The 144179-nt window shown below is 36.6% G+C and overlaps 1 protein-coding gene across 1 annotated transcript; it reads left to right on the top strand.

Annotated features, from left to right (window-relative positions):
* Positions 1–85483: 85483 nt before the first annotated feature.
* On the top strand, positions 85484–132871 carry TMEM26 (transmembrane protein 26). Its single transcript, XM_003258147.3, has 6 exons — positions 85484–86043; positions 102514–102592; positions 107427–107540; positions 109709–109929; positions 125965–126041; positions 128774–132871. Exons 1-6 carry the CDS (start codon positions 85853–85855, stop codon positions 129196–129198), a joined length of 1107 nt encoding a protein of 368 aa, XP_003258195.2. The 5' UTR covers positions 85484–85852; the 3' UTR covers positions 129199–132871.
* Positions 132872–144179: the final 11308 nt, after the last annotated feature.

The following is a 144179-nucleotide window of genomic DNA, read 5'->3' as shown; positions in this document are numbered from 1 at the left end:
ATCATTTTTGTTTTACTCACAATACAACATTAAATATATATTTATTCAGTGTCTACTATGCATTGCCTCCATTCTAGGTGGTGGATATACACCGCATACCTGAACAAGTAGAATTCCTGCCCTTGAGTAGCTGACAGCTTTGTTGGGGAGGCATAAAATACAGAAACAGATCAATACTTAAGTACAAATTAAAAATGGAAATGATGCTAAAATAAAGATGTGTTTGGGGTTTGGAAGACCTATTTAGATAGAGTTGTCAGGAGAAGAACTCACACAAGAAGTGAACTTTAAGTAAAATTTGAAGTATTAGAAAGATACACCCGTATACAGACAGGGAAAGAATATTCAAGGAACAAGTACTATCTAACTCAAAGGCCTTATAACATGTTTCTAGTAGGTTTTTAAAAGATCATCTGCTGTTAAGAAAATGCATCAAGGAGACTAAAAGTAAAGAAGGTGAAGTCACTTAGGAAGTCATTCAGTCAAGGCAAGAGGTCATTAGTGTCTTGGACTAGGGGATGTCATAGTGGTAATGAAAAGAAGTGTATGAAATACAGAAATTTACTAGATAAATAATATGTCAATTCTGACAACTGACATACTAGGTACTTACTAAATATTTACTAATTTAATATCAATGTGAATAATAAAATAATTAAAAAATGTGAATTCATTCAACATTTGCTAACACAATGAGATCAAAGCTTTAAGAAATTAAGACAAATTTGGAGTAAGTTTGAGTATTTGCTTTTTATTTTTGTCATGATATCTGCCTCTTAAAGCTTAGTTTAAATTCTATATTGTCTAAGGAAAAATCTGTCTCCATAGCTATATTCTCACGGCAAGTTTGCTCTAGCTCCATTGTAGCATTTATCATCGTCTACCTTAGACATTTACGTGTTCATCTGCCCAACTATGTTATGGTTGGTAGTGAAAGCTAATTATAAAAAAAAATCATTTGATTTCTGATACAATAAACTGTATATTGAAGACATTAAATAATGTTAAACAAAATGTTATATATTTCTCACAGAATATTACTTGGGAAAATTCAATCTCTTAAGACTTTGCTTTGATGACTCAGTCAGAAATAATCTTCCAATGGACAGGAAATTAATTGTTTACAGGTTTTATTCCAAATTAAAGTTTATTTTAAAAAGTAGCGTTTTAAAACATGTTTCAATGCCAGACATAGCGAAGGCTATTTCACTAATACAAACAGTTTTTGATGATGCATTTCATTATGGAAGCTAAGGGTATATATATTTCATTTCTGTGTGATGAATCCTGAGGAGTAGAATTGCTGCGTCATAGGGTTAGTGTGTATTTAACTCTATAAGAAACTACCTAATCTTTTCCCAAAGAGATTAACCATTTTATACTCAGCCACATATGAAAGTTCTTATTTTGCTACATCTTTATCAACTTTTGCTATGCCAGTCATTTTCATTTCAGCCATTTTAGTTGGCATGAAATGATATGTCATGGAAGTTTTAATTTGAAGTTTCCTGATGACTAATGATGTTGAGCACTTCATCATATCTCTATTAGCCATTCATTTGTCTTTCTTTTTGAAGTGTCTCTTTTAGTCCTTTGCCCAATATTTAAAATTTGATGCATTTTTGTTATTGAATTGTAGGTGTTCTTTACATATGGTGGATATATGTATTTTTCAGATGTATCTATTATGACTACTTTCTCCAATGTGTGATTTGCCTGTTCGTTTTCCTAATAGTGATATTTAAGGAACAGAAGTTTTTAATTTCAATGAAGTAGTTTCTCATTTTTTTAAATGTTTTATGGTTAATGTTTTCTATGGCCTAAGAAATCTTTGTTGGCTACAAATCATGGAGATATTATTCTATGTTTTCTTTTAAAAGCATTATAATTCTAGCTTTTGAGTTTAAGTTTATGATCTTTTATTTTCTGTGTGTGATGTGTTGTAGGGATGGTAGTTTATTATTTTCCTTATGGATATCTAGGTTTCTTGGAACCATTTGCTGAGAAGACTTTTCTTTCCCTACTAAATTGCTGCTGTATTTTTGTAAAACTTTAATTGGCTGTATATATAAGTGAGTCAACTTCTGGATTCCAGATTGTTGTTGTTGTTTTGATCTATTTTTTCCTATCCTTAAGTCAATATCACATTGACTTGATTACTGTAACATAAGTGTTACAATCAAGTATATGTAATTCCTTCAACTTGGATGTTCTTTTTCAGAATTGTTTTTGGCTATCCTAGGTTTTTATAAATTTCATATATATTTTAGCACTTCCTTGACAATATCTAAAAAAAATTGCTAGGATTTTGTATGGGATTATGTCGAAACTCTATATCAACTTCAGGAGAATTAACATCTTAATGGTAAATATGTCTTCTGATCCATGAACATGGAATATATTACCATTTATTTAAGTCTTCTTTAATTTTTATTAACAATGTTATATAGTTTTTACTGTGGAAATCTTGCTCAGCCATTGATATATTGTTAAATTTATGATTAAGCATTTTAATGCTATTGTTCAGAACATTTTCTATGATCTTATTTTTATCTCTGGGATATGTAGTGATGTCCCTTTTTCATTTCTGATACTGCTAATTTTTGTTCTCATTTTCTGTTTCTCTCCCCTGAGCATTTTAAAAACCAATCAATTCTATTAATCTTTTTGCAGAATCAACTTTTGTGCAGAATCAGCTTTCGATTATTGTTTGTTATTTTAAATTTCATGTATCTGCTATTATCTTACTTATTTCCACTCTTTGGCTTACTTTGGGTTTAATTTTGAAAAAGTCCAATTAAAAAATTTTTTACCACCCCTCTTCCATTAGATAAGAAGCCGTTTGATAGCAAAGACAATATCTAATGCCGTGTATATAAAGCTTCAAAAATATTGGTTAAATCAATTGCCAGAGACAGAAATGGGAAAGTTCCAGTTGTCCAGCATGTAATTTGGTAAGCATTTGCATTAATTATCTATTGATGAATAATATATTAACCCAAAGGTTCTTGCCTAATGGGGAAGCGGAAGAAATATAAAAAAATGACTAAATATAAAAATCACTTTAAAATGCAGAGGAGTGTAATAATGTAGAAACAGCAGAGATATGGAACAGAATGGGTCAAATTCCAGTCTCTAGATGTGGAATTTGGGGTAAATACATCTCTGAACTTTAATTTTCTCATGAAAATTTGGTTATCACTACTTCTAATAGGTTTATAGAATTAAATGAAATAACATGTAAAACGCCTGGAAGAATGCGTAGCATATATTAGAAGTTCAATGGATGTCATTTTTATCAGTCTCAGTGTCGTTTTGTAAATATGCTCTGAGATTAAAATTACTGCTGAGTATATGGAAGGAGATACATAAATAACGTGTTTAGCACCAGGCACAGTCCATTTTAGGTGCACCTAGAACACACACCCTATAAATGTCTGTAGAACTTACAAACTTTTACAAATCATGTTATGGCTATTGGAGACAGAAAAAAGTCTATAGATGACTTTTTGGGCTTATAATTTTTGCTTAAAATCTATACCTTGTTTCTTCAACCGAAGATTTAGTTGTTATTATTATTATTTTTTCGAAAAACCTAGCTGTGAGCTAGTGCATATTAAAAGAGAACAAAAATAAAGACAAGATGGGACATATGAAACAACCTTTGGACCACCATATTCAATAAAGTAGAGTAAAAACTGGTAATTCGAGATCAGGAATTCTGAATTTTCTCCTTGTATCTGAGTGACCACCCAAGGGGAATCACGTAATTTCAATCTCTTAGGAATATTGTATCTTAGATAAATAAATCATCTCTGAAGACTATTAATGGGTGTAAAACACATTTCCATTATAACCTCAAAGGTTAGTGATCATCAGGATTTTCCTATAATTTGGTGAATACCTATCATTGCCCTAAATGTTACTAAAGAAATATCTGAGATTGGAAAGACACACCCTCACACTTTTCACTTCTTTTCATATATTATTGGCTAAAAAAATCATGTCTATGGTTAACTTTAAGGGAGTAGATGTGATGGTTAATATTGAGTATCAACTTGATTGGATTGAAGGATGTAAAGTATCATTCCTAGGTGTGTCTGTGAGGGTGTTGCCAAAGGAGATTAACATTTGAGTCAGTGGACTGGGAGAGGCAGACCCAACCTCAATCTGAGTGGGCACCATCTAATCAGCTGCCAGCGTGGCTAGGATAAAAGCCAGAAGAGGAATGTGGCATGACTAGGCTCACTGAGTCTTCTGGCCTCCATCTTTCTCCCATGCTGGATGCTTTCTGCCCTTGAACATAGGACTCCAAGTTCTTCAGCTTTGGGTCTCTTGGACCTTCAACCACACACTAAAGGCTGCACTGTTGGCTTCCCTACTTTTGAGGTTTTGGGACTCAGACTGGCTTCCTTGCTCCTCAGCTTGTAGACGGCCTATTGTGGGACCTCTTTGTGATCGTGTGAATCAATACTCCTTAATAAAGTTCTCTTTATATATACATCTATCCTATTTGTTCTGTCCCTCTAGAGAAGACTGACTAATACAGTAAAGAAGTACAAGCCTTCTGTGAGCAGCAGTAATATCTACCACAGACACTTAAAATAGCGACTAAGCACATGGTTCTCTCATTTTCTTTACTCATAGACCCTAAAACAACTTAGAGCTCCAGATTATAGGCTGAAAAATAGTTGACATAAACTGATTCAACACTTACATTTTCCCAATCATGAACTAGGGCTTCTAAGTGCTTTATACATACTTGTTCATTTATTCCACAAGACAATCTTAAGGGGTCAATATTATTATCCCTATTTTATAGATAGGGAAGTTAAGGTACAGAGAAGATAAGTGATTTGCCCAGTCACACAACTGGAATTCATAGCCAGACAGACAGTCTGACCCCAGAATTCACACTCTTAACCATTAGGACACACTGTTCTACAGTGAGGGGAACAGCAAACACCAGGGTGTGCTGGGGGGTGGGGGGTGAGGGGTGAGGGGAGGGAACTTAGAAGATGGGTCAATAGGTGCAGCAAACCACCACGGCACACGCATACCTATGCAACAAACCTGCACGTTCTGCACATGTATTTCTTTTTTTTTTTAGGAGAAAAAAAAAAAAAAAGAACACACTGTCCTCAGAATATTTTTTGAAGGGCTATGGGCCAGGATCTGAGCTGGGATTTTTCATCTGTATTCTCAATATACATGGAATGTATGTGTCAGAATCTAGCCATTATGCAGGAAGACCACCACTGGACTTGAGAAAAAGTTCCACAATGCACTATTTTCAATTATGGACATATTAGAAAAGAGTATTCTACATTTTGTGCCACATTTTCTTAATCCAGTCTATCATTGTTGGACATTTGGGTTGGTTTCAAGTCTTTGCTATTGTGAATAGTGCCACAATAAACATACGTGTGCATGTGAAAATGTGGCACATATACACCATGGAATACTATGCAGCCATAAAAAATGATGAGTTCGTGTTCTTTGTAGGGACATGAATGAAGCTGGAAACCATCATTCTCAGCAAACTATCGCAGGGACAAAAAGCCAAACACCACATGTTCTCACTCATAGGTGAGAATTAAACAATGAGAACACTTGGACACAGGAAGGAGAACATCACACACCAGGGCTTGTTGTGGGGTGGGGAGAGGGGAGAGGGATAGCATTAGGAGATATACCTAATGTAAATGACGAGTTAATGGGTGCAGCACACCTACATGGCTCATGTATACATATGTAACAAACCTGCACGTTGTGCACATGTACCCTAGAACTTAAAGTATAATAAATATATATATATATTTAAAAAAAGAAAAGAGTGTTCTATTCATTTTGTATATTTTTCCATATTTCTACAAAGGGTCCTAACATATAAGTAACTTCTGTTGCTCAGTGTGTGACCTTAGTTAAACAGTGCTTGTGCCAAAACCTCAAGAATGCATTACTTTCCTCTTTTGAGAGGAGAAAAATATAATTTTGCAGGGTTGCATGGGATGAAAATAATGAAAATATACAAATCTGTTATTTATATTTAGTTGACTTATTTGTCCCACACAGCCTTGCAATTTTTAATCTTTTGTACCGTCGTACTAATGGCAAATAAGAATTAATGGATAAAGAAGACAAAATGGAAAATCACAAAGTAAGTTCATATTCTCTAAAAATAATTTGTTTTAACATCCTCAATTTTGCATTTTCAGAAATCAAATTCTACATCAAGTGCCATTTGCTAATTGAATAATTTGATCATCTATAAAAGGGATTAGCAAACTACAACCTGCAAGCCAAGTCTGGCCTGCTGCTTATTTTTATAAATAAAGTATTATTGGAGCATGGCTATACCCATTCATTTAGTATCATCTATGGCTGCTTTTGCACTTAAAATGGCAGAGTTGAGTAGTTGTGACAGAGACAGTCTGGCCCACATAGCCTAAATGATTTAGTATCCGGTCCTTTTCAGGAAGAATAAAATTGCCAGCCTCAGGTTTATGAAGATATCAGTTGCTGAACTATTGATAATAAGTCAGATATTTTGGGTATCCTTTTTTCTGTAGTCAGTGTTTTGCTTCACCTTGCAAATCACATGCTCAAAGAAGGGCCCACTAAAAATATAGTGAACAGATGTCCTAGTCCCTTTAGATCATCAAGGCTTACATTCATGATATAATTGACCCCTTTATCAAATGATTACCATAGTATTAAACTTACTACTAAGCATCTCTGTTTTATGGTGCTTTGCCAAACACCAGTCCTATTTCTATTTATCCCTGCTTTATGGTAGCTCACATAATACCGAGATAGAGTTTCGTGTTATAGTCTAAATGAAATAAATGTTTAAATCACTGGTAATGAAAGGAAATATCAGAAATCTTTTCTAAAATTTTTAATTTTTATGAGTACATAGTAGGTGTATGTATTTATGGGGTATGTTGTATATTTTCATAGACTATTATCACATCAGGGTAAATGGAGTATCCATCACCTTAAGCATTTATCCTTTGTGTTACAATCCAATTATACACTTTTATTTTAAAATGTACAATTAAATTATTATTGACTATAGTCATCCCATTTGCTACCAACTACTAGATATTATTTATTCTTTCTAACTATTCTTTGTACCCTTTAACCATCCCCACTCCCCTACTCCCCACACTTCTCAGCTTCTGGTAACTATCCTTCTACTCTCTATCTCCATGAGTTTAATTGTTTTGGTTTTTAGATCCCACAAATAAGTGAGAACATGCAATGTTTGTCTTTCTGTGCCTGGCTTATTTTACTTAACATAATGATTTCCAGTTACATCTATGTTATTGCAAATGACAGGATCTCATTCTTTTTTATGGCTGAATGGTACTCCATTGTGTATATGTACCATATTCTCTTTATCCATTCATCTATTGATGGACACTTAGGTTGCTTCCAAATCTTGGCTATTGTGAATAGTGCTGCAATAAACATGGAAGTGGAGATATCTCTTTGATATAATAATTTCCTTTGGGTATACGCCTAGCAATGGGATTGCCAGATCATATGGCAGTTCTATTTTTAGTTTTTTGATGAACCTCCTAACTGTACTCCATAGTGGTTGTACTGATTTACACTCCCACCAACAGTGTATGAGGGTTCCCTTTTCTCAACATCCTTGCCAGTGTTTGTTATTGCCTGTCTTTGGATAAAAGCCATTTTAGCTGGGGTGAGATGATATCTCATTATAGTTTTCCTTTGCATTTCTCTGATGATCAATGATGTTGGACGTATTTTCATATACTTGTTTACCATTTGTGTGTCTTCTTTTGAGAAGTGTCTATCTAGATATTTCACTCATTTTTAAGTCAAATTATTAGATTTTTACCTATAGAGTAGTTTGAGCTCCTTGTGTATTCTGGTTACTAATCTCTTGTTAAATGGATAGCTTACAAATATTTTCTCCCATTCTGTGAGTTGTCTCTTCACTTTATTGATTGTATCCTTTGCTGTGCAGAAGCTTTTTAACTTGATGTGATCCCATTTGTCCATTTTTGCCTGGGCTTGGGGGGTTATTACTCAAAAAATTTTTGCCCAATCCAATGTCCTGGAGAGTTTCCACAGTGTTTTCTTGTAGTAGTTTCATAGTTTGAGATCTTAGATTTAAATCTTTAATCCATTATTGTTTGATTTTTGTATATGGCGAGACATAGGGTCTAGTTTGCTTCTGCATATGGATGTCCAGTTTTCCCAGCACCATTTATTGAAGAGACTGTGCTTTCCCTATTGTATGTTCTTGGCATCTTTGTCAAAAATGAGTTTATTGTAGATGTATGGATTTGCTTCTGGGTTCTCTATTTTGTTCCATTGGCTTATGTATCTGTTTTTATGACAGTAGCTTGCTGTTTTGGTTACTATAGCTCTGTAGTATATTTTGAAGTCAGGTAATGTGATTCCTCCAGTTTTGTTCCCTTTGCTAAGGATATCTTTGGCTATTTTGGGTCTTCTGTGGTTCCATGTAAATTTTAGAATTGTTTTTCTATTTCTGCAAAGAATGTCATTGGTATTTTGATAGGCATTGCATTGAATCTGTAGATTGCTTTGGGTGGTATGGACATTTTAACAATATTCATTCTTCAAATCCATAAACATGGAATAAATTTCCATTTGTTTGTGTCTTCTCCAATTTCTCTCATCAATGTTTTATAGTTTTCATTGTAGAAATCTTCCACTTCTTTGGTTAATTCACGGGGATTCAATTTTATTTGTAGCTATTGTAAATGAAATTACTTTCCTCATTTCTTTTTCAGATTTACTGTTGGCATATAGAAATGCTACTGACTTTTGTATGTTGATTTCTTATCCTGCAACTTTAGTGAATTTGTTTATCAGTTCTAAGAATTTCTGTTAATTTAGATATTTTGAAATATATTTACCCTGAAAATTTTAGTGAGAAGTGCATAAGAAAGAACCGTAATGAAATTTTTACACAAATGAAAGTTGTGTCAAAAAAATTTGCATTAAAAGACGTCCTGCTTAATTCGCAGGGAGTAAAAGGAATGAATAATTTTAGGCATTCTTTTCTTAATAGTCATAAGCCAAGATTAAATAAAGAGATGAAATATGAGTTTGCAAAGGCAAACAGACTTGATGCCTAATGTGATCTTTCTTTTTTTTTTTTTTTTGGCTCTGAGTTCAACATTGTAGCTGACTTGCACTGTGGGTGATAAAGTTAAAACTGAATAAAAAACTTGAGAATCTTACTTATCTGGCTTTCACTTTCCTCTAATGTTGCACCAAATCAAAACTCTGCCATAATCTCTGCATAATAAATCAAGCAGAAATTTCTGTTTATTTAATGAATATTATTTTTATCCGCGTAATGACTATTGCTGTATCTTCAGCAAGTATAAGGGTAAATTAATGAAGCAAGTCACTAAAAGTTGCATGCTCTATTAACTAATTAGATGACCACAAAGAAAATTCAATAGCTAAAGTTGATATGATATTATTTTAACCATTTGCCTGAAATGATCAATTTCTAATCAAGGTGATCCCATTGTCTAACAATGGGATTGAATTTTTTTTCTGATTTTGTTATGAAAAATTTCAAACATGCAGAATACTTGAACAAAATACATATCTACCATCAATATTCAGCAATAGGTAATGATCATATTTGCATTTGCTCATTTTATCTCTGGCATTTTTAAATCTAGAGTAGTCTTCCCAGCTTTTGGTGTATTTAACGTATTTTTAAAATTATTTTAAAATTAAACTTATTTTGAGATAATTATAGATTTACATGCAGTTGTAAAAAATAATGCAGATAGAGCTTATGTATCTTTTACCCATTTCCCCCAATTATAGCATTTTGCAAAATGATGGCATTAAAATATCACAATTAGTATATTGACATCGATACAGTCAAAATACAGAAGAGTTCCATCACCACAAGGATCCCTTGTATTCCCCTTTTATAGCCACAACTGCTTCCTCCTGTTTCCACTCTCTCCAGTGCCCCGGCAACCACTAATCTGTTCTCCATTATTATAATTTTTTATACTGACTTTTTCAAAAGACCAAATCCATTTTCTCACTGTCCCACATCCTGAATGTATCTGATAGTTTCCTCTTGATGTTTATCTTTTTTCTTTATCCCCTATTTCTGGAAAACTGAAAGGTTGATCTAAAGATTTGACTAGATATACAGTAAACATTTTAGACAATATTTAGTAAGTAATGCTTTGTATTTCATTTTACATCATATCAAGAGGTACACATGTTGGTTTACCCCAGTGTTAATGAGGCTAAGTTTGATCACTCTGTTATGTAATGATCAGCAAACCTCTCCACTTAAAGATATGTTTTCCTTTCGCAACTGTGTATATCTTATACTCCAGCAACATTTTACCTAATTGTTTTAATCTTTACAAATGATTTTTGCCTGAATTACTTATTTCAATTTGGGGGGTCAGAAAAAATATGATTTTAAAATATTATTACGCTTTCTATGTTTATTAACTATCATTCTTTTGTAGAAAAAGTGTTTCTTCTCCAAAAATTTGCTCGGCTCCTTTCTTTTAATTACCAGCTGTCAGAGTAAGAAACTGGTATAATAATAAGATGACTAGCTATTCCAGTTTATCCATGACAGTCCTGGCCTCTTTCCACAGAAAGTTATTGTGTTTCCATTCACAATAAAAATTTAACAAATTGACAATAAGTTATAACATTATCCCGTGTATCAGTCACCTCCAATTTCTCTCTCCCCCTGGCTTTCACTTGCAGAATCACTACAGACTACTAAGTGTTTATTTATTCAATGTTTCATAATTAATTTTGCCTTTTGATAGGCAAATCTTTTATACTTGAACAATTAAAATAATTATCCCTATTGGTGCTCAAATTTCAATACTCAAATACTCAGAGCTCAAAATTGGCTAATGTAAATACCTTAAAAATGCTTTTGTGGGAATGAGATCATGTCCTTTGCAGAGACATGGATGGAGCTGGAAGCCATTATCCTCAGCAAATTAATGCAGGAACAGAAAACCAAACACCGCATGTTCTCTCTCATAAGTGGGAGCTGAACAATGAGAACGCATGGACACAGGGAGGGGAACAACACCCACTGTGGCCTGTCACGGGGCGGGATATGTGAAAAGAGCATCAGAAAAAATAGCTAATGCATGCTGGGCTTAATACTTAAGTGATGGGTTGATAGGTGCAGCAAACCATCATGGCACACGTTTACCTATGTAACAAACCTACACATCCTGCAAGTGTACTGTGAAATTACAAAATAAAGTAAAAAATGCCTTTGTGTATTTTTGACAAAAATTTTTGCTTCAGTGGTCTTTGACTAAATTTTTGCTTTATGAACTATTAAGATATTACAGTCTTACCCTGTGTTTTCTTTTTCTTTTCTTTTTTTTTTTTTTGAGACGGAGTCTCGCTCTCTCACTCAGGCTGGAGTGCAGTGGCACAATCTCGGCTCACTGCAAGCTCTGCCTCCCGGGTTCACGCCATTCTCCTGCCTCAGCCTCTCCGAGTAGCTGGGACTACAGGCGCCCGCCACCACGCCCGGCTAATTTTTTGTATTTTTAGTAGAGGCGGGGTTTCACCATGGTCTTGATCTCCTGACCTCGTGATCCGCCTGCCTCGGCCTCCCAAAGTGCTGGGATTACAAGCATGAGCCACTGCGCCCGGCCCCCTGTGTTTTCTTTTTTTTTTTTCTTTTCTTTTTTTTTTTTTTCTTTGAGACAGGGTCTCACTCTGTCATCCAGGCTGCAATGCAGTGGTGCAATCATTGGTCACTGTAATCTTGAACACCTGGACTCAAGTGATCCTCTGACCTCAGCCACCAGAGTAGCGAAGACTATAGGTATGTGCCACAATATCTGGCTAATGTTTTACTTTTTGTAGAGACAGGGTCTCACTATGTTGCCCAGGTTGGTCTTACCTTGTATTTCCTATGTTCCAGATCAGAATTCAAACATTTCTTCAAAGATCTCTGAATTCATTTTTTAAACATTTATTTGTATAAATTTAAGGTGTACAGTGCAATTTTGTTACATGGATATACTACTTAGTGGTGAAGTCTGGGATTTTAGTGTATCCACCACCTGAATAATGTTACATTGCACCCATTGAGTAATTTCTTATCATCCAACTCCCAACCGGCACCCTCCTGAGTCTCCAGTGTCTCTAATTCCACACTCTATGTCCATGTGTACACATTATTTAGCTCCATGTGTACACATTATTTTATAAGTGAGAAGATGTGGTATTTGTCTTTCTGCATCTCACTTCTATCCGTGTTGCTGCAAAAGACATGATTTCATTCTGTTTTATGGCTGGATACTATTCTATTGTGTATTTATATCATATTTTCTTTATCCAGTCATCTGATGATAGACACTTACATTGCTTCCATATCCTTGCTAGTATGAGTAGTGTTAGGATAAACATGAGAGTGAAGGTATCTTTTTGATATAATATCTTCTTTTCCTTTGGGTAGATACCCGAACAAGGATGCTTACTTTCACCACTCTTATTCAGCACAGCACTGGAAGTCTTAGCCAGAGCAATCAGGCAAGACAAAGAAATAAAAGACCTCCAAATTGGAAAATATAAAGTTAAATTATCCCTGTTCATTAGTGATATGATCTTACATGTACAAAACCCTAAAGACTCCACAAAAAATCTTTGAGTGATAAATGAATTCAATAAAGTTTCAAGATCCAAAATTAATGTAAAAAATAGTACCATGTGTATACATTAGCGATCTAGCAGAGAACCAAGTCAAGAAGGTAGTTCCATTTACAACAGCCACAAAAAAACAAAAACAAAAACAACAACAAAAAAAACCTGGGAAAACTTTTAACCGAGGAGGTGAAAGGTGTCTACAAGGAGAACTACAAAACACTGATGAAATAAACTGTGGATGACACAAACAAGTGGGAAAATCATCCTACACTAATTGACTGGAAGAACTAATGCCATTAAAATGACCATACTGTCCAAAGTAAATTACAGATTTAATACAATCTTTATTGAAATACCAATGTCATTTGTTTTACAGAATTTGAAAAACAATCCTAAAATTCGTAGGAAATAAAAATAAGCGTGAATCGCCAAAGCAATTCTAAGCAAAAAGGAACAAAGCTGGAGGCATCAGATTACCTAACTTTATTTATTATTATTATTATTAGTAGTAGTAGTTGTTGTTGTTGTTGTATTTGAGACAGAGTCTTGCTCTGTAGCCAGGCTGGAGTGCACTGGCATGATCTTGGCTCACTGCAACCTCTGCCTCCCAGGTTCAAGCGATTCGCATGCCTCAGCCTCCCAAGTAGCTAGGATTGCAGACATGTGCCACCACGCCCAGCTAATTTTTGTATTTTTGTAGAATTGGGTTTCTTCATGTTGGCCAGGCTGGTCTCAAACTCCTGGCCTCAAGTGATCTGCCACTTTGGCTTGCCAAAGTGCTGGGATTACAAGTGTAAGCCACTGTACCCAGCCCACATTATCTAACTGTAATCATAGTACAAAGGTATAGTAACCATAACAGTATGATTCTGGTATAATAGACATATAGATCAATGGGAACAGAATAGACAACTCAGGAATAAAGCCATACACTGACAGCCAACTAATTATTGACAGTTGACAAAAACACACTGGGGCAAGGCCACCCCTGTAATAAATGGTGCTGGGAAAATAGGGTTCTCATAATGCCAAATAATGAAATTAGACCCCTATCTCTCACTATATTAAAAAATCAATTCAAGATGGATTAACAACTTAAAAATAAACCTGAAACTATAAAAATACTAGAAGAAAACATAGGGAAAACTCTTCTGGACATTGTCTAGGCAAATAATTCATGACCTCAAAAGCAAAAATAACAAAAACAAAATGGGACTTAATTAAACTAAGAAACATATCTGATTTTTTTTTGGGGGGAACTGATAGTTAGAAACTAAAATGTGAGTATCTGGAGTATTCATTTTCATTGGGGTGGTGTGGTTCCCAGACGTTTCAATGGATAAAGCTAGGATATATGTAAATATAAGTATACTTAAATATTGAGTATATGTTGTTTATTTCCAATTCAAATTTAACATTGCAGTGCTTTTCTGATTTTCTTTCTGATTTTGTATTGATAACCTATGTTTTATATTGAAAACCCTGGTTACTAATTAGCACAATTTACTTTATTCTTTATTCTAGGACATGTATAGAATGACTACAATGTAAAAACTTCCAATATGCTTACCAACTCTCAGTAAGGTTTAAAATTTTGTTTCAGATTTTTTTCCCTTTAGAATATGTTCTATTAAGGATGTGCAGTCAGAATACTAGAATACTAGGCTAAAAGTCATTTAAACATTTGCCTGCAAAAATACCAAAATAAAGCAAAATAAAGATACACAATAAACTAAAAAAAATAGCTTCCAATTTTTTATCACAGGCAAAAGATTAATATTCCAAATATAAAAGAGCTAAAAGAAACAGAATATAGAAAATAGAACAAAAATGTAGTAGAGACACAAATAGTTCATTGAAAAAAGAAATACAAATGACTTTTAACATATGCAAAAAGGCTTAACTTGATCACAGTAAGTTACAAGTAAAACTCTATTAATGTACAAATTTTGACCTATGACACTGACAAAAATCCAGAAGTCTTACAACATATTCTCTTGGCAGTGCTTCAGGGGTACAGACAATGACATATTGCTGGTGACAATGCAAAATGTTATAATTCTTTATGGAAAGGAATAGACAATATCTAGCAAAATTTGTACATTGTTTTAGTCTTTGACACAGATAATACAAAATCTTTCCATCCCCAAATCATTAATTTAATAACATCCGAAAAATCCCTTTTGCCACGTAAGGTAATATATTTTTAGGTTCTGTGGATTAGGACATGGATATCTTGGGGGGCTTTTTTTTTTCTACAACAGAGAATCACAGAAGACATAGATGAATTTACTAGTAAATTTAAGAGGAGTGTAGTTGTGTAGAGTATTTTCCCTTATAAGATAATTAAGTAAAAACGTCATTGAGAGATAACAGCAATTTAGAAAGCAATCAACACACTTCCAAATTACCCTCAGATCAAAAAAGAAACCAGAAGGGAAATTAGAAAATATTTGAAATTAAATGTAAAGAAACCACCTATATTTCAAAATTTGTGGGATACAATTAAAGCAATGTAGACAGAGACATTTATTTATTTACTTATTTTTGAGACAGAGTCTCGCCCTGCTGCCTAGGCTAAAGTGTGATGGCGATCTTGGCTCACTGCAACCTCCGCCTCCTGGGTTCAAGCGATTCTCCTGCCTCAGCCTCCTGAGTAGCTGGGATTACAGGAGCCCACCACCAAGCTTAGCTAATTTTTATATTTTTAATAGAGATGGGTTTCACCATTTTGGCCAGGCTGGTCTTGAACTCCTGACCTTAGGTGATCTGTCTGCCTTGACCTCCTAGACTGCTGGGATTACAGGCGTGGGCCACCACAGCCAATACAGACATTTATATCTTTTAATGCTTATATTAGTAAAGTGAAAGGGCATACAATCAATGAACTAAGCTTCAGTATAGGAAGCTAAAAAAGGAGAGTTAATAAAACCCAAGTAAGTGAAAGCAAGTAAATAAAGATGAGAGCCAACACAGTAAAAGAGGAAACAGACCCCCAAAATAGAGATGAATAAAATTCAAAGTTTGTTCTTTGGAAAGATAAAAAAATGATTGAATGTCTAGTAGATGAATTAAGAAAAAGAGAGAAGGCACAAACTGTCATTATCAGAAGTGAAATAAGTCATGTCTCTACTGATCGAACAGTCATTGAAAAGATTATAAAAGAATATTATGAACAACTTTATTCCAATAAAATTGAGAACTAAAATGAATTGGGCAAATTGTTTGAAAGGTCTTAATTACAAAACTGACTTATTGAGAAATAGACACCTGAATAGTTCTGTATCTATCAAATAAATTAATTACTTAAAGCCTTTCCCAAAAGAAGCTGCAGGCACAGAAAACTTCATAAAACAATTGTATTGCATATGTAGGAAAATACAATACCAATCCTAACAAACTCTGTAAGAAAGTAAATGGAGACAACATTTTTCAGACCGTGTTATGAGTCTAGCATTAGCTGAACACCATATCCAAATAAAGACTTCAAAAGAAAACAAAGCTAAAGAGCAATATCCCTTATAAAACAAGATGCAAGAATCCTGAACCAAATATTTAAAGATTAAATCAAGCAATATAAAAAACAGATAGCCTGTAATCCCAGCTACTTGGGAGGCTGAGGCAGGTGAATTATTTGAACCAGGAGGCAGAGGTTGCAGTGAGCCAAGATCGCACCACTGCACTACAACCTGAGTGACAGAGTGAGAGTCCATCTCTAAAAACAAAACAGCAAAAAAACAGATAATACATGATGACCAAGTGGTATTATCCCAGGATTGTAAGGCTGGTTTATTATTATTATTATTTTAAGATGGAGTCTTGCTCTGTCTCTAGGCTGGAGTGCAGTGGCATGATCTTGGCTCACTGCAACCTCCGCCTCCCGGGTTCAAGCAATTCTCCTGCATCACTCTCCCGAGTAGCTAGGACTGCAGGCACGTGCCAGCACACCCGGCTAATTTTTGTATTTTTAGTAGAGACGGGGTTTCACCATTTTAGCCACTATTGTCTGGATCTCCTGACCTCGTGATCTGCCTGCCTTGGCCTCCCAAAGTGTGAGGATTACAGGCATGAGCCACCACACTCAGCTGGTTTATCATTTTTAACTCAATTAATGTAATTCCCCATGTAGAAAATAATGAAGACAGCTATGCCACTGCTGCTGTCCTGAGTGCATTCTGCCCCTGAATGCCCTGTCATGCTAGCATTGCCAGCACAAGCACATGCACGGAGGCTAAAAGTCCCACCTCCTGCCTTGCACCGCTATTGCTGCTCTGGCATGAACACATACACAGAAATTGCCAGCCCCACATCTACTAGCACCCTGCCCCTGTACAGACACCACTATATCCACAGACGCCAGTAGCCCCAACACCTGCCCCCTGTATGCTGCCACTGCAAACACCTGCATGGAGAAAGTCAGTCCTGCACCGGCCAGCATCCCTCACTAGCCAATGAGTGGACACCCTGCTCCTATGCTGCTGTTGCTGCTACTAACAGGTATGAAAAAGCACAGATCCACAGATTCTGCTGTCACCTCCCAATGAAGTGCTTTGGCTGGCAGAACCCATCATAGTGTTGTGGCCAGCAGTCCAGGAATACCTCAACTCCTTCAGTGCAGCAGGTTCCTAACCTGAAGGGGCTGGGGCCTGCTATCAGCCCCCATGATTTAGAGCATACAGCCCAGGAGTGCTGAGTTGAGGCTTGGCCTCCTAAAATCTTCCCAAAATGAAGCCAGTCGACTGAACCTACCTTATACCATAAGTAAACCCCCAAGGACATCAAATAGGACAAAAGCCAAAACAACAACAACAATGAAATGATCCAAAGGACAGCATCTTCAAAGACTGAAGGAACATCAGCCCACAAAGATGAGAAATAACCAGCCCTGGAACTCTGCCAACTCAAAAAGCCAGAGTGTCTTACCTCCAAATGACCACAGTAGTTCCCCAGCAGTGGTTCATGACCAGGCTGAAGTGGCTAAAAAAACATAAATAGAATTCTGAATATGAATATGAATGAAGATCATTGAGATTCAGAAGGTCAAAAACCAATCCAAGAATTCTAAGGAATATGATACAACAATGGAGGAGATGAAAGAGAAAATGGCTATTTTAAGAAAGAATCAAACTATTCTGACAGAGCTGAATGACCCACTTCAAGAATTTCAGAATACAGTCGCAAGTATTAACAGCAGAATTAACCAAGCTGAGGAAAGAATTTCAGAGCTCAAAGACTGGTTCTCCAAAATAACTCAGTCAGACAAAAATAAAGAAAAAAAAACAGTGTAGAAGAATGAACAAATCTGCTGAGAAATATGAGATTATGTAAAGAGACCAAATCTACAATTCATTGGCATCACTGAAAGAGAGGGAGAAAACACTAACAACTTCAAAGTATACTTCAGGCCCCTGCTCATGAAAATTTCCCCAACATTATTAGAGATGCCAACATTCAAATTCAAAAAATACAGAGAACTCCTGCATGATAATACAAAAAAAGACCATTCCCAAGACACACGGTCATCGGATTCTCCAAGAATGACATAAAAGAAAAAATGTTAAAGGAAGCTAGAGAGAAATGGCAGTTTACCTACAAAGGGAACCCGATCAGGCTAACAGCAGACCTTTCAGAAGAAACCCTGCAAGCCATAAGAGGTTAGGAGCCTATATTCAGCATTCTTAAAGAAAAGAATTTCCAACCAAAAATTTCATATCCATCCAAACTAAGCTTTATAAGCAAAGTTGAAACAAGATGCTTTTCAGACAAGCAAATGCTAAGGGAATCTGTTACCATTAGACTATCTTACAAGGGGTCCTAAAGGGAGTGCTAAATATGGAAAGAAAGACCATTACCAGCCACTACAAAAACACACTTAAGTACATAGACCAGTGACATTACAAAGCAACCACAAAAATAGTCTGCATAATAACCAGCTGACAACACAATGACAGGATCAAATCTGCACATTTCACTATTAACCTTAAATGTAAATAGGCTGAATGCTCCAACTGAAAGGCACAGAGTGGCAAGTTGAATAAAAAAGCAAGACCCAACAATATGCAGTCTCTAGGAGACCCATCTCACATGCATTGACACCTACAGGCTCAAAATAAAGGGATTGAGAAAAATCTACCAAGCAAACAGAAAACAGCAAGGCAAGGGTTGTTATTCTTTTTTTTTTTTTGAGATGGAGTTGCTCTGTCATCCAGGCTGGAGTGCAATGGTGTGATCTTGGCTCACTGCAACCTCTGACTCCTGAGTTCAAGTGATTCTCCTGCCTCAGCCTCCTGAGTAGCTGGGATTACAGGCGCCTGCCACCATGCCTGGTAAATTTTTTTGTATTTTTTAGTAGATACAGGGTTTCGCCATGTTGGTCAGGCTGGTCTTGATCTCCTGACCTCAGGTGATCCACCTGCCTCAGCCTCCTAAAGTGCTGGGATTACAAGTGTGAGCAACTGTTCCCAGCCCAGGTTGTTATTTTAATTTCAGACAAAACAGACGTTAAACCAAGAAAGATACAAAAGACAAAGAAGAGCATTACATAATGGTAAGGGTAAAGGATTCAGTTCAATTAAAAGATCTAACTATCCTAAATATATACACACCCAATACAAGAGCACCCAGATTTGTAAAACAAGTACCTAGTGACCTACAAAGAGACTTAGATAGCCACACAAAAATATTGAGAGGCTTCATGACACCACTGAAAGTATTAGACACATTATCAAGGCAGAAGACTAACAAAGGTATTCAGGACCTGAACTCGACACTTGACCAAATGAACCTAATAGACATCTACGTAACTCTCCACCCGAAAACAAGAGAATATACATTCTTCTCATCTGCACATGGTACATACTCTAAAATCAAGCACACAATCGGAGATAAAACAATCCTTAACAAATAGACAAAAACTGAAATCATACCAACCACCTTTTCAGACCACAGCACAACAAAAATAGAAGTTAATACTAATAAAATTGTTCAGAATCATACAATTATATAGAAATTAAATGACCTTCCCCTGAATGACTTTTGTGTAAACAATGAAATTAAGGCAGACATCAAGAAATTCTTTGAAACTAATGAAAACATAGAGACAACATACAAGAATCTTTGGGGCATGCTAAAGCCATGCTAAGAGGGAAATGCATAGCACTAAACACCCACACCAGAAATTTAGAAAGATTTCAAATTAACCTAGCATCACAACTAGAGGAACCAGAGAAGCAGGAGCAAACAAACCTAAAAGCCAGCAGAGGACAAGGAAGAACCAAAATCAGAGCTGAACTAAAGGAAATTGAGATGTGAAAAATCATAGAAAAGATCAACAAATCCAGAAGTAAATTTTTGGAAGAATTAATAAGATAGACTGCTCGCTAGACTAATAAAGAAAAAAAAGAGAAGATCCAAATAAACACAATTAGAAAGGACAAAGATGTTAACATTGACCACACAGAAATAATAATTAAAAAAAACTGTCAGAGACTACCACAAACACTTCTATGAATGCAAACTAGAAAACTTAGAAGGAATGAATAAATTCCTAAAAACATGCAGTCTCCTAAGATTGAACCAGGAAGAAATTGAATCCCTGAACAGACCAATAACGAGTTCTGAAATTGAATTAGTAATAAAAAGTCTACCAACCAGAAAAAGCTCAGGGTCAGATGGACTCACAGCCAAATTCTATCAGAAGTATAAAGAAGTGCTTGTATGATTCCTACTGAAAGTATTCCAAAATATCTAGGAGAAGGGACCCCTCCCTAACTCATTCTATGAGAACAACATCATGCTGACACCAAAACCTAGAAGAGACATAACATAAAAAGAAAATGTCAGGCCAATATCCTTGATGAGCATATGCAAAAATTCTTAACAAAATACTAACAATCTAAATCCAGCAACACATCAAAAAGCTAATCCACCACAATCGAGTAGGTTTTATACCTGGGATTCAAGGCTCATTCAACATAGGCCAATCAATAAATGTGATTTATCACATAAACAGAACTAAAAACGGAAACCACATGACCATCTCAATAGATGCAGAAAGGGCTTTTGATAAAATTCAACATCACTTCATGTTAAAAACCCTCAACAAACTGGGCATTGAAGGAACATACTTCAAAATAGTAAGAGCCAGCTATGAAAAATCTACAACCAATATCATACTGAACAGGCACTAGCTGGAAGGATTCCCCTTGAAAATCAATACAAGGCAAGGATGCCCATTGTCACCCCTGCTATTCAATATAGTACTGGAAATGATGGCCAGAACAATTAAGCAAGAGAAAGAAATAAAAGGCATTCAAATAGGAAGAGAGGAAGTCAAGTTATCCCTGCTTGCAGATGGTATGATTCTATACATAGAAAACCCCATAAAAGCTCCTTGATCTAATAAACAACTTCAGCAAAGTTTCAGGATACAAAATCAATGTACAAAAATTAGTAGCATTCCTATACACCAACAACATCCAAGCGGAGAGTCAAATAAAGAACAAAATATTGGTTGGGTGCAGTGGCTAACGCCTGTAATCCCAGCACTTTGGGAGGCTGAGGTGGGTGGATCACGAGGTCAGGAGTTAGAGACCAGCCTGACCAACATGGTGAAACCTCATCTGTACTAAAAATAGAAAACAATGAGCTGGGCGTGGTGGAGCACCTGTAATCCCAGCTACTCAAGAGGCTGAGGCAGGAGAATGTGTTGAACACAGCCTGGGTGACAGAGCGAGACTCTGACTGAAAGAAAGAAAGAAAGAAAGAAAGAGAAAGAAAGAAAGAAGAGAGAGAGAAAGAAAGACAGAAAAGAAAGAAAGAAAGAATCTCATTCACAATAGCCACAAAAAGAATAAAACACCTAGGAATACAGCTACTTAGGAAGGTGAAATAGATCTACAATGAGAAATATAAAACACTGCTCAAAGAAATCCAAGGTGACACAAATGGAAAAACGTCCCATGCTCATGGATAGGAAGAATGAATATTGTTAAAATGGCTGTACTGACTAAAGAAATTTACAGATTTAATGCTATTCCTATCAAACTACAAATTACATTCTTCACAAAACTAGATAAAACTATTTTAAAATGTACATGGAATCAAAACAGAGGCCAAATAGCTAAGGCAATCCTAAAGAAAAAGAACAAGCCTGGAGGCACCACAATACCAGACTTCAAATTATTCTACAAGGCTACAGTAACCAAAACAGCATGGTACTGGTACAAAAGTAGACCCACAGACCAATGAAACAGAATAGAGAACCCGGAAATAAGGCTGCACACCTGCAACTATCTGATTTTCAACAAAACTGACAAAAACAAGCAATGAGGAAAGGACTTCCTATTCAATAAATGGTGCCAGGATGACTGGCTAGCCATGTGCAGAAGATTGAAACTGGATCCTTTCCTTACAGCATTTACAAAAATCAATTCAAGATAGATTAAAGACTTAAATGTAAAACATGAAATTATAAACCGTGGAAGATAACCTAGGAATGCTATTCTGGACATAGACCTGGCAAAGATTTCATGACTAAGACACCAAAAGCAATCGCAACAAAAACAAAAATTGACAAATGGGATCTAATTAAACTAAAGAGCTTCTGCACAGCAAAAGAAACAACAGTAAACAGACAACCTACAGAATGGTAGAAAATATTTGCAAACTACACATCTAACAAAGGTCTAATATCCAGAATCTATAATGAACTCCAACAAATTAACAAGTGAAAAATAAACAACCTTAGAATAAGTGGGTAAAGGACATGAACAGACATTTTTGAAAAGCAGACATACATGTGGCAAACAAGCATAGAAAAACTGTTCAACATCGCTAATCATTAGAGAAATGCAAATCAAAACCACAATGAAATATCATCTCATTCCAGTCGGAATGGCCATTATTAAAAAGTCAAAAAAAATAACAGATGCTGGCAAGGTTGTGGAGAAAAGGCAATGCTTATATACTTTTGGTGGAAATGTAAATTAGCTTAGCCATTGCGGAAAGCAGTTTGGTGATTTTTCAAAGAACTCAAAGCAGAATTACCATTTGACCAAGCAATCCCATTATTGGGCATATAGCCAAAGTCGTAGAACTTATTCTACCATAAAGACACATTAACATGTAGGTTCACTGCAGCACTCTTCACAATAGCAAAGATGTGGTATCAACCTAAATGCCTATCAATGTTATACTGTGTTAAAAAAATGTGGTACATATACACCATAGAATACTATGCAGTTATAAAAAAGAATGAGATCATGTCCTTTGCAGCAACATGGATGGAGCTGGAGGCATTATCATAAGTAAACTGCCACAGGAACAGAAAATGAAATGCCAGATGTTCTCACATAGAAGTGGAAGCTAATCATTTAGTACATATGGACACAAAGAAGAGAACAAGAGACACTGGGGCCTACTTGAGGGTGGAGAGTGGGAGGAGGGTGAGGATCAAAAAAATGACTTATCAGGTACTATCCTTGTTACCTGGGTGACAAAATAATATGTATATCAAAGCCCTGTGACATGCAATTTACCTATATAACAAATCTGCACATATACCATGAACCAAAAATAAAAGTTTTTAAAAATTCAAAAAAAAGATGAAGAAAAACATATCATCTCAATAGATGTAATTAAAAACATTTTGCAAAATGCATCATCCACACATTGTAAAAGTTCTGAGCAACATGTAAATATTAGAGTAAGAGTAGAAAAACTTACTTAAGGTAGCATCATACTTATAGTGAAGGATCAAATAATTGTCCCCTAAGATTGGGAAAATGGAAAGAATATCTACTCCCACTTATATTCTACATTGTCTTTGAAGTCCTAGCCTGTGAAATAGAGCAAGAAAAAAGAAATAAAAGAAAGGTTTGGATTCAATTGTATCTTTTCTAAATAGTTATCCATACATATGTGTATGGATATGTGTGTATTACTACACTGTTGAGATGATAGGTCTTTCTTCATTTTTTTTGAATTTTTGTAAACTTTTATTTTAGGATCAGGTGTACATGTGCAGGTTTGTTATATAGGTAAACTGCATGTTACAGGACTTTGGTGTACATATTATTTTGTCATCCAGGTAATAATATATACACACACCTTCCATACACACACACACACACACACACACACATTCATATAGATAGATTATATAGATACAGAGATAGATAGATGTCTTCTTTGTTTTTAATCTGTGTGTGTCTATATATGTATATATATGAAAGGAAGCTATAAAACTTAAAATTTTTTTGGGTATTGCCATCCTGTACATAGAAATTCCTAAGATCTCTACAACTGAAGCTACTCTAACCAGTATGTAAATATAACATCAAATGAGACAAAACCAGTAGACTAAAGTCAATGATTTTCTCAATTCTAACAATGAACAAATATAATGGCATTAAAAACCATAAAGTGCATAGAGATAATTTTAACAATACATTGAAAAATATAAAAAATTGTTGAATGCAATTAAAGAAAACAAATAATTTGGGAGACACAATGTTCATGAATTGGAAAATTGAATATGGTTATGATATTGATTATTTCCAAATGTATTCATTTAACATAACACAATTTCAATTAAAATCCAGGCAGAAGTTTTTATAGAAATTGTCAAACTGATCCTAAAGTTTATATAAGTACACAAAGAATACAGAATTTTGAAAAAGAATGTATTCAGAAAACTTACATTCCCTGAGTCGAAGACACTATCAATGTGTAATGCTTGTATTGGCATAAATATAGACATCTAGATCCAAGAAACAGAATTGAGAGTTCAGAAATAGATGTATGATTATATGGTCAATTTTAAAAAATTGTCAAGATAATTCAGTGAGGAAAGAATTTGTCTTTTAAATAAATGGTCCTGAAAGATATGATCTGGCTGGATATCTGTATGGAAAACAGGATCTTAGGCACTTTTCTCACAACATACACAAAATTTGATTCAAAATGGATCATAGACCCCAATAAGCATTAAAACCCCACAACCTCTAGAAGAAAACATATACGAAAAATCTTTGTGGTCTTGGGTAAGGCAAAGTTTGCAAAGACAGGATGCAAAATATATGACTCACCAAAGAAAAATATTTTATAGTTAAAATACACCAAAATAAAAAGCTTTGGCTTGTCAGAAAACACCATTAATTAAGAAAACTAAAAGATAAGCCACAGATGGGGAAAAATACTTGCAAAACATACATGTAACAAAAGACTTGGATTCAGAACATATAATGAAATCTTACAACTCAATAACAAGACAATCCAGTATGAAATGGGCAAGTTATCTATAAATGACCAGCAAGCCCAGGAAAAGTTGTTGAACATCATTTGTCACTATGTAAATGCAAATTAAAACCACAGTGATGTACTATTACACACCTGTCAGAATAACTACAGTTAAAAACAAGGCTTGGCAAAGATGTGGAGCAACGGGAATCCTCATGAACCACCTGTAGAGGTGCTAAATGACAGGAGAATAGCAGTGTTACAGAAATGGACTATTCTATCAGCCTAGATTCTGGAGTAATGAGGATGCTGGAGTAATGAGACAAAGCAGTAGCCAACACAAAATTTCAATAAGCCAGGAGAGAAATCAACATTTGCTGTTGCTGTTCATGGAGATGTGGGGATTATTACACAGCATACCTTATAAAAGCTGATGAATAGAGTTGTATTTTTACTGGTATATGGTGTTATGTTTTCTTTCTTCCTTTTTGTCTTGCCACACAAAAGATTTTTTGTATTCAGGTTTATTGATTTTTTTATTGCTTCAGAATTTGAATCATAATGGGAAAGGCTTTCCAACTTTCATGTATTAAAATAATTTACTTATTTTTCTTCAGTATAGGTAATATTCTCTTTTTTATATTTATATCCCTGATCCATATGGATTTTTTATTGGTGTATAATAAGTGAGAGGTCTGGATTCAATTGTGTCTTTTTCTAGTTATCCAATTGTTCTATGATCATTTACTTATAAGTGCATCTTTTTCCCAGTAGTTTGAGATGCCACCTTTACCATATATCAAATATCCATATATACTTGCCCTAATTTTGTACTTTCTATTCACTTTCACTGTTTGTCTATTTTTTCTTGCACTAACACAACAATGTTTAATTATAGTGGCCTTATTATACAATTTAAGGTAGTTTTTATTGATTTTTTCCTGCATTTTCTTGACTATTTGCATTTTGAGAATCAAGTCTGTAGCTTAGCAAATAACTTCACATTTTTATTGGAATTACATATTGTAATTTTTATATTAACTTGAATAATATTAACCCTTTATGAGTCAAATCACCAAATTCAAGAATATAGGGTGACTTTCTGTCCAAGTTTATTTTGCTTGTATCTTCTAATGGTGTTTATTATCTTCCATATATAGATTTTGCACCACATTTATTATTCATTGTATTTCTTGTTTTGCTCACTTTTTTGTTTTTGTTGGGGTATCTTTCCTTCTATTATATTTTCTAATTATTTTTGCATATGTGAAATAATTTTTGCATGCTAATTTTAGATCTTGATTCCTCATGGAACTATATTTTTGTTTGTGATTATATTTTCATTGATTCTTTTCAAGTACACTACCATAATTCATACATATTTTATCTTTTCCTTTATAATCATTATACTCCTAATTATTGTGCTTATTATAACATTGGGTAATTGTATTAGTCCGTTCTCACATTGCTATAAAGAAATACCTGAGACCAGGTAATTTATGAAGAAAAGAGGTTTAATTGGCTCACAGTTCTGCAGGCCGTATAGGAAACATGATGCTGGCATCTATTCAGCTTCTTGGGATGCCTCAGGAAACTTACAATCATGGCAGTAGATAAGGGGGCAGCACAAACATCATGTGGCTGGAGTGGGAGCAAGAGAGAGAGAAGGGGAGGTGTCACACACTTTTAAACAACCAGATCTTGTGAGAACTCGCTCACTATCATGAGGACAACACCACGGGGGATGGTGCTGAACCATTCATGAGAAACCACTGTCATGATCTGGTCACCTCCCACCAGGTCCCATCTCCAACACTGGGGATTACAATTCACCATGAGATTTAGGTGGGGACAAGGATCCAAACCATATCAGTAATGTTTCCAAAACAAGACGATATATTAGTGGAAATGATAGGCATCCTTGCCTTATCCCTGCCTTAGGGAAAATTTATGTTGTCTTTACTACATAATGTTACCATTTGTGTTGAGGACTGGATATACATACATACACAGACACACAGACACATATGTAATAATTTCAAGATGAATGCATTGAATCCTATTTCACAGAGTCTTTTTTTTTAAGTTAGAAAGTGATGTTGAATTTTCAAATGCCTCTTAAGCATCTAGGAAGATGTATGATTTTGTTTCCTTAAATTTATTCATGTGTTGAATTACATTAAAGGCTTTTTAAAAATTGTTGAACCATTCTTGCATTATTGTAATGAATTCCACTTAGTCAGGATATATTATTTTTAATGTGCTGTTTGATTTTGCTTGATCATATTTTATTTGAGATTTTTGCATTGATATTCACAAATGAAATTATCTGTAGTTTTAATTACTTAGGTTTCCAGCTTTCTAGTTTCAATATTATGCTCTAACCATAAAAATAATTTGAGTATTTTTCTTCTCTTAGTATTCTCTTTGATGGTGATGTTATTTGTTATTTGCTCACATCCTTGATTTGTATAGTTTTTGGGAGATATATACAGAAATTAGAATTTGCTGATGGCCATTATATAATATGAACCTGGAATTTTTATCTTATGTTACCAAGGCACACTTCTTGAAAAAACTTTACTAATTACAAATGAGCAAAAAGAAAAATACAATAAAGTAATAATGTTCATAAAAGCAACAATCCTTTATTGTTTTGAATAACTTTTTACAAGATGATTTAAAAACATAGTAAGTGTCAGCAGCAGAAAAATAAATGTACCTTAAATACTTCTGTCAGTAGAAGGTTAGTCTGAAAAGCCTTGCTTTTGGTTTACTAATATATTTTTATTTCCTTTATAATAAAAACATTTAAAAATATTTTGATATACATAGCTCTTCCATAAACTAATGATTCTATACTGTTGGAAGAGTAAAAGATAGTCTTTTAGAAAATAAGAAATAGCTCATTTTAGTTATACCAGATGGAACGACAATATATTAGTTATATGAACAACTAAAAATTGACTAAAATGAAGGCTATCATTCTTCACGCATAAAACAAATTTCTGAGAGCTTACTTTAACCTTCCTCTCTAAAAATGTCATTTGTATACTTTCTGAACTCATACCTTAGGTAACAATGTTTTAGATTCTTCTTTATGATTGGATCTTAGTGTCGAATTCAGATACTCTTACATGGATACCTGATATATATATATATATTTAAGACAGCAAAAAGTATAAAATAAAATATTCATTTTCTGTTTTATGTTCCTCTGTTTCCCCTTTCTTACATTCCTGTGGGTTATTTCAATATTTTTTACAATTTCATCTTGTTTTTTATAGTATTTTTAGTTTCAGTAAGGGTGGTCCAGGTTATAACAATATGCATATTAGTCTGACGTTATTAACATTTTGCCACTTTGAGTGAAATTTAGAAAGCTTACTCCCATTGGGGTCCCTTTACCCTACTCAATTACTCAATTTAAAAATATAATTGTTTTATGTATTTCTTCTGCATACATCAAGTACCACGTTAGAGGGTGTTAGAAATTTTATTTTAATCACCAAACATGATATAAGAACTTTACAAGAAGATTGTCTACTATACTTATTCCTATTTTTACCCATTCCAATGTTATTTCCTTCCAAAGTTTCAAGCCTTCTATTAATATTTTCTTCCCATTTATAGAACTTCCTTTAGTAATTCTTTTACAGTGGATTTGCTAACAATAAATTTTCTTAGTTTTACTTCTCCTGAGAATGTCTTTATTTTCCCATCATTTTTAAAGGCTATTTTCATCAGACATAAAATTTATATTGAGTTCTTTTCTTCCAATACTTAAAAAATGTCGCTTTTTTCTGTCCTCCCTGGTTTTAGGTATGAAATTGGTATGTTCTTATAAGCAATGCATTATTTCTTTGTGGCCATTTTAAAGATTTTTTCTTTGTCTTTGATTTTCAGAAGTTTATTTATGATGTTTGTACCTTGGCATGGATTTCTTTGGGTATTCTATTTGCAGTTTGCTCAGCTTCTTGAGTTTGTAGGTTTATGTCTTTTTCCAAATGTGGAAAGTTTTTAGTCATTATTTCTTTTCTTTTCTGAGAAGGAGTCTTGCTCTGTCATCCAGGCTGGAGTGCAATGGTGTGATCTCGGCTCACTGCAACCTCCGCCTCCTGGGTTCAAGTGATTCTCTTGCCTCAGCCTCCTGAGTAGCTGGGATTACAGATGTGTGCCACCACGCCCAGCTAATTTTTTTTTTATTTTTAGTAGAGACAGAGTTTCATCATGTTGGCCGGGCTGGTCTTGAACTCCTGACCTCATGATCCGCCCGCCTCAGCCTCCCAAAGTGTTGGGATTACAGGCGTGAGCCACCATGCCCGGCCTGCCATTATTTCTTTGAATACTTTTTCAATTCTACTCTTTTTCCTCTCCTTCTAAGTCTCCAATGATACTAATGTTTGTTCTTTTGTTTTTGTCCCAAAGGTCCTTGAGACTTTATTTTCAATGTATTTTCTTGCAGCTGTTTAGACTGAGAAAATTTTATTGATCATCTTCAAGTTCACTGATTCTATCCTCTGCCAATCCCATTCTACTGTTGAGCACATTCAGTGAGTTTTAAAAAGAAATTGGCCATTGTGTTTTTTAGTTCTATAATTTCCATTTGATTCTTTTTGAATGACTTCTATTTCTTTGCTGAGATTTTCCTATTTGTTCACTCCTTTCAAGAGAATTTGTGATTGTGCATTGAGGCATTTTTATGATGGTTGCCTTAAAATCCTTGTCAAATTGCTGTAACATCTGATTTGTCTTGGTGCTGGCTTCTGTTGGTTGCTTTTCTAATTCTTGTTGTGATTTTCCTGGTTTTTGATATGAAAAATAATTTTTTATTGTGTCCTAGACATTTTGGATATTATATTATGAGACTCTGTTTCCTATTTAATAATCTTTTCTGTGCAGGCCATGCCTCTTTTAAGGGGCACCTCAAGGTCTGGGTGGTTGTATGTGTTCAGCTTCTTGCAGGGTCTCGTCTACCACACCCTGGCAAAAGTGGGCACTGACTCACACTGAGTGGTTGCTGCAGGGTGTCGATTAGGCTTGGTTCCATACTGAGCCTGACACCAGAAGAAGAACTGGAGTTTCAATTATTCCTGCCTCCCACTACCTCTTCTGCCTGTTCAGTGCCAGACAGGGTGGAGTTTTAGCATCTCACTGGTCCTGCTGATACCAAGGTAGACGAACAATGGGACAACTATCCCATTGTCAACTACCCTGCCTTCTACTACTTCATTCCGTCTCCTTGATGTTAGGTGGGTGTGGAGGTTCAGTTCCCCACTGAGTCTTGCTGACACCTGGCGTAGAGGTCAACTGGAGCACAGATTAGCCACAACTGGCACCTCTTTATTTTAATCTTGTTGATTGTGGGTGGGAGTGGAGGTTCAGCGCCGCCCCCCAGGCTCCACTGCCATAACTCTCCTGGGGAAACTGGAGCACTGCCCATCTTCACTGGGCAGGGGATGGAATACCATCTCCCTGCTTAGCCCCATGGACATCAATCACATGTGGGGAATCAGAATGCTGCCTATTTTCACCCAGGCAGGGGATTGGTTTGGAAGATCAACTTCCCACTGCATGGCTGAAACCAGAGGAATACAAGATATAATTTTTTCCCCTTCATGTCTGGCTAGAGTTTGGCGGTGTTGCCAAGAAAGTTTTCTAATGTTGGGCCATGTTTCCTGGTCTCTTGGCTTGGGCTGAGCAGGTTTTTCTTGGAGCATTTTGGTTTGTGGCTGTTGACACTTCTGGGTTGGAAGCTTCTGCCTGGCACTGTCTGGGATATGTGGGAGGCAATAAGGAGACGCAGTAAACTCATCACCATGTAGTTCCTCAAGTCTCAAGGTCCCTTTGCAGCCAGCTTTCATCTTTCCTCCATTTCTGAGAATTCCTATGCTTGTTGTGTTATATCCAGGGCTTTTCTTTCTTTTTAATTTTTAAGTGGGGCATTGGAGAGAAATGAAACTACTCTATCTTGGCAGAACCAGAACTCCCTATCATATATTAAGATTTAAAATTTGTAAAAAACACATTAGCCTTTATTTTTTACTTGCACACTGACCTGATCAAAGATTCATTCAGCTGTCTGATCCTCCTTGTCGAATCAGACCCTAGCAGATCAAGAGCAGATCAGGTTTAAGTCATCATCAATCTGTTAAAAGATGGTGAAGGCAGAAACATTTTCCCTAAGTAACTAAGGCAGAATTTTTTAATATGTCTTTTGATGATAAATGATAAGTGAGAATATTTGATCCAGTGACATGTGCAATATTTCCTCTGGATTTATATCTACCATTTAGCACCACCATGTTTAGTTCATGAACACATTTAATGATAAATATCCCTTTTAGGTTAATTTTTCTATATCTAAAATAGTGGCCCAGTGGGAAGAGGTGGCCGATCTATTCCCCAGTGGCTTCAGGTGGAGAAATACTGAGTTCATCATCAATCTTACCCTTCAGTCCTCCAGGGAAGATTATCTTTGCAGAACATTGTAAAGCTAAATAAATTTAAAAGATTATCAGAGAGAGAGATAATAAATCTAAGCATAAGTTCATGATTCTGGGCACTTATTAGAATCACCTGGGGAGTTAGAAAAAAATAACACTAATAATGGGTTTTCATTGCCCCAGATCAATTACATAAGAATTTTTTGGGTAGGGCCTGGGCATTGGTACTTTTTAAAGCTCTCAAGGTGAATCTAATGTGCAGCCAAGATTGAAAATAACTCTTATAGGTGGATGTCATTTTCCATGACAAGGAAATTCATTGCATCTACCATATCAGATAAAAACTCGGACTGAATAGAAGGTGTTCTGGTTTTATGAGAGAGGCAGCTCAAAGATGGACCCTTTAAGATTGCTTCTCTCATCCGGGAGTGGTGGCTCACGCCTGTAATCCCAGGACTTTGGGAGGCCAAGGTGGGCAGATCATGAGGTCAAGAGATCGAGACCATCCTGGACAACATGGTGAAACCCCGTCTCTACTAAAAATCCAAAAATTAGCTGGGCGTGGTGGTGCATGCCTGTAGTCCCAGCTACTCGGGAGGCTGAGGCAGGAGAATTGCTTGAACCCGGGAGGCAGAGGTTGCAGTGAGCCGAGATTGTGCCACTGCATTCCAGCCTGGTGACAGAGCAAAACTCCATCTTAAAAGAAAAAAAAAAAAAAGAGATTCCTCCTCTCAATTTCACTAGTTACTTGTTTGGCTGCCAGAATGTCCTCTAAAACCAGGAAAAAGAGTAGACAATACTCCAAAAATATTTACCCTGACGGATAAAGAAATGCCATGAATCCAGAGAGACCGATGGTCTAAAATGTAAGTCTCTTGCACAGAAATTATGTTACTAACCATCAAGTTCCTTAACTGTGGGATTTACAACTTCCTGACATAACAGAAACTGTACCTTTCAAGCAACACCTGCCAATGAGTCTGTCAGGAGCAAAGCACTGAAACTGCTGTATTCCTATGTAAAGAGCACTGAACCCTGCTCCTGGTGGAGGGCTCATCTTGAACCTGGCAAACCTATCTTATTTTGTCTATGAAGAACATTTCTAAGTAGGAATTTTCATTTTTGAAACTTCAGGGCTTCTGGTTTGGTTACTTACATTGGTGAGTTAGCCATACCTGGAAAATGATGAAGGACTTTTTCCCAGGGGAGTGGTGTTGAGCTGAGACAACACTGTTGAGATGGCAAGAATATTGAGTGTCTCCAACTGGAGGGCTGGCAGAGGGTGCCAGTCCTGAAGCAGGGTACGGGCTCACAGGTTACATAATAATATATCAGGGCTTTTGTAGGAAAAGCAAGCCTCTTTGTCAGTGGAAACTTGCAAGGAGACATGATAGAAGTTTCTAGATATGATGAGTATTGTTATTAGGGCAAAGGCATCAAAAGTTGTTTAAATCACCTTTCAGGGAATGCAACATCTATTTATTGGTCATGAACTTAATCAGCCTTGGGATATGGAAAAAGGATTGAAAAACACCAGTCACAGCCATGTTCTTTTTCTATGAAAGGTAAGCCTGTTGACTGGAATAAAATAGATCTGTCCTCCTTAAGTTTTCTTAGCCCATGTTTTCCTGGCCATCATGGACTCTGACAAATTAAAAGAGCCTCCACAACTGATCTCATTTACAAAATTCTATGAAGATTTCACTCTGTCCAGGTTTTCATGAATTCTTTTTTTTATTTATTTTTAATTATTATTATACTTTAAGTTTTAGGGTACATGTGCACAATGTGCAGGTTTGTTACATATGTATCCATGTGCCATGTTGGTGTGCTTATTGATGCTGCAGAGGCATTCACAGCAATGGGCCCTAGTGTCCGTGTATTTTTAAGAATGTTTCTCTTGATTTAGGGTTTAAGATTTGGAGTTAGCATAAGTTTAAGATTTGGAAATTTGTATTTAAATAGGAGATTTTTCTTGGCTTAACACAAACAGGAGGCAGAAGGGTTGCACAAGAATTAGCCAAACTGGCTTCTAGAAATCTTACAGGCAAGTTTAGCAACCAGTTAGCATCCACATAAGTAACTGAAGTGGTCAAACTGAGGTGTGTACGCAGGGCAAACAGAAGATTCCTTGGAAGCCATGCCATCCCTAAAATTCAGGAATGGACTAGTAGGTGATTTAACATTCTAGAGACAATGTTGGGCCAGTTTAACAAAAAATTGTTGAATACTATTACATGCCAATATGTACAGAAATGGATAAAATATGGTCTCTGTCCTTTAGAACTTTACAGATGACCACAGTCTTTCTATTTTCATCCATATTTGGCCTTGAGACACGCCCCTAGTTTCAGACAGTGTTCAAAGAGAGTTTAATTTCTGCTTTATAGTTCGCCAGTGATTACATAACTAAGGCCCTTAATTCTAGCCTTGAATATAATTACTGCTGGTTGACTTACTCATCTCTCATTTTACATATTTATTATTAAAGCTTTTCTATATAAAGAACTCTACAAGCATTCAAATTGTATGAAGATGGCTCACCAGACCAAGTACATAAATTATAGTTGGTGGCTCTTTAAAATCTTAGCAGGCAGCCACCAACATTCGCAGTATTTGTCAGCCATCTCTTACATGTCTGTGTCCAAAAGGAGTTCGAGCCTCATTGTCTACATCTATGAAGAGTTACAGCCCACATGTAGTATATAGAGCTTGTTGCATGATGAATTAGGTCTCCAAATAAATTGAGAGTAAAATGAAAATAAAAGTCCATGATGGGTACATTTAATGCTTGAAAATGTTTAATTCATTTGCACTTAATGATAGTTGCAAGATTTCTCTAAAATTAAGACAATTACCTCAGTGTATATTAGATGTTAAAGCTGAAATTGAAGAGAAAAAAATTCCATTTGGACCTTCCTAAGCAAATGGCCGGTGAAAAGACATCAGCTGCATTTCATTACTTCTTTCCATATTGGCTAAATAACTTATGTGCTCATTAGTTTATTGGGTTAATAAATGGGAGGCTAAAAAATGTACATGCTCTTACAAGCGAAATATTTTACAGAGCCAAAGGAAGCCTGACTAATTTGAGTTAAATTTAAATCCTCTGTCTCTTGTAATGATTCATACCATGAGACAACAAAAGAGTCATCAGCTTCTAATTCTGATGTGGTCAGTGACCCACCAAGAGAAAACTTGGGAAATCTCTCCACCAAAGGACCACATCTCCATATCTGTAAAAGGATAAGACTAAACTGATGCTTAGGGCTCTACCCAATCAGATAAAGATCCTAAGGGGTTTTATATTTATGTTTATAACTTCATCTTGCATATAATAAAATCGATCTGTTGTTACTAAAGCATATTCTCACAGAGTCAAGTTCATTTAAGATCTGAGGTACATCCTAGGCTGAGAAACACTCCAGGGCCAAGACCCATGATGTAGCTGCAGCAGTGAAATTGCTGAGCTCTCAAAGCAGAATGGGCTGATGATATATTATCATGAGATATGATAATGTAAGTGAAAATGCTTTACAAACTATTTGGGGCAATATAAGCATCAGGTGTTAGGCATCGTTATTACCTTCTCCATTTACTGAGAGAGATCAACTTACAGATGTGACTTCAGCAAGGCCACACAATAAGTCAGGAACAACCTGGAAGAAAAGCCAGTTTTTTATTCTGACATTCCTTCCAATATTTATGGATTGCCTTCTACTTGCAAAGTAGCAGTGGGGGAATTAAAATTATGTCTAAGACACTATCACAATTCACAATGAGTTTGCAATCTGATAAATATGTATAGAACAGAATTGTCTACTTTTGTTTAATGGCTTTACGAGTAAAGAATCATTTTCTCTGACTAGGTTTTAAGTTCTTTGAAGGCCCAAAGTAGACTTTTATTTCTTTTGAATTTCTTGACAATGTTCAATAGACTATTGGACATATTGTCCTAAAAAACGTTGATAGGAAAATTAAAAAGAAGCTCTGGAATAGTGTTTAGATTCTCTTAAGTGTTATACAAATGTAAGTTATCATCATTATCTATGTTTGAAACTTTCTCTAGTACAACTTGAGAAGACATCTAGACACAGATTTCATTGCTATAAAATGATACTGGACCAGTAACAACCAAAAATAATAATACAAAAATATCAACTTTTTTTGAAGATTAATAATATTCTAGGCATTATGTTATATGTTTATATGCAGTATCTTATGTATTACCCACAACAGTCCTATTAACTGGAAACTTATTATCTCCATTTTATAAATGAACAGACTAAAGTTTAGTGATGAAAACCAAAATCACAGGGTGAGTAGAGGAATGGGAAACTGAAATAAGCATTATAGTTGCCAACACTTGAAAGGTGGTATTACTGGGATCTGAATCTACCTGATTTACCACATAAATAATATCTAGAATTTTAGATCAATTGAGATTAGTGGTTCTCAGTGGAGGATGACTTTGCCACCCAGGGGATTTTTGACAATGTCTGGAGACATTTGAGGAAATCACAACTGCAGGAGTCGTGGGGAGCTCAGGGCATAGAAGCTAGGGATGCTGCCCATCATCCTCCCCTACAAAGAGCTGCCTCCCTCCACAAAGAATGATCTGGCCCTGAATGTCCATGGAGAATCCCTGATCTAGACCTCTTTTTCCATTCCTGGATAGTTCTGTTGTAAATTAGTGACTTCCTTCTTATGGCATAGGCAGTCAAGAAAACGCATGACCTAAAGCCAGCATAAGAGAGTCAAGTGTGAGGGTACATTTGTGATCTCAAAGCTTCTGTGGAAGGCAATGCTATGTAGGGTATTTTTTTTTCCAGAAGGTAAGAAGAACATTCTCCTTTGATATTTATTACTTTTTGATTGAATTTGGAATTTGTAAAGGTTTGGTTTATAGGTCATCTTCCCCCAACAACCACCCCTACTCTTCTTCCTAATTTAGACTTATGTCCTATAATTTTCTAAAATATAAAATATAGCTGAAGTCTTTCCTATACTTGAGACTCTTTCTATTTAATGGTTATACAACTTTATCTATGAGTGGCTAAGATAAATAGCTATAGCAATTTCATGGTACTTAAAGTCACATTTCTTGATAATCTCTGGATTTTCAGGGACCATTAGCGATCCCTGTGTGAATCTTAGGATAATGAAAAGTACATTCTAGCAAAGACTTTAGGTACCCTGCTATTACTGCATTGATTTAGAAACACATTTTTAAATCAGTTTTTTTTTGCAATTTTAACTTGTAATAAAATGAGTCTTAACCAAAGTGCCCTTTGCAATCTAAATGCTTAGGTTTGAGAACAGCAGGCCAAATTGAGAATTAATTAACATTTTGAAGTCAGAGTGCTATGTTGTTTAATCCTAAATTATACTTCAAATAGGGATTGATTTCTACACTGCAGAAAAACAAGTGTTGCCTCTTCCTGTGCCCCTTTTAATAAAAAATATGGATAGAGTGTATTTAGAGAATAAGATTAAGTAATTTAATCATTAAATGTTTTTGATGAAGCCATAATAATATTCCATTACAGAATCCATGTTCTCCAAGTCATCTTTATAACTTTGAGAAAACAATTATTACAGAATAAGACAGAAAACCAACCAATATTGAACACATTAGTATAATTTATGTATTCATAAAACTGATAATAGACATTTATTTCTAAAAATTCTTAAAGCACAGGTAATAATGGAACCAGTCAGCAATTTACCACTTGCAATTAATCACTCTCTTCATATTCACAACATTCAATTTTTCTTGCTATTTGAGAGAGTAATGATTAATTGATAAAAGTTTAACAAGTGCACTAATAGCAGGTGCTTCTAATTGCAAAGTCTTCAGAATGATTCTCCCCAAACCTACGTTATGCTAATTTGTACAGCATTAGTCATAACACTTTATGATTTTACTTTTAAAACGACTTTTCTTTTAGTCACCCTAATTTAATTAAGAATTCTAACTAGTTACATGTATCAAGAACACCAATGAATTTTAAATTTGTGAGTTTGATTACCATAAGAGATTAACAGGAAGACTCATAAAAATGCACGGCTGCCAATTAGAAGCATCAACACTGTGTAAATTAGAATTTGTTAATTGGTTTAGCAAATGTAAATTCAATTTTTTGAAATTTTATGAACTGAAAAATTGATTATATTTTTTGTGAGCCTCCAGAAATACATTATTAGTGATATTTGTTTCCATAGCTGCTGAGATTATACTTGTATTTTAGCTACAAATGTTTCTACTTCATTTATTTCACAAATACCTGACTTTAGCATTCATTTTTCATCCACTCGTTTGCCCCTCACTATCCACACTATTAAATTCATACTTAAGTACACATTTTTCTTTCATTTGTCCTTCCTCTCACCAAGACAGATAAAATATGCATTCTAGGTAAGGTTTGTTATTTTGTACTTTCAGTATTAAAGTGCATGTAATTAATTTAGCTTCCTTAACACTATGTGTTTATGACAAAACCTACAGATGCTTTTACAAAAAATACATAGTGAGAAAGCATTTCAGGTATGCAGATTAATACTGTTTGCCTCTAGGAAATAGACACCGCCATCTTGCATTTTATAATTATAAGAAGAACAGAGCTATAGGTTAGTATACCTTGTGGAATGGGGAGGTCTCTTAGCAATGGAAGATCAAAATCTATTCTCAAGAAATATGGACCCAGTCTGAGTGTTAACCTTCAGTCAGTTAACTCCCATGCTGAGTTGAAGTCAAGAAACTAAGGGTAGAAATTAGGACAGGCCTTAAATATACTTATGGCTGAGTCTATATACTGTAAGTGAGAAAGTGGAAAAGAATAGAGCATTGGGTAATTCTGTAAACTTAGCACTCTGAATTTTCCAGATAATTTGACTGATTTGACTTGTGAACACCCTCACTTTGCCTCCTAACTTCTCCAGCCCCTCCCAGAGGTGTATTTGAAATCACAGTTCTAGATAATCTTTCCTAAAGGTTCCAAACTCAGCAGATAATTATTTGGACACTCAAAACCTCTTGCATCAATACACTACCCTAGGCCGGGCACGAGGTCTCACACCTGTCATCCCAGCACTTTGGGAGGCCGAGGCGGGCGGATCACCTAAGGTCAGGAGTTCCAGACCAGCCTGGCCCACGTAGCAAAACCCCATCTCTACTGAAAATACAAAAATTAGCTGGGCATGGTGGTGCACGCCTGTAATCCAGCTACTTGGGAGGCTGAGGCAGGAGAATCACTTGAACCCGGGAGGCGGAGATTGCAGTGAGCCATGATCAAGCCACTGCCCTCCAGCCTGGGTGACAAAGTGAGACTCATTCTCAAAAACAAAACAAAACAAAAACCCGCTATCCTAAATTATAGTATGTAATACTCTACCCCAACTATCTCCAAAGGACTAAGACACAGAATGAAACCGAAGGGTACAGGAAGAACAAATTTAACACCTTCCTCTTTGAACAATAGGAGTAGGAAGGGACTTAACATTAATAGAGGATATGCTTCATGCACTTAGTTCTGTACCTCATCGTCTTTAAGCAGGAACTGGAGCCTAGACAGCTAGACATGCCAACGAAGTAAACACAAGAAGGCATCTGACAGGGGCCAACTGCTGCAGGAACCCAGGTTTAAGAGATCTAGTCACTAGAAATCAGTTGGGTTGTAGGAAGCAGAGTAGCCCCTGATTACCAAGAAAGAGGGTGGGTTTGTTTTTCTAACCCTGATCCCTTCCTCCTTTCTACTCTCCCCTCTCTGTCATCGTTCTCATGTTATGCTATTTTAAAGGAAAAAAGTGGAAACAACCTCAATTTCAAAAAGCAGTATGTTTAAATAAATGTGGATATTAGTGAAATATTATGCAGCTATTAAGATAATAATGAAGACATATGTATGTATTGACATGGAAATCTGTGCATGATTAATTCATTGATTCACTAATATTGCCTCATGCCTCTTCCGAGGCAAGCGCTGAACTAGGCAATTCAGTGGAAAAGAAAACAGGCCTGCACTCCAGAAATTTATGTCCTAGTGGTAGATTCAGATGATGAAAAACTAAACAAACAAACATATAATGCAATTTCAGGAGTGATAATTACTATGAAAAAACATAAAGCAGGCTAAGGGGTCACAGGAGGTGGGAACAGCATTTGATTAGATACATATTTGAGAGATTTGGGGCCTACACAATTCTCTAGGTCAAAAGGGTATGAGATATAGGGATAAGAACTTTCCCAGCAGACAGAGATGTCAGGATGAAAGCTCTGACCTGGGAGTAAAAAGACCAGATACAAGGTGGAAAGACTTGGGCTGGAAAGGAAGCAAAATAGGAGGTAGGCAAAGAACGGAGAGAAAAACCACAACAATGGCAGTAGGCTGGGGATACTCTAGTACTCTCACTCAACTTTCTGTTTTGAGAATGGTAGAAAGAAAGAAAGCATTATATGCTCTGAGCTGGTGGTGATTCTGGGTGTACAAGGCATCTCTCAGTAGTATAGTCTATACATATTAACAACCACCAGTGTCAAATGCATTGTCTCATATGCAGTGGTGCACGGACAAGTGTGGCTGCACCCTATTTATGTTCATTAAAAATAAAAACACTATGTGGGTCAGTCAGATATATCTGTGAGTTCCTATGTGGGCCTTTTGGCTGGATTTTTTTTACCCCCATCTTAAACCTGTTTAGTGACCATTCCAGAACTGAATGTTCTGGAGGAATCAGAAAAACATGTGCTGCAGTCAAAGGAAACTCTTTGAGTAGGAGATTTTCTCTGGAGTGCAGTAACTTTCCTTTCCAATTTGTCAACCTTTTTTTCTCTTTCTTGGATGTACCCGAGGACTTTTTCCGTAGTAATCAAAGCAGTCTGTCAATTTCACTGTTTTAAGACTTCTCTCATAATGTGGTATTGAACATTTATGGTATGTATATACAGGGATTCTAATTCTCTAATCTCCACTTGGGGTTTTATGGGGGAATCCTGGGCAAAACTGTTCCACTTGAAGCCACAATTTTATAGGTTATAAATGAGAAGAATAATATTTATCTTTCCCTTGGGATGGTGCAATGGTTGATTAATAAATGCTTAAAGGGTGTTCTGAAGATTACAAGTGTCAGCTACTATTGTGATTATTATTAGCTGATCCTACAATCCAGAATTACAATGAGCACCAGGTTATGGCTGACTCTTTCATCTTCTGTACATACGTTCTATCCACTGGAAGAATTAAATGTAAGCCCAGAGTAATTAATTAATGTTTATGAAGCATGTTGTGAGTCTCAATTTCTCTAAGTGCCAAGTGCAGTTATGAGAAATACCATAGCTTTTATTTCAACCTTGTAGTAATATTAGATTCTGATTGGCTTCGTTTTCATTACAGATCATGTACTCAGGGTCTCATTTCTATATTCTGTGCAGTGTCTGCTAGCCTGCTGGTATAAGTGTCCAATAAGGGCAGTAATAAAGTTGTAATCTGTTTTCTTTTTCTTTTGATTCACCTTCATATATATATATATATATATATATATATATATATATATATTTAAATGGACTACACGGGAAGAAAGAGCTCTTTCATTTTTGGCAAAAGATAATTCTAAATCTCTGCTGATAGGAATATGGAATCTTCTTTCTCCTGATTACCAATCAGGAAAATGAAAACTATTTACTCTGAAAAGTCTAGTTGTATCACTTGTAAATCATTTATAGCCCACTAAGTGCTTTGAATAATGGAGGAGCTAGGAGAGCCCCTGATTTAATTTTGTCTCTGTGTTTCTTCAGTATCTTTGTGCTTTCTTGCATTTAGAGGAATAGCACAGAACAGAGAGTTTAGATGATTTTTTTAAAGAAAGCTATTAAAGCTTTTACAAGGGACTTCAGCTTTAATAAAACCTCTCTGTATGCCGAAAGGCCAAATCTCCAGGGATCTGGAAAAAAGCAACCTCAAAGTTAAACATTTGCAAAGCAAACTAAATTCATGAGTTTAACATCATTTTCTTCCATCTCCTACCCGTATCTTTCTTATAATAAATACAGCATAGGTTCAGTATATTCTTTAACCCAATGTCTCTAACAGATAGCAATATCAAATTATAAGAGCACATATTTGCCTGACATTTTAGTTTATAAAATGCTATATTACATATGTATTAGTTTTCTATTGCTGCCCTAACAAAACTACCATAGATTTAGTGGCTTAAAACAATCACTATTCCATGCCACTGCACTCCAGCCTGGGCGACAGAGTGAGACTCTGTCTCAAAACAAACAAACAAACAAACAAACAACAACAACAATCACTATTCATTATTTCACAGTTTTGTAAGTTAAAAGCCCAGGTTCAGGTTGACACAGCTGGCTGTCCGCTCCAAGTTTCAGAAGGCTGAAATCAAGGTGTCTGCAGGGCTCTCTTCCTTTCTGGAGGCTCTGGGAGGGTCTTCACTTCCCATCTCATTCACATTGTTGGCAGAATTCAGTTCCATACAGTTAGAGGACTGTGGTCTCCATTTCCTTGCTGGGTGTTGGCTGGGGTGATTTTCAACTGTTACAGACAGCCTGCATTCCTTCATTAATGGCCTCATAGTGGATCAAGTCCTTTTCAAGCTTTGAATCTTTCTAATATTCCCTTTTGCCTCATCTCTCCTCTGCTCTCTGCCTGGAAAAAAACAAACAAACAAAACTATTTTAAGAGCTCATGTGCTTAGCCTGAACCCTGCCTGATAATACAGAATAATCTCACCATATCTAGATCTATAAATTTCATTATGTCTGCAAGCCCCTTCTGCCATGTAACACAACATATTAGCAGGTTCCAGAGATTAAGGCATAGACATCTTTGAGGGGAGACTGTTTTTCTGCCTGTAATTCCATAGAATTATCATACCAGGCAAGGTGGACAATATTATTATCCCAATTTTATAGATGAAGAAATACAGTATTTCAGTAGCATAAATTATTTGACCCAGGTCACAGAGTAAATAAATGGCAGAGCCCAAGAGTAATGACTAAAATCCTTTTGTCATTTTTAGTTATTTTTGCTTTTAATAAACATTTAAAGGGCTCATGGTAAGTGTCAGGTTTCTATATCAAATATGAGAATACAGGGATGAAAGATGTCTCTGAATTTAACAGATTCATAATCTTACAGGCAACACTGAGAAATGTCCAAGAAATTTAATATAGTTTGTAAAGGCTTGATAAAGAACACAGGAGTATAATCTCAGGGAGTAAAATAATTGGGCATTAAGAAAACCTTTACAAAGAAAGTGATCTTTGAAAAGGCTCCTTAAAACCACATAGGAGTTCATCAGTTAGATAGCCAAGGTATAGTGGGAACAGCATATGTAAATGCTTGGTGTCAAGAAATGCTAGGGCTCCTTTGAGACCCAGCAAATGAGGTGAATGGCACCAGCAGAGAGGAATTAACAGATAAGCCTGTGAAGGTGGGTATAGCTATACTGTGAAGAACGTTTTAAACCGCACCGTACACCTCCATGGTGAGGAAGAGTTGAAGCATTTAAGCCAGGGTTGACATATTCCAATATGCATATCAGAAAGGTATAAAATAGGGGGCTCAATAAGATGAGCTGAGATGGTGAACAACGGTGATCATTAAATTTAAGGCACTTGCTAGGTATTTTGAAGATTACAAAAAATATAAATGATACATATGTCCCCACAGAGTTTTTCTTCTTATGTCAAAACCCTTGGTTGCAAGGAACAGAAAGCTGATTCAAGCTAACATTAGCTAGAAAAGCAGAATATGTTGATTCACATTACTGAAAATCATGGGGCAGGTGACTTCAGGTGGAGCTGGATCCAGGGGCTCATTTGATGTCATCAAGGGTCTATCTCTCTCCATCTCTGACTTCTGTCCTCCTCTTTTCTGGAATCACTTCAGAGAACTTTCCTTTATGTTGCAGCAAAGATGGCCAGCAGCAATTTTTGGATTTGCATTATCCATACAGCTAATAATCCCAGAGAAAGGAGCATTTCCTTTCTCCCACCACCCATATTATTCTGAAAAAATGGACTCTGATTGGTCTTGCTTACACATGCCCAACAATGGACAAATTACTCTGTTTACAGGGATAGCATACTCTAAATAGCTTAACTTAGTTATACATCCACTTCTGTATCAGTGAAAATGCAGCCAACCTCATGTGTTGGAGTCAGAGCATTTCCTGAAACAGACAAATGACGGATTTCCTGAAGCAGGGAACGACAGTTAGGCAAATACAACAGGTCTCCAACACGCAAGCGTACAAATCACCAGAGGGTGTTATTAAAATGCAGCTTGTGGGCCGGGCGCGGTGGCTCACGCTGGTAATCCCAGCACTTTGGGAGGCCGAGGCGGGCGGATCACGAGGTCGGGAGATCGAGACCTGGCTAACACGGTGAAACCTCGTCTCTACTAAAAATATAAAAAATTAGCCGGGCATGGTGGCGGGCCCCTGTAGTCCCAGCTACTGGAGAGGCTGAGGCAGGAGAATGGCGTGAACTCGGGAGGGGGAGCTTGTGGTGAGCCGAGATCGCACCACCATGCTCCGGCCTGGGCGACACAGCGAGACTCCGTCTCAACAACAACAACAACAACAACAACGCAGTTTGTGATTCAGTAGTACTGGGAGAAGGCCTGAATTTCTGCATTTTTTTAAAAGCTCCTAGGTGATGCTGATGCTATTGGTCCACGGACCATATTTTGGGTAACAAGGCACTATACTATCTATTGGGGTAGCCAAGCCGAGCATGTAAAAAGATAACCATAATAATAAAAAATGCAAGTTATGATTCAAGATGATGACAGAAGAGAGGTAAAAAGGGGGATTATCAAACAAATTTCAACGACAGTGGGTACCCCACAGTAATACAAAGAAGGATATCCTCTAGGATACATTAAAAGCATCAAACTGTGGTCTGCAGTTAACCTGATAGGTTTTCAAGGGGTCCATGAGGCCAAAACTGTTTTCATAATATTAAGATGTTATTTTATTCTTTTTCCCACACTGACATGTAGTGATTGTACAAAAGCGACGGTAAGTCAAACTGCTGGCACCTTGAACAGTAGTGATAGTTTCATCACTAACATGCCCTCACCTTATTAAAAAAAGGAAGAAAACAAGAAATGTCACTTTTGTTAAAAAATGTACCCAATGAAGCAGAAAACATTGTTAATTCATTAAATCCCAATCCTGAATTTTATTAGATATTTTTAACATTCTATGTATTGAAATGGGAATTATGTATAAAACATTCTGCTGTATGATGGTCTTCAAGAGGAAAACACTTGTGAGACTGAGTTACAAACTCAAGTAGCCACTTTTTCATTGAACACATGTATTACTTGAGAGAATGACTGACAGATTATGGCTATTTTGACTTTGGTATTTGGATGTTTTCTTAAAAATGAATGAATGAGTCTCCTACTTCAAAAAATGATAGCTTTCATTCTTAATAATAAATGAGAGCTTTCCAGCAAACATTACAACTTTGAAAAATATGGGCCGGGCACGGTGGTTCACGCCTGTAATCCCAGCACTTTGGGAGGCCGAGGCAGGCGGATCACGAGGTCTGGAGATAAAGACCATCCTGGCTAACACAGTGAAACCCCGTCTCTACTAAAAATACAAAAAATTAGCGGGGCGTAGTGGCGGGCGCCTGTAGTCCCAGCTACTCGGGAGGCTGAGGCAGGAGAATGGCGTGAACGCGGGAGGCGGAGCTTGCAGTGAGCCGAGATCGTGCCACTGCACTCCAGCCTGGGTGACAGAGCGAGACTCTGTCTCAAAAAAAAAGAAAAGAAAAGAAAAGAAAAATATGTCCCCATGATCTTGATGGCATCTCAGTTCTGAAAAGCTTAGGTGTTAAGACTGATGGTATATTAATAAACACAATTCTAAAATTGCTGTGTAATCATTTGGGTAATTTACATCATTCAGTGAGTCAAATTTTCCAAATGGACAATGCACCATGTTGCAAAGTTATTTGTACGTGAAAAATCCATTGGAAGTGCAAGACAGACACATAGACATCGCTACAATATGTACCAAAAATTCATTGATGTGGTTCCAGATTCCATATTGCAACTAAACTTTAAGAAACTGTCTCTTTCCAAGTTTAGTTCCAAAGAAGGGTATCCACAATTATCTTACAAAATGAGTAAAGTACTCTTCTCATTCCAAAATACATATCTGTGAGGGCCAGATTGTCTTCACATACTTCAACCTAAACATATATTGCAACAGATTGAATGCAGTAGCTGATATGAGAATTCAACTTCTCTGAAATCAGGCATTAGGGAATTAGCAGAAATGTGAAACAATGCCATTCTTGTCAAAAATGATTTCTTTTTGGGTCTTGGAAAACCTAGTCATTTTGTCATAAAACTATTTCATTTATTTTAGCATGCATTTGGTTTAATGTTATTTTTAATAGCATTAAAGTAGAAATATTTAAAATTTTTCCTCAGTTAAAAATTTTCTAATTAGGTAAATGTTTATTGGTATAATCTACATAAATAAAAGCTCTTTGGGATTCTTAATAGCTTTTAAGACTGTAAAGTGATCCTGAGACCAAAATGTTGTGAACTACTGGGCAAGGCTAATCAGAAAAACCTGAGATTGCCAGGTTTTTACTACCTTTTAATTATGGAGTATATTATAATAGCACAAAACCATAGGTCCTTATTCCTTGAATAAGCTTCCATCATCTAGTTGGGTGTTGTTAATCTTTTGGATAAGTTATTTGGAATAGACCCTGTGCTTTAAAAATATTTCAGACAAAAAAAAAAACCAAAGAAGTAAAAAACGATACCCATAAATAAATATAATTAGTCTCATTTAAATGCCACAGAGTATAATACAGCATTAAATGTTTGTACTTTTACTTAAAATGTGATTCTTCAAAATAAAATTTAGAGATCAAGTCTCTCACATTTCTGAAATAAATACTCTTTGGCAGGGCTTCTGTTTGTCCCAGTTTTCTTTCTCTTTCTAGCTCCTTCCTTCCTTCCTTCCTTCCTTCCTTCCTTCCTTCCTTCCTTCCTCCCTCCCTTCCTCCCTTCCTTTCTTCCTTTCTTTCCCTCTCTTCCTTCTTTCCTCCCTCCCTCCTCCCTCTCTCCCCCTCCCTCCCTTCCCCTTCCTCCCTCCCCCTTCCTCCCTCCCCTCCCTCCCTCCCTCCCTGCCTCTCTCCCTTTCTTCCTTCCTTCCTTTCTTCCTTTCCTTTCTCTTTCTTTCTTTCTTTCTTTCTTTCCTCTTTCTCTTTCTTTCTTTCTTTCTCTCCCTTCCCTCTTTTCCTTCCTTCCTTCCTTCCTTCCTTCTTATCTCTTTCTTTCTTCCTTCCTCTTCTTTCTTTCTTCCTTCCTTCCTCCCTCCCTGCCTCCCTCCCCTCCCTGCCCTCTTTCTTTCTTTCTTCTTTTCCTTCCTCCCTTCCCTTCTCCTTCCTTCCTCCCTTCCCTTCTCCTTCCTTCCTCCTTCTTCTCCTTCCTTCCTCCCTTCCCTTCTCCTTCCTTCCTCCCTTCCTTCTCCTTCCTTCCTCCCTTCCCTTCTCCTTCCTTCCTCCCTTCCCTTCTCCTTCCTTCCTCTCTTCCCTTCTCCTTCCTTCCTTACTTCCTTCCTTCCCTCCCTCCCTTCCTCCCCCCTCTCTTTTCTTTGCTTCTTTCTTTCTTTCTTTCTTTCTTTCTTTCTTTCTTTCTTTCTTTCTTCCTTCCTTCCTTCCTTCCTTCCTTCCTTCCTAACTTCCTTCCTTCCTTCTTTCTTTTCTTTCTTTCTTTCTTTCTTTCTTTCTTTCTTTCTTTCTTTCTTTCTTTCCTTCCTTTGTTTTGCTACTGCTTTTTGAGATGTCAAAACACACTTAAATAGTTGTTGAGAGTTGGCCCTCATTTCTCAGTACTTTCTTTTCCCTTTAATGCTAAACTAAAGGTTGGGTCACTAGAGGGTTGGTTGATAGATATATTCTACCCAAGATTACCACCTCAGGATGAGGTCATAAAGCTTACTATGTGAATAGTCATATTTCTTCCACCTGAAAACAAACTTTAGAAAAAAAATTTTAGCATTCCCCACAGGAAGATTTGTACCACTTGCTATTTATCACTTATTATTCTAGATGCCTTACAAATGTTGACACATTTAAACCTCTTAACAATATTATGAAGAACCTATGAAGACATTGGAGCCCATGGAGGTTAAGTTACTCACTCAAGATCATACAGCTATTGAGTGATAGAGAGCCCAGGCAATCTGACTCCAGACATGTGTCCATAACTGAAGACATTATGCTGAATTAATGTGTTGGAGATCATTTAAAAAATAATATTTCAAATGAAGAGTTGCTTAATTTTGGTGGGAATAATCTCAATTAGGATTTACTTGTTCATTGGACACATACCCTTGTGCTTGTAAGGCTTCCAAGAAGAGATTCAGGAGAGGTTTAGGTCACAGGAGATACAACTTACAATAATTTAGGGTTGGTGGAAATCTAGTAATGCTCCTCAAACGTTGCCAGCAAAATACCCACCAAAAGTATGCAAAAGTATGCAAACCTTGGTTCTCTGTTACAAATGACAAAATGTCTTTGAAAGTTCATACTTTATCTTGTTTTTGAATTTTGCATATGATAATACTTTAATATGAAAATCATGTTTTAAGTTACTCCTCACTGAATAAAAATAATCATCCAAGAGATCAGCTGCCACAATCTTTTGTAGCTTGAAGTGGCTCCTGGCACATTGTACCAATCTTACCTGGAGAAACCTAGCTCCACAGAATACTTTTGGAAGACCATAGAGTATTTGTTTTTCTGTGTCTCCTCTTTGTGCACTACTGCTCAGGCACTCCATACCAGCCAGAATTTGGTTGCCCAGTTCTAAATAAAATGTTAAGAAGAGGGCTCCATGTGAGAAACTGTGTACACTAAATAGGTTTAGTGAAGTCACCCAATGGTCCTTCTTTAACTCATGCCAGTAGTTGCAGTATCAAACGTCTAAAGAGATTAACCAGGTAACTTGAATAAATGAAATAGGTCAGGTATGCAAATTATAGGAAATGTTGGAGACTCAGATAAATGGAGGGCATATGTACTATTTAATGTGAGATAAAGTACACACCTCCAGCCCACTAAGAATGGGGATCAGGTCGCCACATGATTTGATCTTTAAAAAATTAGAGAAACAATTTAAATTATTATCTGAAATATTTTTTTTGATTTTGGTAAAAAATACAGTTTTATAAAATATGTGGACAACAAACGAGTTTCAGACCTATATGTTTCATCAACTTTCAGTAAAGGTAACACCATTTATGTTGCACAATTACGTATGTCGTTGATTGTTAAGTAGGCACTCTCTGGCTGCATGTGTGTCAGAGAAAGGGTGAGAAGAGAAACTTTTGCCCTCTGATCATCTTAAAGTTTTTGTTTCTGTCTACTTACAAGTCCCAAGAGGAGAATTAGGATGTCTCGTTCTGAACAGGATAAAGAATAACCTCTTTAACACGTTGATGGTATCATCCTCTGAGGAACATACATTTCTTTTATTCTCTCTCTAATGGAAAAGTGGAACGATTTTTTCCCATCCTCTGAGAAGTTCTCTGTGTGTTGAAATAGTTGTTAAGGCTCTCCTTGTTCACGTTTTTGCTTTTGTCAGACAAAATAACCACAAATCCTAAAGTATTTCTTTAAAGATTTCTTTTCTTCTTTCTTTTTAATTATTTTCACTTTAGAACTATGGTCCCTCTTCAAGTTTCCCATAGCTTTCTTACAACATGGTTGGTCTGGAATAACTTGTCCTCATCACAGTTTAGCCAAAGCTAAATATGAAGAGAACATTATTTGCAGTTACATTTTATGTCTTTGTGTTATTTTCAAACAGCATTGCATTTCTGACTGATATGTAACTTATAATCTGCTGCAATCCCTACATCATTTCCACTATATTTATGCATAGCCAGTTCTTTCTTTTTTTGTCCCATAATTTGTAAGTTTAACTGCCTTATAATTCATCTTACATACTTTCCTTTTTGTTTATTTTTTTTCTCCATTCTATGTCCAGAATGTTGGAGCTTTAATGGCTATACCTACATGGTGCCCAATACATAACAGGTGCTTAAGACAGGTTTAATGAATGAAATAACTAAACCAAGATTAGGCAATATATCCCACAACAATTTTTATTGGCTCTAAAACAATATAGATTTATTGAATCTAGTAAAATCTAGTAGAACCTTTTTCCATACTTGACCAAATGTTTGGACTTTATCTAGAGAAAGATCTTTGTTTAAGCCTTGGCTCTTGCTTCTTATTAGCTATTTAGTTTGGAAAAATCATTCAAATTCTCTAAGCCTTTGTTTTCTCCTACAGAAAATATGTATAATAATAGCTACCTTTAAAGTTATTGTGACGTTTATATGAGATATTTCATGTAAAACGCTTTAAAGTGTTCTTGGTACATAGTGAATTCCCCCAAAAATGCTAACTCATAAGAAAATGTAACACCCAAGCCACTATATATGGATAAGCTAAAGAAGGGATGTTTTTCTCACCTCATGTTTTCCCTTCTGAAAGGATTTATGCTGGAAATTATTTCTGGACTCTTAAGAATTGTAGGGACATGGATGAAACTGGAAAACATCATTCTCAGTAAACTATCGCAAGGACAAAAAACCAAACACCGCATGTTCTCACTCATAGCTGGGAATTGAACAATGAGAACTCATAGACACAGGAAGGGGAACATCACACTCCAGGGACTGTTGTGGGGTGGGGGGAGGGGGGAGGGACAGCATTAGGAGATGTACCTAATGCTAAATGACGAGTTAATGGGTGCAGCAAACCAACATGGCACATGGATACATATGTAACAAACCTGCACATTGTGCACATGTACCCTAAAACCTAAAGTATAATAATAAAATTTAAAAAAAAAAGAATTATTCTTCAAGGTATTCTCTCTTGATACTTAACTTTCTCATCTTTCTTCTCAAATTCAATGCATGGCACACATGTTTAGTCCCAGAAAATACTCACTACAAAATGTTAAGACTTCAAAATCAGCAGTAGCATCAGTTTCATCTTTTCCTATTATCTTGAGATAAGATAATAGAAAAAGAGATAAGAATCTAAATGGAAAGAATAGCCCACTGATGCAACAAAATAAATGTATAACTGCCATTGAAATACTTCAGAGAAGAATAAAATGTTTGAGAATTCAGTGAAGAGGGATGGTACCTTTGGAAAAAGGAATCAGGTCCTATACAGAGTGTGTGCCCAAGGAGATATAGGGTAAATGTCTCTTGGGTGATGACGGCAGAGATGGGGGTGATGATGGCAGAGCTGGTAGTGATGGTGATATGGGGGAGTTACCATAACATGGAAAAGAGGGCTTGACCACTACAGGAACAACAGAGTATTAGATATTCCAGTGAGTATCTGAGTACAGCAAAGCTTTAGGAATGTAAAAGTAAGAGGAAATGACAGTTCAGAAGGGACTCACAGAAACATGAAAATAACAAACCGACAGACTTCATGGATGCTAAAATTCACAATTTAAAAATGGCCACCTGACACTCATGCCTTAGCAGATGTTGTAGTTTAAAGTGAAGATTTACAGTTTCTTTGGCAGGAAGTGAGTTGCTCAGGACAAGAATTTGTATAAGGCTTCTTAATTGTCATCAGATGATAGGATTTAGGGATGGCATTTGTTAGCACAAGTTACTATAAGGTGGTAACTCACACAAAGTTTACATTAAGGTTAGGATTCATAATGATGATTTTCAAAATCCAGATAACCTTGCAAGGCGATTTTCATTTTCAGCCACTGTAGAACATTATTTCCTACTCAGAACAACTTCAAAATTATATGTCCCATGGACACACTGAATTTCATTTTTACGCCTTTCTAGTTTTACCTACACTGGGAAAATGGTCATTGACCTAAGACAAATAAAAATCAGAAGATCCTAGAGTTATTACTCTTATTGTTAGGCTTATTCTTGGATTACATTTTTTTTCATATTGAGAAGTACAACATCCTTAAAATTATAATGTAACAGTGGCCCCAATATTTGGAGAGTCAAATCGTATATGGATCCGCTTGGGATAATTGCATATGCAAGTGTCTGGAAAAATAGTGAAACTGAAACTAGTTTAAGAATCAAATTGCAAAATTTTGTTTTGGTTCTACCATTCATTATCTGTGTGTCATTTGTTAGGCAAATACTTCGAGCCTTACTTCTCCCTTTAGTTAAATGGAAATGATTTCACAATGGCTTCACAGTGCTGTTTGATAGGACAAAGGAAATAATGTAAGGTCATTGAAAAACCACAAGGGTTGAGCAAACATACATAAGGCACTACTATTACTAGCTACTAATACTACTTCTGCTACTATTATTACTGCTATTATAACTACTGCCACCATCACTAACAGCATTACTTGCATCTTGGGTTTGATTTGAGTAGCTATTTCTTATCCTGGGTTCGAAGGTGAGTAACATATAGATATATGACATGTATACTATATTCCTCTGATACTTGTATAATTAAAACAGTGGAAGATTAGGTAAACATAGTAGTATGCTTTTACATATTTACTTTTAATAAAATACATATCAATTGTAAAAAAGGGTAAAAAATAATACAAAATTATGATGTAAAAGGTGAAGTACTTGAATCAATAAACAGAGGGCTCTCTGTTTATGCTTTTTCAGTGTACTTCTCTCAAGGCTGATTGTTTCAGGAATGAAATAAGTACATCTTGGGTGTAAACACTGTTCCAGCTAGGCAAGTGTCTACACAAGTAAGTAAGTCAGCAAGTTAGTCTTCAAATACTTTGTCTTCTACTGGGAAGACAAACTATCTTAAAACATCATCATTAACAAATAGATTTTGAGTGCCTGTTACCTACAGGGCAGAGTACTGGTTACACTGAGAAGTACAGATTCTCAGCTTTCCTTTTTGTTAACCTTCATACAGACTGTTGTTCTCTTGTATCTATATTCAGCACATAGCGTCACTCTTTTTATTTTAAATAGATTTTCAGCTTATCTCACAGCTCTAAGTTTATAATTTATTTGTTCTGGAATGTGTTCCTTATGACATATAGAGAGTCACTGATTTCAGTGATCCCATATACCTGAGTTCTTTTGCAGGTTGCCTAAAGAGAGTGAATAGCATCTGTTTTAATTGGAGTGGCTGGAGATCTGTGTGAAAGACAGGATCTGGTAAGCAGGTATGTAAATGGGCCTGCCACAGATTGCCTAAGTTTGGCTAGATTGGGATAAAATCTAGTTTCTGATATTGGTATGACTAAGGTTATGTATGGCTGGCATAGGTGAGGGCATAGAGGGATGCTGGGCCAAGAAGACATAAAAACATGCTTTAACTTAAAATTAGAGCTTAAGCATGTCTCCATGTACATTTAAATGACTTTACAAGGTCAAGAATATGCTATAATTGCCCTAACAACTTACCATTCTGCATTATATTATTTCCAGCATTCTGTTATGAATAATGGCTGTAAGGAATGCCTTTGGGCATACACATCTCTTTACATTTATACTAATTTCTTTAGAATAGAGTCCCTAAGGTAGAAGTTCAAGTCAAAGGTTATAAAAATGGTAATGACATAGTTACAATTTTTATATCACCTAACTACCAGACCACAACAATTTAACTCACAATCATTAATGCTTGAGATGGCCTGTCTCACTGGTTCCTCCTCCTCACCCTACCCCCTGCAGATTCTTCTTTAGTTAATCTCTGCTAATTTGATAGGACAAAAAAGGGATTGTGCTCCCATTTTCTTGATTGCCATGTCTATTAAATATTACTATTTCTTCCTTTGTGAATTGCTGATTGGTATGGAAATCCTCATACAAACCTTAATAATTTGTATGAGCTTTTTATATAGAAGTGATCTCAATCCATTGTGCTACTTATTATAATATTTTTTCCAGTTTATTTTTGCCTTTTAATTTGAATTATATTTCATTTATAGAATAACAATTATTTTATGAGAATATAAACAAAAAATAAATTTCTAAGCCCTGCCGACCCCTCTTTTTTGCAAAGGGCATTCCAAAGTTAACCTGAAAAACTAGTTCAGGCCATGATGGAAAGTGGAGGTCAGACATGCCTCATTATACTCTCCTCCCATTGGAATTCAGGCACCATGACCTACCAGCATTGACATTAAAAAAGAAATCTTAAGACTGATGAAACAGACTCTTTGTAGCAATGATACCAAATTCCAACCTGACTAGCATAGCATCACATGACAGATAACAGGCCCTGAAAAGAATCAAAGTATTTTACCCCAAAATATATTTCTTTGACATATTTTCAAATGGCCCTTCAAAGCTGTCAGAATCAGGAGAGTGGAGCACCTTTTAAGGTTTAATAAGAAGAAATTTACCATCTATGTCTCTGAAGCCGAATAATTGGAGGTTTCATCTACATAATAAGAACCTTGGTTTCCACAAACCCCCTTATCTCAACTCCAAGAATTTCTGTCTGCTGATTTCAACTCTGCAGGCAAAACAACTCTTTCAAAGATTTGCCAGTCAGGAAATCTTTGAATCCATCTATGACCTGGAACACCCTCCTCCCTCCCACCCCTGCTTTGAGATGTCCTGCCCCTCTAGGCCGAACCAATGTACACCAACATGTATTGATTGATACTTGTCTGTAACTTCTGCCCACCTAAAATGTATAAAATCAAGCTGTGACCCAACCTTCTCAGGACCTTCTGAGGCTGTTCATGGGCCCGTCCTTAAACTTGGCAAAACAAACTTCTAAACTGATTGAGAGGGGTCTCAGATACTTTTTGCTTTATAAAATCAAATAAATGATCTTTTAAATTATGTCATTTCTATTAAACAATGTAATAAATTAAAGATGATAATGCAAGATCACTTAATAACTCTAAACTACTACTACTAGTATTATTATTAGTACCCCTACTAGTACTAATACTACTAATGCCACCACCACCACTATCATCACCATTTTCATTTGGACTATATAGAATAAAATGTGAAAGTCTGCCTTCATCTTCCCCCCTCACCCAAACCCAAATCAGAGATAACTACTAGCAGTTTGATGCATATCCTTTAGAACTTTTCTTTTATGTGAATTTGCAATCTTCTTTACACTTACCCTCCTCATCCCATCAGTCACTGAATCCAGAGGATGCAACTTTCAAACTGCGTCTTTAATTTCCCATGTATTTTTGTTTCAAAGCTGCTTTTATGGTCCAAGTCATCATCATCTCTTACAATAGCCTAAAAGTGGTTCCCAACTTCAATTCTGTCTTCTCAACAATGCATTATCTTCACAGTGGTCCACAATGATCATTTAAAAATGCACTTTCCTTTCAAGCCATGGAGTAGTTTTCCATTACAATTAGATTAAAACACACATCCTTAACCAGTTTATAAGGCCCTGCAGGGACTGGCTCCTGCCTGTTCCTCCAGTTTCCCGCATTACCTCTTTTCTGCTTACCAACACTATTTTTATTTTTTATTTCCTTGAAGCTCTTTTCCTGCTCAGGCCACATACTGTTTCCTCTCCTCGGGATGCTCCTTGCCTAACTAACTCCTACTCATTCTTCACATTAAAGATTACTTCTTCAGATTTGTCTTTTCTCAGTTTCACCAATCTAAATTACATTTCTCTTTTCATACTTTGAGTTTTCCATTGTAATAGTAATATCAATTATTAATAAACGATCATTTGTGTAATTGTTTGCTTAAGTAAAAAATTTGCATTCCTCAGTAGATCATAAGTTCCATGAAAGTTAGGGCATGGTCTCTGTCTTATTCACTTATTTGTAGCGGGTAGGGAAGGTTACTATCCAGGATAGGGCACCAGGAAAACTTCTGAAGTGCTGAAAATGTTTTAGATCTTCATTTGAGTTGTAGGGACAGAAAGGGTGTGATACCTTTCCTCACCCATCTTAGGGGTCACAGCTGATACTCCTATAACAAAAGACAAGTTTACAAGAGAAAAACATCAATTTATTTAATCAAAGTTTTTTTGTGACATAGAAGCCTTCAAAAATGAAGACTCAAAGACTCAAGGGGAAACTGTTTTTGTCCTTAGATTGGGGACGGCCATGTAGAAATGTGATTGGACAAAGAGGTATCATCTAATTAATGGTGATAGACTCAGGTGAGGAACCTAGTAAGGCCTATCCATGCAGATTCTTCTTGGCTTCTCTGTGTAGCATCCTTTCCTCATGGGTATGGGGCTGGTCCCCTCTGGAATGAGGGTCTTCAAAAGAGAAGGGAGAGAGTAACTTTTGTAGGTTTTAGGACTTGCTGTGGAGGAGAGGGCTTCCAGTTTCTATGACTTACCTTGGGAAGGGAAATTCTGATTGCTTTGACCCACTTCTGTGGAGAAAGGAGTGGGAGACAGGAGAGCAAGAGAAGGTCAGAGAGAACTTGCTTTTGAGGCCCTTCCAGTGTTCTTCAGTTGGAAGTACTCAGCATGTCAAAGTGCCATACTTATAGGGTATCAGTTTCTGAGCCCCACAGAGTGATGGGTACAGAAATGATGACATTTATTTTTACATGTACATGAGTATATAAATTTGTAAAAACTCAAGGTTTGTGAAATTTATTATATACACATATATTATTAATATTATGTATATTCATCAAGTAATCAAAGACATACACATTTCACATTTTCATAGTGAGTGGCAGATTGTGCTTCAGAAGCTGTAACAATTTATATTCCACCAACAGATATGAAGATACTCTTTTCCAAGGATATGACAAGCAAAAGGTAGTATCTCATTGATGCCCAAATTTTCTTCTTTGATTATTAGTAAAATTGAACTATGATAATAGTTTCAATCCATTTGGGACTTATTTCAGTATACAATATAAGGATTAAATTTATTTTTTTCATCCTGTTGTCCCAGAATCATTTATTGAATAATCTTTCCCTTCCTCTTTGATTTGTTATGCCATTAATCTTTATCATATTTTATGATGTGAATGGCCTTGATAATATAATACATTCTTGTATATTGTAGAATCTGTTTCTAAGATATCTATTCTCATCTATTCATTTGTCTCTTCATTATCGTACTAGTGCCATGCTGATTAAATTAATAGAATGTTAAAAAGTCATCCTCATTAATCTTCTTTTTCAAATGTAAAAAGAATCCTGATGCTTTAAATGATTTCTAAAATGGTTTTGTTAAGTTAAAAAGTACCCACTGAGATCTTAATTTGCAACTCATCTTAGGTTGGTTCCTCCTCAGGGAAACAGATGCTGAGATGGAGATTTGCATGTAGGAAGTTTATTTGGGAATCTCATGGGAATAACACCTGTAAGAGAAGAAAGAATGCAAAGGGAGAAGTTAAACTGTGATGGAGTTGCAACAGAGGCTTCAGCTGATTCCACAGGGAGCTTTGAGGCTAGGATTGTTCTTCTGAATTGACTAGAATTAAACAAAAGAGTTACAGCAACCAGTTAATGGATATAAGCTACCGCCAAGAAAAAGGTGTAGCGGGCAAGGCCAAGGGCAGTTTCTGGAGAAAGACTCAGCTACGAGCTGTCAGTAGCCAATGCTCTCAGTCTCTGGAAATGAATGCCTTGATCTTGAATAGGAATATGAGCAGTGCACCACAATTTTACAATCTTGCTTGCTTTTCCAGGAAAACGATTAGCTTTCCCTTTTATTCAGTATTTTATATTTTAAATAACTTCCTTAGGCTAAAAATACAAAAAAAAATCAGAAAAATTTAGTAACTTCTCTGTGCAATGAGTAATAGATAAGCAGAAGCTCAGTAGATGGAAATCATGCATTCAAATCAACAAGACACCATGGCAGAAACAAGTAACAATCTTTTACTCAATATTAGTGGAAAGTATAATGTGGTTCTTAGAAAGACACATAATCTATTCCTTTGTTTCCCTTTGGTTTTCCCAATCCCTTTTATCCTCCTTGAGCTATGAGTAAACTTTAAGAGCTTCCTCTCATTCTTCTTCCTCCTTAAACTCTGCATCTTTTGACAAAGCTGACCATCAAACCCAACATTTGTATGTCCAGATGTCTCCTGAGCATCTCTTTCATCTCGATAAACTCATTATTTCCTCCCCTCAAATCTGTTTCTCCCATATGTTCTCTTCAGGGCCATCTCCAGCTCTTTCTCATAGCCTAATTTTAGTCTGTGGTCAGGACCTGCCACACCTACTTATGAGATGGGTTTGAAACTCCTTCTCATTTTTATTCTTGATGCTATAAGCAAAATTAACATCAATATTATTTCTCATATAGGGTAATGCTGTAAACTCCTAACTGATTTCCATGTCTCTAATTGTTTCCGTCTGTAACCAATTACGTCACTGACAATACCATCATCAACACCAAAGTTCAAATATTTTGATGACTACTGCTCACAGAAAAAAAAAATCTAAGTGTGCTCACATGGAATTCAAAGCTCTGCATATTCTGGACCTCACCTAGAGTCTTGGTCTGTAGCCCAGATTTACCATACTGCTTGCCCTCTCATGCCTCTTGTTTATATTGCTTCCATGTGTCTCTTTTCTTTGTTATAAATGTAATTTTCCCTTTGTCCCTCCCCAAAGACATTCTATTCATTTTCAAGATGAAGCTCAAATGCTACCTCAGTGAAGAATTCTTGGATTCCCATAGTAGAAATCAATTGTGCATCCTCTTATTTCCAAATGTGCTTTGTTTATGCCACTCTTGCAACATGTATCCTGTGTATGAACATACTTCCATGTATGCCTCCTTGAATACACTTGAGTTTTGGAAGGCAGGAACTGTTTATTTTATTCATTTTTGTATTCTTCACAGAGTCTGGCCTAGCCTAATTCTTTGTTGTGCAGACTACATGGTTGTGGAATATAATTCTGATGTCTAAGGCAAGGGTGTAATTGTTTCATTCATTCTATACTCACTGAAATGCATCTAGAGCCGTGCTGTCCAATATGGTAGCCACTAGCCACATGTGGCCATTTAAATTTAAATTAATTAAAATGAAAGGAAAGATTCAGTTCCTCAGTCATACTGGCCACATTTCATGTGTTCTAGCAGCCACAAGGGGCTCATGGCTACCTCCCACGATGACCACTGCAGATATGGAACATTTCCATTGTCACAGAAAGTTCTACTGAATAGTGCTGCTCTATCGGATTTGCATTAGAATGCTTTCAGCTGCAAGTAATAGAATTCCCAACTCATATTGAGTTGGGCTCCTCAAAAGGAGACCCTGAGACAAGGTTTTGGGCTTATGTAATTTATTTAGGAGGTGACCCCAAGGTCAAGTAGAGCAATTTTTAGGAAAAATAAAAGTAAGAAAAGGAAGCTAAAAGAGCCAGTAAATGGCATATTAATACAAAGTTTCTGCTGTAGGCAACTGGGACTCCTTTGGAATCCTCTGAGAAAACTCACTTCAGAAATGTCCCACCAGTTGTGAGAAGGCTGAACCCTCCAACTCCACCAAATCTCCTTCTTTATTGATTGGGGTTAAGGGGGAAGGGGCTTAAACTCCTCCTCCACTTCAGCATTGCAACTTCAGAAAGAGAAGAAGAGGTTCAGGTGCTTGAGGTGGAAAACTGTCAGAGTGCTAGAAACTATTGCAGCAGCAGATCATCTCAGGATGACAAAGAGGATGTGTTGGTGCATCAGCAGACTCTTCTACACATCTAAATGGGGATAAAACAATAACTAAAATCTATTGTCTCACATAAAAATGTCTGGAAAAAGGAAAAGTTAATATTTTGTTAATTCAGTGGCTTAATGATGAAGGGGCTCTGGATTGGTAGTTCTGCAATAATCTTGAGTTTCCTCCTAACATCATTTCAAGTTGTCTGCAGCCCTTCCAAACATTACAAGTAAGTATTCCAGTGGCAGGAATGAGTGAATCCAGGTTTGGGGTCTTATAAAGAGTAAGAACATTTCTATAAACCCTGCCAGAAGGCTTCCTTTTGTATCTCAGAGGTCAAGACTGCATCTTGTGGCCATGACAGTGGCAGAGTAATAGACTTGTTGTGATTGCTTTAAACTAATCAACATTCACCTCTTGGGTCCAGGGACAGGGCTGCCTTTCTTAAACATAATACTCCCCAATATCTGAAAACAATAGGCTTCTGTTGGCAAAGAGAAGAGATAAATAGGGTGGTGATGCATATGTCCTGGGTAAGCAAGAGGCAGCAGCTTTTAAGAAAAATATTAACAAACTCAAGAGAATCTAGAGAAAAAATGATGAGGATTTCCAAGGCCTAGCAACTGCATTGTATTTTGAGTAAATAAAGGAACTAGGCACAATCAGAGCTCTGATGTCATTACACCAGTAAATTAATCGACCTTTGAACTTCTCTAGTATACAGAGGTAAAAAGGATATTATGGTGGCTATCATTAAATATTTTAAAAATAGCATTGTTTGGCAGATAAACTTAATTCTATGATGTACCAGAGGCTATAGCTGGGACCAGTGTGAGAGTTAGATTTTTTTTCATATATTGAACAGTGATTTATCCTTAACAATTAGAGGTGTTCATAAATAATATGATCAAATAGTAACATCTTCACCAATGGAAAAATTAAGAAGAGCTGAATTCCATTAATGGTTTACATTCCAGTAGTGCTTCATGTTTCAAAGTATCATTTAACTGAACTATTGTTAAACCCTTATAAGGTATACTATGTAAATACTATTGTCTCTATTTTCCTTATGGAAAGAATGAGTTCAGCAAGTTTAATGATTTCTGAAGATCACGGAGCTAGTAAATGGCAAAGATGTGACACACACTCAAATTTTCTGACCCTCAAATACTGGTATTCCTAAGTCATTATAACTATCTGGGTATTTAAAGTGTTTTAGGTAATTGAAAATAGCTTGTAATAGACCTGAATTTGGCTATGCTTCTATTGCTTTATATCTTATTACGAGCAATCTTGTTCCCAGGAATGCCCATCATTAGCCACTTCAGCCTGCCTCCCTCCCTCCCTCCCTCCTTCCCTCCCTCCCTCCCTTCTTTCCTCCCTTCCTTCCTTCCTTCCTTCCTTCCTTCCTTCCTTCCTTCCTTCTTCCTTCCTTCCTTGTTTCTTGAGACAGGATCTCACATTGTCACCCAGACTGGAGTGCAACAGTGTCATCATACCTCACTGCAGCCTCAAACTCTATGCTCAAGTGATCCTCCCACCTTAGCCTCCTGAGTGGCTGGGACTACAGGTATGTGCCACCACGCCCAGCTAATTTTAAAATTTTGTAGAGATGGGGTCTTGCTATGCTGCTTCGGCTGGTCTCAAACTCCTGGGCTCAACTGACCCTCCCCTCTTGGCCTCCCAAAGTGCTAGGATTGTAGGTATGAGCCACTGTGCCTGGCATAAATCCACATTTCTTATTGTCCCTGCTGCTGTATGTCTATATCCTGCAGATTCTCCTTGTATTTCCTTTAGTGGAAGATGTTTTATTTGGTATTAGTCATTATGTACATTTTTACCCCTTTCCAGTAAAGGGGTAAAAATGTACCAGTATATATTGCATGGTATCTGGTTTGTGAATAAATGAAAACATAGTACAGGAAATAGATCTTGTTTCTCTTCTTGGACATTTTGAATTTTTTTTCTCTTTCTTGGTGTGTTCTGGTTTATTTTATAATTCATTGAAACAGTAAATTCTCTCCTTCGTTTCATTTGTATTCAATATTAAGGATTATCATTGCTTCTGTTACATGGTCTTCTGTTTTTAACTTCCTCACAAGGTGGACGTCGGTGTCTTCTATACAGCCTGCACTCAGTGAAATTCTCTTCAAATAAATTAGGAGATTCTATTTTTAGACATGAAATATCTTTATCCAGTTCTGGATAAGTATCTTTATCCAGTTCTGGATAAGTATCTTTATCCAGTTCTGGATAAGTATCTTTATCCAGTTCTGGATAAGTATCTTTATCCAGTTCTGGATAAGTATCTTTATCCAGTTCTGGATAAGTATCTTTATCCAGTTCTGCTGCTTTATGGCTCGAGTTTTTTTTAGATTAGTGCAACCATACTGTTTCTCTAGTTTTTGAGATGGAATTTTTAATATACACCAGAGCTTCAGGCTTTACATGATTCGAAGCAGCTCATTATATACAGATAACAAAAGGACTTTGCTTCTCAAACATGTTTGATGTAGACTTTTCTTTCAACTACTCACATGGGTAACTTTTGAACTAGTGATTGTTGATACGGTACTGGTCACTTCAATATGTGTTGTGGCTACTCCAAAGAATACCAAGGAATTTTTACCTCCAAAATTATGCAACATACATGCCAAAAAATACAGATTTTGTAAATACTTTCCAGTTACTGCCATGGTGGTTGTTTGCTTCTTAGTGTTTACATTGGTCTGCTATTTCCTTCTAATTGGTCTTTATTTCATAGTAAGAAAAATAATAATATAGATAATAACAATATTGAACAGTTATTGAAACTTTACTGTGTATGAGGCATCATTCTAAGCATTTTACATAAATTAACATAAGAACTTTGTCAACAGAGTACTATTGTTATCCCCATTTTACAGATTTGAAAACCGAGGCACAGAGAGGTTAAATTATTCAGTCACGCAGATATAAAATAGTGAAGCCAAGATTGCCACCTAGGCACATCAATATTCTTTTAAAAACATAATATTAGTAATAACATTTTGTTATTAACATTTAACATTTTATTAACATTTATTATTGTTATTATTACAAAATGTTCTCCAAGTTGGAAAGTGGGTAGTAAAGCACAAAGGAAACTTGTTTCTTAGAATGTATTAATGAATTTCTTCATTCTCTTCAAACAATCTTCGAGTATTCAACTTGCATATTTAAGTACTGGTCAATGTTTAATATTTGACATCTATATCCATATCTATCTAAGTATAAAAAATAAATTTTAAAAATGGATATTCTCACATAAACCCTCTGTATAGACTCTAAAATCTTTAGGATTTGGAATTGTAGCTTATGAACTCGCCATTTTTTTGTTCTTAAATTTTCTGTTTTTTTTTTTAATTGATATGTAAGGGCTGACTTGACCTGTCTTTGAAGGAAGCCTAAACTAGGAAGTAACGGCAAGCGAGAGGAACAAAACTAGAGACAATAGCGGTGATGGAAGGATTCCTAGTAGCTGTAAAAGCAATAAGACATGTGAATAAAGGAGATAAAAAGTTTAAGTCAGAAACACTAAAAGATAAAAGGAGTTTAAATAGTTTAAACATTCTTATATGAGGAGAAAAAATAGGACTGTTTGGCAACAAATGTCAATTGATGGAATCAGAAATTAGGATTAATTTTTATAAATCAGAGAAAAAGAAAACTTAAAATGTCTACATACATATATATATATATATTTAGGAAAGAAAAATTGCAGTCATTACTCTTTTATCATTTTTTCCTCAGAAAAATGATGGGAAGAAAGAAATAAAAAGTCAAAGAGATGAATAGGGAAAAAAGAAGCAACACAACAAAAGGAAAACAAGAAAAAAATATTGATGGGGCAATATTTACGGAGAAATTCCTATGATTTTTATAACTGAAGGCCACAGATACATAAAATGTGAGAGGAAGGCAGAGCTGAGTCATTCCCACAGCTGGCTGTTGAAGAAAAGGCTGTAATGTTTCTTTATTATGACAATTGACTGGCCAGATAATTTATGATTCAGTAAGTTACGGGTGTGGGAAATGGAGTGGAAACATACAAGAGACTCAGCAAACTGTAAAACTGCATTGGCTTTATCAGTGGACTCATGTTGAGTCCATCTAGTTGATGAACATCCTTATCAGCCAGCAAATATAAATGACTTATGGGAATAATATTTCAAGGCATAATGACACAGCTATATCTAGTATTCTTCTAAGATCTGGGTTATTAAATATTAAATATCAAAGCTGTAAATTATAGTAGCAGTTTTATATAACTAAATTAAATTCAAACAAAACCTAATTTCCTTAATCATTGGCTGTAATCCTCCAGGAACATATGCTATTAACTCAACTACAAATGGCACAGAAATTGTATGACTTCAGTTAAGTTATTTGATATGAAATTCTAATCCAGGGCAGACTTCTCTGTAAATCTCCTACAGGGATTTTAATACCTCGACAATCATATTGGCTTTTTACAGAGTAACTAATCTTTTCATACTCTGATTTCTTGCTCCTTTATTCAATTTCTTTTTTTCTCTGTCTTTTTTCTCTCAAAGCATGTTCCAGGTCAATTTTTAAAACAAACTTCCTATGGAATTTTAAAATTTATTTCCAGAGTTATCACCACAGTTATTATAACCTAGGATTTTGTATGGAGAAGTAATTAAACTTAGCTGGAAGTATTTATAGCTCCAATTAACTGTTTATGGCCATGTATGTTAGTGCAAACCCAAAATGGTAAAAAATTGATCAGTCTAATCTGGCTGCTTGTCCCTGTGGCCAAATGTCTATCATGGAGTTTGTTCAGTGATGAAGTGCACTGTGGCTATTGTAATTGTGAATAAACGGATGAAGTGAATTAATTTTGTTCTCTTCTTGGCTAACTGTTAACCATTTTTTGAGAAGTTCATTATGGTCATAGAGTAAGTAGTTTATCATTTAGAATCTAAAATTGCTTGAAAGTAAAAGTTTGAAAGGGAGGGAATTATCAAGTCATATGATAGGGATATACACAACAGTAAGAAAATGAGAGTCCCAAAGAAAATCGATGCCTGGGAGGTTTGGGCCTCTGTTATTAACCAAGGTAAACAGTGGTGTGAGGCATGGGAGAATTAGTCTTGCTAGACTCTTAAAGGAAGTAGGGTAACTATTTCAGGTTTTAGTACTGAATGTCAGGCTTCCTGAATGTGAGGATGAAGTCGTCCAGGTCTTCCTTGAATCTAGTAAGATTCTCATCTTACCATTCAACAAGGTAGCCTGGTCAGCAGAGGAGACAGATGCTTTCCTGGAGAGCAAAAGGTCATAAGTATTTCCTTTTGCACCTATACGGTAAAAAGTCTTTTTTTTTTTTTTTTTTTTTTTTTTTTTTTTTTTTTTTTTTTTGGGACAGGGTCTTGGTCTGTCACCCAGGCTGAAGTGCAGTGGCATGATCACAGCTCACTGCAGCTGCTAACTCCCGGGCTCAGGCGATCTTCCCACCTCAGCTTCCCTTGTAGCTGGGACTGCAGGTGCACACCTCCACTCCCGGTTAATTTGCTGAAGACTCTTACATTTTCTGTATCTCAGACTTTCCCAGCCTTACAGTCTCTCCCAATTCATTTCTGCTTGCCTATGTATATCTTTACTTGGATGTCTAATAGGCAGATCAACATGAACTTGGCTCTTGTCACAATCAGGGTCTCAGCATGGGACAGCTGGCATACTCAAAAGGTTTAATAGAAAGTTTAATGACAGCCAGGAGTGGTTGCTTATGCCTGTAATCCCAGCACTTTGAGAGGCTGAGGCAAGCAGATCACTTGAAGTCAGGAGTTTGAGACCAGCCTGGCCAACATGGCAAAAACCTGTCTCTACTAAAAATACAAAAATTAGCCAGGCATGGTGTTGCGTGCCTGTAATCTCAGGTACTGGGGAGGCTGCAGCAAGAAAATTGCTTGAACCTGGAAGATGGAGATTGCAGTGAGCCGAGATCATGCCACTGCACTCCAGCCTGGGCAATGAAAAAAAAAAGGAAAGTTTAATGAGGTACAGTTTGCCACGGTGTGGGCAGAACTATAGAAGCCAATACAAGGTGTTAAGGCATCCAGGGATTAGCAACATTGGAAAGCTGTTATCTTCTTTAATTCTGTAGGGACAAGCAAAAGGAACCCAGAGAAAGCCTGGAGCCATAGAACAAGGTCCATCCAATTGAAGTAGTAATCCCAGAATGCAGTGACTGGCAGAACTGGAGTGAGACAGGGAGGGATCTAAAGGAATAAATTATCCTACTTGTTTCTTATTCAGCCTCTTGCTGGTACCTCATATTGCCTTATGCCATTTGAAATCAGATGACAAGAGCACACCCTGGCCATAAAGCAGAGCAGAGAAGTGTGGGAAATAGATGGGTATGTGCTTGTGTGTGCACATTGTTTGTGGAGGTGGGGGGTTGGCACAACTTGTACCAATCCCCATTCTCCAAATAAACACACACATCTCATTCTTTCTTCACCCTTCTCCATCTCATCAGAAGGCACCAGTATACACTCAACTGTTTGTGTGAAAAAAAATTATCAAGGACGATTTTTATTCTTTTCTTTTTTTTCTTTCATTTCCCACATTCAAACCATTACCAAGCCCTGTTGGTTCTCTCCATCTGGGCTGCCACACCCTTATGCAAATCACCATTATTTCTCTTTTGGGCCATATTAGGAACACCCTAACTCCTCTTCTTCTTTTTTTTGTCCCTACCCCTCTCCAACCTACCTCCCTATCTTTGTTACCAGAGACTTTGTAACCTGATGGTGACAAGGAGTTTTCACAGTCCAAACAGCTGTCGATAAAGCAATATCCCACTTCATAATTTTATTTCACATGCCTCTCCTGGGAACAGGCCACTGTAATAACTCTTCGTTCACAATTCTAAGCCCTGCAGATCCATCTGTGAACAAAACAAAGTCTCTCCTCTGGTGGAGTTTACATTCTTGTAGGAGGAGACAGACGATAAACAAATAAGTATAAAGTGTGCCAGGTATTAAAAATTATATTATGAAGAAAAATAAATCAGGGTAAGCAGAGAGTGACTGAAGTGCTATTTTAATCAGGGAAGTCCTCGCTAATTAGGTGTTTGAGCAGAGCCTTGAACGAAGTCACGGGGAGTTATGAGCCAAGAGTTCCAAGCAGAGGAAGAAGAAGTGCTAAGGCCTTGATCCAGGATCATGCTTGGATTTTATGAGGAAGTGTGAGAAGACTTCTGGCCATGCAGAATGAGCAAGACAGAGAGTGAGAGGAGACCAGGTCAGAGAGGAGGTGAGGGGCTGGATCATGATCAGGTGGAGGCTTTCAGGCCATGAAAGGGATTTGGATTTAAACTGGGTGTGATTGTGAGCCAATAGAGGGTTTGAAGTATCAGTGACAGGAGCTGTGTCACAATTTTAAATCATCACTCTGGTTGCTGTGTGGATAATTGAGGTATAACTGAAGGCTGAAGTACGGATAAGCTCATAAGTAGAGAGATCAGTTAGGAGGCTGTGGTTATAGACTAGGTGAGGCCTGAATTAGAGGAATAACAGAGGGATAATGAGAATGCTTAGAATTGAAGATATATTTTGAAAGTAGAATTTGCTAATGGCATGGATATGGGGGCTATAAGAAAAAACAAGTTTAGTCAACTCTGAAATACAGTCTATTAGCAGTTTCACAAATCATCTCTGTCATTTGAGTCGTTTGCTATTGTTTATTCAAGAGAAGCACCTTTTTTGTCAAGACTTTATAATATTTAGTATCTACTTAATAATCTTAAATATTTTAATGCATCTTTTCTCTTGGACTTGTTGTAAATGAAATAATTCTACTTGGATGAAGAGAATAAAATTTAGATTTTACTTTAATGAAGAGACTAAAATTCAGTAAGTTGTAGAGCTTCAAAAGTTGCCTGCTGCTCAACTCTTGTTGAGCCCTGAATGATAAATCACGTTGACCCGAAAGCGCAGGACTCCTCAGGACCCTTGTTTTTTTAGTTAATCTTGTTTTGTTGAAGAACAACTTCTCTTCCACCCTACTTTCTTTTCTAAACTCAAAGCCTACTCCAGAGTGGAGAGTTTTTCTGCATCCCAATTATGCAAAATGTTGATATTGGGTAGAGGAAACACATAGAATCAAAATAGTTTTATTAGGGGCTTGGGAACTGTGAGTGGCCAGAAATTTCTGGAATTTTGCAATGCCTTGATGGTGCCAGCAGCCCAGAGAAAGACTGGCTCTAATTGGTTACTATGGGATCTGTGTCGTTCAGGTACATAGTAGAAACTCAGTAAATGTGTGTTATTGAGTTCAGAAATGCAATACATTGGGAGGGAAGTGAAGAAGATATCATTTGGAAAAATGTAATCTGTATAATCATTAGGCGAAAATTTCATTCCCTTGTGTGGTATGGATATCATGAAGTTGAGACAACCTAGGACTTAAAGGGTCATTGCTACAAAGAGTGGGGGAGGATTCCATATTTTGCTGTCTGTAGCTAGGACACAAAAATAGCCATTCACTCTAGGTTTACACAGGTAGTTTGATATATTTTGATAATGTTGATATCAGGTAAGCTGAATTTTTAAGAGTTAAATTTTATAGTTTCTATAGGGGAATATAAATATAAAAATGCTCAATCAATTACAAAAGGAGAAGTGAAATTAAACTACACTGAGATAGCATTTTTCATCATTAGGATGGCAAAATGCCAATGTTAGTGCATATTCTGTGGATCACACTAGTGATGGGGTGGGAAACAGCCATTCTTATATTTGCTGGTAGAAATAAAAAATAAATAGTACAACCTATAGGAAAAGGAATTTGGCAATATTTAGAAAAATCACATACTCATTTACACTATTATTGGCAATCTTACTTTAAAAAAATTATCCCAATGATTCACTGGCAAAAGCAAGAAAAGATATGTGGACAAGGCAATTCACTGTAAGGCAGTGCTTTGTAACAGCAAACTACTAAGAACAACTCAAATGCCCACCAAAAGGGGCCTACCTGAATAAATTTTGGTACATCCACACAATGGTGTACTCTTCTGCAGCTATTAAAAAAAGAATGAATCTATTAGACTGGTGCAAATAATGGCAAAAACCACAATTACTTTTGCACCAACCTAATATTTATACCCTTCTTTCTTAGATAACTAGAAAAGTAACCTACATACTTCAGGTTTTTTTTCATTCAATAATAAGACATTCTGAAAATAACTTTAGAATGGCCTGTGCATGTGTGCAGAGAGAGATTCCTCATTCATGTGTATTTACATATTCACGTGTATATGTATGTATAAGTCAACTTTGTTCTATATTTCAAGTAAAAATAAGAATTGAGGTTTTAGGGATCAGTTAATATAGACTTCTGGGCTGGTTGACCTTTGCATGAGCCAACTGGCATTGAACTCTTCCTTCTAGGTGCTGTCCATTGCCCGTGAGCATCTCCAAAGGCTCCGTCCTCAGCCCTCTGGTCCTTCTCCTTAAATTCTATTCCCAAAATTCAACTATCCCTGTGGGTTCTGACCTCATGGCACAAGAAATAACTCAGTCGGACAACACATGAATAGGAGTGCAGAATTTAAAAACATTTAATTAAAAAAATTAATTTTCTTGATTAAAAAGGAACAAAGCACACAAGATACAGGGGGCAAATGGTCCATCAAGCTTTCAGTAGAGGACCTAAATTACATTTGTGGCACGTAGCCTTGGTTTGATCTGTAACCATGAAAAAGATCAATGGTGCTTTAAGAAAAAGTAACCTGAAGGTTTGCAGGCCCCTCCAGCTCACGGCTCCTGGATAAACTCACCCAAAGAGTCTTTTTTCAAAGTCTATGAGGGCAGATGTTTGTACCCATATAACTAACTCTCTGTCCTGTTTTAGGGTCACTGACCTTCCTATGGATGACCGTCTCCATCAGTGCCCCTGACTGTGGATTCCGGGGTGATCACCTCAGAAAATGTTCTGACCTCAGATCCAGAGAGACCATCTCCAGAAGTGCCCTGACCACAGACCCAGGTGACCACCTCTGTAAATGTCCTGACCACAGATCCAAGGTGACCACCTCCGGAAGTATCCTGACTGCGGACTCCAGAAGTGCCCTGACCGTGGATTCTGGGGTGATCATCTCTGGAAGTGCTCGGGCTGCTGATTCCCAGCTCTTGCTCAAGCTGCTCACCTGGTAGTGTGGATCTGCCATTGATGGTTAGAGCTCCGTGGTTCCTTGCCTTTGATTGTTTGGTTTTCTTCCGTAGGACAGTAGGAAAACGCTTTTCCCTTCTCACATGTCAGTCTTTTTTTGTTGTTGTTTAAGGCGGAGTTTCACTCTTGTCGCCCAGGCTGGAGTGCAGTGGCGCGATCTTGGCTCACTGCAACCTCTCCTCCCGGATTCAAGCGATTCTCCCGTTTCAGCTTCCCGAGTAGCTGGGACTAAAGGCGCGCCACCGAGTCCGGCTAATTTTTGTATTTTCAGTAGAGACGGAGTTTCACCATCTTGGCCAGGCTGGTCTCGAACTCCTGACCTCAGGTAACCCATCTGCTGGGATTACAGGCGTGAGCCACTGTGCCTGGCTCACATCCCACTCTTAAGGCCGATGTCCCATGGCGTAGTGGCCCTGTTTCCTAGTGATAGCTAGTTTTACTATTCACCCGAAGCATGCAGGTGACTCTGGAGGGTTACAAACAGCCTCACAGAGTGCACAGGACCCCTCTTCCCTCGCCTGAGAGCCAGAATCATTCATCAGTTTTGGCAAGTGATTGATTTCTCTTCTTCAGCGTTCCTCCAGAAGGAACTTCTAACTTTGTCCCTCATTGGTCTAAATTCTTGCTGCGTGTAGAATTCAGGCTCTTTGAGGTTTATGGATCCTACAGAAACCTGGAGCATGGCTGTGCCTGTTAGTTCAGAATGTGCAGGAGTCGGATGCTTAGGGAAGAATAAATAGCCTCTTACTCTTTGAGGGCAACGGCGCAAGTTTCAATAGGTCAATTTAGGGTGGGACTGGGAGTCTGTGTGTGGGAGGCAGGAGGTAGACGAGTTTGAAGTGTGGGGGAAGGGAGCTGTCCATGCTAGAATGTCCAAACCTCAATTCATAACTCAATGTGCCTTGGTAGGTTTGCGTGGTCTGCCATACCAAGACTTTCATTTATTGTAAGAAATTTGTAGCTAATTGCATGCAGTATGTTTTTACCTGTGACTAAATTGTCAACTCAGTTTTAAAGCTTCTTGAATCTGTCTTAAAAAGTAACACTGGGCTGGGCGCGGTGGCTCACGCCTGTAATTCCTGCACTTTGGGAGGCTGAGGTGGCGGATCGCCTGAGGTCAGGGATTTGCGACCAGCCTGGCCAACATGGTGAAACCCCGTTTCTACTAAAAACACAAAATTTAGCCGGACGTGGTGACACGTAGCTGTCATCCCAGCTACTCTATTCGGGAGGCTGAGGCTGTAGAATCACTTGAACCTGGGAGGTGAAGGTTGCAGTGAGCCGAGATCGTGCCACTGCGCTCCAGGTTGGGAGACAGAGTGAGACTCCGTCTCAAAAAAAAAAAAAAAGTAACACCGTTCAGTAACTCCCTCCCTACTGTTTCCATTCGCCATTCCTCACTCCTTACGACTTTGGGAATCTGCTGTTGTTATTGTTGTTAGAAGGGTACCAACTTGATAGAATTTAGTAATATGGTAGAAGCCATGTTGAGATATATATATATATATATATAAATATATATAAATATATATATATATATATATTTAACGGCTCTGTGGGAAACAAAGGCAAAGGCAGCATTGGTATAGTTCTTGGACTTGGGGCTTGTAAAAAAAATTCGATTTTTTTTTTCCTACATTGCGGGCTTTGAAAAGACGAAGCAGTGAGAACAGCAGTCAATTTCATGCTCAATACAAAATATTACAAGCTGAAAAGTTCTGTACCAGGGACTTCAAAGAAAATATAAAATATATATATAAAATTTTAAAGGCATAAAGCTTACCTGTTCCATTAGGTAATTTGTAGACTTCAAATAGCTTCAGCCATTTCTGTGACGTCTCCACAGTTTTCTGAAGAAGGTTACTCTTCGAATCACAACTATGTTCAATAAAAAGAAAAGGAAAGATATTGTCATGATATTTGTGCAATATTTCTGCATTATCAACTTTTGATTCAGAAAAGGGAAAAAAAAATGTGGTTTCCCCAAGGACAGCCTGTAACAATCTATTACATGAATCTAACATTGCACCTTTTGAAAAGTTTAGAAATTGTTTTACAGAAAAATTGTATTGCTTTTTTTTATAGCTTCATAGGTCATCTCCAAACTCTGTGAATGCAGAGCAGTGAAAAATGAAAACACCTTAGTGTTACTACAGACCACCCTTTGTTTGACTTTTCTTTTGGACTTACAGCATAAAGGTGTTATATTAACACACATGAAAATATTATATAACGCTTGAAAATATTTCAAGAGGTCTCTTCGACTTTGTAAAAATAAAAAATAGTGTTACTGAAAGAATGGAAACCACCTTGTTACAAACATAGGGGCCTTGCAACAAATTAGGGTTCTGGAAGTTGGTTGTGTAGTATAAATTAAAACACACACACACACACACACACACACACACACACACACCAGACACTGTTTGTAGTTTAGCTCTTCATCGATTGCAAATCCCCTGGACCTAAACCAAGTCTTCTATAACCCAACTGGTAGCTTGATGTTGAGATGGTAGTATAACCAGGCCATGGTATCTGCTACTTCTGCTTACAGCTAAAGGTGACAAATGAAAAAGGGAACACCTTTGCTAGTCAGGGAGCAGTATCTTCTTCTAGGTTAAGGCTATATGTGTAGCTGTGCTTTCTACTAGAATCTCCAAATGAGCTTTTAAAAGTCAATTTCTTTATCATAACAACCTTAAACGTTCAGATGAATCAATACCCAATCCCTATCTTACAACCTAGGTCCCTCGCTAGAATACTACCTAAAGGGCAGGACAGCATATGCCTTTACCCCTATTGTATCTCCGAGGTTCAGCATATGGTAGACATTCAGTGAAAATTTGTTGATTATGTATTCTCTGTTCCTGACGTCTCCCTGCTATTGATAGGTTCGTCATGCAGCTTTTAAAACAGCATGATGAAATCTTCCCCTAAGACATAAAGGAATTTATAATCCAGCCCTCAAAATACCCAAGAACATATGTCTTCTGATTTTTTTTTAAAAAAGCCCAATTTAAGGCCTCTGTCCAGCCTGGAAATTAAACAGAAAGGTTTAGAACATGCACACAATAATTGGACTGATATATTTTAAATAAATTTCAAATAAATTTCCTTTCTGTGATAGTGAGAAATACCCCAGCTAAGGCTTTAGTCATTGTATTACACAACTCGGGCTGCCATAACAAGGTACCACAGACTGGGTGGCTTAAAAAATAGACATTTATTTTCTCACCGTTCTGGAGGCTGGAAGCTCCAAGATCAAGAGCCAGCAGGGTAGGTTTCTGGTAAGGCCTCTTGTCCTTGCTTGAAGAAGGCTGCCTTCTTGCTGTGGACCTGCATGGCCTTTCCTCTATGTGAGCAGGGAGAGAGAGACCTCTAGTGTCTCTTCCTCTTTCTATGAAAACAGTCTGATTGGACTAGGGCTTCACCCTTATGACCTCATTTCAAACTAATTACCCTACTAAAAGCCCTGTCTTCAAATACAGTCCTGTTGTGGGATAAGGCTTCAATATATACATGGCGGAGGGAAGACACAATTTACTTCATAACATTCTTCCCACATACTTACTTAAGTTATGAGACATTAAGGAGAAGAGTCCATCATGCAAGGAGTTTGCATCCTCTTCTGGGGAAAGGGTTAGTGCAGTTATGCTTGTATGCAGGATAGCTGTATAATGTGGTGGATGTATGATCTTGTTATTATCCTTATTTGGACATTTTATGTGTTTTGCAGAGACATGTACAGTGCCAAATTGACAAGGGTGGGCTTATGATGGTTAATTTTGTGTCGACTTGATTGTACCATGAGATACCCAGATATTTGGTTAAATTGGGTATTTCTGTGAGGGTGTTTTCGAATGAGATTAATATTTGAATTGGTAGACTGAGTAAAACAGATGGCCCTCCATAATGTGGGTAGGTTTTACCAAACCAGTTAAAGGCCTATGTAGAACAAAAGGGTGACCTTCCTCCAAGTAAGAGATTTAACTTGCCTGACAGCCTTTGAACTGAAATATCAACTTTATTTTTTTTATTTTTTTTGTGTGTGTTCTTTTTTCCTCTGCCTGATGGCCTTTGAACTCTGAGACAGTGGCTCTTTCTGGTACTATAGCAGCCTTACAGCCTTCAGTTTCAAGCTGGGATATAGGCTCTGCAGGTTTGTAGGATCCTATTAATTCTGTTTCTCTGGAGAACTCTGATTAATACAGACATGCATTTCAAAAGCCAGTTATCTCCCACATGTTGTCACTTAGTCATGTGTATTGTAAATGTATCCTGGTTAGTCGTGTTTATATTTTATTGTTGCAAAATGTGGGAATCAGAAAATCTCAGCCATAGTTCCCACAGTTTTCTGACTCTTAATTTGAGTCAGAAATTTGAGTGATTACAAAATATCCAAGTGACTATGAAATATTTCCTAAATTCTCTAACATACTGGCTGCATGACCTTGGGTGAATCAGTTATTTGCTCCAAAATTCAGTTCCTCATTTGTAAAATGGGGATAAAAATATATCCTGTTTCTATTTCATGGAGTCATTTTAGCATTTCATGACGTGGCACATGTAAAAGTTCCTGTAAAGATACAAAGCACCATCATGTGATTGAGTTTCTTACTAATACTGCATAATATACACATGCATTTGCTGCTATGTGGGTTTATCTTGAATGGAAAATTCCTAAACCTTAGGAAACATCTTTTGATGACACACTCCTTTGGTTAAATCAGAGATGGCAACTCAATAGTACACATGCTGCTAGTCTTCCTTCTCACTTCCCTGACAGGCATCTGAAATCCACCAAGGAGATGTTTCTTTCCCACTGAGCATGTTAAGGGTTTAGACTGGGATTGGAGGCTCACGCCTATGATCCCAGCAGTTTGGGAGGCTGAGCTGGGAGGATCGCTTGAGGCCAGAAGTTTGAGGCAGCAGTGAGTCAAGATTGTGCCACTGCACTCCAGCCTGGGCAACAGAGACCCTGTTTCTCTTTCTCTCTTTCTTTCTTTCTTTCTTTCTTTCTTTCTTTCTTTCTTTCTTTCTTTCTTTCTTTCTTTCTTTCTTTCTTTCTTTCTTTCTTTCTTTCTTTCTTTTTCTTTCTTTCTTTCTTTTTTCTCTTTCTTTCGTCCTTTCTTTCTTTCTCTCTCTCTCCTTCCTTCCTTCCTTCCTTCCTTCCTTCCTTCCTTCCTTCCTTCCTTCTTTCTTTCTTTCTTTCTTTCTTTCTTTCTTTCTTTCTTTCTTTCTCTTTCTTTCTTTTTTATTATTATTATACTTTAAGTTTTAGGGTACCCTGTTTCTTTTTAAAAATCTTCTAATGCCTAGCATTGTATTAGGATTTTGGTATTCCTGGCAACCACTATCAATGGACTTGAGTAGATCCACAAATTGATGCCTCGTTGATTTGTTACTAATCAACTAACCAATTTGTTACTAAGTTAGCAATTCTGTGGGTAGCCTGTTCTGTCAAAGGAATGTCTGGATTACGTTTAATTTAATTGGTGTGTGGATGGCATGGAGAACTATGTTTAATCTTAATTGTTGCAGTTAGCAATAAGAATTATAACTCTTCTGCATCAACTTTGCAAAACATTTCCAGTGTGTCCCTCAGCATTTGAAACCTTTATGGTCAGAAATACAGAATTTCTGCTCCTCTTTGTAAATTTTCTTACAAATTCTGCAGTTTGTGGGAATTGCCACTGCAAAAAAGAGTGACTTGAAAGGGAACAAGAAAATTGATAGACTATGCGCCAAGAGAAGAAAATGGGCCAGATTATCTACCTTCCTCACCATCCCTTGCTTGTCTTCCTCCCACGAGTATGGGCATAATTAGTCCTTCTGGGGATGGTTTTTTTCAATTCTTGCTCAAATTACATAGAAGAAACCAGAGTTCTCTGATTAAGTAAGCAGAAGGTTTTATATTTCCCTTTGTCACTGAGTCATAAAAAGAAACAAAACAAAACACATTCAGCTCAATCGAAATCTAACCAATCGCATAGCTTTATTAAACATAGCATCAACAGAAAGAAAATATGTAGTCTTTGCCCAGAAAGGATGGATGCCAAGAACAGAGTAATTTTCTGGCTTTGTCTTTGATATCTGTAAATTTTATTCTTTGTGCAAGTCACTACGTTCCTGAATAGCTGTTGAAATTAAACATTGGGGGAAACTTACAAATGGACAGTGAAATCCATTAGGGATTACCAGATGTTAACTAGTCACACTCCATAAGGGCCCTACTCACATCTGTTTTTGACCTCCAGGGTGCATAAAATACTTTCTTTTCTCTTCTATTATTCTATCTCATTTTTCTGGCCAAGTGTATATTGGATGCAAAACTTGTTCAGACCAAAACTTGGCATGTGAACTCTTGATTTGGCTGCAGTTAGGTTACCACCAATTTGCAAAATAAAGTATGAATAATAATCCACGCTGTAACAGTGCAAAGTAAAATAAATCTTTACTTTACCATCTTATCTGGGAATATAAATCAATCTGGCATGTAAGTCAATCTTAATTTCTGTGTAAAAGTTCCAGATGTAGTTATGATTCTATTTTATAAATATAACCAACATGTTCGCTATAATGAGAACTAAAGACTCCATAGATCTCATGAATGACCCTTTCCTTATAAACATAATCCAAGCCTAGGGGCATGGAATTCAAGTGGGTTTGCTTGATAACTTTGCCTCTATACAGTCGCTTCTCATCTCTTTGCTCCTGTACCTTACTCACTTCAACTTCTTTCCCCCTCCTTATTTTCTGCCAGGTATGTGCCTCCTCCTTACTTACAGGAATTAGATTAGCTATTTGGGGAGCAATCAGGGCCAAAAAGGGAATTGTCTTTTGTGTCTGCAGTCACGATTGGGGATGTTAACCTCCATCATTTTTGTCTTTCAATGTAGGCATAAATATTAGACATCTGAATATTTCAAACTTGATACATTATGAAAGACTGTAGTCACACCCGACCCTCACTGATGCTCTGTCTACCTGACACCAGGATGTCATTAGCCATCTGTCCACTGTGTGCAGGCCTTGCACAGACTTGCAAGACTATCTAGAGCCTTTAGCCACCATGAAAGCTGGGGGAAGAAAACCATTGGCTCTCATTTATTAGGTACTCACTCGCTATGGTACAGGCACATTATCTTCTTTGATGCCACAGTAGCATGTTAGGTAGTGCTCTTACAAAGGAGAAAAGGGAGGCATAGAAGATTTAGGTTCTTTCCTGTAGGGACATAGTGCTGACAGCCTGATGCTAAGGCCTGTGCCCTCACCTTGTGCTGCTACTCTCCCTGTCATATTAGAGGGGAGCTTTTTCAACCATTCTTCCCATTTTGCAATTTTTGATCACCAAACAAAATGCATTCCTATGGTATCTTCTTTCCTTGGCATGTTTTTAAAAATATTTTTATTTCAATAGCTTTGGGGGTACAAGTGGTTTTTGGTTACTTGGATAGATTGTATCCTGTTGAAATCTGAGATTTTAGTGCACCTGTCACCTGAGTAGAGCACGTTATACCCAATATGTAGTTTCCTTATCCCTTGACTCTCCACCACTCCCCTCTTTGAGTCTCCATAGACCAGAATATCACCCTGTATGCCTTTGCATACACATAGCTTAGCTCCCACTTATAAGTGAGAACATACAGTATTTGATTTTCCATTTCTGAGTTATTTCACTTAGAATAATGACCTCCAGCTCCATCCAAGTTGCTGCAAAAGATATCACTTTATTCTTTTTATGGCTAAGTAGTATTCCATGGTGTATACATACCACATTTACTTTATCCACTCATTGGTCAGTTGGCACTTAGATTGGTTCCATATCTTTGCAATTGTGAGTTGTTCCTTGTCATGCTTTTATCTCCTACTGCTTTGCAATTCTGCACTTCAACATCTGTACCTCCACCATCCCAGGATGTATTCTCTTGGCACCCAGTTGAGCTTCTACCATTTTGTAAGAATTATCCTCTTTTGAAGTTGATGCCATCTTCTTTAATAGCCTATGACTCTCTTAACCTTCCAGTCATCTCCTTTTATTCACTCAGATGCTTGGCACATGAATTAGGATCTTTTTCTACCAAATTTACTTTTAAGAGATTTTACCTTCCCTGGTCATTCTAGAGACATCCAATTTCTTGCTGCCTCTATTTTCTTTTAGTCAGTTGACTTCCTCCATTTTCTTTTTTGTTCTACTCCTCCTGGACTTTACAGCTGATCTCAGAAAAGCTGATATCAACATCCTTGGTTCCTTTAGATCTTCATACTCGGTTGACCTTGCCCAAGAAAACTGAATCCTAGATGAATGCCACAGTCCACTTTTTCTATACTTGGACAACTGAAGGTTGCTAGAGGAAATTGCATATCCCTATATGATGGTGTTAATACAAGCTTAGAATTATTCATTAGCCTTTTATTTACCTTTGCTTAGATTCTACCCTTTATCTTCAAAGACAAGCTCAAATCCTCACCACTCTCCTCTAGTTTCCCACCCAATACCCACCCTTCACTATCAGCACATGGTCTCATATCCTATTACTATGATGACTGAGATCATCAGGCCTGACCTATATCATTTTCCTGTATCACTTTAGTCATTCCCTTATCTAAAGCCTCACCCTTCCTTCCTCCCTGCAATCTTGGAGGACAAGACATCCCTTCTCCTGCCTGGAATCCCTTCCCCCTTTCCTTCCATTTGGTGAACCCTCTCCTCGTCTTTTAAGGCATCACAAGTGGTCATTCTTTCTAGAAGGGCTCTTTAAGGCCAGTCCCATAATTGGGTTAGGTGACTCCTTGGAGCTTTACACACACACACATACACACACACACACACATGCACACACTCACATTTGAAGCTTTTCTGGCAGACACACACACACACAAACTCATTTTTTTCTAGTATTTTGGGTATAATAAAAATATCTCTTATTTCACATTCATAAAGCTGCTAAAAATGAAATAGACTGTGACTTTGGAAAAGTCACCTGCCCTTTCTGGGCCTAGTTTGTAAAGTGATAAGATTGGACTAGATAAGCTCTGTGGACCCCTTAGCACTGAGATAATGATTTTTATTGATGACAACAATCATAGAACAGACTATTTTCATGGAAGGCAGCAGAAAGATAATTGATTATGGTACTTGAAAAGTATTCTTAAAATGTCACATAATTCCTTTATCTGACATTTCTGAAGTCTATTTTTAAATGTATAATCTGCTTTGAAATAAAATTAAAGAACTAAATAAAATGTTATATTTACCTATCAACTTTTAAAAAATAAACCTTTAAATTTTATAATAGTTAGATTTGCATGAAATATTTGCAAAAGTAGTACAGAGTTCCTATGTACTCTTCATTTATTTTTCTTATTAACATCTTACATTATCACATAACTTTTGTCACAAATATGGAACCAACACTGGTATATTATTACCAACTAAACTCTTGGCCTTATTCGGATTTCACTATTTTTTGTTACTAATGTCCTTCTCATGTTCCAGAATCCCATTCAAGAGACGACATTACATTGAGTCATCATGTCTCCTCAGTTTCCTCTGGTCTTTGAGAGTTTCTCAGTCTTTGCTTGTTTTTCATGATTTTGACGGTTTTGAGGAGTATTGGTAGGTTATTCTGCAAAATGTCCCTCAATTTGTTTTTGTGTAATGTTTTTCTCATGTTAAACAAGGGCGATGAGATTTTGGGAGGAAGATCACAGAGGTAAAGTGCTGTTTTCATAACATCATAACAAAGGTGCATGCCATCAACATGACTTATCACTGGTGATATTAACCTTGACCTCAATGTACAAAGCATTTTCATAATCATTACCTCATGTGATTCTTTTAATGATCATGAAATGGACAAGATTGGCATCCTTAGCTCCATTATACAAAGGGGGATCTTGAGGCTGGGATGGAATTAAGGTGTTGGGACTGCTACCCCACTGGTTCCTTTATAGCACCTGACCACCTCTTCTAAATTATACATAAACGAAGCAATATCTTACAATGCTTTCCGTGTGAATTCACTCTAGAGCTGCTGTGGCTAGGAATGTTCATGATTTAGTAATTCATGTTATCTTCATACTGTAACTGTAATCTTAGCCTTATTTGAACAAATTTAGATCATCACAGAAGATGATCAAATGTTTCTACTGATCAGTGTTCTCCCTTATTTGTGATGGAGTGAGGCATTGGGCTCACACAAATGACATTTACTAGCCCAAGCATTTACAAGCAGCTGGCCTTAGAATACTCAGCTATGGTCCCAGCTGGGGAATTATACCTTTCTGTTTTGGGTGTTGTTTACCCAATCCTTACTTCTATCTTTATTTATTTATTCAACAAATATTTACTGAGTACCTGCTTTATTCCAGACATTTTTCTGAGCACTTTTGAAGTATCAGTTAATTTAATCCTAATAATAGACAAGACAGTCTATCATTATTTGTTTTTATAAATGAGAACCAAAATTCAAAGAAATTAAGTAACTTTCCAACTGTCACATAAGAAGTAGAGCCAACTCTTGAAGAAGGTGGCCTCATCAAGATCCTCCACCTGCACTTTAGATTCCTATTCCTTGTTAGCTGTTGAAGTGTCTGAAAACTGATCACTACCATTGACTTTTATTAGTTTCTAAAAATGAGTAATTATGATAGTTATTACTAGCTTAATAAAGTTCCATTTTCCTTCCTGTTATATTATAATGTGAAATAATTACAATTCCTTTTCCTGTTTAATACACACATTTCGAACAGTAAAGCAACCTGTGAGTTTTCTGTTTCAAATTTGGAACTGGGAATTAAGATTTCACCTCTGAAATGGAAGAACAGATTTTGAAAATCCAAAATGATACAATAAAAGCAGTATTAGAAAGCATGAGGGGGTGAACCTCCTTTTTGAGGAAATCCAGGAAGACAGAATACAGACAGGATTGGGTCAATGGAAAAACCAGTGCAGAGGAAAACAGACTGAGATAGTCAAGGTGGGCACAGTTCCTTCTATGAGCACCCCTTAAGAAGCTAAAGTCACAACCTGCAAGTACAAAGAGCAGTAATGCTTGAGGTGTTTGTTCAACACATATATTGAGAACAATTGAAATGTCTGGAGATCATTTCTGCTTCTTTACTTAGAGGCTATCACTAGTGATATTTGCCCCCAAGCTAAAACCTGAGAGGTGTTCTTTAAAGAAAAGTTGTTGGGTGGGCTGTGAGGCTTCTAGTAAGGGTGTGGGTAGAATCAGAACATTGTTATGGGTAGATATGGATCTTCACAGCAGCCAGAACTAGGGCATGGAGTAGAAGAGAGAAGTCAAGGCAGCTCTACAAAGGACTGAATGAGATGCACTAAAAACCAGCTCCCAGAGGAACCTTCCTTGCCTTGACACCCCTGCCTGTTCCTCTTCATTGCACGCATTAGGGAAGCTGACCTGACAAGTGTTTCTTGCCCAAGTATCCAGGACCACAGCCAGCTCTTCCATTTAATAAATAAACAGCAACTCATACACCTATTTCAAATATGTCCCGTAACCAGCCCAGTCCTTGGTTTGTAAATATAAATGAACAACAAAAGGTCATCAGAGTATTTGAGAACCATCATGTTATAAAACCCTAGATGTAAAGGATGGAACTGAGCAACCAACCAAGTAAAAACAGAAATAATTCAGGAAGACAAAAAGGTATTGCATCCACCAGACAAGAATAAACTGCTGTAAAAAAAAATCTCCATTAATAAGTAAGGCTTATTACAAAATAAGTTGACCACCAACAACAAAAAATCACTTACAGAGCTCAATAATAAAATGAAATAATCCGAAGACTAACTTAGACATATGGAAGATAAAGGTAAGAAACTACAAGAACATAGATGAAAAATACGAAGATGAAAAATATAAGGTATTCCAGAAGGAGAAGACAGAAACGATGAAGGAGAAAAAAAGATCAAAGACATAATAAAAGGAGATTTGACTCTCTACCAAAAGACGCAAGACTACTGTGTTGAGTAGGGTATATGAAAGAAATGTCCACTATCTAGATGCAGTCAAATGATAAACATTCCAAGGTAAAAAAATTCTAAAAATTTCTGGAGATTCAAAAAAATACTTACCTACACAAAGAAAACAATGTGACATAAAACATATTTCTTTTCAGTAACATTGCATTCTAGAAAATAATGGAATCTGAAAATATCTGAAAATACATTGAGTAATAATTATATATTTTAAATATTGTTTGTTGATTTTCAATTTTTAGAATAAACCACTTGAGAAGACACAGTATGCAGGCTTAATTATAGCTGGAGAAAAGAATGTTACAGACAATAATTTTAACAAATTTGGGTAGTACAGGTGGAATGAGGAACGAAGAAGGTATTGCAGGATAATGGATTCCCCAAGTTTCAAACTGAAAAATCAAGTTCTGTAAATTGGTTAATCAGGAAATAGAGGAATATAAAGTATAATTTTAAAGGTATAATTTTAATCATCAGAAAAAAATGAAAATGTTAATTGTGAATGATTCCTCTGGGGAATAGATATATATTCCTGTAGTATATTATGTTTTTTCATGCATTGTATTACACACACACACACACACACACACACACACACACATTTATGTATACAAGTAATGCCTGAATAGGATTAAATGGAGCCAAGGGAGGAATGAAGATTGCCAGGAGATTGCAGCTTCTGTGACCAGTCTACAGCTTTGGTGGCCTCTGGATGCAGATGTGACTTTGTATCGCATCCCTATTGGGAGACCATAGCTGGGTGCATAATTGCATGCATGCGCAAAGTTTCAATAATATTAGGGAGGGGCATCTTTGGCATCATAAGTGTAGGATGTGTGCATGTCATCCCACAGCTGCGTGGTACTCCACATATCAATGTACCTGCCATGCCCATTCTTCCCCTGCTTAAACTCTGCTGCCCAGAATCTTATGTTGAAGGATGAACAAAACAACACTAAACTGGTATTTGCATAGGGATAGCCGATGACTGGATTTCAGTCAGTAGCCTGCTCTGTGATCCGTAGTGTGACCCTGATACTTAGAATTGAAGGAAGTCAGTTGAATTCCTTATCTCAATAATTTGAATTCAGAGTGGAGAAATCTGGCTGGAAGACAAGAGTGTCAGAGAGTTGCTGTACAAAGATCTGGAAACTGCAACCTTGAGATCCTTGCTGCCACCCAAGTCCACAGCTGTCCCCAGCTCCCAGTTCCCAAGGCCCTGTCTTCATCTACCTCCTATTCTTCAGTCCGAGAGATTCCATCTTCATTTTTAGACCACACATTCCCTTCCAATAACAACTCCTTTTACGTGAGTGAATTGAAAAAGTCTTTTCCTTGTAGCCAAAATCACCCAAATTGAAAGAAAATCCTGACAACTATGTTCAGTTTGCATTCAGAAGGGAAGGGAGACCTGTTGATAGCTGCCTCCTGGGGTAGTGGAACAAGCTGTCTGCATTTTAGTGCAACCCCAGCCTGTACCACAAGACCTGGGTGCATCAACTGAGATTGCTTTTTTTCAAGAAGAGTAAATTTTTAAAATTGCTTATTTTTTTCCTCTTGTTTAAATATTGGGCTATTTGCCCAACAGTTTTAAGATATTTCTGAAAGCTTCTAGTCTTTAAAATGGACTTAGGAGAAAACTAAGAAGAAATCAACTTTAATTCTCTTTAATGACAATTTTGTTTTTCAGATCCAGAGACGACAGAACCTAATTTGTTTCTGAACCTTCAAAATAGGGAACAAGAAATGATTGGAAGATGTCAGACTGACTGCCTTCCCTTTTTTAAAGCTCTCCTAGAGATCCCTTCCTAGTAGGCTTGAGAAAGAGAGAAGTTGCTGGATGCGGTGGCTCACGCTTGTAATCCCAGCACTTTGGGAGGCAGAGGTGGACAGATCATTTGAGGTCAGGAGTTTGAGACCAGCCTGGCCAATACAGTAAAATCCCATCTCTACTAAAAATACAAAAGTTAGTCGGGCATAATGGCGTCCTCCTGTAATCTAGGGAGCCAGAGGCACAAAATGGCTTGAAATTGGGAGGTGGAAGCTACAGTGAGCTAAGATCGCGCCACTGCATTCCAGTCTGGGTAACAGAGCGGGACTCCATCTCAAAAAAAAGAAAAGAGAGAGAAAGAGAAAAACAACCCCTGACCGCAAGCAAGTGGTCTGGCACCATCAGTCAAGCACTGGGATCCTAACATACAAGTTTTACAAAACATCAGGTAAGGCCACTCTGAGATCATGGTGGATCAAGTAGGACTGCTCCAAAATTATGTCTGAACATGAATATTGTACAAACCACAAACATCCCTTTCTATATTAGGTTTATCAACATACCCAACATAAAATTAACCCCGCTTCCTAATAGCATTCCATCTAAAGTAAAGCCCCACTTCTGTAAGCCCCCAAATCACCTAAGTCAAGCCCAAATCGTGTCAAATAAGTTATCTCCAATGCTTTTTAACCTTTCTAACGCTTTCATACTGAGACGCCCCACAGTGGCCCATGGAGTGTGCCCCCTCCCTAAAAAAGTAATAAACTCAACTTGCTCAGTTCCAGATATGTTCATCTGGGGTTTTTTGACAGGAATGTCATGTTGCTCCACTCCAACCCTGTTATTACTTGTCTCAGATCATCGAAGAGCAGCTCCCCTGGCGTAACTTTCTTGGTCCTCCCAATAATCACTGATGTCTACTAAGCATTTACCACTTGACAGGCCCTTCAGATGGATTAACTCATTTGATCCCCACAGTGACCCTGTGAGTAGACAGGTTTAGTACCAAATTTACAGAAGGACAAAAGGCACAATACTACTAAGTGACTTAGTGAGCCGCCTAAGTCAGCTGGTTGGTTGGTGCTGGGCTCTAACCCCCACAGCACACTGCTTCCTTCCACAGCATTCTTCTGTCACACTATGTTCTTCCGCTTCACTGAATGGCGTGTGGTCACTGTGTCATCAGCCAACATTGAAGGACACTATAAACTAGAATAAACTGCACCAGGAAATCATTGCTGGGTTTCCTGTAAGATGTGGGAGAATGCTGACCCACAGGAGAAAACAAAAATTCTCTCAGCTCTCAGTATCAGAAATAACTTCTAAGCTTCTGTGAGCAGTTAGATATTTCTCACCTAATGGAGACATTAATCATATAATTAGCAATTTTTCAACTTGATTTTAAGAAAAGTATGACGTGATTTTAACTTGACTAAACCTAACCAGGAAAGATATTCCCTTTGCACTTTTCTTTCAATGTTACTAATGTGGTCAAGGGAGCATTCCTGCTTGGTATTATAGTAATATGACTAATTAATTCTATATCTACCTTTATAACAAAGAAAGAGGGAGTTTGAGGCACAGGGCTTTGGAGGGCACTAATTAATATCTAGAGAGATTTCAATAACTTAGTTCATCATATTTTAGCTATTTTTGTAATTACCTTCCAACTATAGCCAATTATACAGGCTTTCCATTTACAAGTGATACAAAATTTCTTTTTAAAATAAATTTATTTGAGTAAAAATTTGAGGACATTTAAAGAAAAATGTTAAGTCAATAGTAGTACAGGTGGTAGGACACCAAACAAGGAAACAAAAATCATGAAGGTGTTTTGGGAAACCCTGACTTCATTTCTTGTGTTGGATGCTGGAAAGAGGAGAGTTCAATTCATGGTCATTGATCTCAAGAGCACAGGTCCTTGAATTTGAGAGTGCGTGCATTTTACCTTCTAATCGCATTCCTGGTTTTATCATCCCTTTCCTCCTCCACTTTCCCGTCTGCCGTCTTATCTTGCTACCACTATGTTTTTTCAGGGGAAAAAAAAAAAAAAAAAAACCAACAGGGGTGGAGTTCGGTGGGGGATGGCACAATAAGGAATCTTCAAGTAGTAAAAGTGACCAGGGTTACCCACTGGCCCAGGGAGGTGCGCTAAACTCGCAGAAGCCCAGAGGGTCTGACTGCCTCTGATCCTAGGAAGTTTTAATTCTTCAAGCTGGGCAGTAACGGGGTTTCTAAAGTTGCTTGGATTCTTTGGCCCTCCTGCGTCCCGGCTTCGGGTCACCATGATAGCGTGAAACGTGTGAGTGAATTAAAGTACTTCGGTGGAAAAGTAAGGAGGAGCTGCCAGAGATGCGCTCCTCCTCCGCCTTTCTGGCTGTGCTGCACCTTGACCTTCAGTCCTCCTCCCTCCTCTTTCCGCCCCCTCGTGATGGGGAAGTTCTTGGGGACCTCACGGAGGACCGGGGGCGGGGATACCGGACAGAGATGGAGACTGGCCCCGAGATTGGGAGGGGGATGGGCAGCGCTGGAGAATAACGCCCTGGAGCCAGGGCAGCGCAGCCCCAGACTCCCTGGAAAACCCAGCAGTCTGGAAAAGCTGGGTTTGGACTCGTCCCTCTTTGAAGAGTTCTCAGGAAGTTTGGGGGAGGGGCGAGCCGCGCACCAGTTCCACCGGCATCGGGCGCTGAGGGTGAGAAGGGACCACAAGCAGCAGCAAGTCTCAGTGCTTCTCATATTCCTGCTCACGGGTGGGCTCCGGGCACGCCCGGCAGGGTCCTGGGGGCGCAGGCAAGGGACCGTAGGCAGAGTGCTCGGGCCAGCATGGAGGGACTGGTCTTCCTTAACGCCCTGGCCACTCGGTTGCTGTTCGTGCTGCACTCGCTGGTCGGGGTCTGGCGAGTGACCGAAGTGAAGAAGGAGCCGCGGTACTGGCTGCTCGCGCTGCTCAACCTCTTGCTCTTCCTGGAGACTGCGCTCACCCTCAAGTTCAAGCGCGGCAGAGGCTACAAATGGTGAGAGTGCCCCGGGAAAGCGAGGGCGCACGGGGCCCTAGGGTATTGTCCCCCACCACACTCGCGGGCAGCCCTAGAGCCCATCTTCCCGCAACCCGCAGATTCTACTCGAATTTGGACCTCGTTTGTCCTCGCTGATTGCTTGGAAGGCGCGAGATGCTTGCGCATCTCTTGGGCACGCCAGGGCTACCCTAGGGTCCCAGTGCAACACTGGGAAGGCTCTATCCGTGAGCCTAGGCAAGAGTCACTCAGTCTCAGGTTTGGAAACTTGGAAGATGAGTAAAGAGAGGAAGCGCTGGTCTGTTTTGCTGAACGTGCCCCCAAATAGGGGAGTCTTGGGACAAGGAGGTTGCCATGTAGGGTGCCTTCTGAAACTGGTGTGTGTGAGTGTGCGCGGGTTACTCTGCGTGCGTGCACGTGTGGGAATGTCTTTCGCTGGGCATCAGCGACCTTCGCAAGAGCTGAGCACACTGGCCACCCTCCTAAGACGAGAAGACCCTCGCTGCACATCTGTGGTTTCATCCGCTTCCCTTCCCTCCAGCCGCTGGCGTCGCGCGCTCTCTGGCACAGCGCCAGCTTCAGGTGTCTGGGTTTGCTGGCTTTGGGGCTTGGCTAACGGCCTGCCTATCTTGCAAGGAACGGGTTGTAACGCTGGTGAAGGGACCAGCAGGTAGTGGTTCAGTCTTAGCCTCTGTGTGCAATAACTACACGCCACGTGTGGGGCTTATTTCCTCCTCGAAAGGCTTGAATGGCAATCAAATAATTGAGAAAAAGATTCTCTTGCCATTGACGAAGAGCCTCCCCCAACCCCCAAAGGAATCCATCTGGAAGTTCTCCAAGTTAGGCCTCTTTCCGTATTGATTCTTAAAATAGGATGTGTTTTCATATACATATATCAATACATTAAAAATACCTCATGTTATGAGAAAGGAGAAAATGGTATTAGGCAATTTACAGTTACATACACAATGGCATTATAGTCATTGTGTTCAAAAAAATGAAACAACCCCTCTACAGTTTTACATACTAAACTACAAAAGGCTTTGTATTTCCTGACAGCTCACGGAAGAAAACATGTTGCCTCTGAAGATGATGTGAATCTTGCTTACATTTTCTACTGTTGAAAAATTTCTAGAATTATCAATGCTCAAATTATTCAAGAACAATCCTAATTTAATACGACCAGGATGGGAATGTGACTACCCCTGGCTCCACTTCTCCACCCCCATGAAGAATTTATTAAGCGTGAGACATTTGAGGTACTTTCCAGTGTGCCTTTTGGAAATCTCAAAGAAAAATGGTGTTAGTTTCCCAAATAAGCCTCAGGGTTAAAGAAACAAAAGGGGAGAAAAGTGTTTGTTCACTCAGCAGGTCATATAACATTGACTTAACTTTGACTGAGTAGGTTTAATAAACCAGAGTGGAAATATCTTTGGTCACAGAAAGATGAAGTCTGAGGCTGAAAACTTTTCCGTGGAAAACGGTCCTGCCACCAACCGCCAGAGATTCTAGGAGACCTTCAGCCTCAGAAGAGGGGCCTGCTCTCCCCTCCAAGAGTAGACCAGAGGCCTTAACTCGCATTAAGTCAAACACTCCTGTTGTGCGTAAATACTATAGCCAATAGAACTTTACCTTCACATCTACATCTTTGTTTACTGCTGATTGGGACTGACATGTAACTTACAGCCGAGAGAGGAAAAATGGTTGGGATAAAAATGAGTGATGGTCAATAAGTCAAGTTATACAGGGAACTGGGGATATACTAGTGTTTAGAGTATGCACCTCAAAATCAGACAGATAATGGGGTAAAATCTGGGTTTTCCTACTTGCTGTCAGACCTTGAGCAGGCTACTTAATGTCTCAGCCTCAATTTCTTACCTGTGAATACTTACCTCATAGGCGATTAGAGAATTATATAAAATAATATATGTTGATTGGTGATGAATAAAAAAGCAATGATCTTTTCTAGATCCAAAGATTTTTCTTTATTTTCTTCTTCTTAAAAATATTCTTGTATCAACTAGGCACATTTTATGTCTGCCCAAGTCAGACAAATTTACTTGAGTGACTAGCCAATAAACCGTTGGTTCCAGGCAAAAACGTCAAAAAAAATTTCTCACCTTTGTTTTGGAAGAACAGACCCATTATATATATTGTGCATTATAACATGAATTCAAGGAAAATCTTGCTGGCATAGTATCTACACTTGTATTTGAAAATAAGCAAAGAAAATAGTTGATTGATTTGACTTAGTATAAAATTTCAGCAACAAATGAGTCTTAGTAAATGGTCTAAATAGGAATATGATTAATAATGCTTTATTCTATTGATGTTACCAAATACAACTGAGTATAGAAATATGTTCATTCTTGTGGTGGAAAAAGCCCACACACTATTCTGTCATAGATGTGAGAAAAAAAATCCGAACATGGGCTGCTAAAACATGTAGGAAATTATCCTTGACATAATATGGTAACAATGAAACAGGGTTCAATTTGGGGAACATTCCCTTTCTAGGTGAAGTATTCTGAGTAAAGCAAGGTATAATTTTTGTTTTTGAGTGTAAAGAAAAAATTTCCATTCGAAAATCTAGGCTGATGGGATTAAATGGAGATGAAGTAAACATTATGGCAACATCTATACCTCTATATAGAAAAATATTAATATACATTAATCTATATATATATAAATGTTTGTTCCATTGCTCTTATAGTTTTATATTTTGGAATTTACCCTACAGAACTAAAGGTACTCATATGTGAAGACATGAGCAAAAATATTAATATCCATCTTGTTTGTGGAAAGTAAAGCTGAAAGCATACTGATTATCCATCAGAGGAATAGTTAAGAATTGTGAAATATTCATACTATAGGCTATTTTACTGACATTAAAAATAATGAGCTAGATCTTAACTACTAAACTCGAGGAATGTCCATGATATATTATCAGGACACTAAAGTTATAGAGTTGTGTATATTATGGTTACATTTTTTAAAAATGTAAAAGAATTTCCCTTTGTATCAATTGAAAGCAATGTTTCTACAAGTTGAAATGAGGAGCAAAGGAGGAGGAGAAAGGGAAGGGGAAAAGGAAAAAAAAAAACCTTCCATATTGAAAATAAATAAAGAGGAATAGATTAGAATAGACTGAATGATTGACTAAACATGAATGATGGACTAAAATATATACATATATAAGGTGGAAAAGTTCTTTTCTTTGAAAATCAGATCCATGAACCTCCTTTGGACTACTCTGGGCTACTTTGAGTATTGTTCTTTTAATTTAAATTTACACTTGGACCCAAACGAGTCCAATCTATAGAAACTGTGGAACAATAAATAGAGCTATAGAGGAAAATGTGAACTAAATATTTTGAAACATAGCAAACATATGACACTTATCCAGTGAATGTTTCTTTAGCTATCCTTTGGAAAGGAAACATGGAACTGGAATTGCTGAGCTCAGCCGTCCAGGGACAAGCAACATTACATCAACACCACTAACTCACCAGTTGGAGAGGTTTAATTGGTTGGAATCCTATAGAATAGAGAGGGTGAGCCAACAACACGTCCCCTGTTAAGCTAAAAAAAATGTGTACTCCTGGAGTTTGCTTTTTTTCTCACCTAATATTTATCTGTTTCACCTGCATATTTAATTACATTTCTGTAAGATGACAATGAATATCACTTGGCTTAAGCTTTTCTTGATTTTATTTTCTATTGTCTGGGCAACAATCCAATGGATCTGTGAATTACCATTTAGGTAAAGTCAAATAAAAGGCAACATTTCAGCTGCTTTCCAGCCAATAAAATATTCCTCAGGGACAGAAAAAAATTACTAAGATTGTAACAAGTTTGAAGTCTGTTCACTCGAAAGCAGGCGTTATCTGAGAATAAGTAGAAAGCTAAGTTGAACTTACTGGCAAAAGTATACAATTTTAAGCACTAAGTTTTCCTCCCCAGATAAATCCAAGGAAAATATCATTTGTGAGTTAATAAATAATAACTCACCTATTTGGTCAACTTGCTTTGCTATCTCTCATTTCCTTTTACTTTAAGTTCAATCAGACAAGTATTTTCGAATTGCTTAGTGAGCGAGCATGATATGATACTATGCTAAACACTGTGTGACCAGACAAAGAAAAAAAGAAAACAAACACCGTTGACATTTTAAAAGGTAGCGTTTTGATACAGTGCTCAAATGTGCTGGAATCAGAATAATTATGAATATTTAGCATTTCCTATCTTCCAGGATCTTCCAAGTGTTCCACACAGATGGTCCCATTTGATCCTTTCAAAAACCGTAGTTTATTTTGTTTCTCTGTTTTCTCCCATTTTTAGATGAGAAAACTGAGGCACAGAGTTATTAAGTCATCTCTTTTGGGACCAGTTAGTTGTCAGTTGAGAAAGAAGAGTGAAGACTCCAGGCTCCCAATCTTACTCACTCCAGCTGTTCAGAGGAGAAAGGATGTGCTGCAGAATACTGGGTTGGGAACAGGGAACTTGACAGCATTTGAGCTGTCACAGGAAGAATGGGTGAGAGCTGCATCCGGAAAGAAGTGTGCGAAGGCCAGGTAGGGAGGGAGCCTCCTGGGTGGGCAGGTGAATTAGGCAACCTTGAGTAGTTTTCTCTGGAGAAGGCACTGAGTCTTTTCACTCTTCTTTCAAAAACAGTGTATGGAACATCTACTGTATTGTGTCAGGCATTATTCAAGTACTGAGAGTATGGAAGTGAATAAACAGGCAAAATTCTGCCCTCGCAAACCTCACATTTTAGTTAAGGGGCTCAGAAAATAAAGATATAAGTAATTAATAAACAGATGAATGAATAGGTAACAGAAAACAAGTGAACAAATGAGTGACCAGAACTCTGAAGGCCCCAGTGGTTTGGGTGACAGAGTGAGGGGGGTGTGCAGGGGAAGGTGCCACTGGATGGTCAGAGAGGCCCTGGTTGGGGATGTGACCTTTGAGCTGAGGCCTTAGAGAAGAGAGGGAGCCAGCCAGGCATGGGGAGGATAAGAAAAACGGACAATCGTCATGAGCCTTGAAATATTTCTGACATACCCTCAAATGACCGATTAATATTGTTTTTCTATTCTTCCCTTTTTCTTATTATTCCAGTATCCCTAGACTCCATGTTAAAAACTCTTCCGAATTTCTTTAACTTTACAATACCTCATTTTAAACACTGTGTATTAGAAATTATCTGGATGGCTCACAGCTGAAAACAGAAAAGACAAGTTTAGGAAACAGAAAGGATTATATCCTAAATTGATCTCAAATTCAAACCAATTTTGTAAAAAATTCACTGAAATCTGTTTAGATCATTCAATTGCATTTGAAAAGTTCAGCAATGAAATTGAAAACCTAGACTTGACAGATGCATACTGTGTGAAATTTGATCTTGATTTATAAGTTTTAAGCAATGTGGGAGAACTTTGTATGATGTAATTCTGTAGTATGTGATAATATGTGCTTTCCTCCATCAAAAATGTTTATGAAAATGCCAGAAAGTAGGTTTGGAAATAAAACTCTTCCTCTCCCACCCCCCACCCCAATGTTTTTGGACCCCAGAAAGGATGAGATAGAGGGATTTGAAAGGAGACCCTTTGACTTCCATATGGCCAACTTGGGCACTGGAAATTCTCCCAGAAGATAAACAGTTTCTCTCCCTCTTCACACTTCATGTCCAACTTTCCTGAAATCTCTCTTTAGCTTTTTAGTGTACCTGAGGTTTTATACTACAGGTGTACCTTATTTTATTCTGTTTTTTTTAAGGTTTTTTGTAGCCCTGATGGGAGCAAGTCTTGACGCTGTTCCAACATGTATGTTCACTCTGTGTCTCTGTGTCAGCATTTTCTTTTTAGCAATAAAGCATTTTTAAATTTTTTTTTTTTTTTTGAGATGGAGTCTCCCTCTGTCACCAGGCTAGAGTGCAGTGGCACGATCTCAGCTCACTGCAACCTCCGCCTGCTGGGTTCAAGCGATTCCCCTGCCTTAGCCTCCTGAGTAGCTAGGGCTACAGGTGCGTGCCACCATGCCTGGTTAATTTTTTGTATTTTAGTAGAGATGGGGTTTCACCATGTTGGCCAGGATGGTCTCAATCTCCTGACCTCATGATCAGCCCACCTCGGCCTCACAAAGTGCTGGGATTACAGGCGTGAGCCACCGCACCTGGTCCGGTATGTACATTTTTTAAGACATAATACTGTCGCACACTTAACAGACTACAGTATAGTGTAAATATAACTTTTATATGGACTGGGAAACCAAAAATTTTGCGTGATCTGCTTTATTGAGATATCTGAAACAAAGGTATGCTTGTATTTGTTATCTTCCTGTATGTTTGTGGGAATGTGTATTTTATATCCTGAGTCTTGAACTCACTGCAGAAGGGTGACTTAAATGTGCATCATTTCGGGAAGCACACACTGAATGTTATTAGCAAATGACTTTGTTTTTAGTAATCCAAGTGATGGTTTAAGAAGAAGAGTCTTCTTCAAAAATTAGTACCATGCTTTACTCCCAAGAAGAAGTCATATTTCTTTCGTTTGCCTCACAAAAGACTTCAGACCAATGTAATAATTATGTCTGCAAGTAGAATAGGAGCTCCAAGAAATGCAACCCCTGAATGATGGCCATGCTTTCTTTATGATCATGTTCAACTGAGACATTTAGAACTGAAAATTAAGGTTACTGATATATTTTTTTCACTTCTTGTACTTGACTGGAAGAAAAACAAAGTACAAATTAGCATGGGCAGCTCCTATAAGTCAGTATAAATATATTCCTACTTTTAAATTTCATACATTTCTTCTCATGGCAGTGACATTATGCATACAGCAACAGGACAAATCTGAATAGCTTAACTTTTTTTCCAACAGTGGAAAAATTCACATTTACATCAAGGTTTATTCTCCCCATGTGTATGTTCCCCACTACTCTGGAAGTTCCTATAACGTCTTGGTACTAGGACAAAAAGGCTTTTGGTATATAAAATGTTTTGTTAAAAATAACAGTTTCTTTCCTTTTTTTTAAAAAAAATTTTAATGTAGGCACTTTATGAAATGTACTTTTTTGGTAAGTCATACTGAAAATATATTAAGAATATAAGGCTTGTTAATGTAACATGCCAGGGTGAATGCCAACTTTGCTGCTTTTCTCTGAATATAAACCTATTACCTATAGTTATTTAAGGAGATGGGTTATATTTTATCTTTGTTTTGTCTGGCTGACCTCAAAGAGGTAGATAATGTATAACTGACTTAATGTTATCCACTTATTAGAATAAAAATCAGTCATCCTTAAGCACATAAAGAGGTTCTCTAACATCAGTGCTGCTGTAGCCCTGAATGAGGGGTTGGGGTTGTTCCTGTAGTGTTCCTTTGCTTTCTTAGTTCCCAGATTGAGCTTCCTGTCCCATACACATTTTAATCTACCTGAAATAGCCTCAAAATAAATTGGCTAGTGCCATTCTCAGACAGTCTGTTAATACTAGTGATGACGATGGTGATGAAGGTGATGATGGTGATGATGATAATGGAGGTGGCATCACTTATCAATTATTGAGTGCTGACAGTGCTACAGCCTGCTTTCTTTCCCTTATCTCATGTAATCCTTACAATGACCCTGTAAATTAGTTGCCATCTTAATTACCATTTTAGGGTGAGTACGCTAATGCACACCAACACCAAATCATTTATCCAAGGTCACAACTGATAATAATAGATAATGAAAACAATTCCTAGCATCTGGTGAGCACTCACATTTATTGAGCCAGGCATTGGCATTGCACACGTCAGGTCAGCTCCTTCAATCCTCACAATAGCCCTGGTAGTGTCTTTATGCCTCTGCTTGCAGATGGGGAAGCTACAGCTTAGAGGTCTGGAGAAGGATTCTTCTTTCCAGGATGGAAAGCTTGGTAATCCTGTGTTGAGTCCTCCCCTTACTCCATCAACCTATTTGTTATTTTTTGTATTCAGTAACTACATTACTACATAATTTTTAGGGTCAAGGATTTTCTGTAGTAGAGAAAGGGTCAAAGTTTTGTTGGTGTTTTTTTTTTTTTAATTATGTAGATAAGTGACCAGCTAAAGGAAGACTGCAATGATTTTGCTTAGAACACAGTGTAGGAAAGTCCACACTACATGCAAGAGTGTCTGGCTCAGATATACCCTTGCATAAGCAAACATTCTTGTAAAACCAAAACAGGACATAAAAGGGAGAAAAGGGGAAAAATTCTAGACTATTTTAACTTTTGTCCTAAAGAACCAATCTCCTCTACAGAACAGAAATAAGTACTATCGTCTTTATTTAGAATGGAATAAACTAAAGCCTTACACAAATAACAATTATAATGCATTTTATTTGCTCAGAGAGCATTAAAGTTCCTGTAGTCGGCAGCAATATGAGTTCATTTGTTCATTAAATAAGTATTTATTGTACCAGATGCTGTCATGGTGGTTTTATAAAAAATAGAAAATATATATAGTTATATGAGAACAGTATAAAATGACATTTAGAGAACCAAATAATTTTTCACAAATTAAGTCCAAGAGTGTGGAAAGCCTGCAGAATCAAGATACAATCAGTAAGGTGGGCTTGTTGACAAGGAACATTTCAGAGGTAAATTATTTCTGAGGTACTAGTGGTTATGAGTGCAGAAAAGAAAGATGTGCTTTTCAGGTTGAAAGAATATCATGATGGTGACAGCTAGGATTTCAGTTGGAACAATTCATTTAGGAGGATGCCATGATTTTCGTTTCTTCTGAATTATTTTATGAGAAAGATAATATGTAGATCCTCAAATGGATTCATATTTTGTCGCTATAACTAGTTCAGTAATAGTGAAACATATTGCTGGAGTTTGTGAACAACTTCAGTTGTAATAAAGCTTGTGCTTGCTTTAGGCCTACTCTTGGAAAATTTTAGATTGAGTGAGGTATATGGGGTACTAATTTTGCTATCAGTTTATATCATTATTTGGGAATATGACTTTTTTTAAATTGCAACAACAAACAATGAAAATTATAATTAAGAGTCACATTCAGTAGTATCTTCTCTTTACAAAATCTGAATATAGACAATCTTCAAGGGCTTTGGAAATACAAAGAAAGATTTCATTGCAATAGATTTTCTCAACCCATTTGAAGTTCCTCTTTGTCTCTTCTGTCATTATTTGTCTGGTCTATCCTTAAGATCACTGAATAAACAAACCTATCCACTGATCTTGGCACTTTTTTTTTTTTTTTTTTGAGACAGAGTCTCCCTCAGTTGCCCAGGCTGTAGAGCAGTGGCCCAAACTCCGCTCACTGCTAGCTCTGCCTCCCAGGTTCACACCATTCTCCTGCCTCAGCCTCTGGAGTAGCTGGGACTACAGGCGCACGCCACCACGCCTGGCTAATTTTTTTTTTTTTTTTTTTTTTTTTTTGTATTTTTAGTAGAGATGGGGTTTCACCGTGTTAGTCAGGATGGTCTCAATCTCCTAACCTTGTGATCCACCCGCCTTGGCCTCTCAAAGGGCTGGGATTACAGGCGTGACACACTGCGCTGGGCCTGATCTTGACACCTTTTAAAGCATTCTCATTTATATTCGATTTTCCATTTTGGGGGGAATTCTTATTAGCTCTTGGCCATTAAGTTGTGGCTTTCTTGCCAGGGGACAGGCACATGCAAAGGGCTTTGGGAAGAGAGGTGGTGATGAGGGACATGCTAGTTAAGAAGATTAATGGGTGGTGGCTGGGATCACACTGGTGACTTCCCAGGCATTCAGAAGCTTTGTGTTCCACAAAAACAATGGGTTCACTTTGAGGAGTTGAAGAGAGGTAGAGGAAATACTGAGGTTGTTATATTGGTCATCATATTCCCCTTACACACTAACAGAAAGCCTTTGCCAAGCAACCTTGATGGAATTCGTACATGTTAAGGCCCACTTAGACAAATGAGTCTACATGTAAGAAGGACAGACAAACTTTGCATTGTTAGACAGGTTTAGGGACTTACAAAAGAATATCATGACCTAGTTTTTTGATTTCCATGAAAATAAACTTTTATAAAGTGCTCCAGAAATTTTACTGAGGACATGCAAAATCTCCCTTAACATGAGATTTTGAAACTTGGGTCTAGTATTCTTACAACTTCAGTCTGTTTTTGTAGAGGAGAAAATATTGAGAAATGAAATACAAATAAAATCTGGATTCAATTGAAGTAGATTTTGAATATTATTTTTGCTTCACTTAAATATTATCCATTTTCAGATATATACATATGATCAGAAGACAGACAGAGAAAAACTAAACAAGGTAGTGATATGTCTAATTTTTCTTCTACAGGCTTACTTATACTGTTGTTTGTTTATAAAAACGAATGGGTGTTATTTTTTTCGATAAGAAAACATTAATAATTGTCATTTTTAGAAAGAGAAAAATGGAATCCTAATTCTAGACTAATGGTGAGTCAAAGTAAATAAAATCTACTGTAGGGCTAAATTGCGAAATGTCATGACATATCATTTTGTAGAAAACATTATAATTTGTTGAAATGACAACTTCGTATGGTAAATAATATTTTACTTTTGGATGAAATGAACTGACAAAAGCAATGAGTAAAGCTTTTAAAAAGCTTGGAGCAGTGTCTAATATGTAGCAGCACCTATATATATACATATTTCATAAACAAATAAAACAAAACAAATGAATTTTTAAATAAACAAGTAAATATATAAAGAGAAAAAATCCTTTGAGATGGTGCTCCTGCTTGTGTACTTGGGAGAGAATTGGTAGGTAGGCTAAGAGCTATGGAATTAAAACAAAGAAACACAACTTCATGGAAAAGAAAGATTTTAAGAGGGCTTTATATGAAAATATAGTTGAGCAAAGTAATTTGGCATTAAAGAATTCATGTTGGACAACTTTGGTATTCTGAAAGGTAATTGAGATTCTAATAAATCTGAGTTTATAAGGGCAGATAGCTCACTGGTAATAGGGTATTGTCCATTTGTAAAAATTTTTCACTTGGACATGTCTTAGTCATTGAATCATATATTTATCAGCTTTTTATCAGTCCAATATATTGTATGTTTATAAAGTTATCCAGAAACCTTATATAAATGATTTGTGAGTTGGCCAGAACTTTCCATGGTATTAGTCATCATACAAGGTACTCCACATCTCCTTACTCCTAATGCCATCAAGACAAAGACTAAAATAAAACCTGGTTTATTAATTTTTAAACTTCACACTCTTCTTTGTTCTAAAAATGAATTGCACTGACAACACATGATCAAGAATACTGCAAACCCTCAAAATAGTAGTTAATGGCAATGATATCACGCTAAAATATTAAATCTTTCATAGGAGTGGAACATATAAAATTAGTTTTCTTCTGTAAAACTTCCAATAAAAATCAATTTGTGATGATATTTCAAGAAGAAATTTTTATTCAAACCAGCAACAGAGTGTCAAGATAGTAGAAACTATAAATCAACCAGAGCCTTATCGAATCACTAAATGTTTGTAGTGAGCTCATCATATGCCAGGTACTTTGGAAGGAGCAGAGAGTATACGGTCAGCCCTTCATATATGCAGGCTCCACATCTACGGATTCAACCAACTGCAGATCAAAAATATTGGGGAAAAAAACCACAATAAAATACAACAATGTGACACTAAAACATAATACAAATGAAAAACAATACCATACAGCAATTATCTACATAACATTTACAGCTATATCAGGTATTATAAGTAATGTAGAGATGATTTAAAGCATAAGGAGGATGTGCATAGGTTACACGCAAATACTACACTATCTTATATAAAGAAGTTAGGCATTTGTAGTGTTTGCTACCTGCAGGGTTTCTAGAACCAATCCCCCCCAGATACTAGGGGATGACTCCAATTTCGAGCAGACAGGCACAGTTCTGGTGCTTGCATTATTTAGAATTGCTTGGAGTCAACACTTAAATAATATCAAATACACACATATACATATGCACATATGTAATTATAAATGTTGAAAATCTATGGCATGAAAGTGACCAGAGAGGGCTAATTTAGACTTGAGGAAAAAGGAAAGTTTTCTGAAGTCCCACATAACTGATATGAAATAATCTGGTTAAAAGTAGGAGAGAGGGGGTATTTCTAAAGAGAGAAATACGTATGTGAGGGCTTCAGTTGGGATAGCACTTTGCTCTGTTTTTTTGAGAACTGGAAGAACACTGTTATATGAATACAGTTGGAAGAATGGCAAGCAAGAGCGCCCAAGAGGTGGGCAGGGCCCTGAGTGGGCAGCATCTTGTAGGTAGTGATGGGCAAATGCTCCATGCAAACCACGGCAGTGTGACAGTAATTGCCTCAACATTGATTGTGAAGTTAAGCATAACGATGTTTGTATTCAACAGTACAAGAAGGGCCCTTGATTCAAGGAGTTTTATATAGGTTTAGTTTTTGTTGTTGTTTTTTTTTTTGCGTTTTTTGAGACAGAGTCTCACTAAATTGCCCAGGTTGGGTGCAGTGGTGTGATCTTAGCTCACTGAAACCTCCACCTCCCGGGTTCAAGCAATTCTCCTGCCTCAGCCTACGGAGTACCTGGGATTACAAGTGCAAGCCACTATGCCCGACTAATTTTTGCATTTTTAGTAGAGATGGGGGTTCACCATGTTGGCCAGGCTGGTCTCAAACTCCTGACCTCAAGTGATCTTCCCACCTTGGCCTCCTAAAGTGCTGGGATTACAGGCATGAGCCACTGTGCACGGCCTTATACAGGTTTAGTTTTGAGAATCACTGTTTAAAAATATAAGTCATTATGAATTACATAAAAAACAGTCTCCTAATTGGGTGTCCTCTGAGTCCTTCATAAGCATAAATAACAAATATGTAGCTGTGAGTACATTTTCAGAGCTGAGTCTAGGGAAAGCAGCAAGTACATTTATTGAGCACATAAGATGTCAATCTCATTGCATACATTGTCTTATTTAATCTTCGTAACTACACTATGAGATGGGTATCATTTTCCCCTTTTTACAGATGAGGACATTCAGTTTCAGGGAAGGTTGTGAAATTCCAAAGATCAGTGCATGGAAAAGGCAGGATTCAAATTTGGGTCTTCTAAGTTTCTGAAATTTATATAGGGTCTTACTAACATATAATAATTCAAGGGTCATGGCTAGAAGAGGTTACTTGATACCAGACCTCTTGAAATGAAAGCTCCTTGTAGATATCAATAGTCTCTATTCACTTTATTTGCTCAGTCCTTCCTTCTTCCATAAATTCAGGCATTCAAATATTTAAGCATTTGCTTAATAGGCATTAATTTGAGACTTAGTAAGACACTGTGATTCCACTGGGGAGAAAAGAAAATGAAGGAGTGGGAAGAGGAAAGAGATATAAGGAATGTATAAGACCCAGGACCTTTCTTCATGGAACTTACATTAGGAAAGGGAAGTCTTACATACACATAACTGTAAAACAGTACAGCATGTGTTGGGCTACAAGAGAAATACAGGTTAAGATTAATTCCTGCTGTGCCTTTAAAATACAAGTAGAACATTGGTTGGATAGACGTGCAAGAGAAGGACATTCCAAAATAAGCTTTCATAATTTTGGGAGATATTTGCTGTAAAACCATTGCAGAACTTCTCTCCTTAGATTAATCAAACTAAAAGAGCAGAGAGCACTTTGTTCTTACCAGAGACACGTGGTTAGTGAAACAAGGCTGAGGATTGAGTGGAATGTAATTAATTTTTGGGCCCTCAATATGATTCCTTTTTCCTTACCCCTTTCTTCATTAGGTCAAATAATCTAATGAAGAGGATTGAAGTGAGAGGAACTTTCCAAAGCTTTTTGTTTGTTTTATTTAAAATACACAGTCGGTTGTAACTACTGAGTTGCTCAGCTTGGTAGGATGTGGTAAGGGAAGAGGAAGGAAAAGTGGAGATAAGATCGGATAATGAAGTCTTCGAATATCAGATTACGGAGTTTAGATTTTCTGTTATGCAACACAAAACATCTTGAATCTTGAAGTTTGTTTGTTTATATAACCAGTTTCCCAATTAGAGGAAATACGTTGAAACAGGATAGTACTTTTTTCCAATTATAGAAATAAGTCTTATGCATAGAAGATGTTAAGGGTATTGTTTGTTTTATTTTTAACCTCTTTCAAGAGCTATTATATGTTCAGGCTATGGTTTCCCTAGATTATTATTGTTACATTATTGTTAGGGAGGGGTTAGTCTCAAAATTAATCCCAAGAGACTCAATGAAATTGCAATCCAGCCAATATTTCATGTCTCCAAACCAAAATATGCATATTCCTACTGTCCCTCTGACCTAGAATTCACTTTCTTTCCCAATTTCACAAGGGAAATATTATCTCCTGATGTTTCCTTTGATATGTGAGGTCAAAAAGTTAATTGTTTTTTTTTTTTTAAGAGCATGCTAACCATGGGCTTTTGATATCTCTCTACAGCTTCACCATCCTCCAAGTCAGATTTTAATAATATCATGACCCATAATCTTTTGTTTCAAAATTGGTTTTTGCAGGAAATCAAAGGTGGGGGAGTATCTATATTAAATATTGATTTTTTAAGAGACCTCTCTTTCTCTTGCCCTTTCTCCCTTCCTCTCTCTAGGAATTGAAAAAATATATTAGTGAAAGGGTTAATAGCCTTTAAAAAAATCATTCTAAATTTTCTCTTTTCATTTCACTTTTCTCTCCTGAATTATAATAACACAGTTTGGGTAACATTTCATCTCGAATAATTCTATGTGTTGAGCAATTAACATGTCTATTTTCTAGGTCATTTCAAACTGTTGCTGTGTATTAAAAGCATTTTAATAAAATTATAGTGACATAATTTTGACTTTGAGATGTTCTGCAATGCAAGAGTCCTCTAAAATAAAGTTTAATTTGTTTTATTGTTTGTTTGTTTTTTCTTGAGATGGAGTCTTGCTCTGTTGCCCAGGCTGGAGTGCAGTAGATGATCTCAGCTCACTGCAACCTCTGCCTCCTGGGTTCAAGCAATTCTCCTGCCTCAGCCACCTGAATAGGTGGGATTACAGGCCCAGACCACCCTGCCTGGTTTATTTTTTTGTATTTTTAGTAGTGATTGGGTTTCACCATGTTGGTCAGGCTGGTCTCGGACTCCTAACCTCAAGTGATCCACCCGCCTTGGCCTCCCAAAGTGCTGGGATTACAGGCCTGAGCCACCGTGCCCAGACCAATTTGAAGAAATAAATGTGGAAAGTATGTTATTTTTCTTATTTCAGCATTTTAAGGACACATTTCTGTTGTACCATGTCCAATAATAATACTAGTAATATCTACCTATTATTGAATGCTCACCATTGCCAGGCACTGCTTTACGGGAAGTAAAATTAAAAACCCTGTGAGATAAATGTAACTGCTGAATTGTCTCCCCTTCCAGATTCTAGACTGAAGTCCTAACCCCAAATGTGACAATATTTGGAGATTAATTTGCTCATTAAGGTTAAATAAGGTCTTAAAGGTAGGGTGCTAATCCAATAAAACTGGAGGCTTTATAAGAAGTGGAAGAGACGGATATCTGAGGACACATGGAGAAGGCACTGTCTAGGTGTCAGGAAGGGAGCCCTCACCAGAATCCCACTCTTCTGGCCCCTTAGTCTCAGACCCCCAGCCTCCAGAGCTATGAGAAAATTAGTGTCTGTAGTTTAAGTCACATAGTCTATGGTATTTTGTACAGCAGCCTGAGTTGGCTGATACAGTGACATTTTTGTGGATTAGGAAACAAACTGAGATGTCAGTGGCAAAACTGGCATTTGAACCTGAGTGCGTTGGATCACAGAAGTCCATTCTTCGGATTCCTCTCTGAATTTTGAATGACAAAACAGTGAATATAGGTAACTTAAAAAAAAAATACCAAAGGCTTACACTGTTGGTTGTTGGTGTTTTTATTTTATAGGTTTAGCAAACCACACACAAAGCCAATGGGTTACTCTTATTCCCAGGCCTTATCATCTGATTTTTGTGTTCTAGCACCATATTATTGTTTGAGCTCTCAGAGTTCCAGGTTAATGTTGAAAAATGTAGCCATATCTTGAAATTGTAATGTCTAATAAATCCAAGATTTATTCCTGCTGTATTTGCTTTTTGTAAAACATATTAAATACAAAATATCCGGTGTTGTGCCTGAAACTAATTGGCAGTGTCCCATTAAACCATATCAGAATTAATGTCTATTAATTGGATTAGAAATTCAGCGAGAATGACAGCTGCTAGTGCCTTTTACAGTTACTTTGTTTCTTTATAATCCATATGGCAGAAATCACATAATGCTTTTTACTTCATTGAAATAAACACTTTGAGGGTACACAAAAAGGTTTGACTGAATGTGGCCAGAGTATGTGCATTTTTTTCATTCTTTCTCTTAAATTTTTTTTTGAAAAATTAGCTAAAATTAGCTAAACTATTTTTTCTTCTCTCTTTTCACAGGTTTTCACCAGCCATATTTTTATATCTGATTAGCATCGTTCCATCGTTATGGCTTCTTGAATTGCATCATGAGACCCAGGTACTTCTTTTTGGAAAGTAGGAATTGACATATTCAGCAATAAGCTACTTTCACAGTATGATCCAGTTTATTTTCAGAATGCACTTTTCTAAGGAACTGGAGTTATCAAGAATTGAATAAATAAGAGGCTATCAGCAAAAGGAAGTGAATCCATGATTTGCCAAAAAAAAAACTCCAATAAGAAATATTACATTTATGTAAGATTTAGGATTATATAGTGAATTATCCATTTTGTGTTAGAGATCTTATTACTAAGACTTCCCCTGTCCCCCACCCCACAGGATGGTAGAGTTTACATGGGGGTGTGGAAATTTGATTTTAACGCTTTTAGCTTCAGTGAGTTTCTATGTTGTGCTAAGAATGGGCACGCCTCAATGATCTGGCATCCTGTAAAGTGACACTTTTAGGAATTTCAAAAACAAAAACAAAACCCTTATCTGCACTCAGCTATATAAATACAGTTAAACTTATAGGAGCCATTTAAAATAGTCTTTTTTAAAATGCAGGTTATGCAGATTACAGGAGATTAATTTTTGAGAGTCCCAGGGCTGCCTTAATGAAATAGAAATTCTTTTCTAGAGCCCTGAAACTAAGATTAAAGGGGAGGAGTCTTGGGACCCACCACGTGGAAGGTGAGCTTATATGTATTAGGAGATCAAATTGTCATAGAAATAAAATAGTAGCTTCCAACCGGGCGTGCTGGCTCATGCCTATAATCCCAGCACTTTGAGAGGCCGAGGCGGGTTGATCAGGAGGTCAAGAGATGGAGACCATCTGGGCCAACAGCATGGTGAAACCCTGTATCTACTAAAAATACAAGAATTATCTGGGTGTGATGGTGCGCTTGTGTAGCTTCAGCTACTCTGGAGGCCAAGGCAGGAGAATCACTTGAACCTGGGAGGTGAAGGTTGCAGAGAGCCGAGATTGCACCATTGCACTCCAGCCTGGCAACAGAGCGAAACTCCCTCCCCAAAAAAAGTAGCTTCCAATAAGAGTCCCTAATTTATTACAGAAATTTTTAATATAGCTGTTTTCTACATAGACAACTCTAATAAGCAGTCTCTAGGTTGGATGCAGTCATATACTGCTGTTGATGTTCCTGTACAACTCTGGGGAGGCCAAGTTACTGAAGTCCATCAGATTCCAGCTTTGACTTCATAGTTCAGGTTACAGGACTATGTTACAGAGAAATGCAGTTATGAGCTAATAATATTTTGGTACCTTCTCTGATAAAATACTTTGGAAAAGATCTGTGAGAATTTGGACTTACATAGATTTCTTTGTTATAGTTGGTCATTTTATAGCAAGGTTAAGCCTCCAATATGTAACCCTATCTGCCTCCAATGTATAACCTTATTTGTAAAAGGCTTGCTCCAAATTATAGGCACACAAAGGGGAATTTAGTTCTGTGGACTACTTTTGAAGAATTCCACAAGCAAGTACCAAGAATGTAGGGATGAATAAAACATTTTTCTCCTTTCAACCTCCTGCTAAAAATCACTGAAGTCATATAGGCTATCCCTATGTCTGTAGCAAAAGAGTTTTTGTAACTGTATGTTTTTGATTCAAGTTATTATGGCTTTTTAAAACTATACTGTAAGGTGTTAGGGGACTATTTCAATCTCTTTACTACTTACTACTTTCAAGGGTATGAAAATAAGCTCTAATGATTTGAATCAATTGTTTCTTTCACATCCAATTCTATGACATGGCTATCATACACAATAACCATTCATTTCCCTAAATGCTTTTATAATATAAATTTGTTGCACAATTAATTGATATACAGGTCAAATCCCATTACAACAAATAACGTGCAACCAAAAGTTCCCTTTTTAAAAAAAAAAGATTTTTGAGCCCCGAACAGTAGCTCTCTAATTTTCATACTACAAAAGAAATTGAACCTTTAGTAGTAATGGATTTGACTCATTTTGACAGTGAGAATTAAAACGAATGCCCAGAGATTGAATTGGGTGGACTGAGCAGAAATGAAAGTAGATAAATAGTAAGAGAGAAAAAAAGTATTGGAATTGCAGTTAAAGAAATAAGAAATGGCAGAATAAAGGGAGTTACAGCAATTCTTCTAGTTTACTCATTTAGAACATTTTGGGAGTGATAATAATCACTTTTCTTCAGGTAGTCTCCTGTACTTTCACAAATGTTTTCACATATATGGACCCAACAACTCCATAAGTTAGGCATGATACATACATTTCTATTTTAAAGACGAGGATCCTGAGACTTAGAAAGGTTAAGTAATTTTCCTAAGTTGATACAGTGAATACACAGTAATGCTGGGGCTTAGAACCTAATGGATATCTAGTCCATTAAACCACATTGCCCTTCTCAGCTATGTGTTCTGTGTTTTCGAGGAGTTTGCATCAGAATTATCTGAGTTGTTCATTGTAGGAAAGAGTAATTTAATTTTCTTTCACATTTTCCATTTACTCTATATACTATATGTTCTAACCTATGACTTGGCATTAGGAAAACATCCTGACCTATTTCATGACACATTTCTCCTAGATGACTAATTTCTTACCTTCATTCCTGAATCTGGCTGGGTCTACACGTATGGGAACAAAACGTTTATGACAATGATTGTGACCTTAGTTCTTAGGTCCATTTATGAAGTGGCAAGATTAAAGTAGTGGAAACATTCTGGTCATCTTGTTGTCACAGTCTTGTTGGACCCAAAGGAATATTTTTGAAGCTAATAAGAGTTTAATAGACACAGCCTATTTTTGAATAAGTCATGTTGGTACCCAGATAATCTATGTGAACTCATCTATACAAGGCAGAATGTAAACAATATAATCCCCAAAATAATACAAGTCAGGCCAGGTTTTAAGAGTGAAGTAACTTGTTCACTGCAGTCCCAATGTAGAGGCCACTTGGAGGAAAATCTCATAAATCTATAACAAATAGAATAACCAGAGTGGAGAGCAACTCAGATAAGTTTTAATACCATAATATGGACTATGAAGCTATTTGCTTCCAAGGTATCTCCTACTGCACTAAAACATGGCCTTTTTTCTTAAAAAGCAAGATGTTTATGTATTTTAGTGGTAAGAATGTCAAAAACATATTAAGGTCACCATTTTTAATACATAGTCTGTTTTCATGCCTACAAAGTGGTCAAAATGTATTTCCTATTGAAATAAATCTTAAATAAAGTCACCAACATGCTTTGCAATGAAAATGTGTTGCTTGGTTAAAGATTTAATTTTTATCTTCATTATCTTTTCTTGGAGCCTTAGCTGCACACATACACACACACACAAAGTGTGCAAACAACTGTATTTTTGCTCCTACAGATATGGCATATGGCCATTTTTCTCAATTATTCTTGTCATTTCAACCGTAATACTAGTCGTTTGGAAAGAGAGTAGAAAAAACAGCTTCTTGCAGACTTTCTTTTCTGCTTTTTCAAGTAGCTTGTAGAATAGTCGATGATGTATCCAGAATAATTAAGAAAAATACACTTCTTACAGCATTAATTTTTTTTAAAAAAATAAATCCTCTCTAAATACAAATGTGTGATCGTGGATGTGTGGTGGTTGTAGTGGCGGTGGTGGTGCATGTGCATGTGTTTCAAAATATGTTAGCACTGCAGATGTTTGAAAAACCTTCAACTTTTTTTTAAACCAGTTTGTACAATTTGCGTTGGGTGCAGCTACATTTTCAAGTGCCACCCCTTTCTTTTCTTATATAATTTTTCCTTTTCTTACTTTACCTCGGATTCCCAGCATCTGGTGGATAAATATCATGCACAATTCACTTGCAGAAATTTTATCATACAAAATGAAGAAACAAAAAAGGAAAAATGCCATTTTTATGTCTGTTGTTGAATTTTCCATAAACCTAAATTGGCTTTTACACTGTCACTAAAATGTATGTTTTGGTGGGTGAACATGCTAATTTTTTAGGTTGTTACAGTACTTGACAGTCAGGATCAAAAATGATTGGATTATTTACTTAAGCAATATGATATTTTAGATAAAGAGGCTTCTGGATAAGAAACAAACTCTCAAAATACTATATACACACACATACACACACACAGACACACACTGTGGAATACCACACAGCCATAAAAATAGCAAAATCACGTCCTTTGCAGTAACATGAATGAAGCTGGAGGCCAGTATTCTAAGCAAACTAACACAGGAACAGAAAATCAGGTATCACATGTTCTCACTTATAAGTGGGAGCTAAAAACTGAATACACATGGACACAAAGATAGGAACAACAGACACCAGAGACTACTTGAGAGGGGAGGGACAGAGGGAAGTGTGAATTGGAAGGCTGCTTATCAGCTACTATGCTCACTACCTGGGTGATGGAATTCTTCATACACCAAGCCTCAACAACATGCCATTTACCCATGTAACAAACCTGCAAGTGAACCCCCAAAACCTAAAATAAAAGTATAAAAAGAAAAAAAAAACACCGTAATTTCCTTGACCAGGATCATATATGTTTTATTGTTGTCACTGGTTATTTGTTTGGTTTTAAATTCTTGCAGGGTTTAAGAAAGGAATCTCAGTTACCAATCTATAAATTCTACAGCTCTCTGCAATGACTCAGAGCATTTGCATCCTCATCGACCTACGGAAAAATAAGATTTGTATAGTTGACGCTCTTTTCATATTGATTAAAAAGTGGTTTTCAATCTCAGGCCTATATTCCAATTTTTGGAAATGTTTATGCATATGCTGTATAAACTCTGCATATCTGCTCATAATCTCTTGAACAGATTTAAGTCATTTTGATCTCTACCATATTGTGCTAATTTTTTGCCATAATTGCCTTCCCCAACCCTATTCTTAGTATTGCAGTATCCAGGCTGAAGGAACGTCACAGAATACCAGCAGAAAAGAAGCCTTCAATCAATCATTGACATCCAATGAACAAACCAGTAGAGCTGATGATCTCATTGAGACGGTGAGAGCTTTTCCACTGTTTATTAAAGGATCTAGCAAATGGTGGACTTGGTATAATCCTCAATTACCTGCTATACATGCCTCCCAGCTAATTCTTTCCTGAAGAAAGTTATCCATTGTTTGGCTCAGAAATTCACAAAATAATTATATTTTTAAATTATTAAACATTTAATATGCATAAGTGTATACATTGAAACGTTTTATATATATTAATAGATATATTTAACCTGCATCATTAAGGAATACTTAAAGAGGATAATATGTGCACGAGAGACATATACATTTATGAAGCAATCATATAATTAAAAAATCGGGATATCGGGAGGCGGAGTTTACAGTGAGCCAAGATCGCGCCACTGCACTTCAGCCTGGGCGGCAGAGCGAGACTCCGTCTCAAAAAAAAAAAAAAAAAAAAAAAAAAATCGGGATATGATAATTTTAAGATTTATTGTTTAGAGGAATTTTAGATTTACAGCAAAAATTGAGAGGAAGGTACAGAGATTTCCCGTATACTCTGTACTCATGTACAGCCTCCCCATCCATCAATACCCTGCACCAGAGTGGTGTGTTGGTTAACACTGATAAACCTACATGACATTTTTGGGGATGCCAATAAAAATGGCATTTTGTTTTTAATTTCAAATTTCACTTATTCTTTGCTAGTATATAGGAAAGAGATTAACTTTTGTATATCAACCTTTCATCCCACAACCTTTCTATAAACGTTTACCAGTTCCAGGAGGTTTTTTTTTTTTTTGTCAGTTCTTTGGGATTTTCTACCTAGACAATTATGTCAACTGTGAACAGAGGCAGTTTTATTTCTTCTGTCCCAATCCCTATACCTTTTATTTTATTTTCTTGTCTTACTGAATTAGCTAGGAACTCCACCATATGTATTTTGCAGATGTTTATTAATAACAGAGAGAATATTTCTAGCCAAAACAGAATCCCTTCCTTTTTCTTCATAAGGCTGTTATTTGGCAAACTGACCATGACCTATTTAAAAGTGAAAAGGCCCCTATCGTTGAAACGTATTTTCAATAATAAGATGTACTATTAGTTCTGTGAGGTTTAATGGAATGAACGTTGGGTTCTAATTCAAGCTCCAATCACAATTTATTTATATCAGTCTGGACAAATCACTTAGTTTCTCTCTCACTTTTTCATCTGACAATCAAAAATATTAATCTTTACTAATGTGCTTCCTGTATAAATTAAATATGATGTACGTAAAGTTTCATAGTACTAATATAAGAAAGCGTACAGATGGAATATTCTTGACTTTCATATATGGATTCAATCAGGATAGCATCATGCCTCGTCTTTTATCTGCCCTTGTGCATTTGATATCAGCAAGTGATGGAGACGGGTAAATGAATTTTGCACAAACATAGTTAAGTCACTTGCATAAATAAGCTGGAATCATTATTCACTTGAGACCTAAGTCCTTGTAGGGGCAATAGTATACTTTGAGACTTATTTAGAAGGTAATTGGGCAAGTTGTCATCCAGAATACATTGGTGAGATGTAAGTTTTTCTTAGTCTAAATATAATGGCAAAGTAAAATTTGCTTGCTGGCTTATGGATTATTGAATCATACATTAAGTACTCAGAATAAAAATAATAATTTTACAGTTACTCTCTTTCTTTACATTTAGGTAATCGATAAACATTATTACATTTTTATGTTTAGCTATAGTAGAGTTTTAATGCAAAAAAGCAAAGGGAAGATTTGTACAATGCTAAAAATATTTCAAAATTAGTACATTAAAGAAAAATATAGGAAGTTTTGGTGATATTAATATGGATTTTATAAAACTTTGCTATGTGTTATTTTTTGTTACACAATATAATAAAATGAGACATGATCTTAAAAACATTGTAAAATTGGTTCTTTAAATACCATATGGTACAATCCTACTCGTAAGTTTAAGGCTTAAATTACTTGCTAGTTATAGGCACCCCCATCTTAAGGACCATATTAGCTTTTTATTTTTTTCAGAGTGTTCAGCTGAAAGGTATTTTACTTTCTTTAGTAAGTAAAGAATAACCCCTGAAAATTACTGTCTACAACAGCAAACTCCTGATTGAAAGCACAGTGAAGAAAATATTTCTCTCTCAGGTGGTGGCTCATAATCCTTCCGTCTGTATGACATTTCTGTTAAACAGGCCAAAGTTTTTGTGAATAACTTATCTACAGTATGTGAGAAAGTTTGGACATTGGGACTCCATCAGACATTCCTGTTAATGCTAATAATTGGAAGATGGCTTCTACCCATTGGAGGCGGGATCACTCGAGATCAACTCTCTCAACTTCTTCTTATGTTTGTGGGGACAGCGGCTGACATACTGGAATTCACAAGTGAGACCCTAGAAGAACAAAATGTGAGGTGAGCATTCCTTGCAACAAAAACACCTCGTTTTCAGGGTCAAGACCATGCACCTGTCTCTTTGTTCTGTGACTTGTATTTCACAGGAATAAGAATTTTTAGTATATGTTATATGCAGTGTTAGGATCAGAGAATTTGCTGCTATTTACATATTAGAAACCAGCACAGTCTTTATGTTTTTTAAGAAATACACAAAGGAGATTTCTTCTAGAGAAAGAGACACATAATATTCTCTGTGGGAGAGAACAGAAAAGCTCTGCATGTTTTCATGACTGCAGGTTACACAGAGTCATGGTTCTCTGAACACCTTCTGAAGTGGAATGTCCATCCCCAGCTCCTCTCTTCCATTCCCAAGTGTCAGAAGCATAGCCAATCATAAAATCCTCTCCTAGAACACAGCATAGCTACAGTTTAAGAGAGCACTGAAAGAAGACATGGAGAAGTCTCTCCCTATCCATTTGGGGATTTGCACTCTCTGGTGTAAATGGAGAATGGGGCAGATGAGGTTTTATTTTACTAAATTTTATTTTTAGTCAGTTTTGCTCTAAGTGCCCAAAGGCTTTCTGGTGTAGAGGCCTATAAATTAAAACTTATTGAGTTGGTACTTTTATTTTTGCCACAAGCAAATAAACTTAGAATCCATGATCACATCTGTTTACGGAGCGACTTTCTTACCATTAGGGATTTAAGTCTCAGTGCCTGAATATACTTTAAGCTTGGGTTGTTTTGCACTATGCCATAAAAATAAATTGGAATGAGGCTGGCTTTTAATGCTACAGTTTACTTTATGCTGTGCTTCTCAAACAACAAAACATAAAGCTCAACAAAATACACTAACTTACTAAGTAAATTCAATATCCCAATTATAGCACAAATTATATTTATAACCATGAGCTACCTTTACAAGATAATTTCCTGTTTCATCTATACTAATTTTTCTTATAGCTTATTAAGTTGACATATTCTTTTAAAAATCCAATCTAAATTGTTCAGAGTGTTGATTTTAGTTCTGTAGTTTTAATGTCTTAAGTGTGATCAGTGCTTTACATTGTAAAATGTATTTTCAAGTAGAATAAATGTTGTTACAAGAAAAACATCAAGAAATCATGACAGAGCATATAAAAGTGACAGGGACATCACAATAGAAAAATAATTAACTCCACCTATATAGAATAAACATGTACATGCAAAACATTTAGGGAGTTGGGAAGGAACATAGGATAGTAAAAGAGGTAGTAAGGAGGGATATGTTTTGTGGGGCCAGTCATAAAATTGTAAGAAATGCCTAACTCAGTTATCTTAATGGACTGTTAGAAGTCCCATCCAGAAGTGACACCAAGGAGCAATTTATAGATCTGTGTTTTCCAATAAAGTTTGAATATTAAATAATTACATGAATAAAGGTAGAATTACCCAGCAAAACAAACAAAAAACCCAAATGAACAAAAAAACCCAAATCTTGAAAATCATAAGGCATTTTTTCACTCACCCACTACTGATTGGTTATCTAATATGTGTCAAGCACCGAGCTAGGCAGAGATTGGGGAACTAATTGTGAGCAAGTATTAGTAAAAGGACACCCAGTCCTATCTCAATCAAGAACTGTTTCAATTCAGCAAGAATTTAGGGAGCACTTGATGTTTCAAGACACCATAAATACTCCCAATTTCTCTATCACCTACAAATTAATCTGAATGCTTTATAAATATGTATTTTTATACTTTTAAACTTGTATCATATCCCAGGAAAGCTGATGTTTAATGGAGCTCAGTAAATTATGTCATAGTTTTTAATGGCTAATGTTTTTAAAATTTGTTTTCAATTTTCATTGTCTCAGGTTGAAGTCATTTTCATTTTTAATACTAGCACATTGTGACGGTAGCCTTCTGTAATTCCCATTCAAGTCCTATGTGTCTCTATTTCTCAAATATCCACTCTCCCAAAACCCTCCCAAAGTCAAAGCCCGGGAAGAATATAAAATTTTTCTCTCTCCTGAAAATTAGTTTCCACGTTCTGATTTCCTATTTTGGTTCTCGCCTATACTGCAAGAATTGACACTGAGAATATCTATCTTTTCAAAGAAAGAGACCCTTAATCTTTTCCCACTGGGACATAAGCCTTCCCTTTTAGGCTCAAGAGGATAATCATGAAGAATAATGTTAATACATAAGTAAAAGATATTTATATCTAATAGAAGAAAGGATCACTTCATTGTAGTCTACTCAGCATTGCCTATTATTATGACATTTTACTTTTTCTGATGTTTTATTCCACAGTTTGGGCTGCTAGATTTAGGAGAAAGCCTACAATGATATCTATATCACAAAAATGTCTAAATCTCTTCCTTATTTTCTTCTTTTTTTATTATTATACTTTAAGTTTTAGGGTACATGTGCACAAGGTGCAGGTTAGTTACATATGTATACATGTGCCATGTTGGTGTGCTGCACCCATTAACTCATCATTTAACATTAGGTGTATCTCCTAATGCTATCCCCCCCCACCCCACAACAGGCCCCAGTGTGTGATGTTCCCCTTCCTGTGTCCATGTGTTCTCATTGTTCAATCCTCACCTATGAGTGAGATCATGTGGTGTTTGGTTTTTTGTCCTTGTGATAGTTTGCTGAGAATGATGGTTTCCAGATTCATCCATGTCCCTACAAAGGACATGAACTCATCATTTTTTATGGCTGCATAGTATTCCATGGTGTATATGTGCCACATTCTCTTAATCCAGTCTATCATTGTTGGACATTTGGGTTGGTTGCAAGTCTTATTTTCTAGCTAATATGTCAAATTCTATTTTTTATTAAATAAATTTCCTTCCTTTGGCTCACATTAAAGTTCATCTAAGTTTTGTTCATTTACATAGGTTTGTAAAGCTTCTGATTCTGCAATTTTTTCTTGACAGCTTTATGAAGTTATGGTTTAAATAACATAAAGTTCAACTGTAATTCTATAGTTTAATGATATTTAGTAATTATAGATTTGTTTATCCATAACCACAATCCAGGTTTAGAATATTCCCATCACTCCCAAAATATTCCCGCGGCTGTTTTCAGTCAGTCTTCACTCTTGACAGGCAACCACTGATATATTTTATGTCTCTGTGGATTTTTCTTTCCTAGAAATTTCATACAAATTGAATTATAAAATGTGTACTCTTTTATGTGTGGCTTTTTTATGTAACATAATGTTTCTGGGATTCATCCATGTTGTTTCATGTTTAGTTCCTCTTTAGTTGCTAGTGTTCCATTAAATGCATATACCACATTTTGTTTATCCATTCGGTAGTAGATGTACATGTGGATAACTTCCAGCTTTTGGATATTAAGAATGATGTTGCTAGGAGGATTAACTGACAGACTTTTGCCTGGCTATGTTTTCATTTCTCTTTGGTAGACACCTAAGAGTGGAATGGCTGGTTATATGTTAAGTATAGCTTTAATTTTTTAATAATCTGCTGAGATGTTTCTAAAGTAGCTGTATTAATTTATATTCCCACCAGCAATGTATGAGGATTCTATTTTCTCTGCATCCTTATCAACAATCCTTTTCCCTCTAGTTTTTTTTGTTATACCCTTCTGATGGATGTAGAGTGGTATCTCACCAGGACATTAATTTGCAGTTCTTTAACAACTAATGCTGCTGAGCATCTTTTCATGGGAATACTAGCTATTCATATATCTTCTTTAGTGATGTGTCTGTTTAAATTTTTCTTCATGTTTTACTGGATTGTCTTTTTATTATTGAGTTGTAAGAATTCTTTATATATCCTTGATACAAGTCCTTTATCAAATATCTAAATAGAAGTATTTCCTCCCTGTGTTCAGCTTGTTTTTTAATTTTTTAACCTTATCTTTTGAAAAACATGTTTTGAAAATTTTGAAGAAGTTCAAATCTATCAATATGTTCTTTCATATTTTTGGTGTCATATCTAGGAACTATTTTCCTAACCCTAAATGAGAAGTATAATTTCTTTTGTTTTCTTATTGATATGGTTTGGCTGTGCCCCCACCCAAATCTCACCTTGAATTGTAATTCCCACAATTCCCAGGTGTTGTGGGAGGAACCCGGTGGGAGGTGATTGAATTATGGGAGCACGTCTTTCCTGCACTGTTCTTGTGATAGTGAATGAGTCTCACAAGATCTGATGGTTTTAAAAATGGGAGTTTCCCTGCACAAGCTCTCTCTGCCTGCTGTCAGCCACGTAAGATGTGATTTGCTCCTCCTTGCCTTCCCCCATGATTGTGAGGGCTCCCCAGCCATGTGGAACTGTAAGTCCATTAAACTCTTTTTCCTGTATAAATTACCCAGTGTCGGGTATGTCTTTATCAGGAGCATGAAAATGGGCTAGTACACTTATGGAATGTTTTGGTTCTTACATTTATTTCTATTAACTGTTTTTACATAATTTTTGTGTACAGTGGGAGGTAAGGTTCCAAGTTTATTTTTTATTTCTGGCACTGCCCCATTCCAGCTGGGACTAATTTTCCCAATATCATTTGTTGAAAGGAGTCTTTCTTTATTATATTGCCTTAGCATCTTTGTCAAAAAAATCAATGGATCACAGATGTAAAGCTTTTTCTCTGGACTTTCTGTTGCGTTCCATTGTTTTATATGTTTGTCATTATACCAATACCACACTATCATGATTATGTAGCTATAGTGCATTTTGAAATTGGATATTGTAAGTCTTCCAAAATTGTTCTTTTAAAATTTGTTTTAGCTATTGTAGGTGCTTTGCATTTTTATGTAATTGTTATAATTCTCTTTTCAAGTTGTAAAAAAGGGTAAAAAATTTAAAAAAACTTACTATGCTCTTGGTAGAGAATAAATTTAATCTAAAGATCAATTTGGGAAGAATTGTCATCTTAACAATGTTAAATTTTCCAATCTGTGAACACGAAATATCTCATCCTTTGTTTAGATGTTCCTTAATTTCTCTCAGCAATGTTTTGTAATTTTCAGTGTGCAAGGCTCGTACTGCTTCTCTTAATTATTTCCTAAGTATTTTATTCTTTTTGATGCTCTTACTAGTGGAATTATTTTTTTAATTTTATTTTCACATTTTTCATTGCTATAATAGAAACACAGTTTACTAGGGCCGGGCGTGGTGGCTCACGCTTGTAATCCCAGCACTTTGGGAGGCCGAGGCGGGCGGATCATGAGGTCAGGAGATCGAGACCACGGTGAAACCCCGTCTCTACTAAAAAATACAAAAAATTAGCTGGGCGTGGTGGCGGGCGCCTGTAGTCCCAGCTACTCGGAGAGGCTGAGGCAGGAGAATGGCGTGAACCCAGGAGGCGGAGCTTGCAGTGAGCCGAGATTGCGCCACTGCACTCCAGCCTGGGCGACAGAGCGAGACTCCGTCTTGGAAAAAAAAAAAAAAAGAAACACAGTTTACTTCTGTATGATCTACTACCACAGCCATGCTTAACTTGCTAATTAGTTTGATCCCTTAAGTTTTCTTCTTACAGTATCATGCTGCTTGTGAACAGACTGTTTTGATTATTTCTAATCTGTATGCCTTTAATTTATTTTTTTGCCTTATTGCACTGACAAGAACTTCTTTCAATGTCAAATAGAAGTAGTAAGAGTAGATATTTCAATCTCAAAATATAAGCATTCTGTCTTGCTGTATTAAAGATGATATTAGTTGTGGGTTTTGTACAGATGCCCTTTACCACTTTGAAAAAATTCCCTTTTATTTCTAGATTATTGGGAATTATTTTTTGGTGGGTGTTAAATTTTGTTAAATCCTTTTCCTGCTTTTATTGACATAATTATATGTTGGTTGTCTTTTATTCTATTAGAACAATATATTACACTAATTAATTTTCGATATTAAACCAACCTTGGTTTCCTGAGATAAATTCTACTTCATTATAAGATATAATCTTTTTTTTTTTTTTTTTTATCTTTTGAGACAGTGTCTTGCCCTTTAGCCCAGGTCTAGGCACCACCCAGTGTGATCACCACTGCATTGACCTCCTGGGCGCAAGTGTTCCTCCTACCTCAGCCTCCCAAGCAGCTGGGACCACAGGCACATGCCCCTACCACCCCCAGCTAATTTATTTTATTTTTTTGTAGAGATAGGATCTCCCTATGTTTCCCAGTCTGCTCTTGAACTCCTGGTCTCAGTCCCCTTGCCTAAGCCTCTCAAAGTGCTAGGATTATAGGTAAGAGCCACTGTGCCCAGTCTGTAATATTTTTTACATGTTATTGGATTCAGTTTGCTAACATTTGTTTATGAGTCATATTGATCTGTAGTATTATTTTCTAATGATATCTTTTTCTGTCTTTGGTAATGCTGACTTCATCAAATACCTCAAGAAGTATTCCTTCTCTATTTTCTGAAAGATTTTACATAGGTTTGCTCTTATTTCTTCTTTAAATATTTTATAGAATTCACCTAGGGAGCCGTCTGGACCAAGGTTATTTTGTGGGAAGATTTTTTAAATTATCAATTTAATTTTATTACTTTTTATAGGTCTATTTAGATATTCTATTTCTTCTTAAATCAGTTTTAGTTACATTTTCCTTTCTAGGAATTTTTCTCTTTTATCTAAGTTGTAGATTTTTGTCATAAAGTTGTCCATAATATTCACTATACATGTGTTAATTTCTGTGGAGTGAGTTGTGGTACCCTCTTTTTTCATTCTTGAGTTTAGCAATTTCTGCCTTCTCTCTTGTTTTTGTAGGGGGCGAGGGGAGAGGCTGATGTTTACTTTTTTGGTTTGATCAGGTTTATTGATTTTGTTGATATTTAAACATAACCAATCTTTGGTTTTATTGATTTTCTCTATTGTTATTCTCTTTTCCACCTCATTAGTTTCTGTTCTGATGTTTAATTTTTCCTTCCTTATGCTTGCTTTGGATTTAATTTGCTCTTCTTTTTTTTTCTAATTTCTTCAGATGGAAACTTTGATTACTGACCTTTCATATTTTCTATTATATTTGAGACCTTTCATCTCCTCTATTATAGACATCTGAAGTATGAATTTTCCTGTAAGCACTGCTTTGCCTGCATCCCATAAATTTGATATGTCTTTTTTTGTTACTTAATGCAGTTCAAAATATTTTCCAATTTCTTCTGTCATTTTTTTTTGACATGGGTTGTTTAGAAATTGGCTGTTTAACTTCTAAATATATGGGGACCCCTTAGACTTTTTTCTGTTGTTTTCTGCTTTAATTCTATTTTCATCTGAGGATCTACTTTAAATTGTTTCAGTTTTTTAAATTTATGGAGATTTACTTTATGGTCTATTATATGGCCTATCTGGAGATCCATGTGTACTTGAGAAGAATGTGTCTTTACTTGATGTTGGGTGGAGTGTTCTATAAAATGCTAGTTACATCACCTTTGTTGACAGTGTTGTTCAAGTCTCCTGTATCCTTACTGATTTTGTGTCTAGTTGTTCTATTGATTCCTGAAAGTAGAACACTGAAATCTTTCATTCTAATTGTTGAAATGTCTGTTTCTCTTTTAAATACTGTCAGTTTTTGCTTCATATATTTTGGGACTCTGTATGTAGGTGTGCAAAACTGAATTGTTAACATCTTTCCAATGTAGTAATATTTTATCATGAATGATCACTTTTTCTTTCGTAATATTTCTTTTCTGAAAGTCAATTTTGTCTCCTACAAATATAGGCACTTCAGCTTTCTTATGTTGGCATAGAGATATCTGTTTTTATTCTTTTACTTTCAAATTATATGTATATATGTATCTACATTCTGTCCCTTATAAACAGCTTATAGTTGGATCTTGCATTTCCCTCCCCAGTTAAGTACAGTTTTTGTCTTTTAATTTAAGTGTATATTAGTTTACTAGGGCTATTATAGCAAAATACCACAAACATGGTGGCTTAAAACAACAGAAATTTCTTCTCTCACAGCTCCAGTTGCTAGGAATCCAAAATCAAGATGCTGGTTCCTATTGGAGGCTCTGAAGAAGAATCTGCTTCATGCTTCTCTCCTAGTTTCTCTTGGCAGCTAGAAACTCTTGGTGTCCCTTTGTTTGTTGATATATCACTCCAATTTCTCCCTCTTTCTTCACATGGCATTCACCCCAGTGTGTCTGTCTATGTCTCCAAATTTTCCTTTTCTTATAAGGACACTGGTCATCGGATTAGGGCTCACCCTAATCCGTATGACCTCATCTTAATTTGATTAATCTGCAAAGACCCTATTTCTAAATAAGGTCACAATCTGAGACTTGGGTAGACATGGAATTTTAAGGGACACTATTCAAGCTGGTACACTGTGTTTAGACCATTAATATTTAATGTAATTATTGATATGGTTAGATTTATAGCTGTCATTTTGCTATTTGTTTTTCTCTATTTCTCACATCCTTTTTATTTTTGTGTTACTCCTTTACTGTTTTGGTTTTTTTGGTGGCGGTAGTTATACGAGCATTTTTAAGTCAATGATGTTAATTTCTCCATATATTTTTGAATTATTTTGTTAGTGGATGCTCTAGGGGTTACAATATACATTTTAAAATTTCACACTCTATTATAGGGTAAAACTAACTTAATTCTGATAAAGCCTAACAGTATGGCTCCATTTGGTCACAGCACTCTTGCCCCACTTGCTCCATTACTGATAACTCTGTTTCCTCCTCTTCCTTTTTGCTATTATTTTTATATATATATTATATCTTTGTATGTTATAAATCAAATAATCCAGTGTTATAATTATTGTTCTATATAATCTTTTAAGGTTTTAAAAAGCTATTAGAAAATATCTGTATGACTGTATATTTATATGTTCTTTTAATTTCCCATACATTTATCATTTTCATGCACTTCATTTCTCCATGTGGATTTCAGTTACTATGTGGTGTAATTTCCTTTCAACCTGAAAGACTTTATTTAGTGTTTCTCCTAAGGCAAATCTGTAGTAAAAAATACTCCAAGTTTTTTTTTTTTTTTTTAATCTGGAAATGTTCTTATTTTGCCTTCATGTTTAAAGGATAGTTTTGCTATATAAAGAATTCTTGGTTGACAGGTTTTTTCATATATATATAATTTGAGGAAAAACATAGTTTACAGGTGTAAGAAGATCAACAAAGCCATATAATAAGTAAAAACAAAGATCCACCATTTTACATATATATATATATATACACACACACACATATATATAATTTCACTGTCTACTGGCCTTCATTGTTTCTGACCAGAGTTAGCCATTATAGTTGACCTTTGAACAACAGGAGTTTGAACTGTGTGGGTTGATCTATATGCAGATTTTTAAAAAACAAAACTTACATTGGGTGTGCCTGCCTCTCTGGCCTCTCCTTTCACCTCCTCCACCTCTTTCACCTCTTCCACTCCAGAGATAGCAAGACCAACAAGCCTCTCCTCTTCTTTCTCCTTCTCAACCAACTCAATGTGAAGATAATGAGGATGCAGACCTTTATGATGATTCACTTCCACTAATGAATAGTAAATACATTTTTCTTCCTTATGATTTTCTAAATAACATTTTCTTTTCTGTAGCTTACTTTATTATAAAAATATAGTGTGTAATACATATACAAAATATGTGTTAATTGACTATGTTATTGATACAACTTTCAGTCAGCAGTACACTATTAGTAGTTAAGTTTCGGAAAAGTCAAAATTATACACAGATTTTTCAACTGTGTGTGGGGAGGTCAGTTCCCCTAACTAACCCCCACTTTGCTCGAAGATCAACTGTACTTATTTGTTGTTACTCTGTACATGATGACTCGATTTTCTCTTGATGTTTTAAAGATTTTCTTTTCCTCTTTGGCTTTTAGTAGTTTGAGATGTGTCTAAGTGTGGATCTTTGCTTTTACTTATTCTAGGGCTTTGTTGATCTTCTTACACCTGTAAATTATGTTTTTTCCTCAAAATTTTCATTCATTATTTCTCTAAATATTTTCTCCTCTCTTTTCTATCTTTCTTCTTCTGGGTCTCCTGTTAAAAATATATATGACTGACTGTGTTCCAGAGGTCGCTGAAGCTCTGCTGTTCTTTCTTTAATCTTTTTTTACTCTGTGTCTTTCAGATTAGATTTCTATTGATCTATCTTCTAGATCACTGATTATTTTTTCTCCATCTCAAATCCAGATGTAGAGTCCAATTGTAGAGTTCATCTATTCAATTTTTCACTTTGGTTTGCATATTTTCAATTCTAGAGTTTCTATTTAATCATTTTCATAGTTTCTGTACCTTTATTTACTCACTTGTTGAGTCATTGCCATGAGACTTTTCTTTAACCAATCAAACTTAGTTTTCTTTCACTCTTTAAACATATTTATAATAGTTGCTTTGAAATATTTTTCTGCTAAATCCAATATCTGGACCTCAGTAGATAGAGACAGTTTCTACTGACCTGTTTTCCTTCTTGATTGTAAGTTAGATATTTCTGGATTTTTTCTTTAATATATCACATACTTCCTTTGTTGAGAACTGGGCATTTTGGATAATGTATTATAACAATGTGTTATCTTCAGGCTCCCCTACCACTGCCACCACCTGAGGCTTCTCCTTTTGTTGCATCTGTTTTCTTAATTGGAGGAATGTATCTCTCCTTGGGTTGTAGTCACTGATGTCTCAGATTTTGTAAAAATTCCTAGTTTTATTTTTAGTTCGACGTCTTAGTGGTCACACCTATAGCTATGTAGTTTTTGGTCAGTCAATAACTTGGGCAGATTGGAATCAAATACTGTGCGCCCTTATGACTTCTGCTCTTTCATGATCTGTGCATGGAGCGGATAGCACATTTAGAGTTCAAGATGTTTTCATGTCTGCCTCAGCTTTTGATTCCCACTGGGCCCTCTTTTGCCTTCCCTGAACATGCCTGGAGTTTCTCAGTCAGCCAAGCCTACAGGAGTACTCATCTAGCCCTTCTATAGCTCTCATTTTAAGAATCTCTCTATTAAATTTAAAGTTAGTTCATTACTCACTCCAACTGGGATTGCAGTCTCAAAGTAGCAAGCTACAGATTTTTAAAATATTTCTAATCAAGTTTGTTACTTCTATTGACCACACCGCTGAGTGAGATTTCATACGCTGTCACTGGTAAAATTACCACTTTAACTGATCAATATGGTCTTACCATTCCCACAACTTTAATCAACTTAGAGAGGGTTTTTTTTTTTTTTTTTTTTTTTTTTTTTTTGCTGACTATAGGTCCCTAATTTATCTTTCCGTACAGCATTTACGTTAAGAAACTTGATATCATAAATTCTGTTTCTGCCCCTTTGAAATGTAAATTTCCCAGCCTCTTGCCAGTTTGCAAACCAACAATATCTTTCTCAAGGACCTGGGAGCCATCTATTTAAAATGCAGTCTTAAAGAAAAATGGAGCCCCTATCTCCCAGCCTGTGAGAGGGTAGGATCCTAACTTTGAAAAGTGCCAATTACCAAACACAAGTGGCCTAATCAAATTGACCAACCTCCATCCTAACAGTCTCCAATACTTTTCCAGTAGGTCACCCTAGTTCTTGAAAACTCTGCTACTTTTTGTTTTAGCAGAGTTGAGTTTAATCTTTCTCCTGTATTGCAATAGTCTTGAATAAATTCTTCCTCATCTGTTTAACTCCATTCAGTACAATTAAAAAAAAATAGCCAAGCTGGGGATAGGGGAATGAATATCTGTGGGTAAGAATGCTTCAGATTCCCACTGTTCTTACCTGAAGCTTGGCCAGCTTTTCATGACTAAATGTTACTCAATTTGTTGTTTAACTTTGGTTGATTTTCAGAGCCCTGATCATTGTTTTCGACAATTTTTGACAATTTTTTTAGTATTATACATGTTTGTTGGAGAAAGGATTTGCTGACCTTTTCATTTCACTACAGCCACCTTCCAACATTTTCACAATTCAGGATTTCAACATCATTGCCACGGAGAGTTCCCTGGCCATTTACACCTTTGGAGATCACTTTGTGCAGTCTTTTTTCCCCCCAACATATTAATAGATCATGTTTTAAAAAGAGTTCTATTCTCACAGCATTACTAACATTTCCCTGTGAATACTTGACCATACAAAGGAGACTCTTCTTATGTTTACATTGTGTTTTATTTTTATTTTGCAGAGTTGAGGCTAATCTCTCTTTCACCTGGAAGAAATGGTGAAATATTTCTTCCAGGATAGGTTAACACTTCATTTTTTAGTTCCTTTCTATTATTTTTTCCTTTTCTGATGGTATTTGTCATTTAAAAAAAAAAAACTAGATGAATTCTATCCACTGATTCACTGATTCTGTCTTTTCTACAGGAATATTTACACTTCCAAAAAGAAATAGCTAAGCAAATTGGCAAAATATGACTTTTTATTTTTATTTTTAACCACCAGATTGAGTGTGCTGATATACCAAATGCCAGTCTTTTATCTTACCAGTTTTTCAAATGGAAAAGTGATACTAATATCAATAATTAAACTTCCCAAGATTTTTTTGTCTCTCTCTGAATCAAGTTCATTGTCTACTTACATGCTTCTCAGTTGATATTTGTGAAGGCAGATTATACACATGGGACAGTGGTGAATAAATCCACCCAAAATTCCTTTGCAGATCTTGAGTGTTTGCCATTAATCTCCATGATTTATTTACATTCTAACATTTAACCTTCCTGAGAATTTTTACTGTCTGATCTAATAATTCATATTTGCCTGCTTTAAAAATTTTCTGACCTACTTTTCCAAAATTGTGTTTGATAATTTCACTAGTATATTTTTCAACACCCACATTCTTCCGTATTTCGTGTGTGCATAGATAATATATGCATATGCAAAAAATATGCATTTATTATTGTATGGTTAAAGTTGGATTTATGTAGGGCTAGGGTTAGTATATCATTTATATCATTTATCCCTATTCTGTAGGATGAAGAATGATATACAAAGATTTTAAAAAGCATGTTGACATACTAGTAAAATTACTACTGCTACAATTATGTAATGTTTATTTATGACTTGTGTGCTAAGAAGTCTTAAATGCTTTAATTTAGTAAGTTATTTTGCATTTATATTCACACTATGAGGTGAATTTTTTTATTATCCCAATTTTATGAGCAAAGACATGTCAGGCAAGGAAAATAAAGAAAGTCTCAAGATGACATGAAACCAAAAATAACTAATTTGTAGCGATCTATCATAATAGCTTGTGTCACATGCTGTTCTAAAAGCTTTATATGTTTAACATGTTTAAATAATATACTTAATAAAATTATTATATAATCCGATAATTATTATTATTGTCTTCCTCATAATGTAAATGGGTAAACTAAAGCATACAGATGTTAAACTACTTATGCATATTCAATAACTAATAACTGATCAATCTGGAATTAGAGTCTCACATCCTATTTATTTAGTGAGAGTTGGAGCTGGTGTTAGAATTCTGGTCACTTGGCACCAAAGCCCCCTGCTTTGCCACTGCTTTCTACTGCCTTGCAGGCAAATCACACACAGTTTTTGGTAGAATTATTGAAGTTTGGGATTAGATGAAACTTCAAAAGATCTTGTGAAAAATTTATTTTGCATCTATTGAAAAAAACCGTGCGAAAATATCCTCAACAACTTTTTCTGCAGGCTCTGTTGGAAAAATTGCGCTAATAGAAGACATACTAACCCCAAGTGGCAGCTTGTTCTATTTTGAGGTAATATTATTAGAAACTACTTTCCTCTATTGTGATGAAATTTGAATTCTCACAGGTGCAACTGAAATCCTTTGAGCCTGAATTGGCCATCTCAAGTCAAAAGAAATGTTTCATTCCTTTTCCACATTATAATCCTTAAACATATGAAATAAAACTTCTAAGGAATTATCTCTAGTTTTCAGTTTCTTGAACTATCTCACATAGATCATGACTCTGAATGCTTTATCATTCTGGTTCTTCTGCTTTGGTACAAGAAACTTTATAAATGTTTCTCCTAATATATGAAGCACCACACATAATATTTCAGGTATGTTCTGAACATTGTAGAATAGAGCAGACCTAAAAGTTTCCGTTTCATTCATGGAAATAATATAATGTAATGGCCAAAGGAGTAAATGCTGCAATCAGCTGTCTAGTTTTGATTTTTGCTCTCAACACTCATAACTACATTATTTTGGACAAATTTCCTCAACTCTCTTTTACCTCCTTGATAAAATAGAGATAACAATTGTGTCTACTTTGTTGAGATGGTATGAGGATTAAGTGTGATCATAGAGTTAAGCATTTAGAAAACTGCCTGGCATGGATGTCTGAAATCAGAAACTGTCCATAACATTATCTAAAAATTCAGGCACTTATTGAAGATCTGTTGTGTATAGACATTGACTGTGTAAAGAGGGAAAAGTTACAGTCTGCATTCCCAAGGCCTTTCCACTTAAAATTTTAGACTTTATATTTCTTGTGAAGCAACCTATGATTTTATTTGATTTTGGTAAATCAAAAATCATGTCATACTGTGAACTCAAAATTAGATAATAATAAGGGAAAATCTTTGAGCCCTTTTTTACAGCTGCTGCTGTGAAATGCTATCTCTTCTATCCAATTCTGTTCTAATCTAGGTCATCCAGTTACTTCTTTTGGAATCCTGATTGTGTCTTCCAGGGTACTGGTTTTCTATCCATGCTCCATGCCATATGTGCATATGAGAAGCCTTCCATCAATGTCAACCAAGTCATGATAAAATGTGAAGTAGAAAAGAATCAAAAGCACAGCCTTCAACAACCCCTTGGAGAGTCCCCCTGTGGGGAGCCATTTACACAGGAATCCACCTAACAATATTCACACCTGGAATATTTCTTAATTTTGTTAATGAGGACACTATGGGAGACTTTTTCAGAAACCTTGTTTGAATCTGAATGTCTGTCATCAATTTACATAACATTACCTGCTTGGTAATCCGAACTATATTTTTTAAGAGGAGGAACTAAATTTAGTTGAGTGCAATTTTTCTCAGAGGACCCGTGCTGATGCTTCGTAACAACTGTGTTCTTCTAAAAGGGCTCTCAGAAATCTTTTAAAGGGTCATTTATATAATCTAACTAGTGATTAATAGTAAATGTGCCTTTTGTACCTTAAGACATATTTCTGCTTCATTTTGAAAGTTGAGACTTTATTTTTTTATCACCAACCTTGTCTCCACCATTAACTGCCAAGACAGATAATGATGGTTTAGAAATATCATTTACAGATTCTCTCAGAGTTTCGAGATTTAATTTTTGTATTTAATGCCTCTACACTTGAAGCATTTAAAGATATCCCTTACAATCACCTCATTTCTTTTGGTTTCAATTACTCCTCCTTGATGCTTTTCAGACCTCTTCAATCTGAAAATCTCTTGATGGAAGATGGAAACAAAATCTATTATTATGCCACCAAGCTCAAATGGATGACTTCCTTTCTATCTTTGCTAAAAATAAATGTGACCCTGTTTAATATCCTTTGCATTTCTGTAACCTCTGTTCTTTCTGATTTTAGCCTTCATGACCATTTTCCTAGGTCTAGGACATTTGTATATTTGTCTGAGTATGGACCCTTCTTTTGTGCATTTAACCATTCCTTCCACAAATATATGTTGATCTCCTTACCTTTTTCCTATCTAATGACAATTTTCTTTCAATGTTGAGTTTTTAATCTTTGAGCATCATTTAGCTCTTTTGAAATGTCTTTTCAATTATTAATCCCCCCACTGACATTCCTTGAAATCAGCCATTTGGATATCCATGTCAATATCTATATTTTCTCCCCTATCATTTTTCTCCCATAATGTTTCCATAATTTTGTAAAACTAAAGACAGCAATATGGGACCAAGAGGCTTTGTCATAATTCATGCATATGTTGGGCTTTAAGTCTCAGATTATTTATTTTTCACTTCTTCATTATTCCACTATTATCATGTAAGGATTTTTTTCATTGATTTATTAAATCACCAAGACATTTTGGCCACAAGAGGTTTATTAGGAATATACTAAAAAAATGGGCTGAGAAGACTTTTCTCTTTTGCATGTGATCATACTTTTTATTACAAATCTAACATTTTGTCTGTATTCTAGGAATAGCCCTGCACTAGTCTATGCCATCCTTGTTATATGGACTTGGAGCATGCTGCAGTTTCCACTTGACCTGGCAGGTAAGTATCCTGATGTTTGTGCAAAGAAACAGAAAATTACACCTCTTGATTATAAACTGTGCTAAAACTAAGAAGGCAAGTGAAAGGATTATCATGTCTGTATCCCAATGTTAGTTCTAGTTCAGCTTAGAAGGAAAGTAGATTGAAACTTAGTAAGCCAAGAAGAGTGGATCCACTGTGGTACATGGTGAGCTTAAGATAGTAGAGCAGATAATTGCACAGTGTTATATTTACTTCAAACAGCAGTTCCATCAGTTATGATTTATAAGACCTCCTGTAAACCAGGTAGTACATCTGTGTCTCAGCTTTCTTTCATACATGAAATAGGGATGATAATCATAGTCACTAGGGTTGAAGATTCTTGTCATGACTCAGTAATATACAGTTTGCTTAGAAAGTTGCTGCCATAGAAGTTTTATCGCTTATTATTTGTAAGAAGTAATTTTCATTCGTTGTTCAGACCCATGTATTAGAACTTCAGAAGGCATAGGAGCAGTTAAAATTGTCCTCATTGGAAGTCCTTGGAATCCTATTGGTCTTACTTTAATAAAAAACATAAACCCCTAAGATTTTGGAAGAAGTAATCTGTTTCCCAGTCATTTTATACTAGCAATAATCTAAGGCTGCATTGTCCAACAGGGGACCCACCAACCACACATGGCTCTTTAAATTGAAATTAATTAAAAATTTAAAACATTAAAAGTCCAATTCCTCAGTCATACTAGCCACCTTTCAAGTGCTCAGTTGCCACAAATGGCTACCATATTGGACAGCAGTAATGTGGAACACTTTTACAATCACAGAAAGTTCAATTGAGCAGTGTTCATCTGGAGTCATCTGAAAACTTCTTGGAACCCTAGAATTTTGATTTGAGAATTCTCCTGGATGTCACTTTACTCCAAAGAAATTCTAGAAATTAATAATTATGTTTTCCTTAGCCTGACTTGTTTATTTATTATGCCTTAATTGCTGGCCTCAGGATTAGAATTAATCCTTAGGACAGAGATATTTAACTTTTTCTCTGTCTTTTTTGGTTCACTTTTGTAGGCTCAGAGGTCTGAGGCCATTTTAAACATAGCATCCACTTTTTGGAATTATTAATGATTTGGAATAGATGGAAAAACTTGCTGTGGTTTTTAAGAAATACCAAAAATGGAATCACTGATTAATAATTACAAACAAATATATGCTAACACACACACACACACACACACACACACACACACACAGATTTTGTCATAATGTGCTCTGGAAGATATGCTATACTCATTGGTCAAGCTGGTGTCCACTTACAGAATATTAGGTGCCATCACATTAGATATTGAATTAACACCTTTAGAAGGTCCTTTGGGAGCCGTTTCCTGGCCCTCATTTCTTAGGAAAGGCTACCATTGATATAACCTTGGTTTCTCTTTTGTCTTTCACTCTGCCAATCCTCACTCTCCCATATCTTGTGGTTTATTGCCTTGCTAAGCAAATTTGTATTTAAGAAAGACATTTTGTAAACTTTCAGGGGTGATAATGTTATGCAGCTGTTTGAAAAACAAAGACCAAATGTTACTTCTGACTAAATCATCATTGTATTTTCCAACAAATAGTACATTATGTTTATCCATATCAAAGCAGCTTCATAATATTTGCAGGCTCCAGTAGACGAAGGCATTCTTTGTTTGAAAACTCCAAATGGAAGGCTTCATTATTATAAAAGGATTATTTTCTGCCCTTGACCCTGAATTAAATTTACATTTGAGAAATTAAGACAAAAGGTTCTTCTGTTGATTGGACCTCCTTTTGTTTAACTGGAAAATCAGTAATTATATCCAGTCATTATTGTAAACTGTGAAACAAAGCACAAGGAATTAGGACAAAATAAAATAACAATGGCATTTATTCAGGCTTTTTCCCTCCATCATTTGAAAAATGTGTTTAATATGAATTAAGTTTGAATTTGAATATAACACTTGAATTTTCACAGCACAATTTGCACACGTGCTTGAGTATGTAAACGAACAAACAGGCAGATCCTAAAAAGAGTATATATGGAACGATCAGAGCCACGTACACTTTGCTCCGTTTCTCAAGCTTATCAATCAAGCAAATCATTAGTGATCCTAAGGGGAAGATTGAGGGAAAAAGTGGACAGAAGGCAGGGCTGTTATTCTAATGGAAACAAAATGAGCCAACGAATAGGGACCCCTCTCCTCACTGATATGATTGTTATCCCAGTTTTCAAAGGAAGAAACTGTGGCCCAGGAAGGCTTAGTGATCCCACCAGCAACTCACTGCTAGAAAATGCGGCAGTCGTGCTTCCTGACTTGAGGCCTTGAGCGTGCAACTGTGAGGCTTCTTACACTGTGGACCCTAGGATCACAATGGTGGCTTCCTTCATTTTTTATTCCCCCCATGGTGCAGCCTCAGCCTCACAAGGAGCTTGGGCTATAAGCACTCGTGACCATGACTGGCTCCTAGAATCTATTTAATTGTGCTTTGCCCAGGGTGAGAACTAGATGATCTTACATTTTCTATGTGGATGCGAGTCACAGGGCAGGGTGCTTTCACTTGTTCCACCCAGAATTAAATTACTGGATCATTCCATTTGATTTCCATTTTGTAATTAAATCACAGAATTATTACTAGCACAATCCCCATTGTTAATGACTTGTCTCGATGTCATTGTCTTTTATGTCTACACTTCCAAGAGAGATAGTAACTAGTCTGTCTTGTGTTTTCAGTACAGAACGTTGTGTGCCCTGTGTCTGTGACAGAGAGGGGATTCCCCGGCCTGTTCTTTTGCCAGTACAGTGCCGATCTGTGGAACATCGGAATCAGCGTCTTCATACAAGATGGCCCCTTCCTTGTCGTGCGTCTCATGCTGATGACCTATTTCAAAGTGATCAATCAGATGCTGGTGTTCTTTGCCGCGAAGAACTTCCTCGTGGTGGTGTTGCAACTCTACCGCTTGGTGGTGCTGGCATTGGCAGTCCGTGCTTCGTTGAGAAGTCAGTCAGAAGGCCCTAAAGGAGAACATGGTTGCCGGGGTCAGACGTCTGAGAGTGGGCCCTCTCGGCGGGACTGGCAGAACGAGTCTAAGGAGGGCCTGGCTATCCCTTTGCGAGACTCCCCAGTCACCTCCGACGACTCCCACCACACCCCTTAGTTATTGATTGACAGTGGGCTGCGGCTAGAACCTGACATCCCTGGTTCTTCTTATAGGGAGGATCCTTTTTCTCCCCCAACCTTGGCATATAATAATTTTCAAAAGAACAACATAAAAAGGTGATCTTAAACCAAAGCTGAGGAGTTTTCTTTTTTTCAACTGAATAGAAGGAACTTTGATTAGTGACTATTGCTACAACTTCTGTGTGATGGTGTCAGATGTTACAGTTGTTCAACGACTAAGTGATTTGTTTGTCTTGAACTGTTTGAAAAGCTATGGAAGGGGTTACAGTGACATGCCCTCGAAAGATTTGGTGCAGACCAACTGTCGCGGCTGTTACCTGAAAATAGAGAAGCTTTGAACTTTGGCTCCATTGTCAGACTATTTCGTCTGATCTTTTCTGCAATGTCCCTCTGACATCAAAAAATGTACATTCAGTGAATGCAGAACAAATGAAGGGAAAAGTGCCTTTAAAATTACCTCACTGTGGGCTGGAAGCAGCGAAAATCTCTGCCCAGTTTCCGTATCATAGAAAGCCCTATTCATCGCTGCACAGGCCTTCCCAGGAAAATCATTTTTCTGGGTTGAGGTTGTATTCTGCCATGGCGCATATGCTCTTACAGAAATTTTATTGCTTTTGGCTTGGGTGCTACAAAATTCACAGCAAGCCATTTTGGTTACATATCTACTGGTTGCAAGGCAGGAAATATTGGTGAAATGCTAGCAAAGTCACAATTTCTACTCTTAACATGATTTGCAGTGTTCGTCAGTATTTTTCTGAACCCTACTTTACCATTTTCTATATTGCCAAGTTGAATCATGTGGGCTGATGCAGGGAAGCTCTGAAGCAGTGAATAAAGGTGTTTCGGGCCCTGTAAGTGTTTCCATGGTTTCTGGTGTCTGCCAGCAGTAGCGAACAAAGCTGCAGCTTCTCTGAACCGCCACTACTGGAGGCGGCCTTTGGTCTCAGGCAACATGGTGATGGAGGGTTGCATCAGCTCCACCCACAGCCAACAGCCCTTGTTGAGTGATGGGAGTCGGAATGTGCTACCCCGTTGTGGGAATCAGGCAATTCGCTTTATTTTCTTGCATTAAGACTTCATTTTCCCAGTATTGAAATAGCCATACTTTTCCTTTACATACCTCTATACTTTCCAGATGGAGGTGATTCAGAACCTTTTAAAGTGATTTTTGCCTTTAAAGATACAGTGTGAAAATTTGCTGGGGTGTATAGCAGTAATTATATGAAGCAAGCAGTTCCAAAACTGTTCTTTTAGGTTCAAAACCTAATTCCCCTGGATTAGTATACTCGAGAATTCAAAGGGACATTTAAGGTGGGGTATGCCCTTAATTTGGTACGACTTATTGACAACCAATTGGGACAATTTTATCTGTAACTCTCTGGGTGACATGATACCTATTCGAAACATTTTATACAAACTTTTATAGACAAATTCTGTTTTTATACAGAGTCATGCATATTTTCTCATAAATGGCTTCTTCAGCTCCATTGTTATATGTTTGTATTTCTTTCTTCCTTGCGCTTCTAATTTTAACAATATAATGACGATAAAATGACACATGGAACTAATGGAATACATTTATGATTTTCCATAATAATTTTATGAAAGTTAAGATCAAGAAATTATATTTATATGAAGTAAATCACTTGACAACTTTTAAGGGCATGTTATTTAAAGTGCTCAGCAGTTGAAAGCAAAATAATAACTGCTATTTATAAAAATGCCTCAGCAGAATCTGTTTTTATGTTGACTGCTTTATGTTGAATATTTTCTTCCACAACATGTATGTGCTGCTTATTATTGCAGATTTGTTCATGGCATACTTTTCATGTTTTAATTTTTTTCTTCCAGCAAAACAAACACTGAGGCCCTAAAAATAGATAAAGTATAAAGTAGTACGGCTGTTGCAAGGATATTTTTAAATGCTTTCAAATCTGAGACTTGGCTTGGCTTCGTGAATGAGTTTCTAGTGTTTAAATTAAAGTATTTTGTAATTAGCACTCCTCGTGGGCTTGAGAAATAAAAAGCCTGTCCAAAGTCTAGCTTTATTTAGAGGGTCAGGAAGTCAAAGAGCACCCAGGACCATCTTGGCAATTAATAGTGGCAAAAATAGACCCAGCTTCTGCAAGGTTTTCCAGGAAAATCTGCTTGGGGCAGCATTTGTTAACCTAGCTGCCAGTACTCCCACTCTCTTAGACTGGCTGTTTTTATAATAAAAAAAAAATCTGCATTTGCTTAGTTTATTTGAAAAAAAGCTCTAAACCTAGGTTATATATTAGCCATTCCTAAGACTCCTGATTAAATATTACAAATTTGTTCAATTCATTGTTGTTTTTAGTGTAGACTGCTAAATACTGTAATGTTTCAAAACATCCAAGTGTTTGTTATAAAGTGGCTAGAACATCAATTACCTCCCATGTGTGGACATCCTGGGACTTGTTTACATTTTATTTGTAATAAGATAACTGACTCACAACACCTGTATAATGTGATGCAAGCCATCCTCTCTATCATAACCCCTCCCTGCAACACACAGCAGGTCAATCGCCAACCCCTGAAGAAAATGGCTTATTTGAGGTTGTTGGTGCTGTTGGTATTATTGCCATAGTTGTTATTTAATTGCTTGATTAAAGCTCAATCAATGTCCTTCCTAAAAACATGTCATTCCACTTGTGAAAGAAAACACAATGTGCATGTTTCAATGATACTGTGCGGAAACACACCTCATGATCATCTTGTGGGTTTCCTTTGCCCTTACTGGATGACTCTCAGAGGACATGACTTGACACAGTAACATTAGTAAACTGTCTTTATCTTTGATTATTCTTTTAATTTTTATTTGAGCTGTTTCAATAGCATAATGAAATAAAATTTTGAATTGGCCAATAACATGTTTTGTAATCTTCCAGTGAAGAGTCGGATACAAATTTACTCTTGGCTCTGTTGTAGTTCCACTAACAAATAGCACTTCAGATCTTATAGAACCATATAGATATGGCCAAGGAATATCAGGATTCACTATTATAATGCTAATTGTTAACTCATTATTTAATTGAACATTTTCAAAGCTCTGGAAAGGCTTTGTAGGTGCACATGCTTTAAGATTTCTATCCATCTTTCAGAGTTGAATGTGAGAATGTTTGACATTTAATTCTTGATAATTCTTAACCAACTTTTCCTGTTAAAAGAGAGAAAGAATTGCAAATGCCAGGCGTCTGTCCACTTTAGCCCTCCTCCAATGCTAAGAAAGGGATGGTGATGTATACTACAGAGACGCAAATGAAAAACCAAACAGTCTTGAATTACAAGAAAAAAAGGGATTTTTTTTTTTCTAATTTCAGACTTGGCTTTTTACTTAGTGGACATTCTGATTTTTTCTCAGAAACATCTGATTTGGGGTTAAACTAGGCAGCTGGAGGATGTTTACAGCTTTGAGGCTTCAAATAAGTTTCCATATGCAGGGAGTAACTTTAAACAATGTTTGAATAATTAACTGCTACAGTCTTATATTTTATGTGTATCTATTTCATCCTTTGACTCTTTCTTACTAGAATACCATCTAAGAATATTTTCTCCACAGTATTTATATTTATACTATTTTGCTATGAGTGGCCTTTGTATTTTTTTATATGCATTAAATAGTGTGTGCACAACTTTATCTTAATGTGGATTTTTTCTGGCTTTTCATGTCTTTGTTCTCTACTGCAATTCATTTCCTTTATGGTTCTTAAGCTCTGGTTTAAAAAATAAAACCGATCTATTTAGAATATGATTAAAGTGGCATTTCAAACCAGTGAGGAAAGGCTGACCAATTTTACAAATGATGTTGGGAAATTTTGCAATCCATCTGGAAAAAATAAAGTTAGATTTTTATCTCCTGCAATATATAGAAATAAATTCCAGATGGATTAAAGATGTAAATGTAAAATGAAAACTATAAATATTAGAAGAAAATATGCAGTCTGTCTTTAGCCTGTGGGGGATGGGAAAGATCTTCTGAAACAAGACATAAAACCCAGAAGCTACAGAAGAATTGACAGATTTTTCCTACGTGAAAGCTTAAAGTTTCTCAATGGCAAAAGCTATCATAAATACATAACTTTTATTTTCTTTTCTGGAGAAAGGAGTCAGAGAAATCAGACAAGAGAAATGAGAGGTATAGAAATTGGAAAGAAGGAGCCAAATTTATCATTTATTCATAGAAGACTGAGTTTTGAACCTCCAAGGAAAACATACTAAACCTAAGAAACTTTTAAAAATAATCTGAAATCACACACAAAAATCAATAGTTTTCTACATACAAAAATCACATAGAATATATACTTGAAGAAGAGATTTCCTTTACAATATAAACTAAATCTATAAAACACATAGGAATAAAGTTGGGAAATGTATAAGATCCATATGAAGAGAACTTAAAAATGATTGTGAGGGCCATACATGAATAATTTAACGAAAAGAAAGACATTACTTTATGGGGATTGGCAAGAAGCTTTGACTTTTTTTAAAAGTTTCAATTTTCCCTAAACTGATCTATAAATAGATTAAGTAGCACAATCTTCATCATGCTATCAACAAGATACTAATTTTTTTGTGACTGTACAAGTTGATTCTAAAGATTTTATGATAAAATAAGCATGAAAGAATAGTTAGAAAATACCAAAAGAAAGTTGAAAAATGAAAGAGATATTTCAATATATTTAAATATATTATACAACTATAATAACCAAGAGAATTTGGTTCTGAAATACGAATAAGCAGGCCAAAAAGCTGAACAGAATAAATTTAATAAATAGACCGAGTTACACAAGGGATTCTGATATGTGATAAATCATGGGGTGGGGTAAAATATTATAAATGGTTTAGGTTTTGGAAAATATTAAATTGGATCCTTACCTAAATCCTGATGTCCAAAACATTTCCAGTAGAGCAAATAATTAAACATTTAAAATAAAATAAACGCAGAAAACTTTGTTTTTATAATTGTGATGGTGAGAATGCTTTTTGAGCAAGATATGAGACACCATAGAAGATTCATACATTTCAGTTCATAAAATTAAAAATTTTAGGATTGTAAAAATACCATAAGCAAATTCAAAAGTTGAACAATGAACTGAGCTAATTTGTTTGCAACAAATATAATAAAACATTAGTTTTCTTAATGAACAAACCGTTCTTACAAATAAGAAAAAAAATCACAAAAAATGAGCAAAAGACCTAAGTATATGATTCACTGCAAAAGGAATAGTTGAAGAAATGCAAATCAAACCACAATGAAATACCATTTTTCAAATGCAGACTCAACTACAGGGTAACCATTTTTCACTTACTTGGTTGGCAAAGACCCAGAAGTTCTTTAGAATGCTGTATTAGAGGGGAACAAGGGAAGTAGGCATTCTTATTCATAGTTAGTGAGGGTGTAAATCGGCACTACTCCTTTGTAAGACAATATGGCAACATCAGTTAGAACAAAACACATTTATCATCTGACCTAGCAGCTCCACTTCTAAGAATGTATCCTGCAGATATGTGCATGCAAAAATGTGCATATAAGACTGTTCAGTATTTTCCATAGTTGCAGCATAATGTCCATCAATAGAGTCATGGTTAAATAATGTAACCTTTATACTACATAATACCATGTCATTTTTTAAAAGAATGCAGTAGAGCCATACTGTTGATAGGAAACAATAGCTTAAATATTCTGTTAAGTAAAAATAAGGATACAAAACAAGTTAGTATGTTACTCTTTTTGTAAATGTTATCCATACCTTCACAAGTGGCTAATAAACATGAAATGGTGCTCAAGTTTCTAATGATCACGGATATTCCCTCCTTTGTAAAACTACTTTTATCTATTTGATAGCTTGAATTTTAAAAATTATGCATCATTTTTGTAATGTTAAAAGTAATTATAAAAAGGAAACCTCACCATTTTGTGAGCTTTACTTCAGCCTACTGCCATGTACAGATGCTTTGATATCACTTTGCAAATAAAATAAAAGCACATCATTTATTTCCACCCAAGAAAATAAAGACCTCATTGTAACTAAGGATGATCTTGAGAAGCTTTAGATAAATCAAGGCCTTAAACAATGTCAAATTCTGCTTGCCTTATGAAGTGTCTAATACTAGGGAAATGAAATAATGAACAGATACAGAAGAGCACAGAAAAATCAAACTGACCAAAAAGATTCACTGGGTCTTTCTTGATGAGTACCATGGAGACTACTTTGAAGCTGCCAGTCTAACACTTCCACAATCCTGACATTTATGGAGTCACCAAAACAAACCATCAAGAAATTTCACTTTGAATGACACAGTCATGCTTATTTCCCCAGAAGAGATTGAGAACTGAAGGAACCCTGACAGAGAAAACTTCAGAAAGAATCTATGCATCTGTTTCCATGTCTGTATTCACAGCCCATCTAATTTGTGTATGTAAGCTTTTATGATTTTGCCAAGTATTTACTAAATTTATAACTGATTGTGGTAAGTGATCAAATGGATCATATGCAAATCTGATCGACTTATCGAGGAAAACAAACATTTCTAAACCAGCCATATGTCAAATATCATGTAGTCTTTGTATCCAAACTAAGAATTTTGGGCAAGGAAAATTGGATCTACAAGACAAAATATGTTTTCTCTATGGATGCTGGTGTTCAGCTTCTGCCAAATGCATAGCTGAAGAATTCAGATGGTTGTGGCTCTGGGATCTTGGGGGTTGCTTCTACCTTCTGGCAAAGAATATTTCTCTCTATTATGCAAGAGTCCCCATATGACCTACGTGGCAGTGAACAGCTGGGTCAAATGCTATAATTATTTCATTGGATCTTTTGGTTTGAACTAATTCCTATAACTAGTGATTTTTATTGGTATCTCTAACCCCAAACTCTTTTACTTCCTGGACTGTATGCCTGGATTTGAATCTCCTCTGGATATTCTGCAAGTATTACAGATTCAATTATATATATATATATATACACACACACACACACACACACATATATGTAATTATATGTATAATTAGATTGCAGTAGATTGGGGGTTGAGTGTGGTAAGACATATATAATTATATTTACATATAATTATATATTTTTATATATATTATATACATATATAATGTATAATTATATATAATTATATGTGTGTGTGTATATATAATTATATATGTCTTAACACACTCAACCCCCAATCTACTCCTTTCCTGTGTTCCAAACAATAACTAGTAGCATCTCCAGCCATTTAGGCACCCATGTCAAAACCAGATGTTTCCTAGGTCCTTGTTTCTTTTTTCTTATACCTTCTTCCTAAGTAATCCCTAAATTCTGTCACTTATGCTGCTTATACTTCCTCTCAATCTTTATCCTACATTCTCTATTCCAAGTGCTACTATCTTAATTTGGTGTCACGTCATTTCTTCCCTCAGTGATTGCAGTTATTTCCCAACTGGTCTTCCAACCTCCTGGTTTAATCCTCCATAGTGCATTCCAAACTGCATTCAGTGCTGGCTGTTCTAAAATGCACATTTGATCACATCTCTTCTATTCAAAACACTTTCATGATGCCTCACTGCCCACAAGATTAAACCTAAAGTCCCTCAAAAATCATTCAAGAACTTTCACAATTTGCCCCTAACCTAATTCTTCAACTTTGTTTCCCATGACTGCAGTCTGCCCCCCAACACACAAAACTGCCACCATAAGACCATAGTAAACTACTTGTGTTCCCCTAAACATGCCATTATCCTTTACATTGCTGTGTTTACAAGCATAATTCTTTTTTCAGTGATGCCACCTCTCCATTACTGATGGCCTAATTTCTCCATCCAGAGTTGTTAGCTAGGGAAGAAAGAACAATCCCAGAAAGAAAAATTGTTCTGCATCCTCTGGGAACTCCAGGTGAGTGAGTGTAGACATCCCTTGTCCTGAGAGCAGAGACATCCTTCAGTCCTGGGTCTCTAATTTGTAGGCTTCCTTTGCAGCAGCAATCCTAAGAATGCCAGGTAAGGCAATGTGGATATAGAGCTACGGGATTCATCACTTACCACGAACCTTGACTAGAGTCAGCAAGAGAAGCAACTGGCCAACTGTCTCCAAAAGTTTTATCCGATTATTGAATCTGGCTGAACTATGCAATTTAATCTGTGTTTACTAATCCAACAGCTTGTAAGTATATTATAAATATATTGTCTTATCCCTTCCCCTTCCAGAGATTCTCCTTTCTAGCAATATCTCCCACTCACTACTTACCATCTTTTTGGCAAAATCCCTCATAAAAGGTTCAGAAGGCTTATGAAAAGTATTACACACTTCTGCTTCCAGAACTGAATGTCTCCCCTCTATTACTGTGCATTTATAGCACTCATACTTGTGTCATCTCTATCCCTGTGCTTACCATAATGTATTGGAAATATTCGTTGCTATATCCGTCTCTCCCATCAGACTGTGAGCTGTCTGAGGGCGCAGGTCATATTTTATACTCTGCTATAATAACCACAGAACTCCAGATGCATTGAAATTTTGTCTATTCCCAGAATTCACCAACCTTCTTTCTGTCTGTGGGACTTTGTATTTGCAGGTGCTGCTTCCTGTGATGCCTGTATCCCACCCCAACCCCACCCTAGAGAAGCTCCTTCTCATTTTGATTCCAAATGGAATGCAAAGTCTTCCTAGGGGCTGACACACATAGTGGTCACCTCTACTCCTATGGTTATACGAGAACCGTCATCTCCTGGTTCCTCATTATTTGCTCCTTCTATGAGCATGGGTCTGTTTACTCCTTTACTCTCTAAATTTACAAGCCCTATCTTGTTCATTTGGGCTCATCTGTCTCTCTGTGACTCCACTATCATCAATGCGCTATTAAATCTGCATTTCCAGCCTTGTTTTAAGCTTCTCTTCAACATTTCCATGCAGAAGCACTTCTGGCACTTCCAACTTAACATGCTCACATTTGGATTCAAAACTTCTCCTCCCCCACATCTGTTTCTCTTCTTCATCGCTCAATTTCTCTTAATGGAACCATCACCCATCCAGTCATTTGGGCTCAGACAAAGGAGTTATCTTTGACTGACTCTCAAAGTCATTTGCTGCATCCTATACTCTGTTTCATGTAATGAATACAGTTTTATTGCTTTCTCTGATTATATAAATCATATGTGATCAATGTAGTAATTTCAAACATACAAAAGGATAAAATACATACAAAGGGTAAAACATACAGAGGGTAAAACCTACAGAGGGTAAAAATCACATGAACTCCCACCTTATTACAATTCATTATTAACACTTTAAAGGTTATTCTTTTGTGAACCCTTTAACATAGATAGATAGATGATAGATAGATAGATAGATAGATAGATAGATGATAGATAGATATAAATGGAATAATACATTGGCTCATTCTTTAAAAATAAAAAAAAAATTGAAAGAGTTCCCAAAACTTTGGCTTAATTTAAATATGTATTTTGAACAACTTCAGCTCTCAATCTTGTCAGTATCACCTCTATGATGGCATATATAACCTCACTTGGAGAAATGAGAGATTTTTCAGGCCTTTTGTGAATTTGAAGCCTAGACCAAATGGTGCCCCTGTGGTAAACTCTGGAATTGAAACTTCATTTTATTATTTTTTCTGTAATCCATGGAGACTCTCAGGGTACATGAGGAATAATATTTTTGCTCTATGAATGATCAATGACGTCAACAAATATCTTTTAATGTCTATCATATGCAAACTACTGCTAGCTATGTGAGGGACACACAAATGAATAAGACATTTTACTTGCTTTAGAGAAAATTTTTATAACAGTGGCCTTTAAAAAATGTTGCTATAGCCTCCATAAACTTCACTCCCTGCCACCTATCTTCATGCCTGTGAAGGGCTCATTTTGGTTCTCTATGAGTTTTGTGTGGAAGCTGAAGTCCCTAGCCTTGCTCCAACATGCACTTTGAAATATAAGAGGAAATGCAAAAATGAAAGTAGATCTTAGAGGGCTGATTTAAAAGAAATGAGAATTGTTTGTTTTCTGAAAACACACCTTTGCAGCTTGATGGCCCTTGATCACTGTGGGATGGTCACCATAGGATCCGCCAAACATGGCAAGAGCTCATCTTAGACTTAACAGCAGTTTTGGCTATGATCTGCTGTCTTCTTTTCAAAGGATGCAGCTCTTCTGGAGAGGCTTCTGTCTGAACTCAGCCACATTTCTATGCTCAAAGTGGTAAAGCACCATTCATGTGAAAGCCCCACAGAAGACTTAAAAGCACTTTACAGGCCTTCAGAATAATTTAAAGTATATCCCTGGTAGATATCCAGGGCAGAAGATGCTCATTTGTCACATGTCAAAAAGCACTGAGGTTTATTTTTACAGAATCACTGGCTAACAGGAAGAATACTTGGGGCCATTACTCTCTAGCAACTTTAATTACAGCAGCACAGTATTAGAAAGAAGATATACTTGGCCCATATTTGAGGATTATAATCTCTTTTCTTAACTTTTCAAATCCTTTTTGAAAGATTTAAAATTACATTTAGTGATAGTGATAAATGGCATAAAAGCCATAGAGAAAATGCTAGTTTGGGGAACATGTCAGTCATTTTTAAGAACAGATGTCCACCACCACTTCTCTCTTTTGGGAAGCAGCCCATTAGGCTGTGTGCTGCTGAATCAGATATGACAAAAAAGTTCATTCAGTCTGGTTTATTTTGGCTTGGGAGTCAACATCATGAGAGGCAATGGCTGATATTTCTGGATCTGCTGTTGCTTCTACTTTAGAGACTGTTGAATCAGACTTGATTGAACTTGCAGACATCTCTGGTTCTGCTGCACACACATGCTGCTTCATAGCCTGAGTGCTGGTGATCTATATAGCATCTTGAAAATTTGCGTTTTAAAATTGCACACCTACCTGCACAGATGTAAAATCAGCATCGACCAAAATAAGCTCACCCTTGAATGTCTGCATTCTATGTTCTTCCATAGAGGACTAAACATCCAGGCACTGATCCATTTATTATATCATGGCATCTCTGGGGTGACAGACACATTCATCAAAGCTCCTGTCCCTCGAAACGGATAATGCTCAGGAAATACTTGAGCAGCTATCAGATAATTCACCCTCGTCTTACGACTTTTCTAAAACTTAATAAAAGTCCTATTTTCAATTAGAATCTTCCAAAAAAAATAGACCTTGTTTCTCCAACTTCTTGGATAAGCTAAAGCAAACACTGACTATCATAACTTCTATTTTTTCAGCTTCAAGTCCCTCAAAAATGCTGTTTCACTTAGTGTCATGCTGTGGACTTCCTTTCAGAGGTTGCCTGTATAAGGATTTCACTCATAGACTCTGCTCTTTATTTGTACTTTGAGTCACATACTCCTGGAGTCTTTCGGATCTTCTTATCTCCTTGAAAGCAAAGAAATGAAAGCTGAGAAAAGGGTCAGCCTAGTTGTATTCTAGGGATGGCATACTCAAGATCAGAATTACCTGTACATAAAAGCAAAATACAAACAAAATCTACAACAAAACAAAAAATTATGCATCTTTAGTTTTCTGCTAATAGCATATAATATCTGTAATATCCTTGAAACAATTTTACTTGCCCACCATTTTAAAGTTTATACATTTTCACATCTTTATCTCAGTCTTGACAGCCAATCTGGAGGCAAGTTTTAAAAAAACAAATGAGGAAATGAGCACTCAGAGAGGTCAACAGACTTATAAAAGGTCAAGTCTTTGGGTCCAAGGGACTCAAGTCCAAAGATTCAGCTCCCAAGGTAGGAATGCATTATGAAATGACTTTATTCTAACATGGGGCAGTAGTGACAACAAATCAACTTAAAAATCTAAGTAGATTTTCTTTTCCCATTGGTCTGAAATTTTCTACACTTAGCTTTGACCAGTAAAATAGTCTCGCTGTCCCTGGAAGTGGATACAAACCCACTTCCACAAAATGACAACTCCATTTCTCAGCATAATCAGAATGGGATTGAATTACCACTCTTTCTTTGAGCCCTGAGCTAGTTTGTTGCCAACAGTGTCCATTTCAGAAACATTCTAACACTCATCAAAAATGAGAAAAGTCATTTGACTACTTCTTCCCAAACAGAAGTTTACATTGTGCACATTCGTTCAAAGAAAAACGATTGCCTTTGTTTCTGTGGTACTAGAATTATTTATGTCGGAATGTTTTCTTTTGATTGTCTTCTCTTTCATATTTAGTAGAGCTGGAAAAAAGAAAACTAATTTTTCCTCCTTCCTACACTGAAACCCTTACTACTTTTCAAAAACAATTAAAAGAATACAAGAAAGACACCACGGCGGGGAATCTCTAGGTTTCTATGACAGAAGGCTCTTCAAGTTCCCATGATACAGGTTTCCCCCTTCCTTTCTCTCCCTAGCTCTTCCTCTTTGCATGCAAGCACTTTAGGTCATGGGATATTAATCTGCAGCAAGTAAAAGTGAAACTAAAATGGACTCTTCCTTTCTTTTCTTTCTCTGACTTCTTCATCTGAATAAATTAAAACCTATTCTAAACTGGCTTTGTCTATATTTCATGAAAATAAGTTCTTAAGCACTCATTAAATGCCCAGTGCTGGTGATGTCACCTCATCCTGTCTTTTGCTTCCTTAACTTTTTGTTCCTCAACTTCTCCTAGATACCTCTTGTCAGAGTGGTATAATTCTTTCTGTAAAACCTGAAATGGTAACCTTGGAAAGTCTGAATTGCATCCAAAAAGAATTCATGACTGTATGGGGGTGACTTTGACTCTCATGAAAATGAATGCTCCAAAACCATCAACTTTAGAAAATAATTCATTACACATTTTTTATGGTGAAGAGGGGGGATAAAAATGTCTTACATAAAAGCACCTCTTGTATGAGTATCCTGTGTGACCTATCTCTTATGAAAGAAAATGTTAGGACAGTCAGCTATTTGGAAACATTGTACGTGTAAGCTTTTATGCTGACTTTCAGCGAGAACAAGATGAATCATGAATACTTAATTTTTTTTCCCCATGGTTCTGCTTAAATCCTAGTTCAATTGTTTCAGAGTATGCACCTGGGAGACTCTGTATGTAATATGGATTTGGGTGTTAGAACTTCCAAGAATTGTCTAGGTTAGGGGCCAGTGGGAATGTAGCTCCCTGGACTTTTTATCTTAGTCCTCCTTTCTTTCATTATTTGGGCAGATACTTTCATGTCTCTTTCTCTCTCAAGGTAAAAGAACACTTACCACTAGCCCCAGCATTTTGAAGGTTAACAAAATACCTTCGAAGATTTTTTTCTTAATTTTGAACAATTACAGTAAATTACAGAGTATAAGATTCATGTATCTAACATCCAGGTTTAAAAACTCTAATATTTTGTCACATTTGCTTCAGAGGTTTTAAAATATGAATACTTAAAGATAGTGGAGATCAACTGAAAATCCTCTTTGTACTTCAGTTGTGTTCCTCTTTCTCCCTGCGTGGAGACACACATTTTCACAAATTTGTTATGCATTCTCCAAGTCTACATTTTGATATCTTTATTAATTATATTTAAACAATATGTAATATTTGAGACACTAAATTCTAATGAACCACTAGTTGTCACTAATCCCCTCTTCTCTTCTGTCCTATCAAAACTTTGGTCTGTGGCCTAGTGAGTTCTAGTCATCCCCTCTCCCAGGCTCTTCTGTCATTAGCTAAAAAGCCAAATGGTGGGTAGAGAACGACATGGCCAAGTTTTGGTCAAGGAGCTATAAGTAATTTAAAAGGTAGGACTTCTAGTAAAACCATAATTTTCTTCGTAAGATGGGGCAGATTTAGATTCAGTTTCATCTTGTGTCTCCTCTCCCTCTTTGGATCTGAGCATGGATGCAATATCTGTCACAAGAATTATCGTCTTGTGATCCTGAGGATGAAAGCATAGAAGAAGGTAACATAAGCCATGATCCTTACAAGAGGGACCCTGGTGGCAGGTTTGAGCCTATACAAAAATAAATTTTTGAGTCCTTTAGCAAAAGTGGACCAATTAAACATACTTACACATTATCATCCTTTGTTCATCTTTTGGACCACCAGACTGGGTAAATTTTATTCCCTCCCTCGCTTTGTGGGGACACGATTGATGGCAGCTGGGAGCCAACTTCAGTTGGATCACCTTTAGCTGAAATCTTACAGGAGAAAATTGCAACAGCCTGTTTGGTTGAGCCACTGTTGTTAAATCTCTTTAAATGTAGCCAAATTGGCCGGGCGCGGTGGCTCATGCCTGTAATCCCAGCACTTTGGGAGGCCGAGGCGGGCGGATCACGCGGTCAGGAGATCGAGACCATCCTGGCTAACACAGTGAAACCCCGTCTCTACTAAAAATACAAAAAATTAGCCGGGTGTGTTGGCGGGCGCCTGTAGTCCCAGCTACTCGGGAGGCTGAGGCAGGAGAATGGCGTGAACCCGGGAGGCGGAGCTTGCAGTGAGCCGAGAGCGCGCCACTGCACTCCAGCCTGGGGCACAGAGCAAGACTCCGTCTCAAAAAAAAAAAAAAAAAAAAAAAAAAAAAAAAAAAATAAATAAATAAATAAATAAATAAATGTAGCCAAATACAATCCTAACTGGTATTGTATTATTTTGCTGTAATGATTTGTACAAAAATGAGGTTGCCTTAACAAGTTGTTCTGCAACTTACTTTTTCCACTCAATATTATGTTTGATCTTTATCTACCTTGATATGTATCCAGTTCATTTAAAATTCACTTATTCTATTCATTTCTTCTTAAGAGATATTTAGATTGCATTTAAGTTTTTACCATTACCAATGCTATTGCTCTGTGTAGCCCTGCACACTCACATGCACAAGGGTTTCTTTAGGGTGTATGCTGGATGTGGATTCGGATGAATCTCTTTAAGATTCTTAATTTGGGTCCAAGCAGTTTTAGAAATAGAATCATTTATGAATTTAGAGGCAGA

This window comes from Nomascus leucogenys, chromosome 18 (genome assembly GCF_006542625.1).
Source record: "Nomascus leucogenys isolate Asia chromosome 18, Asia_NLE_v1, whole genome shotgun sequence".
In the NCBI taxonomy this organism is placed as follows: domain Eukaryota; kingdom Metazoa; phylum Chordata; class Mammalia; order Primates; family Hylobatidae; genus Nomascus; species Nomascus leucogenys.
This window is presented reverse-complemented; position numbering and strand designations above follow the sequence as displayed.

Bases quoted from the DNA above. Each gene is read 5' to 3' on its own strand.
- TMEM26 (XM_003258147.3), top strand. From the start codon at position 85,853: ATGGAGGGACTGGTCTTCCTTAACGCCCTGGCCACTCGGTTGCTGTTC. The intron at 102,593-107,426 runs GTACTTCTTTTT...CCCTATTCTTAG, and splicing joins AATTGCATCATGAGACCCAG to TATTGCAGTATCCAGGCTGA. The intron at 126,042-128,773 runs GTAAGTATCCTG...TTGTGTTTTCAG, and splicing joins GTTTCCACTTGACCTGGCAG to TACAGAACGTTGTGTGCCCT.